We start from the raw sequence: 115,010 nt of genomic DNA on the forward strand, positions 1-115,010 counted from the left end.
ATTGGACTATTTTATCTTATATGTTCCAATTGATCATTAGCATAGGTAGTGAACGGCCTAGTTTTAAGTTTCTAATTAAAAAGTAGTGCTTGAACAAGTAGAAAGAGCAAAGAAATTCTAGGCCATTTTTCCTTCCATACTATTTTCAATCTTGCTTGTCCAAATCTATACTTAGGACGGAAAAGCATTTGTATGACCAAATCACAACATGGACATAAAATTTAAAGCAACAAAATGTTTAACATGGATGAAAACTAACTTAGGACAGAAAATCTCTAGTTGATTGAGTGAGATTACCTTCTAAGGAAAATCTTAAGGGTAAGCCAATGAAGTCGTACCTTTGTCCTTTGACACCCGAACCAGCTCTTGTATTTAGAGAAACAAAAATTCTTTTCTTCATCATAAATCAGACAATATGCTTCCAACAATTTCTTGAACAAAAATTTGTTACCCAAGAAATGCATCTACTTTTTACTTGACCTTCTTCCACACCTTGTACTCTTGACCACTCCATTACCTATGAAGAATATCCAATATCTGGTTAAGAAAATGGAATTCATTAACCCAATTAGAAGAAAAGCGTAGACTCCAAATAGTTTGAACATAAGAAAGATTTAAATTAAACACAAGCACAAATACACAGCACAGCCAGAAGTACAAATATGTATTACTACATCTAGGAAAACTCTAAGCACCTTTAGGATTAGTAACCATTGTTGTCTTCTTCCTCGCCCAATTAAGCACCATACTAAAATACATGGTAAGCTCCACCTAGCAAGTTTAAGGTTGTGTTTGATTTGAAAGAAATGGTAGGGAAACTTATACATCCCTACCTTTTCCTTCCCTTCCTTACCTTTTCTCTCAAACCAAACACTGCCTAAAAGAAAAAAAAAAAAGCTACTTGTATTTAAATTTACATGGAACAGAAGAAATAAAAAAAAAAAAAAAGCTACTAAAGCAAAAATAAGAACAAAGAAGGACAAAATCAAAAGGAGAATCAATCAATAAGTTCAATGACTTTACAACAAAGAAACAAAGAAGAAAATCCTTTGAAGATAGAACAAAAAACATAAGCAAAATACTATAAAACAAGCCTTACAAGGCCTTTAGCAAAGAAAAGAAAGAAAAGAAAAAAAAAAAAAACTACAAGGCCTATTAGAAAAAACAAATGTTTTAGCGGTGGATATGTGTGCCAACAAAAAAATTGATATCCACCGCTAAAAGCTCCTATTCGATTTTATCCAACCTGATTAACCGAGAGACATTTACAATTTATCCAACTTGATTAACACCTATAACATCACACCAAAATTTTAAATAAAATTTAATAAAACTAAACTGTTAATTAAAAACAAGTGTACATCTTAATATGAGTTTCATACAATAATGATATGGAAAAGGTACAAAATTCTTGTTACATATAATAATAAATAAAAAAAAAAATGTATCCTTCTATCATTCTTGTATTGGTTCTATCTCAAAAACAAGAAAAACAAATATAAAAATTAGAATATGCATGATATACATCAAGGTTTATAAGTTTAAAGCTTCCATCCATAGGTCACCCCCCTTGTGATCAATTTCATTCTCATATGATCTTGAGCCTCTCAGCCTCACAAATCACAACTTATTGGCTGGGGTGGAAGTTTCCTGGGCCTTTCACTAGACCCACTCTCATCATTATAAAACAGTTATCAGGTCGGCAACATAGCATCAGAACCAAAAGGCAGAGACACAACTTTATGAAGTTATGATGGGTATCGGCCATTGTCGTACCCACATGATGTTCATAGTACGAGCAATTTGAATAAGTACTCATGATGCAAGAAGAAATCTACTCCATTATTCTTATTATTTGCTACATTGGAAAGCTCTACAACAACCCATGCTTCTCTTTCATGTTTTTAGCATCAAAAGAAAAATCAAAACTTTGGAACTTGCAGAGAAGATGACAAAAGTTTCATGGACCATTTCAAGTATAGTCAAGAGCTGTACCATGAGAGTACATAGATGGAGAAGGATACTGAGTAGGATTTGCTTAGGTTCAGTCTTCCAATCTCAGTTTGAACAGCTCTGAGCTCTGAAGCTCTACGAATGGCCAAAGCTGCAAAAGAAGCTTTTCTACGTCAATATGGTATGCCTGAGGCATGGAATGTGATGTTACACATTCACAAACTCACAGGTGTAAATCTGTGTCTAGAAAAGCTATGGCTTTTAAGCTGGCATAATTTAGGCTTTGGGTAGTGATTCTTTCACTTTCCAAGCCCCATGTGACATGCAAAACATGGTGTGAGGCTGTGAGTTGTGAGGTGATTGAGAGGATCGATACTATTCCATACTACAGTGATTGTCTAGTGTCACCACAAGCTTACTCTAATGTACATTAAAGCCTTATATGTGATGGAGGCATGGAGCCACACTGCTGCTTAATTGGGAATTTGGATAGACATGGTTCATCTTTTGGCTCCTTTCCTCTTTTTAGCTTTTCCTTTTCTACAAGAAAGCTAATAGGGCAGGAGTCTTAGCTTTTTCCCTTTTCTACATTAAAGCCTTATATCAGTCTTAGCTTTTTTCCTTGATGGCATCTACAAATCAGAATAAAAATTTAATTAATGCATTTTTTGTTATGACATTTGTAGGTATATAGTGTCCGTTCAGATCTTCAGAGAACATCAAACACTAAATTAACACCATGAGGTTGCATGCGAACAGCCTACAATCAATTTTCCTGTTGCGATGAACCCGCAACGCACCACAGGTTCTGCGATGAATTCACAGAGCACATCGCAGAACCACGATAAACCCGTGGTTCACCACATGCCAACAAGACCATTCACAACCCGAGCCAAGAGAAACATGGGCTGAGCCATGGCGAGGCTCACGCGTGCCCAAATCCACAATGAACCCACAACCCATCAAAAGACATGGCGGAACGCCACGTAAGGCTAACAAGACACCGCCCGCCCGATAGTGACGTCACTAAGCGTCATGTAAATTAAATGAAGCGCATGAGAGGTAGTAGCACATGTGAGTAATGAGGGATCCTGAGTGGAAGGAAAACCGATCCTCAAGAAGATCCTCATGAGACACGTGGTGAAATCCCAATGGTGCACTTAATGATTGACAGCAAATCCAATATTCCCTTTCCCGATAGGAGACAATCACTTTTATCTCTTATCTTTTAGGATCTCGGGATCTCCTCCATAAATAGAGATCCTCCTCGTATTGAAATTCATTCAGCATTTAACACTCGAGTACCCTTTTGCTTCGACTCCTCACCCTAACACCCTTAATTCGAAAGCCAATCTCCCCACTTCCCAGCCTCTCTCTGTCTTTCAAAGAGACCATTCCCCATCCAAGCCTTACCCAACCTACAGTAGAATCTTTGGTTCATCTTTGATCATAGAGAATGACCTCATGAAGAATCAACCTTACCTCCATCCCCGAAGAGTAGAACAATGTCCCAGAGAACGGGAGTAGAAAACCAGCCCGAGATGGAAATGCCTATCCAGGCCGACATCGAGATACTCTCAAACAAAGTATACGAGTTCAGGGCACTCTTTGAGAGCATATTTAGGAAGCTCGAGTAGAGCCAAGAGGAAACAAGCAATGCCCTCCAGATCCTACTTAATTGTTTAGCCCAAGCCCAACAAATCCCCGCTGCCACCCTTACCAGTGTCCCCAACCCTAGTCGTCATTCCTTTAACCAAATCCCCACCATCCCAAAATAGCCCAATAGGACCAAACCAACCCCAACCCAGACAGGCCACCAACCTATCCACTAGTCTCATGTCTTCCCCTACACTTACCAGATAGCAGAAACCCTCCTCAGTTGAGACGAGTTAAGAGAATATGTCCAGGGGCTAGTAGTTGAAAGCCGCAACCAAGCCCAGGATTCAGCTGTCCTACAAAAGCCATATTCTAATCGTATTTTGTACAAGCCCTACCCTGTTGGATATACTCCTCCTCAGCAATGGTTGCAGTACAATGGGCAACAGGGTAGCCCATAGGAGCACATAAGCAAGTTTGATGACACCCTCAGTTCCTTCGCTCTTGATGGGGACCTCAAAGTATGTGAGTTCTCAAAGTCTTTGACCGGCCCAGTGTACACCTGGTTCGTAAGTCTTACCCCTGAAAGCATTGATTCATAAGGTGAATTGGCCAAAATGTTCCTATCAAAATGATTCACCTTGGAAAGGAAACTGATGATGGTCGATCTGAGAAACGTGGAGCAAGGACCGGGAGAGGACCTCTTGGCTTACGTTATTAGGTTCCAAAAGCTAACGCACCCCATCTTCGACGAACATGCTACGGAAAAGAGTTTTGTTGAACAGTGCGTATAGGGTATGCGCCCCACTTACAGAATCAACATCGAGAACGCTAAGGTCAAAACCTTTAGCCAACTCTAGAGGTGTGCAGAGAGGACATCATGCATTGTCAAGGACACCTCCCCATACAATAGGAATGAGGCATATGCAGTTGACAGGAAGCCCAGAAACAACAGAGGAGTTAGACAGGGGTCATACCAATGTGATAATGCCCTAGGAAGAAGAAGTGTCCCTACCCCCTTTCCATGCACAAGGGAGGAGGTGATCATGATAATGAATAAGTTAGTCGAGGATAGGGTCATCAACCTGCCGCCACCATTAGTAGGAGTAGATCCAGAGAAGGACAAGCGCGGAGGGAGATGGTGTAACTTCCTCTAGTCGCTGCACCATGACCTGATGGATTATTTCACTCTGAGAAGATTATTTGTACAGAAAGTAAAATTGGATCAGTTTGTCAAAAGAGACCCGACATGTGTAGAAATTGATCCCCTCCCAGCCCATACGCAGGGAGGCAGCATCAATGTGGTAGGAGCAGCTAGCCAGTACCAGTCCGATGGCCTAATAGAAAAGCTAGAGCAGAGCCAAGAGCTATAGCAATTCTTCAACAAGCAGGGGGCAACACGACAATGCAGAAACTGGCCATCAGAGTGCTGGTGGAAGTCTTCAGGCATCCACTACAGCCCTACAGTCGCGACCACAGTAGTGTAGAGTTCACAACGGATGACATGTTGGCCACCGACCCCCACCACAACAGACCACTATACATCCTAGCAAAAATAGGCAGTTTTGAAATGAGAAGGTCTATGGTTGACCTAGGAAGCTCTATCAACCTCATCTCCATCCACACATTGGAGCTGATGAACATAAGGAAGGAAGACATCAAAAGATTGCCATTAGAGGTAACAGACTTAAATGGAAATGCATTAGTAATAAAGGGGTCCATCAAACTACAAATAGTGATTGGCCCATTTAGCATCACGCAGGAGTTCCATGTGATCCTAGGGAGGACCTCTTACCATGCTCTTTTGGGACGCTTGCTAATACATGCATTGGCCCTCGTCCCATCGACGTATCACTAGTGCTTCAAAGCCAAACATCGAGAACGATCAATCAGGATCCCAGCCACCAAGGCCCCCTTCAATAACGCAAAAACGCACCTACAAGAAGCTATCTACTTTACAAAGTTGGCAGACGAAGGGGAGAAGAGAATAGCTAAGGTCAAGGGGACGAAGTTGCCTAACCCCATAGAGAGCAAGCTTGCGGAGACCACTGAATGAAAGAAGAGAAGCATATGCATCTGGGTGATAAGGAGTGATGGAAAGGACTACTACACCATCATCACGGATTATGAGGACAGCGAACCACCCACAGCCAAGAAGGCCATTCTTGATGTATGACTTTATAAATTATGATTTATATTGTCTGCTAAGAATGAAAAGGTGACATTATCGTGATCTATAACCATTGTCGAATGCTTCTCTTTCGAATACATATACATGCTATCTTTTTTTGCCAAGAAAGTCATCATAATACATATACATGCTATCTTTTTTTGCCAAGAAAGTCATGCCAGTAGGACTCTCAAACCAGCCAAGAAAAATTACTCCCACATGGAACAACAGTGTCTAGCACTGGTTTTCGCTACACAAAATTTTAGGCAATACATCCTAGGCCAAAAAGTCAGGCTCATCGCACAGAACAACCCCATCAAGTTCTTCATGGACAGACCTCCACTCTCTGGTAGACTTGTCAAGTGGATGATGCAACTCAATGAGTATATGATAGAGTACACCCAGCCAAGGGCTATCAAGTGTCAAGCAGCAACAGATCTATTGGCCACATTTCTATCAAGTGGTGACTTCCCTATATCAAATGAAGTACCCAAAGACATACCCATGATTTCTGTGGCCGAAAGCAATGAGTGGGTCCTAACCTTCGACAGGAGTGGCACTAGCACCTCGGCCGGTGCAAGGGTTACCCTAACCTCACTCGATAGACAAACGTCTGCCTACTCCATCAAACTCCAGTTCCCTTGCTCTCACAACATAGTTGAATATGAAGCCTTAGTCCTAGGTCCAATCAATGCAATAGAAAATGGTGCAAAGAAGATAAAGGTGATTGGTGATGCTAAATTGGTGATTGGCCAGATTGATGGAAGCACAACAGTAAAGGAGGTAACGATTCTGCCATATAGAACCCTGATGCAGAAGCTACTTTGCAACCTAGAGGTAGACTTCAAACACCAAAATAGAGCAAAAAATAGGTTCGTTGACGCACTAGCCACCTTAGGGTCCAAGATACAAGCTAGCATGAAGACAATAAAGATCACCATCTAGTCAATCGACAAATAATCAACTGTCACTTTGAGGGATTGGATAGAAGAAGAAGATAAAATAATAACGGATGAATGGAGGCACGAAATAATTTAGAAGCTAAAGAGTAAGACCATAGGGACACAAGACAACAAGTTGATCGCAAAATTCCAACTAGTAATTGGGGTACTGTATCATAGACAGTCGGACAGAGTAAGGACGAGATGCCTAGGGAAAGCAGAGGACTACAAGAAAATTGACCTTTGGCAACAGTCACTATATTACAGTTGCAGGTTGTTGTTGCCAAAATACAATTTTTAGCAACAATTGATAAGTGTTGTTCCAAATCGATGTATTGGCAACAGGTATTCTACAACTGTTGTGAATTGTGACACAAACAATCGTACAAATTGTAGTCATAGAGGTATTTAAGACATCAATAACTACATTAGAAAACAAAATTTCACTTTAATAGATGGTATTAACTCAATCCTTTGGGTTATGGCATCCACAAAACAAGTTGTGTCTAGATTTATTTTATATTTTTATTGGGCGGCTTAAATTGGGAGTAGGGATGTCAATGAGTCAAGTTTGTACAAGTTTTGTTTTATTCAAAATCGATTTAATTGACTATATGAAGAAGTTGTATTAAACTCAATCCTTCCCTATAGTTTAACTTTAGCAAAATCCTCCTTTCTATTAAAAAAAAGAAAATCGACAAAAACCTCCCTTCCATCAACGACTAAGATGAAAAACATTAAACTGATGATAATATTTTTCAAAACACCTATTTCACCCCTCCAGCTGTGACGCATGGCACAACCACAAGTTCTCTCTCTACGGTGGACATCCCTTTGTTTCTAGTTCTAGTCAGCTCAACCTCTCCTCTCCTTCCCCGTCCGACCTCAATCGGCTTGTCTTCTCAGATACCTAGAAAAATCCCAACATGCTCCAAGCTCAAGTCCAGACGTGAGACCCATTGCTTCCGCCACCTCCACCTTCACCCCCACCCCACCACTAGTAGATTCATCCCCAACAGCGATCCATCCACCGCCGTTCAACAGGGTGAGTGATGCTGCTGCTGTTGTAGCTCAATCACCTGAAACGGAATTTACGTGTTGTGTTCCCCCTCTTTGGACAGTGGAGTTCAGGCATTAAAAAAGAAGGATAAAGAGGTCCTCTGGTTAACAGCGACAATAACTTTGAATGATCTCTGATAGGTAGGGGTGACAATGAGCCAAGTTGTTCATGAGCTGCTCGAGCTCGACTCGTGAAAAGCTCGATTCGGTTCAGTTAGCTCGAGTCCAATTCAATGGCTCGATTATTAAATGAGCCGAGCTCAAGCCTATTAGAATTCGACTCGTGAGGCTTGCAAGCCAGCTCGATATATATATATATATATATATATATATATATATATATATATATATATATATATATATATTTGATATTTAATATATATAATATATATAATAAAAATATTATAATTATTAATTATTATAGTTCTTAATTTTTTTAAATATAAAATAAAAAAAGTTTTATATATAATTTTTACTTTTATAAAGTATTTTTTCTAAATATTTTTATAATAAAATATTTTTATAAAATATAAAACGAATCGAGCCAAGCCAAACTCGAGCTTATGAACTCTTGACTCAAGCCAAGCTTGAGCTCAAGGTTTTGGCTCGAACCGAGCTCGAGCTCGAATTCGAACCGAGCTCGAGCTCGAATTCGAACTCGAGACTTGTAGAATAGTCTCGAGCTTGGTACTATTCGGCTTGGCTCGACTCAAACCCAGCCCTACTCTCTGCGTTCTGGTCCTCTGGTTATAATGGCAGAATTAATGGAGTTTAGACTGTAGATTGGCCTAATAACTACAACTCTGGATTCAGATTTTCAGAATTCTCGTCTCTAGCAGTTAGATAGAAATATAGAATTCAGAATGGGTATCGGCCATATCTATAAGTCTCTAAGTTTGAACATGGTCCGTCCCGAAGAATGATTGCGTCCTCCTCACTGTAATTGTAGTTCCATAAAAGAATCTTTGCCTGACTCATAGAGCCACAGATTCAAATCCACTCCCTTGGGCTTCAGAGATTTCGCCAACCGCAAAGCCCTCTCCATAGCAACTATTGTCTCATCCAACAGGTTATACAACTGAAGCATGAAATTCACTGCCAAAACTTCGCCCGTGTCAATTCGAAACCTTGATTCGTTAAGCTCGTGAATCAGCATCAAGATAGGCTTGAGCTCAAAATTTAGATCAAGAAGATTGACGAAATCACGGAAACGATTGCTAGTAGCGGACAGAGATTCTGCCGGTGATCCCCGAGTGCAGGAGCAGGAATGCCGGATATTCGGATGCTAGAGGGTTTCCTAATGGACCGAGTTGCCAGGGCTTGGAGGAGCGCGCCCACTGAACTCCTTTAACTATTCTGGAGTCGACAATGTATATCCAATTCGCCGTCTCGGTCGCTTCGAGTATCGCTTGGTTCGCCGTCAAATGGGAAAATTTTGAATATGGGCAGGCGTTGTTTAAAGCTAGGAAGAAGCTGAGACTCCTTAAGAGCCAGAGACGAGGAGGAGAGAGCATCCTCAAGAGCCAGTGACGAGGAGGAGAGAGTGGCCTCAAGAGCCAGTGACGAGGAGGAGAACGGCCAAACTAGGAAGAAGCTAAGACTCTCCACAGAACAATCAGCCTTTCTCGAAGAAAGCTTCAAGGAACATAATACTCTTAACCCAGTAAGTAGAAATCCACAGAGAGAGAGAGAGAGGGCTGGATCTCTATGTTCCATGATGTTGGCCACCTAAGGTTGGTGGGGCAGAAGCAACCTATTAAGGCATTGTTTAAAGAAATAATGTTAAGAGTTTATAACATAGGTAATGATAAAATCATCTTATACACTTTATTTAATTACATGGGAGTTTGAGGTAAATGGCTTGAGGATGAAGAATGCAATTGAGGGGAAGGTGCCACATTATGGGTTGTATGAGTATTAAAAGCATTTAATGAGGAGACTATGGTTGCCAACGTTGCCTCCAAGTGTTAAATCCTTTGGTATTGTGCTTCGATCATGTCCTTGCAATTTTTAATTTCCATTTGCATTTGATCCTCGCGTGCTTTTTGAGCAACATAAATTGTAGATGGATTGCCGAGACCGTGTATGTGATGTACCCCACAAATCATTAGGGGTGGGACCTAAACCATATGTCCGAACACGGCCATGTCGATCTTCTCCTATTACTTGGGAAAAAATGTCATCTCTACCGAAGTAATGACTACAATCATTAACAAAAATTAAGTTAAATTATATGGTTGTTTAATGAGAACAGAAATCATAGATGCAAAATTTGGAAAAAAAGAAAAAATATGGTTGTTAACCTGAAATATTAAATAAAATACATGTACATATTATATAAAACCATGATAATAATAAGAAAAAATAAAGAATAAATTAAAATGATATTGTTGTTATAATCAACCAAACACAATAATGAAGTGAAGCTGGAATATAGTCATATTAGCAAGATTTAACAAGGATCGAACCCAACTAGCCTTGGAAGAAGAACACTTCATTTCTTACTGGCAATCAGTTTGGTTAACTTAGGTACTAATATGATCCCCCATTTTGTGATGAGGTATTTTAAAATTCTATTAGACATAATAAATGATTTAAAAAAATGCAAAGAAATTTGTTTGGTCAAAGTCAAGTGATAGGAAACCTCTCCATCTAGTTAACTAGGGAAGGAATTGTACTCCAAAAGAGTGGGGTAGTTTAGGGATTAAAAATATCAAATGGATCAATAGAGCCCTCCCGGCCAAATTGGTTGGGAAGATCATGACCAATAGAGAAAACCTTTGGGCGAGGGTGGGTACAAGTAGACCTATTCATGGGTCCGGAAGCCCGACAGCCCAACTTGACCTGACACATTATTTGTAAGGCTTGGACAAAACTTCAGGCCTGTGGGCTCAGGCTTGGGCTTTAAATGCCAGACCCGATCATTTTTTGGACCGGGCTCAAGCTTTCTCAAATAAGCCTGGCCCGAGCCCGAGCCCAACCCAATACTATTATATATAATAAAAAACATTTATGTTATTATATAATATATATTTGTTTCTTAAATTATTAATAACTATTAATTTATTATTATGAAATAAATATTAGCTTATTAATTTATTAAATTAGTACTATATTAATATAATATTAGTTTATAAAAGTAAACTGAAAATAAGACATTTTATATATAGGTCAGGCTTCAGGCTTTATATAAGGGCTGGGCTCGAACTCAAGATCTAGGCCGATGGTCAAACAAGGCTCAGGCTTGAGCTTGCACATTTTCTATTGATAAAGAGGCAAAGTCTGTTTGTCCAAATAAGGGGGTTTCATGGGCTTTGAAGGGTATTCTTTCAGCCCAAGATCTTATTAAAAGAGGAATGGGGTGGAACATTGGAGATGGCAAGAACGTTAGATTTTGGACAGATAATTGGGCAGGAAACGGCCCTTAGATTAATGAAGTTAATCAAGAAATGTTAAAGATTTGGATATGCCAATTTGCAATGCCAATGACCAAAATAGATTGATATGGAATGAAGAGCTCATTAGAACTTTGGTCCCAAGCCGAGCTTGGCATCTCATGGTTTTTAAAATGAACTGGTCAGGGGTTCGGTTATCGGTTCAAATGGTCCGATCGTTCAACCTGAATGGCTGGCCCGTTCTGACAAAAAAAATAAAAAATTTTAAAAAGTTGGAAAATGGTCAAAACGGTTTGAACGGTTAACTGGCTGGTTCAACGATTTGCTGACCAAAATCAACGGTTTTGAAGGAAAAACGGTTTTGAAAGAAAGAAGAACCGGTCAGGTGACCAGTTCCCGGTTTTCCCGGTCCGACCATCCGGTCCGGTCTGGTTTTGAAAACACTGTAACATCTTATAAAACCTATTGTAATCCCTTTAACCTATCTGGGCGATCAGCTTATGTGGAGATTTACCTCTTTCGGTAAATTCTCAGTCAGTTCAACTTACATCGAGAAATATAAGGTTAATAGAGAGAGAACAGGGCTTTTTGACAAATCTCTGAAAAGTGTTTGGATCCTAAACCTTCCCCTTAACTGAAAGCTTTTATGTACATGTTCCTCCCCACTAAAAATAGACTTATTAATAGAGGTTTAAACATTAATATTGAGTGTTGTCCCTGAGCCTAATGCTAATACCAATCGATTCGAAGTTGGTGGGATCATGAAAGCTAATAAATGCATATTTGAGAAAAGAGAAAATTGCTATATATCTTTGGTTCATATGGAAGGTCATGAATGAAAAGCTCTTGAACAACACCATACCCTGCCCTTATTCCCTTATTAGCTTAAATCAAGGTTTTTAAAATCGGACCGGACGGTCGGATTGGATAAATCAGGAACTGGTTAGGAGACTGGTTTCGTTTTTCCCCAAAACCATATTTTTTATCAAAAATCATTGATTTTAGTCAATAAATCGCTGATCCAGGAGGTTAATCGTTCCAATCATTAGAACCGTTCAAATTGTTTTGTTCATTTTTTTTTATTTTTTTTATTTTTATTTTTATTTTTTTGTCAAAGCGGACCATTCATTTGATTCTAATGATCGAACCGTTCGATCCAAGAATCGGACCCCTGACTGATTCGTGCTCCGGGTCAATTTTAAAAACCTTGGCTTAAACAGTGAGGGAAGGAAAGCATGTAAATGTTGGGTACAGGTTGTCTGGAAGTTCCCAACTGAAAGGCTCCATTAAAATCAATTTTGGTGTCTCGTATGACTCGGATGGTAACTGTGCCATTGCATGCACTGCTCTCAACCACCTTGACAAGATCCTCCACCTGAAAGCCTACCTAATTGGAGTTACTATACGATCAACACTACGGAAGCCTGGGCTGCATGGGAAGCCATCAACCTCACCATCAACTTCAAAGACGTTCCGATCACCACTGAGGTAGACTCAAAGCTTGCCATTGATTGCTTGAAGAACTCGATGGTGCCCCCTTGGAGGATAAAAAATTTCATTAGTGAATGCTCCGTGTGTTTCATGGAGTTTCCTTACATTGCATATATAGAGAAGCTAACAAATGCGCGGACTGGCTAGCACGTAATATCTACTCAGGGCGTCTTATATATAGATTAAAATTGGTCTTGCCATGTCAGCATAGCTCTCCTTTCAGAGAAGTTATTTATTTATTTTTTTCTTTTTTTTTAATTTTTTATTTTTAATTCCAAGTCATTTTTTAAACAACCAATGAGATGTACTTTCCCAATAACCTAAATAATCTCTTCTCTTAAAATTTCTCCTAAACTACCTCCCCACTATCCCTCGCTTTCTCTAAAATTATCTCTAATTCCTATTTATCTTCTAAATTATCTCTAATTCCTATTTATCTCCAAAATTATCTCAAATTTAATAGGGTGTTTCTCTCCTAAATTACCTCTAATTCCTATTTATCATCTCCCATACTTCTTATCTTTATCTATCTAAAGAAAGTTTGGATTAAAAAAAATTAAGAATTATTTAAATATTCTAACAAAATTATATTATAAATTTGAAATATTTATTCAAAACACAAAAAAAATTATATTTTTACAAAATATATCACAAAATTATGTACTAACAATTTAAATTATGTTTTTTACAGATTATCAATTTAAATGCATTTCAAATATTTAATAATATGTAATAGCTTTAAATAAATAAAATTAAAATAACAAAAAAAATTAATATTTTATAGATTATTTAAATATTTAAATAACTAAATATTTTAAATAAAAATATTTAACATAACTAGATTTTAAATAGTTAATATAAAGAAGTTATGTAATAAATTTAAAATAATTCTAAAATTAGGGAAAATAATTATAACATAATATTGAAATTAATAATAATTTATTATTTTTACATAATATTGTAAATAATTAATTTCACTTATGTCAAGTAATAATTTGAGAAAATAACTTTCAAAATAATAATATTTATTAATAATAATTTTAAACTCTTAATATGTATTTATTATATAGTTACATATACTAAAATTAATATTATTGTCTTTTGTGATAAATGTATTTTCAACGATTATGTATAAATTTATTTTGTTTTGTTATTTAATAGAAAACTTTCAATAATTATTGGAGATTAAGTTACAATTATTGAAATTTTTAAAATTAATTTATTGTATTTATTTTATTTTTTTATAAGTTATTAATTAATATTTAGTAGAGATTAAACTATTTATTGACTAAGTTAATATATTTTTAGTACTTATTGTATATTTTTTTTAATTTTGAAATTATTGTATTTTTTATTATCAATATATTTTCAATAATTGTGTATTTTTTCTATAAATTTTCTATAATTATTGGAGATTAAACTATTGTTATTTATTAGAGATCAAACTTTTAATTTAGTTGAAATTATGAGTATTCATGAGTTGGTTCGATTTGGTCATATTAGGGAGTTGGTCAGCTGAAACCAACTAACCTTTTATGAAAACCGACCCACACAAGTTGTATTGGTTTGTGTCGATTTTGGTCGGTTTACAAATGGCCAAAGTGAAACTGATCCAACTTGGTCGAATTGGGAAATTTTTTAACCAAAGCCAACCTAAAATACTAGAAAATCGACCAACTCGAGTCGAGTTAATAGGTAGGGCTGTTTATAAGAAGACCCAAACCGACCAACCCAGTCCGACCCAACCCGAGTCGGTTGAGTTTTCTTTAGTGTCGGTCGGTTTCGGGTTACTAAAAAGCATAAACCGTACCAACCTTAACCGAATTAGTTCCTAATTGGTACTTAGTACTTAGTACCTAACTTAGTTTCTACTTTCTAGTTACTTATAGTTTCTACTTTTTAGTCTTCTCTTTAGGAATGCCATTAATGGCAAGCATTGCAAGACAAGGAATGCCATTAATGCCATTCCTATTCTCTAAGGTCCTTTACACCAAATAGGTAATTATAATTAGGTGTCCTTTTTACTTAGATTAGAAGCCTTCTTTAAAATTCCAAATTTCAGTCTTCTTTTTTTAACATAATTTGACTTTCTCTTTTCTTGGTAACTTCTAACTTGGTCTGCCCTTACTCCCTTAGCCCTTCAACTCAAGCACTCAAACCAACCCAAACCGACCCGAACTGACTCAAACCAACCAGGTCGGTTTTGCCTAACACAGGGTCGGTTTCGATTTCATTTTCAGGCAACCTAACCAAGTCGGGTTGGTTGGAAAAACAACAATAAATTGATGCAACCCGACCCGTGAACAACCCTATTAATCAAGTTGGTCAGTTTCATCAGTTTGATAAATAAACGTAACTGAAATTAATTATTGTTATTTTTGTATTATAAAAATTTTAATAAAAGTAGTATATAAAATATGAATAATTATTACTTATTTAAAAAGTTGAAGATATAAAATAATTTTATACTCTTATGTGTTTCTATTAGGGTCATTTATTAGAACACACTTTTAGGGATGGCAATTTTCCCCATCCCCAACGGGGACCTGATTTCCTCGACCCAATGGGGCTGGGGATTGTTTTGGCGGGGCCGGGGCAGGGGTGAGGGCGGTGATTAATAGGAATCCCCGGTCGAGGTCGGGGTTGGGGTCGGGGATGGGGATTGAAGTCCCCGCCCCACCCTAACCCCGATTATATATATATATATATATATAATGTTATTTATATTAAATATACTATTATATAGTTTATATTAAAAACATATTCAAAACATTATTTACAATTTAAAATTTTTATTTATTTTAATAAATTTATTTTAAAATACTATTATCTGAAAACATTTTGGGGATTCGGGTCCCCACGGGGAACCCATCCCCGTTGGGGATCGGAGGTGGGAGTTAATTTCAAAATCGGGGTCGGGGACAGGGAATATGTACCCCTGACCCATTGCCATTCCTACACACTTTATAGTTTTACATATTTACTTAAACCTATCTTATAGTTTCTATTTCACTAAAACATCCCATATATTTTACAACTTATTTACTTAATCAACGTTTCATTAAAGAGTGTTTGTTTTACCATTAGGCCCATGATTTTTTATTCCAAAAATACCCCTAATACATTTTTGTATAAAAAACAAAATTAACCAAATATATCCGATAGAGTGGTTGCCCATGTCTTATTAAGGGCAAAAATGGTATTATTTTTATTTTTATTCTCTTTTGATTAAATTTATTTGAATGAACATTAGGGTCAACACTGTCATTTTCTAATATCATCTACCGGAAGATTGATTAAATCCATTATAAATTATAAATGGTGTTTTAGTAAAATGCTAACTATAGGATAAATTTTAGTAAATCCATAAAACTATAAGGGGTGTTTTAATATATAACCCTTTCTATTATTTAGATTTCTCTTAATAAATCCCATGCATCAAACAAATTCCCGCTAGTTAATTGTTGGGGTCGAGCAACCCTCGTCTTGTGTAGCTACTTGGATAATCCCCCTTTGTACAAGGAGAAAAAAAAGGCTATGGTCCTTTTGGGTCTTGCTATTATGGACTCAAGACATTATTACCATAACGTGGGCTTAAATTGTTGACAGGCCCCCAATGCCATTACTTTCATTTTTATCGTTTAACAATCGCTAATTGATAAAAGTACATAGTAGTATTTTGTTAGAATTTAACTGGCTTTTAAATATCATTGAACTTTAGATAAAAGGATAACTCCAACCAATGGTTGCAATCATGGCGGTGTTTGGTATATCTTTGTATGCATACGTATTGATAAATTTTATTCTTATATAATATTGGTATGCATCAATTGTTGAAGAAACTTTCATTTTAACGTTTACCTTAATGATTAAGAATTTATTTACTGTTACATTGATGTGGCCCTAGTAGCATCTACTTGTTAATAAATTTCATAAAAACTTTATCAACCACTTTATCTTAGTTTTGAAAACAAATCAAATACAAACGAAAATAACCACATAGCATAGCATACGCTGATCTCAAACCTAATGCATACACTCGTACGCACATTAATTTAGAATCCATATACACAGGAAGAGAGACGTGGCCTAAGGAGGACATCCTTTGGCGATGGTGAAGTCAATTGACACATCAAAGTGGGGTTCCAACTCGAACCCATGAAGCAGGCGAGCAAGTGTCAAATGCAACATTTGTAGGCCAAACAACATTGGTAGAAATTCAAAATGCTGGCCCCTGAGATCGACGTCCTTGTGGCTTGTGAGAAACTTCTCGGGACGGAACTCCAATGGATCTGGCAACACTCGTGGGTCTCGATGAATCTTCCAAACATTCACTATCAGCTGGGTTCCGGCTGGAACACTGAAGCCAGCTATAGTGCAGTCCTCTATAGCCTCTCGTGGTGGTAAGAATGGAGCGGTTGGGTACAGGCGTAAAGTTTCCTTTGATTATCGCCTGAATATACACCAATTTCTTGATATCTGAATTGATGACGGGTAATTTGGCCCGATCTAACGGCCAAGATACACGTGGATACGATCAGCCAGTAGGGTGACAATTCAGCAAGGGAACCTCACTAGCAGCTCGGGAGTTCGGGACCTTGAGCACCTCAGCACCTAATTCAGTTTGGGGCCAAAGGGCTGAAGTGCTAGGCGGGAGCCAAAGATCCAAGGTGCTAGTTCGGGACCAAAGAACCGAAGCGCCACGTAAGCAACTCCAGAAGTTTCTCCAACGGACTTCAAATCTCCCGAGATCACGACGTCTAATAACAGGGCTCATCCTCACCTAGTTCGAATCGGAGAAAAGTGGTAAACCTTATCAACTGGCGCATTGCTCTCCTACGGAAACGGAATGGATCTTATCTATGTAGCCCGGGGATCCTAGAGCCTTTTTGTAAGGTTCATGGCTACTCAACTATATAAGGGCATCGATCCTCAAGGCAAAGGTACGCGTGATTACTCACATTCAAGCTCTCTAGCATTCATACTTAGCTTGCAAACATACAGAATACTGACTTAAGCATCGAATCGACCTCACCAGGCTTTCCACCCCAGTTCCTCTGAGCACTGTTTTGCAAATTGATCCAGCTTGTTACGTGAGTACGTTCAGACAATTCTCCAGTTAGGAGCTTCCGGATCACGCAACATCAATTGGCGTCGTCTGTAGGAACTGATCAAAAGGTCATTACAATCCCAGTTGTAGTTCTAGTTTTCACTCCAACCTCAATGGGTTCTTCCAGTAACACCGGGAAAAGCATCGAGTTTAATGTCACCAGGGGGCAAGATCAGCGATCAACCTTCCTCCAAGGCCCCATGGTATGTATTGGCCAGTTTACTACTCCCCTTACAGCTTCAGGGGTCTCATCATTGTCTGTACCACAGGGCACCACGCAAGTGAGCGTCCTGCTCCCCCTAGTGGCGTGACTTTCTTTGAGCCATCTGTGGTCCCCCTAGAGTCAAGCACTTCCAATTTCATGACCTTGTTCAATGCATCCAAACGATACAGATCTAGATGCAACAGGTCCAACAGTTTCAACAATATCAACAGTACTACCTATACCAGTAGTATCAATAGCAGTTCCCACCATTGCAGCCGAACCAACAGTCGATTCCACCCCGGCACCTAGGGTTGCGCCAGAGCCAAAACCAAAATCGGCCCGGAACCAGACAGAACATCCGTTGGTCCCCCCATTAGGGTGAGGGGACCTCATAGGTGCCAGTCTCTCCCAGGGGTCGGACTCCACCTCCCAATGATCACGTGGATTCTTTCCAGTCTTAGATGCACCTAGCCAGGGCTGACGAAGCCTACATGTATGTGGCCTTCTCCACCACATTCAGGGGGTAGTTCGGAACTAGTACAGGAACCTCGCACCGGGCTCCATTAAGAATTGGGCACAGTTTGCCTAGTTGTTTAATGTGCATTTCATTACTAGCAAGAAATGCCCAAAGTCGCAAGAGAGCCTCTTGAACGTGGTTCAAAGGGAAGGGGAGTCAATCAGAAGCTACATCAAGCGCTTTAATGACTTTTTCCTACAGATACCAGACCTTGATCTAGCGGTGTGTCTCATAGTAGCAAAGAAGGGAATTACCCACAGAGAGTTCAAATGGCATGTGGTAGCCAACAAACCAAAAGATATCACTGAGTTTCTTAAATTGGCAGACCAGTTCATCGATATTGAGGAGGAGATTAACCAGAAGAATGATAATCCATCGACTGAAAAAAAGGAAGAGAGAGAATGAAGGGACGAGCAACAGTGGGCAGAAAAGAAAGAAGAGTAAGTCCCTGAGCAGGGGAAGAAGCAGGTCCCCCTTGTGCAGCCACAAGTCAGGTTGACGTTCCAAGACTCTACTAGTAAAGAGAACGAACTACAAACCTCTGAATCCTAAGAGAGGAGAGATCTTAATGGCCATTAAGGACTCCTCCTTTGTCAGATGGCTGCCTAGGCTAATCCACGTGGAGGGTCCACTGAGATCATGGACACAGCACGGAAAATTGCAAGAATCTCCGCGACGAGATCGAAGAGCTATCCGTCGTGGGTACCTAAAGAATTACATTCTACGAGAGGAGAGAGGACAAGCAAACCGACAGAGAGATCGTTAGGGGGACCAGAGGAGGAATGCCCCTGAGACTAACAGGCAGAATGAGCAGCCACCTTCGGTAGCTACCAAAGGAGAGGCCAATTCGTAGAGTGATCAATATGATCACTGGCGGGCCATCATCGCGGGATGTACATCAGTAGTTGGGAGGACTTCGGTCCGCGAATTGGAGAATGAAGGTGAAAACCCACCAAAGCGACCTCGGCTCAAAGAACCTATCTACTTCATTGAGGACGACACGCACGGGATCTAATACCCGCATGGTGATGCTTTAGTAGTGAAGCTAAGGATCAAAGACTTCGAGGTGAAACGCATTTTAGTGGACTCAGGCAGCTCAGCAGACATACTCTTCAAGGAGGCCTTCGACAAATTGCAGTTGCAGCAGAGCGACCTGAAGCCAGTAGATACACCCTTGGTAGGGTTCAATGGCGAATAAGTCAAGTCTATTGGTCAAGTCATAGTACCCATGGAGGCAGGCATGTGGACGAACATTGTAAGATTTGAGGACACATTCTTGGTGGTCACGACTCCGTCCCCCTACATTACAATAGTAGGTTGGCCTATCACACATGTTTTACGTGCGATAGTGTCCACTTACTACTTAGCGATGAAGTTCCCAACTTACTACGGTGTGGAGGGTCCTGCAAGGCGACCAACTCGAATCCCATAAATAGTCAAGCACTTAAGACAAAAGAAATGCAACCTCACCCCAGAACGATGGAGGGTAGTCGATGAGGAGGTCGAGAAGCTCCTCGCGATAGATTTCATCAAGGAAGTCCATTACTCGAGCTGGGTGGCCAACCCCGTTCTAGTGAAGAAGGCCAACAGCAAGTGGCGCATGTGCATCGACTACACTGAACTGAATAAAGCCTGTCCAAAATACTGGTTCCCACTGCCCAAGATTGACCGCCTAGTGGACGCGACCTCAAGGCACGAGTTGCTAAGTTTTCTGGATGCCCATTCCGGATACAACCAGATTAGGATGGATCCTGCTATCTAGGACAAGACTGCATTTGTAACTGAGCTCGGGCTATACTGTTATAAGTTTATGCCCTTTGGATTGAAAAACGTTGGGGCAACATTCTAGCGCCTTGTAAATAAAGTTTTTGATTCGTTGATCAACAATAAAGTGTAATGTTATGTTGATGACATGGTCGTGAAGACCCAGTTTTTGAACTCTTTGTTAATTAATTTAAATGATGTTTTTTAAATTTTAAGAAAATATAATATGAAATTAAATCCGAATAATTGTGTCTTCGAAGTCACTTCAGGTAAATTCCTATGCTACATAGTCAACCAACGTGACATCGAAGCCACCTGGAAAAAATAAAGGCAATCCTAGATAGAGACCACCTTAGAAAATAAAAGAAGTCCAGAGGCTAACTGGCCGAGTAGCAGCCATAAGCTGCTTCATGTCTAAATCGGCGAGCCAATGCCTCCCTTTTTCAAAGCAATAAAAAAAGAGCAAGAATTTTGAATGGACTGAAGAGTGCCACATTGCCTTTAACGAGCTAAAAGGGTACCTAAGTACCGCACCGATTTTAACTCGACCTGAAGAAGGGGATGATTTAAAACTATATCTCTCTGCGAGTGATAAAGTAGTTAGTTCGGTACTGATCAAAGAAGTAGATCGGGTCCAACGACCCATCTACTATGTTAGTAAAGTTTTGCAGGATGCAGAGACTAGGTATCTAGAGATAGAGAAACTAGCACACGCGTTGGTCATAGCAGCTCGGAAACTACGCCCATACTTTCAAGCCTACACTATCGTTGTTCTTACCAACAGAACCCTGAAGCAGATTCTGCTTAAGCCCGAGGTGTCTGGAAGATTAACGAAGTGGTCCATCGATCTGAGCGAATATGACACCTGATTTGAGCCACGACCAGCAATCAAAGCCCAAGTCTTGGCAAACTTCGCAGTAGAGTGTATGTTCGGTGCACCGACCCCTGAACTGACCAAGCTCACTCACACGTTGGACGCATCAACAAGTGCAGCACCGGACCCGATCAAAATAGTATCGACCTGGGATGAGGAGCCCTAGATCCTCCACGTTGATGGATCATCCAACCAACGAGGAAGCGGTGCAGGACTGCTACTATACGACCCAAGCGAGGTGAAGCCAGAGTTTGCTCTCCGGTTTAGATTCGAGGCATCGAACAACGGGGCAGAGTATGAAGCGTCGGGTAGTGGGGAATCGACATACTCGATCCTTTCCCACCGGCACCCGGGCAAAGGAGGTTCCTAGTTGTGGCAGTAGATTACTTTACAAAGTGGGTGGAAGCCTAGACCCTGGTAACCATCACAACTTCTAACATACATAATTTCTTTTGGAGGAGCATAGTATGCCACTTCAGACTACCCTAAGTGCTGATATCCGACAATGGGAAGCAGTTCGAAGATATTAAGTTCCAAAACTGGTGTACTGAGATGGGGATTAAGCAAAACTTCGCATCGGTGGTACACCCTCAAGCGAATGGACAAGCAAAAGTAACTAATAGGGCGATACTTCACGGATTGAAAGCTCACCTAGCCCGTGCAAAGGGATTGTGGGAGGATAAGCTGCCCAATGTCCTTTGGGCCTATCGAACTACTGTCAAGACCACAACGGATAAGACCTCCTTCAATCTCACATATGGTACAGAGGCGGCGATCCCGGTAGAGATCAAGGTACCCACATTGTGACTTGAGGCCTATAATGAGGAAGCAAACGACGTCGAGTTTCGTACCAACCTAGATCTGGTAGAGGAGGTGCGAGACCTGGCCTACATCCGGACTACAACATACCAGCAGAGAGTAGCTCGATACTATAATGCACGAGTCAAGAAGCGGCAATTTCGTGTTAGCACCATAGTTCTCCGGAAAGTTATGGTACCTGAGCCCGGCATAGGTAAGCTCAGAATGAACTGGGAAGGTCCATACCGTCTAAGACGGGTATTCGGGGAAGGCACGTATGAGGTCTAGACTTTGGAAGGGAAGTAGGTACCTCGAGCATGGAACATTGACAACCTAATAAGGTACTACTTATGAGTCCATGACTCCAAGGAAAAATTCCCCTAAGCCCACGGGACCACCGAACTGGTCAAAAAGACGATGAGGTGGAGAGAGGACTATGAGTCACTCCCAGAAGCCTAAGGGCCACATTGCCGACCTGATAGAAGATCTCGGCACTACAATAAGTCCTAGTCTTCTCTTCGGCATAGGCAGACAATTCCCAATTGCCTCTTCGGCATGGATAGATAAGTCCTTGTCACCTCCTCGGCATAGGCGCAACAAGTCCCAGTCGCCTCTTCAGCTTAGGAAAGAGAGTATCCCGTGTATAGACAGGTCGGCTACATACCCTACAGTGTCAATCCACCTCGGCGTACAACAATACTGGGTTATTCCTACTTGGAGTCCAACTCGTTAGCTTGGCATTTCGAGATAACCAACACTTAGAAAACTCTTTTGCACACAAAAGGTTCTTTGGATCATTACGCTTCATTAACAAAAAGTTTCGACTACATGGCCAAAAAATAAACAACTACAACTAAGCTCAGAGGCCCGAGACATACACTATATATGGGGAGTCCAAGAAAAGAGGCAAGAGGTATCAATCAATCTGGGGCCCTTCGTCCCTAATAGCAACGTCGGTAGGCTGATCGGTCTCCATGGGGTCGTTGGCAGCATTGGAAGCGTCACCTCCCTCTTCCCCTTCCACAGTCTCTTCACCGAGGAGGTCATTTCTATCCTCCTCCTCAGAGTCGGGGTCCTTAGCTGCCTCTAGGGTCATCTCCTCGGTGATCTTTGATGTTGTGATGGCGCTGAGGTCGAGGGGAGGAAACTCACGGTGAGCCAACCACATGCTAAGCTTGAAGCCTTTGCAGTAGCCCGTCGTTCCGGTCTCAAAGAGCAGCTCGCGTTGTTGCGCCGAAGACTTATACTCCTTGATGGCCTTAATCTTCGCTTCCTCCATCAAATGAAGTAGGATGTCAATCCGCTCCTTCACCAGCTCCTCGAGGTTCTAGACTTCTCTCTTAAGGGCCGCCTCATGCTTCTTCAGCTCCTCCTTCTCCGCCATCAGAATAGTCAACAATTCTTTCTAGGCTTGCACATCCCTCAGTAATTTGTTGTTCTTGTTGTGAGCCAAGTTCAGTTCGGAGTGAGCCTTGCGAGATGACTCCTCGGCCTCGAAAGCCCGCTTCAAGTTCATTTCAGACTGGTAGACTGGGGCATGGATCGAAGAGTTCACCTGACAAGAGAAGAAACGAGACATAAGTATTGAGAAAAAAATCCAAGTATAGAAGGATTGAAAGTTGGGTACATACCACCATGTAGTGTGTCGCCGCTCTTCCCCCGAGCTGAGTGGCCGGTAGTTCGGCCAACCGAGTAACCTCTTCAAGGAAGACCACATCTTTGCTCTTGAGGAGACCAATCTTTAGGCTCAAGACACTCTGATCTGGAATATCGCTGCCCAATGGGGCAGCCTCCAGAGCTTGCAGGGCCTTGGAAGATATAGTTTCCTCGGGCAATTGGCGTGGGGAAGCCCTATCTTGGTCCTCCTAGACCAGGTCGATTACCGGGGGCTGTTCGGTGTTGGCTGGGGGTTCAAAGGTGGTGACACCAACGCTCAAAGTGGGAACCTCCTCTTGAATGCGGGCCTTCTTGGAGGCCCTCTTCTTCTTCTTTCCCTTCTAAATGCCTTGAAAAGCTCATCGGTAGAGAAGTCGGCCATGATGACTACACGAAAGCAACGAATAGAGTCAGATGCAACATCAAAGTAAAACAAAATAAAAAAAAAAGAGTACAACAATTAGCGACCTACCGGGAGGACTTAGGCCGGCCTGTGTAAGGTTCTCTTCAGTCACGAAGTTCTTAAACTTCAAGCCTAGCTTCGCCCAAGCCCGGACTTCCTCCTACACTATTTTATCCAGCCCAACACCGAGGTCCTAGATGGCGGGTCTCCAGTGGGTTAGAAAAGGCCACCCTTTCGCGTTACGGACTACGAAGTAACGCCTCTTCCGGTCTGAGATTTGTTGGGGAGCTCGTGTAACAACTTGTACTCGGGTCGAGGAGACATGTAGTAACTATGCCTGTGCTCAGGTAGAAAAGAGGCAGAATTCTTCTTGATGGAAAGGATCGAGGAAAAAATGTCGAGGTCAAGAGGTCGATTATAGTCATGAAAAAAGGAGGTGGTACCTACAATATTGCGAATGAAGTTCGGGTGGAGCTAGTCCACGATCTCATCGTAACCATGATCCCAAGGAAAATTGCCTAAGGGGATACTTTAAACGAGGTCGTTAGGAATTCTATAGAGATCAACTAAGGAGAGGAGCCTACCCGCTATCATTGTAGATGGGCCAAAGCTATCTAGCAAGCAACCTCGGTGTGAGGAGGAGATCGGTTTAGCTTCTCGCTCTCGCTGAGGTGAGTCTACCCTGGATGGATTAGGGTTCTTATCCTGTGCCGAAGTGCCCACCTCGGTAAAATGAGGCTCCATAGTTTGTACTGAGGTACCCACCTCTGCCCCAGTGGACTCACTGCTCCCATCTAGAAAGCTATCTAAACTAATGCCAAACATAATGAATAAAAAGGAAATAAACAAACTCACCGAAACACGAAAGAGGAAGTGAACTACCCTCGGATACAAGACGCAAGCTAAAGAATGGATGCACAACCTCAACTCTCGGATGCACTTCAAAAGACGAAGGAAATGGGACCTGGGTCCCCCTTTTTATAGCCACTATATCCGGGAACTGACGGCTCAGATCGACGTGATCCTACGACTCTCATAAAAATTCATCGCACTCTCTTTGAGGGAATATTTTAGTTGAGCGCGATTTTTGGCGTCTACGGAGTTTATAAACCGCGTCGCGTTCACGTGTCCCCAACACGCGATCTGGTTTTTCCATTGACCCACATGGGTTACATCGGTCCGACCATAAAATTGGGAGGTGAGCCAAGAAGAAATTGAGCCAACCTGCTTGCGTTGACCGTAAACTCCCTGCACCGGGGTTGCTATTGTGTAATTTATGCACAGTTAATTCAGGTAAGTGTATCTTAGTCAAATGCATGTATAATGATGAGAAAAGTGTCGATCCCACAGAAACTAGATCATAGTACCAAATCAATTTTAAACTAACATAAGTTGAACTCATGAATCAATTGAGTGAATAAAAACTAAAAGAATTAATGTAAATCCAAGAACTTAATAAAAACTGAATTGATGGATGAATGCAGCTAAGGTTTAGATTTCATTAAATCAAAGTTATATAATTACCTATTTAATCCAACTCAAGACCGAAATTACCCTAAGGTATATTAAAGTTATGCGCATGTGATGGTGGATTTTCCTAAATTAATTAATAAGCTTTCTCAAGTCATATTAATCCTTTATTAATCCAATTCTACCATCAAATTTCTAAGTGATTGTCAAAAGGAAAAATAAGCATTAATTTCTTTGAAAACTTCTAATCGTAAAAGGGGATTTGACTCACTAAGCTTCTTTGATTCCCATACATTTGCTAATCATCTTTCGATATCATTGTCTATCATGCGATTTTTATTGCATAGGGATCTAATTCATAACAATCCTTTGGTCAGTCATGCAAGAATCATCAAATCATTAAAAGATTGGCCAATTATTTTAAAGCATTAAGCATAGCAATAAAAATTCCTCATGCAAATAATAAAGATCTTGAATTGAATTAAACAAATAACTATATAATCTTAAGATCAAAATCCATCTAAATCCTAGCTAAGAGAATTTAGCTAAGCATCATTAAATTCAACATACTCAAAAAAATTAATGGGGAAACATAACAAGAACACATCAAAAAATGAATAAAATAACAAAAAAACTTTATCCTTTGAAGGTAGAAGACAAGTGCAGCAACTAAGCATTTCTCCCTCTTGAATTCGGATTCTTCCTCTCCTTCTTTTACATGCTGAAATTGCTCCCTCTTCTCTTCTGATGTGCTGAGACCGCTTTCTCTTCTCTTCTCTGCTGAATTCTCTCTAAGGATGTGCCCCCTTGCCTTGAGTCTATGGTCCTTTTTATAGTGCAGTCTCCCCTCAATTTCTTTTCAATGCAGACTCCTAATTCAACACAAATTAGGTCTCCTAGTCTTTATCTCAGTTGAATTCCTATCTCTTCTACACTGCCAACTGCCAGACCCGAAACTTGTAGATCGAATTGTACTTGGTTGGCGACGGAATTAGGTTAAGTGATAAACACAAGAGTTTTAATCCTATCTCTTAGCTTTAATTATCCATTTGAATCACCTCAATCCGAGTGGTATGCAGAATGTTATGCCCAAAATACGTGAACCATATCAAAACAGGAAATTTTCCGATTTTTGTGCATACATATCAAATCCGATTTCAATGGATTCTCTCCTTCATGGCTACATCATGGAGCATCATCGCCGCATGGTCCTTCCTCTATGATTATCATGATCGGTTAAATCGAAATCCTCCTTAAAATTGCACAATTAAGCTCCAAATCATCTTGCAAGACAATTTCATCACAATTAGTGCAATACCATGCTAATTCCAAAAACATTATTACCAAAACAATCAAGTTAGAGGTATGAAAATTTGTACAAATATAGGCTTATCAGTTGCGACCCCTAGCACGGAGAGTGGAGGGCAATTAATGATGAGTAATTTGGCCCGACCTAGTGATCGAGATACACGTGAATGTGAATTAGCCAAAAGGGTGACAACTCAGCAAGGGAACCTCACCAACAGCTTAGGAGCTCAGGACCTTGAGCACCTCGGCACCTAATTCAGTTTGGGGCCAAAGGACCGAAGTGTCAGGGCGGAGCCAAAGAACTAAGGTGCCAATTCGGGATCAAAGACCAAAGCACCATGTAAGTGACTCTAGAAGCTTCCCCAATGGACTCTGAATCTCCCGGAATCACGTCGTCTAGTAACAGGGTTCATCCACACCCCGCCTGAATAGGAGGAAAGTGAGAAACCTCATCCCGGAGCCTTTTTGTAAGGTTCACGGCTACTCAACAATATAAGGGCATCGATCCTCAAGGCAAAGGTACACGATTACTCACATTCAAGCTCTCTAGCATTCATACTTAGCTCGCAAACACACAGAATGCTGACTTAAGCATCGGAGCGACCTCACAGGGCCTTCCACCCCGGTCCCTCTAAGCATTGTTTTGTAGATTGATCCAGCTCGCTACGCGAGTACATCCAGGCAGTTTGATAAGCCTATATTTATACATATTTTCATACCTCTAACTTGATAATTTTGGTAATAATGTTTTTGCAATTAGCTTGGTACTACAATAATTATGATGAAATTGTCTTGTTATGAAATTTTATATATCATAAATTTTATGTATAATATGTATATTTCTGAAATAAAGCTGAAATATATATATATATCCACAAATATATATCTGAAACATTTAATAAAACTGAAATATATCAAATATATATAATATATCTGAAATATATTATATATATAATATATATCTAAGTCGGTTCGGGTCGATTCAGTTTCAGTTTTCACACATGAAAACCGAAACCGAAACCGAACCATCGGTTTATGTTTTTTTGTAACCCGAAACCAATCAGTGCTTAAGAAAAACTGGTGACTCGGGTTGGTCGATTTAGTCAATTTGGGTCTTGTTATGAATGGCCATAGGTTCCGACGCTTTCTCACCTTTGTTTCTTTTATTACTTTTGGTTCTTAGAAGCTAAAGATACCAGAAAAATGCAAGGGACATAAACCCAAGGATAGCTCTCTGCAGGTGGAAGAATGAGTCCATTGTTGGAGGTTGGGATATAGATGATGAGGGGTAATTTGGCACGACCTAGTAAGTAAAGGTCATGTGGACGCGATTTGCTAGCAGGACGGAAACTTGACAAGAGGAGCCTAGTTAGCAGTTTTGGAGCTCGGGTGTTCGGGCATCTTGGTACAAAGCCAGCTCAACATAGAGTCTCCTTGGTACGGAGGCACCTTCGCATCTAAGACAGTTCGAGGCCCAGGAACCGAAGTGACACGTAATTGACTCCAAAAGCTTCTCAGCGGACTCCAAACCTCCTGGTATCATGCCGCGTAATGGCAAGCCTTATCCTTTCCCTGCTCGAATCAGGCGGTAACGGTAGACTTCATTGACTGATACGTTACTCCCCGTCTAAAGCGGAAATGGATCTCATCTACTCAGGCCAAGGATTCTGAAATTGTTTTGTGAGACCCATAGCAGCTCAACTATATAAGGGCATCAACCCCTCAAGGGCCCAGGTACACGCGATTGTTTACATTCAAACTCTCTAGAATTCAAGCTTTTACCTTGCAACCACAGCAAGAATACTAACTTAAGCATCGGAACGACCTCACCGGGTCATCCACCTCGGTCACTATTATCTCAGTTTTGCAGTTTGATCAAGTTTAACACACGAACAACATCTAGGCAACCTTCCAGCTATGAGCTTTCAGACCGCGCATCATCAATTGGCACCACCTGTGGAAAACGATCGAAAAGTCATCCCCATTCTAGTTTTAATCTTACTTCAATCTTAACCATAGTGGCATCTTCCAACCACACCGGAAAGAGCGACATGAATGTTACTGGGGGGCAAGAGCAACAAATGGTCACTCCCCAGGGTTCCTCAGTGACCATCGGCCAGTTCACCATCCCCCTGATAGTCTCGGGTGTTCCATCACTGTCTGTGTCGCACATTACCCAACAGGTGAGTGTCTTGCTCCCCCAAGTGAACGCCACATTCTCGAAGCCTTCTGTAACTCTTCCTTGGGTCGGGCACTCCCAGTTTAACGACCTCGTCCAAAGTGTCCGAAAAATGCAGATTCAAATGCAACAGATCCACCAATTCTAGTAGTATCAACAATATTATTTCTATCACCTGTACTAGTAGCAGTTCCCACCGCTGCCACCGAACCAGCCGACAAATCAACATCAAGGGCAGACTTAGAACCCAAATCAACATCGGGCTCATCAGAACGTCCGCCAATCTCCTCCTCGTGATGAGAGAACTTCGCAAGTACCGGTTCCTCCCTCGGGACAGACCCCGCCACGGGGTATAGTAGGTGATTGGCGTACTCCCCTGGCCTCCCAAAGAGAGAACTCGAAGGAAAGGCCTGAACCCAGCCATCTTGAGAGGCATAGTTAGAAGTTTCCACATCAAAATAATGTAGATCATCAACTCGGGGCCCAAGGCGTTGGCTCGAGGGGAGACCCCTTGGTACCTCGCGACAGCAAGCGCCGGACACGCGGCGAAGAAGAAGCGGTGAGAAGAACCCCTGAACCACCTCGCCCCACCATTTGGAGTAAGATTGAGATACCTGACAACACTAAGGCTGGTAGTACAAATGCCGCTCCACTAAAGAAGCAGAAGCAGCGATGTTGCAAGACTCGTCGTTCCTCAACAAGGAATAGCCACCAACAAACCTAGTGTGTCTGGAAGCACGTCGTTAAACACCCCAGAACACCAGTTTAAATATTTATAACTTTTACCATTTCTCAAACAACTACTAACATAGTAAATGGGTGAGAACGGATCGTATCCATAGGGAAGCAAGTGAAAAATTAATATATACTTAGGTCTGGACAAGAGAATGTAATCAGGAATGGCAAAAAATATGAAAATAAAATCTATTATTACTGAAATTAAATGTTTCAAATTTAAACAAGACAATAAATAAAAACCAGAATTTAATAAAGTATGGGAATCGACAAAGGAAATAAAAGAAATAAAAAAATGATCCAAAATCTGGATCCGGTAGCAGTAGCTATAGATTGGCCAGACAACTTGTAGAAACCCCTCTTGACAAGAATTGGGCATTTGTCCTTTCTACAACCCTCGAACCCATCAAGACACCTTAGCCTTGAACCGAACGAATTCAGATCTGCAAATAGAGAAACGAACAAGCATTAAATCTAAAAGATTGAAGAAATAAAAATAACAGAAAAGAAAATAAAGAAAAGAAACAAATGCTTGATCAGATCCAGTGGCGGTAGTTGCAGATTGGTTGAACAGTTTGCAGGAACCCCTCCTAACAAGAATTGGGCATCCTCCTCTTCTACAACCCTTGAACTCCTCAAAAAACCTTAGCCTTGTTAACTGGGTGAATTGACCAAACCCTTCTCTAGGGTCCCTAGGGTCCTTTTTATAGAGAAGGGTGGATATAATTGGAATTAGAAAGAAATAGGGGGGCGGTAGTTGGGTTTTAGTAAAAATATGGGTGCCCTAGTGTTTAGAATGAAGGGTTAGGATGGTTCTATGGTGATCCTAAGGCTAAGAAAAGAAGGAGAAAGCACCCAATATTATATAAGGCTTAGATTTAATGGCTAAAGGATGAAAGGTGAAGATTAGAAGTTAGGTGGCTCCTAGGGTTAGAATAATAAAAAGAGAGTGCCCAAGAATGGATGGTGGAGATTAGAAGGGATGGAAGGTGAGGATTTAGCAATTAGAGGCAGCTAGGATTTGCTAAAAGTGAAAAGAATTGGTTAAAAGGCACCCTTGGGTTTCCTAAGGCATAGGGAGCATGCTAATACAGTAGGAGGGGCACCAAACTAGGTTTAGCAACTAGGAGGCACCCTCTTGCTTTCAGTTTTCAACAAAAATACCCCCTCTCTCAACTGGACTTCACACCAGCTTCCCAAAATCTGCATTTCAGCCATAAAAAATTTCCAATTTTCCCCAAAATTTGCGCAGAGACCCTTAGAGGCCACAACATTGCATTTAATTGGGAAAAGGACACATCTTGACTATTCTAAGGTCGAAAATACCCCTGAAATGATAGCCTTAAGGCAAGCATCTCGCCAAGGCCGACGAGACTTGCATGTGTGTGGCTTTCTCCAGCACATTCAGAGGAGTAGTCCGGACCTGGTATAGAAACCTCGCGTTGGATTCCATCAGAAGCTAGGTGCAGTTCGCAGATTTGTTTACAACCCACTTCATGATCAGTAAGAAGTGTCCGAAGTTGTAGGAAAGCCTTCTAAACGTGGTGTAGAGGGAAGGAGAATCAATTCGAAGCTACATTAAGCACTTCAATGAGACTTTCTTACACATACTAGACCTCGATCTAGTAGTGCGTCTCACCGCAACTAAAAAAGGAATTACTCATAAGGAGTTCAAGTGGCACGATGTGGCAAACAAGCCGAAGAACATCACTGAAATCCTTAGGCTGGCCAATCAGTTCATCAGTATGAAAGAGGAAATAAACTAGAAGACCTATAACCAGCAAGGTGAAAAAAGAAAGAGAGAAGAAGAAGAAACAAGCAAGAAGCAAAAAAGGAAAAAGAGCAAGACCCTGAGCCTGAGGAGTAAGGCCCCCTCATGAAGTTACAGGTCGGGTCGGCGTTCCAAAACCCCACCAGTGGAGAGAACCAACTATACTTCCCTTAACGCGAAGCAATGAGAGATCTTGATGGCCACTAAAGACTCCTCCATCGTCAGATGGCCACCCAAGCTACGGGGAGATCCAAGGACCAGGAGCCCAAATGTTTATTGTCACTTTCACCGGGACCATGGTCACAGTACGGAAAACTGCAAAAAACCTCCAAGACGAGATCGATGAACTCATCCGCCGTGGGTATTGGAAGAACTACATTTTGCACGAGGAGAAATGACAGGGGGACCGGCAGGGAGATCAGAAGGAGGATGCCCTGGAAACCAATAGGTAGAACAGACAATCACCTTGCCCGCTACCAGAAGAAAGATTGATCCGCGAGGTGATCAATATGATCACCGAGGGATACATTGTAGTAGGGTGCACAATAGTAGTGGAAAAGACTTCGGTCCGAGAACTGGAGCATGAGACAAAGAACCCACCAAAGTGACCTTGGATTGAACAACCCATTTATTTTATCAAGGACAATGCTCGTGGGATTCAGTATCCTCATGGCAATGCCCTTATCGTAAAATTGATCATCAATGACTTCAAGGAGAAGTGAATCTTGGTTGACTCAAGCAGTTCAGCTGACATCCTCTTCAAAGGAACTTTTGACAAGTTACAACTGTAGCAGAGCGACCTGAAACTGGTGGATACTCCACTAGTCGGGTTTAGCGGAGAGGAAGTTAGGCCTATAGGTCGGGTCACGGTGCCAGTGGAGGCGAGCACGTGACCAAACAATGTACGCTTTGATCATACATTCTTGGTGGTCGTGACTTCATCCCCCTACAACGCAATTATAGGTCGACTCATCACACATGCTTCGCGCACGATAACATTGACTTATTATCTTGCGATGAAGTTTTTGACAGATTACAAAGTAGGGTTCATACAAGATGATCAGCTCAAATCCCATAAGTGCTATGTGGCTGCCCTCAAAGGAAAGGAAAAACTGGCAGAAGACGTCAAACTGGAGCAACTAGAAAACTACGCCGAGGAGTGAGCTGCCCCAATGGAAGAGATAGTCCATATACCGGTTTTTGAGACTGAGCCAACCAAGACTCTCCAGATTGGTAACTGCTCTAAACACGGCTAGTAAGTTTCTTACTCACTAGTTTAGATGTTTTCGCCTAGTTCGTAGTAGAAATGCCCGAAATCGACCCTAGTGTGATAACTCATAAACTTAATGTGGACCCTCTAGACAAGCTAGTTAGACAAAGAAAACGCAACCTCACCCTGGAGCGGTGGAGGGTACTCAATGAGGAAGTCGGGAAGATCCTCACCATAGATTTCATCAGGATGGTCTATTACCTGAGCTGGGTCGCCATCCCCATACTTGTGAAGAAAGCTAATGCCAAGTAGCGCATGTGCATCGATTGCACCGACCTAAACAGAGTCTGCCCGAAGGATTGCTTCCCTGTACCCAGAATTGACCGCCTGGTAGACGCGACCTTAGGGCATGATTTGTTGAGCTTCATGGACGCTTACTCCAGGTACAACCAAATTAGGATGGTCATAGCCAACCAAGATAAAACTGCTTTTGTAACCAAATTCGGGTTGTACTGTTATCAACTTATGCCCTTCGGTTTGAAAAATGCTGGAGCAGCTTTCCAACGACTTGTAAACAAAATTTTTGAACCTTTGGTTGACAATAAAGTGGAATGTTGTGTTGATGGCATGGTTGTCAAAACCCAATTTTCTAGATCTTTAATTGACGATTTAGATGTTGTTTTTCAAATTTTAAGGAAATACAATATGAAGCTAAACCCAAATAAATGTGTCTTTGGGGTCACATCAGGAAAGTTCCTCAGCTACATAGTAAAATTTTGAATGTACTAAAGAGTGTCAACTTGCATTTGATGAGCTGAGAGGGTACCCGAGTACCACCCTGGTTTTAACCTGACCTGAGGAAGGAGATGAGTTGAAGTTGTACCTCTCCACGAGTGATGAGGTGGTCAGCTCGGTACTAATCAGAGAAGTAGATTGGGTCCAATGACCTATCTACTATGTAAGTAAGTGTTGTAGGACGCGGAAATCAGAATACTGACATCGAGAAGTTGGCGTACACGCTAGTAGTAGCATCTCCAAAATTATGCCCATACTTCCAAGCTCATACCATCGTCGTCCTTACTAATAGACCTCTGAGGCAAATCCTACTTAAGCCTGAGGTGTTAGAGATATTGACGAAGTAGTCCATCGAGCTTAGCAAGTACGACATCCGATTCGAGCCACGACTAGCAATCAAATCCCAAGCCTTGGCGGACTTCATAGAAAAATGTATGTTCGGTATAGCAGCCCCTGAACTGAATGAGCCCGCTAATGTGTCAGAGGCGTCAACCAGTGCACACTGGTCCCGGTCAGAGCAATATTGGCCTGGGATGAGGAGCCCTGAATCCTCCACGTAGACAGCTCGTCCAACCAGCGAGGAAGTGGTGCAGGACTGATACTATACGGCCCAAGCGAGGGGAAGTTAGAGTATGCTCTTCGGTTCAGATTCGAGGCATCGAACGAGGTGGAGTATGAAACACTAATTGCTGGGCTAAACTTAGCAGAACATCTCATCGTGCACAATGATTCACAACTGGTAGTTAACTAAGTCAATAGTGACTACGAAGCACGCGACTCAACTATGGCGGCCTATTTAACCAAAGTCAAGAAAACTCTACCAGGACCCTGCTAGCTGTAGCAGCATACCATGACTATGAGATTTGGCAGATAGATGTCAAAACCGCGTTCCTGAATGGAGATCTTAGTGAAGATATCTACATGCAGCAGCCGTAAGGCATCATTGTTGCTGGTCAGGAACACATGGTATGTAAACTCAATAGATCCATATATGGACTTAAGTAGGCTTCTAGGAGTTGGAACATCCGTTTTGATTCTGTCGTCAAAATGTTTTTTTAGTAGAATCCGGATGAGCCCTGTGTTTACAGGAAGTCTAGTGGGGATAAGATCACCTTCTTGGTGTTGTACGTGGACGATATCCTACTCATTAAGAATGATGTAGGAATGTTGACTTCGGTCAAGGTATGGCTATCATAGCAGTTCTCCATGAAAGATCTTGGAGAAGCTTCATATATACTGGGTCTTCGACTCTATAGAGATAGATCGAAGCGGATAATAGGATTATCCCATGCTGCTTACATTGACAAAATTGTCAAAAGATATAGCATGAAAAACTCCAAGAAAGGAAACGTTCCTTTCAGGCATGGAGTCACTCTCTCCAAGAAGATGTCTCCCAAGACTTCTAAGGAGATTGAGGGCACGAGAAACATTCCCTATGCCTCAGCCGTAGGGAGCATCATGTATGCCATGCTGTGCACTCGCCCGGACATTGCTCAGGCGGTGAGTGTGGTAAGCAGATTCTAAGCCAACCTAGGGCATGAGCATTGGACTGTTGTGAAAAACATACTTAAATACCTTCGAAGGGCAAAAGAGTTTTGTTTGGTATTCGATGGTAGTTCACTACAAGTTCTAGGGTATACCAATGCCGATTTCCAGTCAGATTCAGATGATAGAAAGTCTACATCTGGGTATGTTTTCACAATAGGATCGTGTGTTGTTTGCTGGAAAAGCAGCAAACAGGGGTCCACTGCAGATTCCACAACCGAGGCCGAGTACATTGCCACAAGTGAAGCTGCCAAGGAAGCCGTGTGGATGAAGAAATTCATACACAAATTGGGAATGATTCCGTCCAACACATCACCCATCCTGTGGTTGTGTGACAACAATGGAGCGATCGCCCAAGATAATGAGCCGAGAGCCTACTCGAAGTCAAAGCACATCGAGAGAAAGTACCACGTACTACGGGAGATCATTGGCAGAGGGGACGTCCTAATTCAGAAGGTAGCATCAGTGGATAATGTGGCAGACCCATTGACTAAGCCACTAACATAGAAGGTGTTTGAGAAACACGTGGAAAGTATGGGACTCCGGCTTGTACCAGATTGGACCTAAGTGCAAGTGGGAGCTGTTGAACTGTTTTGTATGCCCTTAGCTTCAATCTGAATTGATGTACTTTTTATATTTAGTGTAAATAAATAAAGTGCATGTTTGATTCATGTTTGGTATAATTCTGTGTAAGACCCTAAAACTGGACACTTATTGAGACTCGTGTTAGTTTTAAATGTTCACAGCCATTGGATGAGTCTGGGAAGATTCATCCTGCCAAGGCTGATGCTGGCGTGCCACCAAGTGTTGGGATGGCCTGTCTCGGCCACCAGGGTGAGACCCAAGGCACAAGTAGTATGGGATTGCTCGAATCCTTGAACCGGACCAGACTTCCAATATTGCCCTGGACCTTGGAGACAGATGGGCAAAACTGGAAAGTTACACTGACCCCTAGACTCGATTATGATACTTCATTGGGTGTTGGATCGGACTGCCTTTGATATGCCAATCAATGAGATCCAATGCGGGGGGTCAAAACCTGGGCATGTTGGGGCAGTTTGAGAATTCATCTGAATGGATGATCATAGTGACAAGATCAGCCCCTTTGTCGGACAAAGGTAATGATCGGGAATGCACTCTCTCTGATGGAAACCAAACTGTCGTCAGTTGATTTCAATCGTTGGAATTTTGTTTTTTGCAAAATTATATATATATATATATATATGTACGGTTTCAAAATGTTTGCAAATGGTTTTAATTCCCAGAATCCATGTGAGTAGAGAGTGCGGCACTATTTCTTACAGCCGAGGGAGAGGTCCTTTCTTGTCAGGCAGTGCTTGATCATTATGGGCTGAAAGGTTAAGTGTAAGACCATTTAGGATAATACCTGATGGGCTAATCTTGCATTTGCCCACAATCCCTAGGTTTTTATAAGATGGCTTGGCCCAGGGACCACTTAATGTAAGTGTTGGGCCCATAGGGTCCATGTGATGGGCTCAGGGGTTCACTAAGTTTTCTTAGTGAATTTGGCTAGGCTTTGTAATAAAGGCTGGGCCGGACCCATGTGGCTGGTGTGTAGATCAATGCTTGGGTCCCACGCCATACAAAGAAGTCCAACTGGGCACCGGATTAGAAAGTGGTTAAGCACTGAACACTTAATGGGCCAAAAGCCCATTTCGAGCTGGACTGACATGATCACCCATCTATGGGGTGCATCTGGGATTTAAGTTAGCAAAAGGATTGGGCCTTTAACCTTATCCACTCTAGGAGATCAAATTCAAATCAGATTTGAATCTGGTAACCTCCTGATAAGATCAAGAGTAAGCTAACTTAATCTGCATGTTGGATTAAGATCATCCCCTATCCAAATACTGATTTGGATTGGGATAACTCCTAATTAGGAGGTTTCTTAATCAAGAAGAAAAGAGGAGAAACCCTAAGAGAGAACATCATCAAATTAAATCCAGAGGGTTGTGTGCAGAAAATATCCTACGAATAGAGATTAGATCTCATACTCACTCCAGAGAGAAGAGAAGCAATTCAGCCATCTTCGTCCCAGGAGTTCTCCTCCAGGCGCCGCCATTCTTTCTGACAAGAACCGATCTTTGAAGAAGAAAGAAATCAAGAAATCAGTTCTTGATTTCAGCTTCGCAAAAGGAGACTGAAAAGATTTGGTGCTCAGAGTTTCCAGAGGGTTCTTGGGAAGACATCTTGGTTCTGTTCCATAGTTGCTGTGTCATCTTCAGCAGGAGCAGATCTTGGTTCCTCCTTTGGGCGTGAACACCAACTTTGGGAGATATAGCATCTCTAGATCAGGTATAATCCCTTCATTGTCTTTGGTTTAGATCTGGTTCGATTATGGTTCAAGTAGGATCCTTGAATATTGTATTTTTAAATTAGGGAATGTGATTCCCAGTTGGAAGAAGGTATGAAAATTTTTGAAGTTCTCCCACCCATTTCGCAATCTTTATGGCGTCCATTAGATGGACCCTACCGTTCTTTCATCAGCACTACTCTGGAAGTCCGTGAGGCCTCCGGTCACTCAGCTTCCACTTCCTAGGGTCGGGAGCCTGATAGTTTCAGCCCTTCCTCCATGTCAATGGAGAGGCTTCGGGCCCTAGTCTCTTACTATAACCTCCCCAGGGATCTCATCTACAGCCTCCCATCCGGTAACTATCCCTGGGAACACGGCCACGACGAAATCGTGGTCTTTGAGGAGCAGCTCGTGTCTGGTCTCCGACTCCCTCTACATCCTTTGATTGTGGAGGTTCTTACCCATTTTAATGTTACCATAGACCAACTCCATCCGAATTCAATCCAGAATGTGGTTGGGACAATTTCTTTGCTTTTCGAGTATTATCTTCCTCTTTCCCTTGATATCTTTGCCACCATCTTGTCCATTAAGAATGCCTCCCCCGGAGCCCCTCCATAAAGGCGCTCTTATTACTTTTCCCCCCATCCTGGCTTCAAGCTCCTCCACAACCTGCCAAACAGGATCCCAGCCTTGTCCATCCTCGAGCAAGACAAAATTCAAGCAAAAATAAAGCAAGAACAAACTAACTATCCTACTAATTTTTAAACTCAACTCTCCTTCATCTTTCTCTACAAATATTCTAGGTTAACTATTGCAAACCGTTAAATCAACACAACCAAGTCATACATGACTCGTTCATCAGTCAATCCAATTTCTGCTACTACAAACCAGGTAGTAAACTAGGGAAAAACATTTTTATCTCCTCTCTCTCTCTCTCTCTCTCTTTTCTCTTTTTTTTCCCATTTTTTTTTATCGAGAGAGAGTGCATTTTATGCTCCATCTCACTTTTGGATCACTCGGCCAATAGGTGCATTTTATGCTCTGTCCTACTATTGAATTTGCTGGCTAGTAGGTGCATTTTATGCTCCGTCCTACCAATTGAAATGCTTGGTAAAACATTTACCCTATTTACTTAAACCTGAATTTAGGACTAGCTTAAAAGGGATGGCTTCAAATGAATGGTGTACTTCCTGATCATATTTCTTTACTCAGTTCACAAGAATTTTCCCAGACTATTGTTTCAATTGATTTCAAGAGTTGAGTTTTTTTTTTTATTTTTTTTGCAGAAGAACACGACCTAAATCAAATTTTAAAATACAACCTAAATTCTAACCTAAATCCTTAATCCCGTCCCCGACACTTAAAACTTACATTTTCCCCAATGTGAGGTTAAATGCAAAGAAAGGGAAGAAAAACTAAACTTGAAATGTAAAAACAAAATGAAAAAGGAAAAACAAACTTCCCTATTTTTAATAATCATGAATCGGATCCTCTAGCTCTCGTGGTTGCAGCTTTCGGTGTGCTCCCCTTTCATCCATCATGGGTGGGTTCAAATCTGGAATAGGGGCTTGCAAAACAAAGGGTAACAGTCTCTTATTAGAAATCAGCAACATAATATAATGAGCATTACCATGTCTTGGCTTGAACCCTTCTTGACCGGCCTCTGGGATTCTTCTCCGTGTTGTTGGGTAGCCATCCCTCTTTTCTTTCCGACAACAGATTCACAATCTGGCCCATTTGAACTTCTAAGTTCTTAATCGACGCATCATGACTTAAAAGTCTCTTATCCTATTCTTGGAATTTTGCTTTAGTAGCATTGATGAACTTAGAAATCATCTCTTCCAAATTACTCTTTTTTTCTTGTGGGGGCGGCTGTTGTTGGAATCCCATGGGTGCATTTTGCTGATTGTTGTTCCATGAAAAGTTTGGATGGTTCCTCCACCCTGGGTTGTATGTATTTGAGTAGAGGTTAAAATTCGACTTGACAGTATGAGAGATAAAATTAGCATTCTCATGTGAAGCAAAAAGACTACCTAATGGACAATCAGAATTAGTATGTCCTATTTGACCACAAAAATCACATGGGGTGCTAGATGATGTATTTATTGTTGCAACGTTAAGACTATCTAATCTTTTTATTCAGATTAGCAAGTTGAGCAGATAAAGCAGCAAAGGAATCGATATGGTGTACTCCCCTCTGATTGGTGCGGTCATTGCTCCACTGGTAGTTGTTTGACACCATCTCCTCCACTAGGTCATAGGCTTCCTCTTGTGTTTTTCTCATGATTGTGCCACCTGTTGCTGCATCAATAATGGATCAATTAGAGGGGGTAATACCATATAAAAGGTCTAAATTTGACGCCAAGTTGGTATCCCATGGTGAGGACACTTCCTAAGCATCTCCTTGAATCGTTCTCATGCTTCATACAAAGATTCCCTCTCAAATTAAGCAAAAGTACTGATATCATTAATTAGTTTTGCTGTTTTAGAGGGTGGGAAATACTTAGCCAAAAATTTTTGGGTTAGATCATTCCAAGTGGTGATACTTCCTACAGGGAGTGAGTTAAGCCAATCTTTAGCTCTATCATGCAATGAAAATGGAAATAATCTAAGGCTAATAGCATCATCACTAACTCCATAGTGTTTAAATGTATCACATATTTCTAGGAAGTTAACAATGTGTGCATTAGGGTCATCACTTGGAAACCCACTGAACTGAATACTTGTCTGAATCATCTGGATGATTGCAGGCTTGATTTCAAAATTATTAGCATGAATTGTGGGCTTGCAAATACTAGAAGTCGCCCCATCAATGGTTGGACAAGCGTAGTCCAAGAGGGTGTGATTTGCTTCTAGCATCTCTTCTTCAATCTCTATTGTTGGTTCGCCAATTTCAACCTCCTTTCTCGCTTTACCTTGGTCAGCTCTTTGTAATAAGCGAAGGGTCCTTTCAATTTCAGGATCGAATTCTGCTAGTCCCTCTCTTCTAGTGCGTGTCATGCACTAGTAAATCTGAACAAAGCAAGAATTCAAACAAAATAAAATAAAAAAGTAAACAAAATAAAATAATAAAAACACAAATAAAAATCCAAATTAATAAAGGTTAACAAGTACTAATATTATTTTAGGATTAAATCCCCGGCAGCGGCACCAAAACCTTGATAGCTATAAATATAACCCTACCAAGTGCACTAGTTATCAAGTAGTATAAAAATATCGTTCCCACGAGGATTTAACAAAATAAGTATTAGAGTTGCAGTCTTCACTAATTATTTGGACAATCGAAATTCAGATTTAAGAGTAAGAACTACTGAAAATAAAAATAGAAAAAGAAAATAAAAGCAAGGGCAATCAATAACCGAATATGCAATGAATGAAATCACTAGAACCAATGATCCACCTATAATGGATGTGATTAACCAAGATCATTTGTCATTCCCATAAGCTGAAGTTTTTCCCAATTTTATTTAATATTCTTTCCCAAGATATATTAAACATATTTCTATCAAGTAACCCCTCAATCCCTCGACTAGAGTTCTCAATAATAGAAATGCATTAAGTGCAAGAAAAACTCATATATTCAGATGAATCATGCGTATATATCCCTATATACCATTCAATTCACACCATAAATTATGTGGTCGAATATATAAATTCCTCTCCCGATTCATTCATATAAACCTAATCAATTAAGAGATGGCCACTCCTAATCGCATTAAGTAAATAACTCATAAACTATATGGAAATCACAATCTTGGATAAATCATAATAATAAAAATATATTCATTATCTTAGTTAGGCTTTCCACAGCCCTAGCTAAAAACAAATCAGTTCATGATAAAGGAAATAAAAAAAAAAAAAAACAAGAGGAAAGAAAGAACTCTTGAATTCACCCATGGTGCTGAGATCTCCTCTTCCTCTTGTCGCCACCTCCTTCTTGAAGCTTTCTTGATTTGCTGATCTCCTTCTTGAAGTTTCTTAACGATCTTCTTGATTCACTTCAAAGGGACTTCAGTAATTGACTCATTTATTGATTGATGCCTCAAGCTAATTCGCCTAACCCTTGATATAGTTTAGGGAGGGGGCTGTTACAACCACTTGGAGTTATCTCTAGAATATATAATCCAGGTTAAACTCATCTTTTCCTATCCTATCTTTTCTCTTATCTAATGATCTCAAACTTCAACTTTCTTAGAATTATATCACAAATTTAAATCTGGTGGACTCTTCTCAGTTTCTTGCTCTTGAATTCGTATTAGGCTTCCTCTGCGAATTGGGTTACTGCAAGTCTTTTCTACCAGTTGGGCTTCAGCTGCGAATTTGGCCTTCCTATGAATTTTCCACGACTTTGGGCCCGGATTTGACATCAATGCAGGCTGAATCTGCAAAAGCCCAAAACATGAAAGTTGAAGATTTATCTCTTGTCTTTCCAGTGAGTCTTGAATCATCCCAATCGGACCCCAGATACGAGAGGACAGCCCAGATTACTAATCAGTGTCGAAATTGTGAAAAATCATCCGATTTGCCTTGCTTTTCTCCTAATGCCTTCTTTCATGCACTGAACCGAAATACAAGAGTAATGAGTCCATTTAAATGTAAATTAAGTGTAGAAAGACTGAATTTTTATAAATAAGAATATGATAGATTTTCTTCGCATCAGTCATGAGAGGTTCGGTTTCTACCCACTTGATAAAATAATCAATTGCCACCACTAAGAACCTCCTCTGCCCTGTCGTTAGTAGAAATGGTCTGAATATAATGTTAAACTTACACAGAATTTCAAAAACAGAATGCAAGTCTTGTAGTAAATCATTTGAAAAATGAGTCTTGATGACCATGTCGTCTACATAACATTCTATTTTCTTGCCGATCAACGGCTCAAACAATTTATTTACAAGTTTCTAGAATGCTGCCCCAGCATTTTTCAGTCCGAATGTTACAGGCCGAGCTCGATTATGAAGGTTGTCTTTTCTTCGTCAGTAGGGTCCACCCTGATCTAGTTGTAGCCCGAATAGACGTCTAAGAAACTCAGCAACTCATGCCCTGAGGTCGCATCCACTAGACGGTCTATCCTGGGGAGTGGGAAGCAGTCCTTTGGGCAAGCTCGGTTCAGGTCGGTATAATCAACGCTCATGCGCCATTTACCGTTACCCTTTTTTACCAGAACGGGATTGGCCACCCAGCTCGGGTAATGGACCTCCCTGATAAAGTTGGCTGCGAGGAGCCTCCCGACCTCCTTGTCAACTGCTCTCCAGCGCTCTAGGGCTAAGTTGTTTTTCTTCTATCTAAAGGGCCTAACTACAGGATCAGTATTCAGCTTGTGAGTGATGATGCTAGGGTCTATGCCGAGCATCTCTGCCACGGACCATGCAAAAACATCTAAATTTTCAAGTAAAAAATACTAGTCGGGATCGTAGAGGCTCCTCGATTAAAGCATCGATCTAGAGTGTTCGAGTTGGGTTCTCTGTCGAAGTCGGGATGGAGACGGTCTCTTCTGTGGGTGCAGCTTACTCCTCGCACTGCTCTGCAGGTCGCTCCAACTCGAGGCCTTCTGCCACTTGGCTTTCCCTTTGAGGGCAGCGACGTAGCACTTGTGAGACTCAAGCTGATCACCTCGCGCCACCCCAACTCTGAAGTCCGTAGGGAACTTCATCGCCAAATACTAGGTGGAGACCATCGCACATAGGGCGTGGGTGATGGACCGACCTATTATGGCGTTGTACGGGGAGGGAGATGTGACCACCAAGAAGTCATGGTTGAGCCTCACAATGCTAGGCCAGGTGTTGACCTCCACAGGTTCAGAGATTCTCCCCAGGGGCCTGACTTCCTCTCCGCTGAAGCCCACCAAGGGAGTATCGAGCGCATCATCGTGGGGGTAGTGGACCCCGCACGCATCGTCCTCCATGAAGAAGATCAGGTATTCCGTCCTTGGCTGCTTCGAGGGGTTCTGGTCTTCCCTTTCGACCTCGCGAGCTGATGTCCGAGCTGCAGCCGAGGTGCAGCCCGCGACGATCGATCCTCCGACGATCACATGGATAGTCCCCCGAACTGGTCTCTCTTCTGGGGGCTGCCTCTATGGCTGCTCTGCTTACCTGCTGGATTCAGGAGCATCTCTAGTTTGCTCCCCCTGCCGACCTGCTTTATTATTATTATTCTGTACAAAATTTCTTAAGTATCCGTGATTGTTGAGCTCCTCTATCTCGTCGTGGAGGTTTTTACAACTCCTGGTACTGTGACCGTGATCTTTATGGAAGCTACAATACAATTTTTTATTCCTTACATTAGGGTCCCTTTTCAGCCGGGGTGGCCACTTCACGTATGGGGCATCCTTGATCACCATAAGGATCTCTACCCGCTTCGCATTCAAGGGCGTGTAGTCTGTCCTCTCTGCTGGTGGAGCTCGGAAAGGATGACTTGGCCTTGCCCTCTGAGCTAGGTCTTTCTTCTTCTTGTTGTCCCCCTAGGTCGAGGGCTAGACTTCTCTTTTTATTTTTCCATGGATCTGCTCACCCTTCTGGTTGATTTCCTTCTCTGTCCCTATAAACTGGTTCATGAGCTTGAGGAACTCGGTTACTGTCTTGGGCTGATTGACAAACACGTGCCACTTGAAGTCTTTGTGCGTGATGCCTCTCTTGGCCGCGATAAGCCGAACAACGGGGTCCAGGCCCGGTATCTGTAAACAAGCATCGTTGAACCGCTTGATGTAACTTCGGATAGATTCTCCTTCCCTCTAGACTATGCCAAGGAGGCTCTCCTGGGTCCTCGGGCACCACTTGCATGGACTACGCCTAGCTTCTTATTGATCCGAGCGCGAGGTTCATGTACAATGTACGGGCCACTCCTTTGAAAGTGGTGGAGAAAGCCACACACATGCAAGATTCGTTGGCCCTTGCCAAGTGCATCTGTGACTGAAAGGCATCAACATGGTCATTCGGGTCGAACGACCCGTCATACTTGTAAGGGGAGGCAGTTTGAAGTCCTCGGCCATTGGGACAACCAAGAGTTTTGGAGACAAAGGGGATGTACAAAGAGGAGCGGAGTGGCTTTTATTTCACGCGAGCTTACCTCTTCCTTACCCTTGAGCTCGGGCAGGTTATGCATTGCTGTTCAGCGACGTCTCCGCTGCCTTTTTGCGGTCTCTGCATTGGTGCTGCTGGCCTCAGTATTGTCGGGCACAGTTTTCGCAGGAAGGGGGATGGACTGCTAGTGATGGCTGCAGATAGGGGGATCTTGCCTGGAGTCTGCAACCAAGACCTTGAACCTATTCTCTACAAGTAGGGCCACAAACTCGAAAAGCTGAGGTGATGCGGGCTTGGTAGGCTGGGACCCTCCCGATTTGACTATGCGCGGCGAGGCAGGGGTGACTGGTCTTTCCTTCCTTCCGTGGGATGAGACTTGAATCTTGAGAGGATTCTGGGTCTGATAGGTCGATCCCCGATGAGAAGGACGCTTGTTTTGACGGCGAGGCCGAACTTGTTGCGCGACCAGATGCCGAGGAGGAAGGGGCTGCTGGGTCTGAGGCAGCGGAGGAAACTACTACTGATAGTGATGTTGAGAAACTTGGTGCAGCACTTGCTACTGATATAGTTGGAACTGCTGGACCTGTTGCATTTGAGTTTGAATGGCTTGCATGCATTGCACCAGGTCTTCAAGCTAGTTTTGGGCTGTCACTGGGGAAACAAGGGAGGGTTCGGTGAAGGTTGTTCCAACTGTGAAAGGGAGTGGAGCATTCACGGGTGCCATTGTCTGAGGCACGTTCAGAATGGGAACTCCATCCACGGAGAGTGGGACGGTGAACTGTCCAATGCACACCGTTGGGACCTGAAGTTGCTCCCCAGCGGTGTTCATTTCTGCACTACGTGCTGCGTTGCTGGAGGAAGCCATGAGAACTGAAGTTTGGAAAGTTTTGGTGGAAGGATTTTTGAAGCATTCCCACAGACGGTGCCAAATGATGTAGCGTAATCTGGTCACTCCTAGATAGCAGGGGCTTCGCTCCTAGCTGGCAATGAACAGCACCCGAGAAGGAGGAGATGAAGGATTCCCGGGGAGCTCACCCGGCGGGAACACTCTGATGCTTAAGTTAGAACTCTGAGAGAGAAGCTTAGAGAGTAATGACGAGCTAAAAGTGGAGATGTGCTCTACTCGATTACCAAAAATTCAATTACCTCTTTCCTTGGGGGTCGGAGCCCTTATATATTAATGTGCTGCCAAATCGAGTGTAACCGCCTCTGATTCTCTGCTACAGCCGTTATCCATTAGGCTGATTTGATTGGCGCAGGTATCCATTGCAGTGTACGGTCCTGTCACTTGAGAGACGTTATGCAAAGCTAGTGTTCACGACGCCGCCTGACGTGAGACGTGGGCGGAGTCCTCTGGACTTGCAGGTGCTGCACCGCCAGACAAGAGACGTGGGAGCAGTCTGACAAGCACGGTCCTGTCGGATAAGAAGTTTCTTGAAGACTTCGGGTCACTCAATAGTGTGCTCCTTTGTAGCGAGCTTCATTGTAGCGAACTCCTTCGTAGCGAGCTGCCTTGCAGCAAGCCATTTTGTAGCAGGCCGTAGCGAGCCGTCTTATGGCGAGTTGTTCTACTAGGGTTTCAGCGAGTTCATTACGCTGAGTTGTGGCCAAGCTGTCATGCTGAGCTGTCACTTATGCTGAGTCATGTCCACGTGTCACCTGGTTAGGAGGTCGGATCAAATCATCCTCCATCAATCGCCCCCCACTCCTCGGGCTAAGGGTCTCACCCTAGCGCTGGGAGTTCATGAAGTGACGGGTGGATTTGACCTGTAATTCAAACTAGGTTGATTGTTTGCATGATGTATATGCGTGGGTGTCAGACAATTTCTGGATTTTTCGAGTGCCAAAAAACGCGCCAAACTGCATTCAATTTGGGAAGAGGTGCAGCCGTCTTTACTTCAGTTTTGGTAGTGGATTTACTTTGCATCTGCCACACTGAGATCTTTGGGTTTGAGATATTATTCAACTCTGTACTCCAACCTTTATCTAGTGGATTTCTACCTTCTCCTCCGTGGACATAGGCCAAAGGCCGAACCCCCAGCCTTGGGTGAGGTGCCTAGATGAAATGGAAGCACAAAGGAAACTAGAAGAAGTGCATGGTAGAATCTATGGACCTCATATGAATGGGTGCATGTTAGCTAAGAAACTCCTTCGAATGAGTTTCTTTTGGAGAACAATGGACAAAGATTGCTACAAGCATGTCAAAAAGTGTCATGCTTGTCAAGTGTCAGTAACAAGATTAATGCACCACCATCGGAATTGTATTGTTTCACATCACCTTGGCCTTTTTTGCTCAATCCTTTATCTGAACCCCCAACTCACCCTCAAACATGGATAAACCATTTCGAACCCCACCTCTTGTCCAAATTCCCAAGCATCCGTGACAAATTACCAAAATACCCCTTGACCTCATTCCCAAATCTCCAAAACTACCATCTTTTCAAGCCACCAAAAATTCCTTTCATGCCCAGAATTTCCAAAAATACCCCTTCATTCCAAACCCAGGAAAAGCCCTGAATCTAATTACCAAAATACCGTTCAAAGCCAAAGTTACCAAAAATATTCATTCCCCTAAATTCCCAAAATACCCTCTAACAAAAATTACCAAAATACCATTGACCCAATTCCCAAAATATCCCTCCTTCCAATAATTAAAATACCCCTGACTAGGACACTGAATTACCCGTCGGACCAATTACCAAAATACCCCTGACCAAATTCCCAAAATACTCCCTTCCAATTACTAAAATACCCTTGACTAGGCCATTGAATTACCTTCAAGCCAATTACCAAAATACCCTTGACCAAATTCCAAAAATACTCCCTCCTTCCAATTACTAAAATACCTTTGACCAAGCCACCTGAATTACCCCCCGAACCAATCACCAAAATTCCCCTGACCAAATTCCCGAAACCCCCCTCCTTCTAATTACTAAAATACCCTTGACTAGGCCACCCAAATTACCCCCCTCGAACTAATTACCAAAATACCCCTTCAAAGCCAAAGTTTCCAAAAATATCCCTTCCCCTAAATTCCCCAAAATACCCTCTAACCAAAATTACCAAAATACCCCTTTACCTAATTACTAAAATACCCTTGATCCAATTCCCAAAATACCCCTCCTTCCAAACTTACCAAAACACCCCTTCTCTCAAAATTACTGAAAATACTCGTCATTTGCCCCTTCTTCCCAAATGCCGGAAAAACCCTTAACCAAATTACCAAAACGCCCCTTTACCAAAATTCTAGAAATATCCCTTCACCTAAATTCCCAAAATACCCTTAAACCAAAATTACCAAAACACCCCTTTACCAAATTACCCCCTGACCTAATTCCTAGATTACTCCAAGTTTCCAAAAATATCAAGTTGCCTTTCTTTCCCCAATTTACCACTTGAAGACACAAACCTAGTGAGATACCTCCCCCCAAACCCTAGCTTACCTACCTAGAACCCCATTCCTCTCAGTTTTTGTATAGAAACCCCACTTCCTTCCAATTATAAAATAGGGGACACAGTTCCCAATAGGGGGTCGGAGAAAAGAAGCTGGGAAAGGGGGGTTTCACTCTCTTGTCATTTTCCTTTGGGGAAATCTGGAGCTACCAAATGGAGAGTTGAGAGAGAGATCTGAAAGAAGAAAATAGAGAGGGTCCGTGAGAGGGAAAGGGAGCTAGAAAAGAGAGAAGCTAAGAAGAGGGTTTTCACTCTCTTGCCATTTTTCCCCAGAACTGTTATTTCGCCAAAAACCATTGATTTGGTTAGCAAATCGCTGACCCGGGCAGTCGAACCGTTCAAACCGTCTAATGGTTTTGGCCTTTTTTTATTTTTTTGTCAAAACTGTCTAACGGTTTTGGTTGTTCAAATTGTCGAATGGTTGGACTGTTTGACCTGGGAACCATACCCCTAACCAGTTCGTTGCTTGATTTGGTTTTGAAAACCTTGCAATTTGATGCATGTAGGGTTGCACACCTAATCATATTGCAACCTGTTCTTCAATTTTTAGATGAAAGCCACTTCTTATTCTTTTTCATTTGTTTTCTTCTTCTTCTTTCTTGCTTGAAGACCTATAAAGTAAGAGAGAGAGAGAAAGAGAGAGATCTTTGCAACGTGACTATTAGATATAGTTCTTCTAAGTGTTCTTAATTATTTTTCGATCTTCCCTTTCCAAATCAGATTTTTAAAATTCCAAGTGCCTTTTTTTTTCTGGTGATGTTGAGAAACTCCATGAATAAAAAAAGAATGTTCATATTTTTTTTCCTAGTGGCATATGCAAAGAATGAAAGAACCCACAAAAATCTTTGGTTTGACTTAATTATTGCCAAAATCATTCATGAATTGCAAATACCTCAAGCTTAATAATGAAGGTATGAGATATCCATCGTATGGATGCCCGGATCTTGCGGAATAGAATGGGCGAATGTCAAAAATTTCTCTCCATCCTATTGGGAATCGTATTCCCTACTTCAGAAAAATCATATTTTTCAAGCATCAATCTTGAACCAAGAATCGAACCAGATTTGAACAAAACTGTAGGAGAGGGATATACCTGATACAGAGAAACAGTATCTCCCAATGGAGGTATTCACGCCCAAGCAAGGAACCAAAAACTGCTCCCACTGAAGATGGCGCAGTGCAAGATGGAGCAGAGTCAGCAGTGTTCTTCCCAAGAACCTAACCCTTCGCAAGAATCAGTAGGACGGCATGTGAGCACAGCTTCCTATCAGTCCCTTCACAAGAAACTAATATCAAGATCCAATCTTGATTTCTCCCATCGAACTAAAGATCGAACTGGCAGGTGAGGAGGCGGTAGGAAGGAGGCAGCAAGAAAGAATTTCGTAGGGTTGCTAAATTATTCCTTCTATGGTTTCAGCTCTAATGAGGATGTGAATATCTATCAAAAGGCTGTCGCCCCCTCCTCCTTTTATAACCTTAAAGGGATCAGCTCCTAATCCCATTAGGAGTTGCTGATCCAAATCGTATTTGGATCAGAATTCCCTTCAAATGATAAGGGTAAACCCTTATCTTATCTGCAGATTAGATCAACCTCCTCCTAATCCTATTAGGAGGTTTCCATATCTGAATCACATTCAGATCTGGACTCTCTGAGTGAATAGGGTTAAGACCCAATCCTATCTACTAATCCAATCTCAGAATTTGCCCCTTAATTAACTGATCAAATCAGCCCAGTTCGAAATGGGCTTTAGGTCTAATAAGGTTATGTGCTCACTTAGCCTTCCAAACTACTGCCCAATTGGGCTTCTTTGTATGGCATGGGACCCAAACATTGATCTATACGTCATCCACATGGGTTCAGCCCAACATTTGTTACAAGGCCTGGCCGAATACACTGTTACGGACAGTGCACCCCCTGAAACCCATCACATGGGCTCTATGGGCCCAACACTTACCCTAAGTGGTTTCTGGGCCAAACCACCTTATAACACTCATGGACTGTGGGCAGATGCAAGATTAGCCCATCAAGTATTACCCTCAATGGCCTAACACTTAACCTCTTAGCCCATAATGATCATACACTGCCCGACAAGAGAGGACCTCTCCCTCGGCTGCAAGGAACAGTGCTGCACTCTCTGCTCACATGGATCCTGGGAATTAAAACCTTTTGTAAACGTTTGGAAACCACCCTCCATAGATAACCATCTATATTGAACTCTTGCTTTTGCAAATACCTATGCACTTGTCTTTTCTTTATCAGCAACGATAATAGAATAATATACTTGTAAAAAAACAATATCAGAATAATTGTTATTAGAAATAATAATCCTATACACGACAAAGGTGCTCTAAAACAAGAATAGATGAAGAGTAGCCCCATCAACAAATAATATGTTGACTCCAAAGACTTTGAACTGCATTAGCAGATACAATAACTTGCATTCTTGTACTCAATTGAATCTCAAAACAAAGTGTTTAGCCTTTCAAATAGGATGTCTCAGGATCCAAGGCCCCTTTCCTTTACTCACCATCACCTTACATATACAATAACTTGCATTCCAATATCATGGATGATGGAGGGTGATTTGGCCCGACCTAATAATAGAGGGACACGTGGACACAACCTAGCTTGCAGAACGACAATTCATCTCAAATCTACGACAAACTGAGCTCGGATAACCGAACCACCTCAGGGTAGGTTCACCTCGGAAGCAAATCCACTTCGGGGCACGATTGCATCAAGGTCACCTCGGTTACCAATCACCTCAGTGTTCGTAACAGGTCAGACCTGGGGGGCATCTGTTCGGGTAATATTGACCGACCTCCACTTGCTGACCTCGAAGGTCTCGTCACCGGATTCCATGTTTCACGAGATCACGCTTCGTAACGGCTAGCCTAATCTCCTCCGACCGATTCGGACGGCAACGATATGCCTTATCGGCTGGCGATGTCATCTCCTATTAATCTAGTAACGGGCCACATTACAACAAGAATCCTGGAACCACTCCAAAAAACTCGTGAGGACTCCAGTATATAAAGACCTCAACCCTTTGGGGGCGAAGTTACGTGCAATTATTGCTTACTAGCTCTCTTGCTTTCTGATCACTTTCAGCTCGCGCATACTGACTTAAGCATCAGAGCGAGCTCATCAGGTAAGCACTCCTGAGTTCTCTAATTCTCTCTGTGTAGATCCATCTAGCCCGTCGTCTGCAGGAAGCCGAGTCATCTCTAGCTAGGAGTAGCCAGAATGCACAGCATCAATTGGCGTCGTCTGTGGGAAGCGCTTCGAAAAGCCCTTTTCCACCAAGCATCCTAAACTCATCTTCAATGGCATCTTCCAGTAACACCGGACAAAACGCCGACATGAACAGTTTTGGGGGGCAACTTCAGGTACCAACTGTCTGTATTGGACAGTTCACCATACCTCTCTCTGCAGACGGGATCCCCACTCTCAATGTGTCTCAAGTTCTTGCACCGGTGAATGCCCCACTTCCTCTGACGGTGGGTGCAACCTTTGCCGAACCTTCTATCATCCCCCCGGCGGTCGAACAGAATCAATTGGATGACCTGGTGCACTGCATGCGGGCCATGCAAGCCCAAATGCAACAGGTCCAGCAGTTTCAAATGTATCAGCATCAAGTCCTACACCACATCTATCAGCAGTAGTACCAACAACATTTTCCCCCACTGTCGCAGAATCAGCAGACTCAGCAGCTGGTTCCACCTCGGCATCCGGCCATACCGCAAGCCAGGCCTCACCGCCAGAGCGAGCGCCCTCCTCACCGAGGAGAGACCTCCCAAGTCTAGAACCCTCACGAGAGCTAGGTCTTGTCCCGTGGCTGAAGGAATAGGAAATCCATCACATGGACGCCCAAAGCTTGCGGAATAAGGGGGCGAATTTCAAAAAATTTTCTCTCCCTTCAACTGGGAATCGAATTCCCTATTTAGAAAATCATATATTCAAGGATCATTCTTGAACCATAAACTGAACCAGATTTGAACCAAAAGGAGTAGGGAGAGATAATACCTGATACAGAGAAACAATATCTCTCAATGGAGGTGTTCACGCCCAAGGTAGGATCCAAAATCTGCTCCCACTGAAGATGGTGCAATGCTAGGTGGAGCAGAATCAGCAATGTTCTTCCAAAAGAACTTGATCACCCACTCAGATGAATTCTCAGACTATCCCAACATACCCAGGTTTTGACCCCCGCTAAGGATCTCACTGATTGGTACATCAAAGACAACCCAATCTGACACCTAGTGCAGTATCATAGTCGAGTCTAGGGGTCGGGTGTAACTTTCCAGTTTTTGCCCATCAATCTCCAAGGTCCAGGGCAATACTGGAAATCTGGTCCAGTTCAAAGATTCAATTAATCCCACACTGTATGTGCCTAGGGTCTCACCCCGGTAGCTGAGACATGCCACCCCAACCGACTTGGTGGCACCACAGTGTTAGCCTTGTCAGGATAAGTCTCCCCAGACCGACCCACTGGATGTGAACATTCTAAACTAACATGAGTCTCATTAAGTGTCCAGTTTAAGGGTATTACACAGAAACATACCAAGGAAACATGAATCAAATATGCACTTTTATTCATTTACAATAAACTCATAAAGTACATCATTTTGATTGAAGCTAAGGGCATACAAAACTATCTAACAACGGCAAGAGGGAGAGACAGGCTACTCCTCCTGCCTCCTAACATGTGAATAGGTCAGGAGATGCCCAGCCTGCCAAGGCCGTATCACCTCGGCCCTCTCAGTTAGAAGTTCTGTTGGCAGAAAACTGATTCGGGGTCCTGGGCGTAGATTCCAGACTAGGCCCCTCAGTTCACAATAGCCGCCGTCAACAGTCTAAGCAACTCCCCGCAAGAACCATGCTTGATAACACTGAAGCCAGTAGCACTAACGCAGAGCCAATGAAGAAGCAACAAAAGTGGCATCGCAAGGCTTGCCGAGCTACAACCCAAAGCCAGCCCGACTAGCCCAAAGGAAGAGGCGAGCTCGGGAACAATGAAGACTACCCCACTTCTCTCTGTACCATCTCCCCTATCTCCCGAGCTCCTGGCAATTCCAATGCCCATGGATTTCAAAGTACCTCCCCTGGACAAGTATGACAGGTCGTTCGTTCTGAATGACATGTTGACTCATTTCAATCACAGATGCACCTAGCCGGGGCGAATGAACCCTGCATGTGTGTACCTTTCTCCACCACCTTTAAAGGAGTAGCTCGCACATGGTATAGAAACTTTGCGCTCGGGACAATTAAGAGTTGGGCGCAGTTCGTGCAAATTTTTACCTCGCACTTCATCACAAGCAAGAGGTGTCCAAGGTTCTAGGAAAGCTTGCTCGGCATAATCTAGAGGTAGGGAGAATCTATCCGAAGTTACATCATGAGATTCAATGATGCATGCCTGCAGATCCCTGATCTAGATCCCATCGTGAGGCTTACAGCGGCCAAAAGAGGTATCACCCATAAAGAGTTCAAGTGGCACGTGGTTGCCAACAAACCAAAAGATGTTACTGAGTTCCTCAAGCTCGCCGACCAATTCATCGGAACAGAGGAAGAGATGAACCAGAAGAGTGAGAATCCGCCAGAGAAGAGGAAAAGAGATGGTAATACCTCAACTAACGGGGACAACAAGAGGAAGAAGGATGAGCCAGCCCGAGGAGGAGGAAAATTGGGTCAGCCTTTCCAAGCTCCTCCAGTTGAAAGAACAAACTACATGACCTTGAACGCGAAGCGAGCAGAAATCCTCTTGGTGATTTAGGACGCTTCTTACGTGAAGTGGCCACCCTGGATGAGAGGAGATCTAAACACCGGAAATAGAAATGTATATTGCCACTTCCATAGAGATCACGGTCATAGCACCAAGAATTGTAAGAACCTCCATGATGAGATAGAAGAACTCATCTGTCGCGGATATTTGAACAACTTTGTATTAAATTATAATAAAAATCAAACAGGTCGGCAAGGGGAGGAAGGTAGAGATGCTCCCGAGTCCAGCAACAGGGAGAACGAGCAGCCGTAGAGACAACTGCCCGAAGAAAGGCCAGTTCGAGGGGTAATACATATGATCACTAGCGGATCGATTATCGCGGGCTGCACTTTAGCCGCGGCAAAGACATCAGCTCGTGAGATTGAAAGAGAAGAACAGATTCCTCTGAAGCGGCCGAGGGTAGAAGAGCCCATTTTCTTCACCGAAGATGATGTGCACAGAGTCCAGTACCCCCATGATGACGTGCTTGTCATAAGGATAAGAATTAATGATTTCGAGGTGAAGTGCATCCTATTCGACTCAGGCAGCTTGGTGGACATACTCTTCAAAGATGCATTCGACAAGCTATAATTCCAGGAGAGCGACATCAAGCCCACGAACACCCCCTTGGTAGGGTTCAGTGGAGAGGAAGTCAGGACCCTGGGAAGAGTTACAGTACCTGTGGAGGTCGGTACTTGTCCTATTATAGCGAGATTCAATCACACTTTCCTAGTGGTCGCGACTCCCTTCCTGTACAACGCCATAATAGGTCGACCTATCACCCACGCTCTTCGTGCAGTGGTGTCCACCTATTATCTGGCCATAATGTTCCCCACGGACTTTGGAGTAGGGGTAGCGCGAGACGGCCAGCTCGAGTCTCACAAATGCTACGTTGTTGCCCTCAAAGGGAAAGCCAAGGTAGCAAACAACCTCGAGTTAGAGTGACCTACGGAGTACCATGAGGAGTGAGCTTCACCAATAGAGGAGACAGTCTCTATACCCGTTTCAGTAGAAAATCCAGCCAGGACTCTCCAAATCGGTGCATCGATTAAGGAGCCTCTATGTTCTCAGCTAGTAAGCTTCTTACTTCAAAACTTAAATGTTTTTGCATGGTCTGCGGTAGAGATGCCCGGCATAGACCCTAGAATAATCACTCACAAACTGAACACTGATCCTGTAGTTAGGCCCGTTAGACAGAAGAAATGCAAACTAGCCCTGGAGCGTTGGAGAGCAGTCGATGAGGAAGTCGGGAAGCTTCTCACAACCGATTTCATCAGGGAGGTCCATTACTCGAGCTGGGTGGCTAACCCCGTTCTGGTAAAAAAGGCCAATGGTAAGTGGCGCATGTGCATTGACTATACCAACCTGAATCGAGCTTGCCCGAAGGACTATTTTCCACTTCCCAAAATTGACCGCTTGGTGGATGCGACCTCAGGGCACGAGTTGTTGAGCTTCCTGGATGCTTATTCAGGCTACAACCAGATCAGGATGGACCTTGCTGATGAGGAAAAAATGGCCTTCATAACCGAGCTGGGCGTGTATTGCTACAAGGTCATGCCCTTTGGATTGAAAAATGCCGAGGCAACATTTCAAAGACTTGTAAACCGACTGTTTGAGCCGTTAATTGGCAAAAAAGTAAAGTGTTATGTAGATGACATGGTCATCAAAACTCAATTTTCAAATGATTTAATAAAAGACTTACATTTTGTTTTCAAAAAAAAAACGAGGTGAAGCCGAAGGTAGAACACTTACCACCATGCAGTGACTCGAGGCCAGTCCCAGAAGCCGCCTCGGGAGCATCTCAACCCAGCGTGCGACCTCTTTTGGAAAGATAGCGTCCCGGCTCTTCTGCACCATGTACATATGGTTTGTAATGCTCTCCCCCTCAGTAGCAGGAGCGAGCTCTGGCTCATCAGCGGGCCCTTCTGGCGCAGGTGTATCCTCCGGCTCCTAAGGGTGGGCCTCCTCCTTGCAGTCCTCCATTGCCACCACCTCGAGGTCCATGGGTTGGGCCTCCTCCCTTGAGAGTTTGGTGGAGATCGGTCAGCAACCTAGGCCTCGGCTACTTCAGATGTCGAAGTCTCCTCCCGATGGAGCCTCTTTGCAGCCTTTCGTTTCTTCCCCTTCCGGGAGATCATAATAAGGTTTCCTGCATCAACCTCTGGCATCGTAGCTGCAAAAAATAGATAGTTAGTCCGAAAACTTAAAGGGTGCTTTGAAGCAAGTATTTGAAAAGAAACCTACCAAGAGGGCTCAAAACAGCTCGCACCAGTGCCTCCTCGACCAAGAAGCTCTTCATCTCGAGGCTGAGGTCCCTCCAAGAGTTAATCACCACCCTGGTCTCCGCGTCCAAGATCACCCCAGGGTCCTGGGTTTCCACCCTCCAATGAGTTGGGAAAGACCACCCCTTCGGGTTATGGACGATGAGGTACCATCTTTTCTAGGGTGGAACCTTTTTGGGCAATTGGACAGGATTTTGAGTCCAAACCTGGGGGAGATGTAATAGCTTTGTCATACGTCCCTGCATAGACAGGCCGAGTTTCGCTTGATCGCGTAGATCGAGCTAAAGATATCAAGGGATAAGGGTCGGTTATAGGCATGGAACAAGGTAATGGTACCAACTATGTTCCGAATAGAGTTCGGATGAAGTTGGTCGATGGTGACGTTATAGAACCTAACAACTTCTATTAGAAAGGGATGAAGAGGGAAGCGTAGCCCTACCGCGAGCTACTCCTCAAAAACAACAACCTCGTTGTGGTCATGATCCCAAGGGTACTGACCTAGTGGAAGACTGAAGACTAAGTTATCAGGAAAGCGATACCGAGACGCTAGGTACAGCAACCTGTCCGAAGACAGTTTGGAAGGCCCATCATTAGGCTTTCGACCTTGAGAGGAAATTGGGGCCTTTGACCTGGAGGATGGACCCTCTTCCTGGGCTTCGGTCTCCCAGAGCCGAGGCAGCCAAACTTCGGGGTCAGAGGTTCCCTCTATAGATCGGAGAGGGGAGGCACCCTGCCGTGGGATGACTTCCCCAGCAAGAACAACGGTGCCCTCCTCGCTAACACTATCTACAAGTCTATCTACGCTAGAACTTGACATAATTGGAAAACAGGGAAAAAGCTAAAGAAGGGAGACTCAACGAAAACAAGGAACGAAGTGGGAAGCAGAAAAGAAAACCGATAGTCTTGCAATAGTATGTCTCAGGATCCAACCTCACTTCCTATGGTCCCCAAATATGTCAAAACAAATATTTCTATCATTTCACCAAGTTAGTTTTATTATTGGTGGTTATACTGATTAACATTACTAATGATGTTATCTGCAATGTTAAAGATGTCAATGGAGAAGGGGAAGTGTAGAAAGAAATTAGACGATTTAATCAGGAAACTATGAATATGATTTATGACAAATAGAATTTTTAGTGATGATAGGAAGGATGGTGAGGGTGGAAGTTTGAAAAATAAAAATATAAAGCACCAAAAACAAGAAAAAAGAAATCTTAAAAAGCATGTTCCTCCTATTAAAACCACAAAAAGCAATTACACTTGTAAGCTTATTGGTACTCATTTCAAGCCATATCTAAATTCACTCTTATCATCTAGTTCACTTCCCTGAATACATGAAAAAAATGGAAGAGACATCAGTATTTATGCAAAATTTGCTATTTTCATCTTGATTTAACAAATTGGAAATGGGTAAAACATGAAAGCGGGAAAATGACTTTGACAAGCTAATTCAACACATATTAAAAGATAATTTTCCTAGAAAAAACAACATGATATGATGATTCTTTTACTCATTCATTGGCAGATTTTCTGTTAGATTACCCTTAGATGGAGAAAATAACTCATGGTTTCTTTTTACCAATTACAAAAGGTCGGGATTTTAGATCTAAGAAATAGAAAAAGGGTAGCAAGGGCTGACACAATTACCCAAATCTAAGAAATACAAATGCAAAAATGACAAGACCAAAGGAATACAAATCCAGATAAAAAAAAACCTATATTGAAAGGAATATGGATTAATTGAATAAAAAATCCGTATATAAGAAAATCTAAGAACCAAAATAAAAAACATACATATTTGTATATATAACTTTTATATAGATATTTTGCATACATATTTACATATAAACAAATATATGTATATATATTTGCATAAATACATTTATATATGTATAATTTTAGAGTGGGTCCATTGACCAACCCGAGTGCATCAAATTACAAGACGGGATAGGCTTGAGTTGGGAAAATTGGGCTTGACCTCAGGCTTGGGCCGAGCTCAGGCCTTAAGCCCAAATTTTAGGACCGGGCCTGGGTTGACCATAAACCCGATCCAACCCGCCCGACTTGCACCCCTACCACTACCATTGTTTCCACTCCCTCTCTCTCCCTGCCCCTCTACCTTTTTCTTCTTCTTCTTCTTCTTCTTCTCTCATTGTTTGTTCTCCTTGTAACAGGTTCGAATGCAGAACACAGGACGCTCCCAAGCATCTCAATTGCCCCCATCTCACAACGAACAAGAAGAAAATACACACCGAGGCAAATCTAGACGTTGTCCTTCAGATTTGAGGGAATGATGTCAACTCATTTCAGATCTAAAGACAACCCAAAATATATTTGTTTTTTTTTATTGTGGTTTTCTTATATCTTTAATTTCTTTTTTGTGTTATGGTGCTTAGATCTATGATTTGGTTTGTATTTAATAGATCTATGATTGAGCTGGGCTCGGGCTAGGCCCGAGCCTGACCTGAAAAATAAAAAAGCCCAACTTTTTGGGCTCAAACCAAGCCCATCCTGTGTAAAATTCCGGGTTTGGCCCGCCCAAGTTGCACCCCTAGGTAGTGGATGGTGCTGGCGAACAAAACTCGATGGTGAAGTAAACTTGACGATGCTAGAGGCAAAAGAGTCGTTGCTTTTACATCGAGATTACTTTTGGTCGAGTTTTACATCGAAAAAATCAATGTATTTTATACATCGATTGTTGGAGTAAAAGGCCTTAGAAAGTGAGGTTTTACACTGATACTCGATGTATTTTTACATCCCATCCAAACTGTTGCAAAACTGGACCGTAGTGTAAAAGTACACCGAACCGGCTTTTAGATCACATCCAAACGTAGCCCAAAGAATAAATAAAACGATATGAAAAAGGGAATGATGTTACACACCTGAATCGATAAGTGACGAGCATAAAAATGTTCAACTGTTTCGGTGGCATCGCTAAGGCTATTGCAGACATAGCTATTCATCAAGCAACTCTTGATCTTGTTCCAGTTTTTGTTGTTGTTAACTCTCTTCTACAACTAATTTGAATAGTCCCCCTGTTTATAATTCTAATACCCATTATCTGAGAGAACCTTTCTTGCACTCTTGTTAGTCATCCGAGAGAACAATGAGGAGGAACATCACGCATAGGTAAATCCAGAAAAGCCATGAGACCCTGTAGCATGCACCTATGAGTTTGGCGAGAGACACCAACATGAGAAACACCCCAGAGTGATAATGAATTTCTCGAGGAACTTCTCAATCAGTGTTTGCTCTGTTTGCCAGTCATATTCCACCTCCCAAGATCGGAATCGAGAACAAAAAGACCACAAAGTTCAGAATTCCGATTAAGTCATTACGCACTTGGAACAACTTTCCTCATTCTCGAAAATATGAATCCATCTACTACAAAAGCAGCTGAGATTAAAGAAAACATAGTTGGAAGAGAGATAGATCAACGACGAATTGAAAGGAATATATATAATTATTGTTCACGACTCGGGACTTTCGTCGATTCAAAGTTTGTTCATATGGTGATTTTATAAAAGGACGGGGAATACCTCCGATGTATTTGCTAGAACGGTTGTCGTCGTCGGTCTTCTCTCCAACTCCAAGTTCAGATGGGGAGTAGCGGGGAGAGATTTTGGTTTTGGGTGAAATTTGGAGCCCAAGGGACAAGCTAACCAGCCATCCCGTTATGCTCCGCACGCGCAGAGGGGGAACTCGTGCAGGAGGACATTTGGCGCCATTCGATTGTGTGGGGCGCCTGGTCGTGGGGTGGGACGCAGATTTGAAATCGGAGGATTCGAACGCGCAGTGGCCCAAACTTCTTTTCTTTTCCCTTTTTTCCTGCTTTCCCTCCATCTGCATCTTAATTTCGAGAATAAATTAAATAAAAATTTATTCTGATTCTCACGAATAACAAACTTCTCATCGACGTAAGGATCGTAACAATCATTCTTCTGTCTCTGTATCCTTAAAAGGCAGACGTGAAAGTGAATCTCCGCCTCTAGTTCTCTCTCTCTCTCTTATCACATCTCTTTTTTTTGAACCTCCAATATTAAAAACAAATAAATCGAAAAATCTCTGTAACTAAACTTCCACAGTTCCACCGATACTAGTGATTTTGATCTCTTCAGGTAAACTACTCGAGATTCGAGGCCCAAAAATAGGGTTAGGGTTTCTGTTTTCGCTATCTATGATGGATGCTTTTCCTTACCAAGAAACGCTCGTTGCTCGTTCTTTGTCTGCAGATTCAAAATTTAGAAGTGAATACCGCTACTAGAGCTATATAGTGTCATTTCTTTCTTTTCGGACTTATGTTGAATCTTTCGGTAGCGCCTTCTGTTTGTGGAATATTTCCCAAGGCTAAGGTTTATTCTACTTCGTCTGTTCCTTCATTGATGGTTTCTCCGATTTCTTGTTCTTTTTCGATCGGGTCGAACAACTATTCGTCCTGGAAGGTTGCGATGGCTGAGTTGGTGGATGATAAAGAATCCACTGGTAAGCGGGGCATTCTGGGAAGTGCGGCGGTTCTTGCCTCGGATTCAGGGGCGGAGAAGGAAGTCGGTCATTCACGGACATTTCTTGATGTTCGAAGTGAAGAAGGTTGGTAATTTGGGTTCATTTTCTCCAGGAGTATAGAATGTGATACGTGACTTAGGAGAACTCACCCCTAAAAGCTGGCTGTTAGACGGAGGGAACCCAAGCACATATATACCCCACAACAGCATCCCATTCTACCTACCGATATGGGATACCTCACATTAGCATCCCATACTACCAACATAAGACAACTGGATCGTAACAGAATGACTTTGTTCTGTCTCCTGTTCTTTACGAATTACGAGTATTGAATTCTTAACAGTACAAAAGTATGGAAACTGAAACGTAGGCCAGAATTAATCTTCCTGTGTTTGTAACAACTTGAAGTGCTTACCATCTATAACTGCTACTGCATTGATTTTCTAGGCTTTGGTTATTTTTGGAATGACGACGGTAGGAAAAATCTCTGGATAATCTGTGGATGGGAATAGAATATGACATATAGGAAAGATGCCTTAATGGTAGGAATACAACGCGTAAGATTTTAAATCCCATTATTTGTACTTAATTCCTTGTTTACTGTAGTTCTTTATTTGAATCCTGGTAACCGATTGGGTAGATTTATCTGGGGTTAGAAGTGATGCTATTTGAAGCTTTGGTCCACATTGATTTTCTAGAAGAGAATAATAATGAATAGTGAATTTATTGCTTTAGTTTGACAATGGCAGACGATTGCATGTGCAATGCACATCAGTGCCAAATAAGCAGAGATTTGATCAATTGTTGATTACAAAGAAACTGTGTATACGTTTTTAATTTTTGGTCAGAATATGGTCAACTGTTTTCAAAATACATAAACTGTTTATTCTGCTTTCAACAAGTGCAATATCATGCAATCACTGCTTGGGCCTAAAGTGAACAATTAGATCCATTCTGTCTGACAGTCCTAATCTATATTTGTAATTTTGGTAGACTGTTTACAGATTATTAAATGGGAGTGTTTTGAGTAGGAGTGATCATTTCTAGCCTGGCCCATCCTACAAACTATTTCAATACAACATGTATATGTGTTTTATTATATTATAAAAATATCATAATATATGGTGCCTGATGTTTGCTGATGACATAGCATTAATTGATGAAACTAATGAGGGGTTAAATGCAAAATTAGGTTTATGGGAAACTACATTAGAAACAATAGGTTTTAAAATAAGGACTAAAACAGAACATATGCAATGTAAATTTAATAATAGTAAGAGTGCAAGGTACACTTTGGATCGGAAACCTAGGGATAACCCAATGTGACCTCTTCTGTTACCTTGGTTCAATAATCCATACAAAGGAGAGATTGAAGAGGATGTTGTTCATAGAATTAGATCAGGATGTGCAAAATGGAGGGGTGTATTTGGAATCTCATGTGATTGGTGAACATCACTTTGGCTAAAAGGAAAATTCTATAGAAGGAAAATAACTATACTTTGATTTATCAAAAAAAAAAAAAACAATATTTTGGTATTTAGGTGATGAAAATAAGTTCTTGGTTGGCCTATCAAGAAAAGGACTTAGCAGGCATGACAGTCACCCTGCCATTCCAAGTACTTTCAATCTTAGCATTGAGAATAGAGGCTGCCAAAATAAAATGTATTTATTTTAAACACCCTGCTATTCCAAGTAATTCAATTAGACAATCTCATGACAGTCACCATAATGTTAGATTTTTCGAACTTCATTGGGTTGAGCCATTGAGGTTGGGATATGTTCTCTAATTTGTAGAAATGACATCATTATTTTTGTTATGAGTTAGGTGTGATATATGTTAGCCTTAGAAGCAGTATCAACTTCTTTCAGTGGTTCTCTGGTCTCAGTCTCAGTGACTTTTAATAAATGCTCTATATGGGGGATAAACATGGAAGAGATTGGAATGGAGAATTTTGTGTCTGCTTGTGTTGGAAGGCTGTCGGTAGCTCTTTAATACCTTGGTTCTCCTTGGTGCTAACCCTTGATCCGTGGATTTCTGGGCTTTTGATTGAGAATATTGCAAAATTGTCTTGTTGAAAGAGAAAACATCTTCTTTTGGTGCACCAAAATTTATAATTCTTACAAAACAGACCATTTTGATTCATCAGATGCAACTCTCCTTCCTTGTGATCATCTATTAAGTATGATGTTCGGATTATGGACTATGTAGTACTAGTAGGTTTTATCAGGACAATGGTTGGGAATTTGAGTGTAGTAAACATTGTTAAGCAAGTATTGCAAACTAATGAGTATACACATCCTATTAGCTTTTGCAAAGGTAAAATAGTTTCACTCTGTATCACTCTCTAATGGTAACTAATCTCTATTATATTTTTAACTTTCTGCTTTTGGCTGATGTTGGGCTTTTAGTTCTCTGAACATCCTAGGGAGCATGAGATAGATGAGGTGCTGTCTTTTACAGAGTTCCTTAGATGCATCTTCCCTTGTATGAATAATCATGATAGAAGGTTGTGAGTTATTGAGTCAAGAAGGTAGTTCTCTTGCTCATCCTTTAGAGTTGTTTACAAAAGGCTTCAAGGGTTAGCTAAAGCCTTCTGGAATGGTTCCTCCTAGTCCCCTTCTCTTGGATAAGGGCATTAGGGTGGGAAGTAGTTCATAGAAAGATAAAAACTTGTCAAATGCTCCAGAGGCAAAGCTTATGAAAAAAGAAAAAAAAAAAGATCCAGAGGAGAAGTGCAACATTTTTTCTCATGTTTGTGTCTTGCATATGCCCAGAGGGAGGCAATGGAGCACCTTATGTTTTCTTACACTGTCTTTTGCGTTTTTCTGTAAACATTTCTTGGCACTATTTGACATGCAAGGCTTTATAGTTAAGGATATTGGGGCCTTTTGTAAGGAGGAGAGTGCCAGTCTATTCCATGATTATAATCAATATATTGTTGATATTTTTGACTTGATTATGGTCTAGGTTTCTCATTGGATTATGCGCCTTGAGTTGTTTGGGGGGCCATTATATTATTTGTTTGTGAGAGAGTTGCTTGCTAATGTGCTAATCTAGATTGTCTCCCCTGTTTCTGGTTCCCCTTTAAAAAGAGTGTCATCAAAATCTACTGAAATTGAGGGCCCTCTAGTATTGTAGGTATTTCTGGGTTTGTTTTGATTTAGAAGTCTGGCCCCATAAGGGTGGGTGGTTTAAATGGATGCTTTCTTATATCATTTGGAAAGCACAACTCTTTTTGATTGGAGGCTTTCTTAACTCATTTGGGAAACACAAGTCTTGGACTTCAACTTCATATTTATTAAATGGACTGTTGGAGCTGTCAATGCCATTGCAACTATGATTTTCATCAAGCTGAGTTTTGTTGAGTATTTAGGTTTGTCATATAGCCCCTGCTTTTCTGAGTTTAGCTCCAATATCTGATGAGGGAAGTTAAGATTGCTTGGTGTGCACAAAGGACTACTTAGTGGACCAATAAGAAGTATTGATCTATTTCAAGTTGATACTTCTAGAACACCTAAAGGTAGGCTGAAAGGCTTATTTTGAGTGAACTGATGAAATAAGATTCATTTATGTGACCCCAAATAATTGGCATAAGGCTTCATTGAGTTAACTTGATTCATATGGTTTTACTATTTTTGTGCAATACTTATTTAACCTCTTATTGTCCTATAACTTTTTTTTTGCTGCTTTGGTCTATTTTTAATGTTCGCTATATTCTAAACTCTAACAGGCACTGTATCTATGCAATTTAACTCTTGGAAATACCAATTGTCACACCTAGAATCTGAGTATCTAATTGTGGCCTGTCTTCAAATTGAAGGGATGATAGATCCATCGTATGAACGCCCAAATTTTGCAGAATTAGGTGGGCGAATTTCAAAAAAAAATTTCTCTCCCTTCAACTGGGAATCGCATTCCCTATTTAGAAAATCATATTTTCAAGGATCAATCTTGAACCATAAACTAAACCAGATCTGAACAAAAATAGTAAGAGAGGATTATACCTGATACGGAGAAATAATATCTCCCAAGGAAGGTGTTCACGCCCAAGGAAGGATCCAAAGACTGCTCCCACTGAAGATGGCGTAGTGTAGGATGGAGCAGAATCAACAGTGTTCTTCTCCAAGAACCTAGTCCTTCGCAAAAAATAGCAGGATGGCACATGAGCATAGCTTTTTATCAGTCCCTTTACAAGGAATTGATACCAAGATCGAATTTTGATTTCTTCCACTGAAAAGGAGGTCGAACTAGTAGGTGAGGCGACGACAAGAAGGAGGCGACAAGAGAGAATTTTCGCAGGTATGCTGAATTCTCTCTTCTGTAATTTCAGCTCTAAAGACTTGCAGTAATCTGATGATCTTGTGATATCAAAAGGCTGCCACCCCTTTTTTCTTTTGTAACCTTAAAGGATCAGCTCCTAATCCCATTAGGAATTGCTGATCCAAATCATATTTGGATCAGACATCCCTTTAGGTGATAAGGATAGACCCTTATCTTATGTACAAATTATATCAGCCTTCTCCTAATCTCATTAGGAGGTTTTCAGATCTGAATCACATTTAGATCTGGACTCTCTGAGTGGATAGGGTTAAGACTCTATCCTATCTACTAATCCATCATAGAATTCGCCTCATATTTAACTACTTAAATTAGCCCAGTTCGAAATGGGCTTTAGGCCCATTCAGGTTATGTGCTCACTTAGCCTTTCTAACTGCTGCCCAGTTGGGCTTCCTTATATGGCGTGGGACCTAAGCATTGATCTACACATCAACCACATAGGTTCAACCCAGTCTTTGTTACAAGGCCTCGCCAAATACACTGTTATGGACATTGCACCCCCTGAAACCCATCATATGGGCACTATGGGCCCAACACTTACCCTAAGTGGCCCCTGGGCCAAGCCACCTTATAACACCCAGGGACTGTGGGCAGATGCAAGATTAGCCCATCGGGCATTATTCTCAATGGTCTTACACTTAACCTCTCAGCCCATAATGATCAAACACTGTCTAACAAGAGATGACCTCTCCCTCGGTTGCAAGGAACAGTGTTGCACTCTCTGCTTATATGGATTCTGGGAATTAAAACCTTCTTGCAAACATTTTGGAAACATAATATATATATATATATATATATATATACTTTTATATCTCATATAAAATATATTTTGCAAAGCAAATCTCAACGATTGAAATCGGCTGTCGGCAGTCTTGGTTTCCATCAGTGAGAGTGCATCCCCGATCATTACCTTTGTCCGACAAAGGGGTTGATCCTGTCACTATGATCACCCACTCAGATGAATTCTCAGACTGCCCCAATATACTTAGGTTTTGACCCCCGCTAAGGATCTCATTAATTGGTACATCAAAGATAACCCAATCCGATACCTAGTGTAGTATCATAATCGAGTCTAGGGGTCGGGTGTAACTTTCCAGTTTTGCCCATTAATCTCAAGGTCTAGGGCAATACTGGAAATCTGGTCCGGTTCAAAAATTCAATTAATCCCATACTGCATGTGCCTTGGGTCTCACCCTGGTGGCTGAGACAGGCCACCCCAACCGACTTGGTGGCACATCAGTGTCAGTCTTATCAGGATAGGTCTCCCCAGACCGACTCACTGGCTGTGAACATTCTAAACTAACACGAGTCTCATTAAGTGTCCAGTTTAAGGGTATTACACAGGAACATACCAAAAGAACATGAATCAAATATGTATTTTATTCATTTACAATAAACTCATAATGTACATCATTCTGATCGAAGCTAAGGGCATACAAAAACTGTCTAACTCAAATATGAGTAATTTCTTAAATTTTGAAGATTTACTTTTTCTTCATACAAAAACAGTATTTTCTTTGTAGAATTTGATCTCCTTCCATAATTGTTTGCTACTTTTTGTTTTGCCTTTATTCTTTATCAAAATAGATTTCCACTTCTTTTATGGCTTGTATGGACTCTCTTGATTTTCCCTAATAGAGTTGTCTATCTGTAATATTTTTTCTGGACCTAGGCAAGATAAGGACATTTTAGTCACAACAAAGTCTAAATTTATAATAGTGGGATAACAATAATGATGTTAATTTCCCTTATCAAGATTTATGTATTCTCAGTTTAATCTGTAACAATAATGATGTTGACACATGGAAATATATATTAAATTCTATCAAGAAAGCCAGCGTGCATAATCTTCGTGGTTAGTTGTTTGGATGGTTTAGTGATGTAACTGGCTAATAGAATTATGTGATGTTGCATCGATTCTCATTGAGAGGGTATTGCTTTACTACAGACAGCCTTATCTAAGCTTGTGCTTTTGAACATTTTGTAGAGTTTCGAACATCCTAATCAACTTTTGCATGCATCATGCCTTTATTTGTAAGTTATTCTGGGATGTTTGCTTTCTTGTCTTAAGTTTGACCTGTGATGGCAGAACTGCTCTTGGGAATTAGAAAGGAAGTAGAATCTGGAAGGCTTCCTCCTAGTGTTGCTGCTGGAATGGAAAAAGTATATGAGAATTATCAAAATGCGGTAAAATATCCTTCAGTACAAACAAAATTGTGTATGTGCATATTTAAAATATATATATATATATATATATATATATATATATATATATATATATGTATATATATATATATATTAAGTTTGGATTGAAGATATTGAACTGTTCAATAAAGTCATCTTGCTTGGAACAATGCCATACCTTACTACCTCTTTTTAAAATGTTTTTTTCTGGAGTTGAAATGATTAGTTAATTTCAGCTTTTAAATCTAATGTTTTTGGGGATTTTTGAAGAGAGAACTGCTGCCAGCCAAATTTGGAAAATAGGTAGATTGAGGAAAGGTATTCCACATTGGAGATTCTTAGAAGAGATATTTACTTGCAATCAAGGGTGAGAAATGGGTTGTGGAAATGGGACCTAGGTCTAAGAAGAGGGTTAAGGGAGTCGGAAATGGGGCTGGTTGATGAACTTATAACTCTCTTAGGGTTGGATCAATCTTGCTTGGGTAGCAGAATTTAGAAACCTTCTCCATCTAGTTATTTCACCTGCTCTTCTTTCTTTGATGTTCTCCTTCAGTCCTCTAACAGTGTCGGGAACTTTCCAACAAGGGAGGTTTGGTGTAGTCCTGTACCTCCAAAGATTTAGGGATTTCTGCTGGGAAGTGGTACTCCAAAAAATCAACACCTTGGATTTTCTGTAAAGAAAAAGGCCAAACATTTGACTTTCACCACATGTTTGTAGTCTCTGCTTGGGTTCTGGTGGGACAACCACACATTTCTTATTCTCCTGTCCATTTATTCTCTTTATTTGTTCTTGGTTCTCTTCTTTCTTTGGTTGTAGGTGGACTCCTCCCATGAATGTGGTGGGTCTCTTTGACCCACATTTCTTCAGGCAATCCAAGAAACACGGAAGGGTCATGTGGAGAGCTACAAAAGCAGTTATACTTTGATCAATTTGGGAGGAAAGAAACAATAGATTTTTTAAGAATGAGTATAGATCCAAGGAGGAAATTGAAGAAAGCATAACGATTAAGGTGATTCACTGGCTGAAAACATTGGATCTGTTTACGGATGTCTTAGCTGATGATATCTACAGGAATTGGGGTGCTGTGGCAGGTACTGCTCCTTTCAAGCAGGTAGTACATGTAGTTTGGACTCTGCCAACACAACAATGGGTGAAGCTGAACTTTGATGGAAGCTCTATAGGTAACCCAGGTCCTTCATGTATATGGGGTGTATTCAGAGATGGAGAAGGCAGAATAGCGACTATGTATTCAGGCCCAATAGGGATGGGAGATTCCTTGAGAGCAGAGGTCATGGTGCTGCTTCAAGGGGTAAGATTTTCCAAACAGTTAGGGCTACACCAAATGTAGAAGGGGATTCCAAATTGGTAATTGAATGGATGCAATCAGGTTGTTTGGGAGCCTGGATACGTAGACAGCTCATAAGGGAAATTTTCATTGTCATAAGGGAGATGGATGTTTGCTTTAAGTGGATAAGAAGATCAGTTAATGGGCTAGAAAATACTTTAGCAAAACAGGGGGCAGTTAGGGAGAACTCGTTTTGGGCAGCTTTATAATTCATCTTGTATTGGTTCAACACCCTACACTAGGGGTTGATGTCTCTTTTTTGCTCTTTGCTTAAAAATCTCATTAATGAAGTTACCGTTTCCAATAAAAAAAGGTTGGTGGAAGAAAGGGATGGGATGGCAGATTCTTTCATGGTGTGTGTTGCATGGACTCTTCTAAATGGATGACATGCCAATGTTGGACATGCTTTGGAGTGTCTGACACTCCGCAGATACTTGGGGACACTTCTATGTAACATTTCCTTTTTATCTCTTGGCTTATTTGACGTAAATGAGTAGTTGATTGTCATTTTTTCTAATTAAAATTAATTGGTAAGTGCTAACAAAGGTGACATTTTGTACCTCCTTTTACAGGTATGAACTATTTTAATATTATATATTTTCCCATATATATGCCCAAGAGTTTGTTGTTTCTCATCTTGCTGATTCAGACTCTTGGACATGTGTCGGATTCTGAATCATGTGTTGAAGTCCATACTTGCATAGTCACTTGTGGCAGGACAGGGAGGAATTTATAGCTTGACTCTTGCTTGAAGGAGAGGAAGAAAAATATAAGGAAGAGCCTGAAGATGCTATACTCTTCATATTTTAATTCCCTTTGTTGTTTACTGTTTCAGAGCTAAAATTGAGTTTGTGGGTTGGTGTTATCCCAAAAGATAAAATGTGATGGTGAGAGAGACTCTTCAAGAGGAAGGGGTTGGGGAGATTGTCTTTAACTTGGATAAGGATATTGCCTAGGTTTGGATGAATTCAATATGGGTTTCTTTCAGGCTTATAGTGCAGATTTATTATAAGTTTATGGGTAATTCTGTCATAGAAATCATTATTAAGAGTTTAAATGTAACACTTATTTTCCTCATCCCCAAGAAAGGAGTCATAGAAACTAAAGGCTTTGGTTGAATCAGTTTTGAGGCTTGCGCTTATAACCTTATTATCATTCCAGCTCAAGGTGCTTTTGTAAGGGTATACCATATACAGATTTTGGATTAGATCTTGATAGCTAATCAGTGTGAATGATATGTACAAATTGCGGAAATTTGGAGTTGATTATGATGATGTTGATGAGGGATTTTGGAACAGATCTTGATAGCTAATCAGTGTGGATGATATGAACAAATTGTTTTGAAAATTTGGATATGATTATGATGATGTTGATGGGGGAATTTGGATTTCACTCCGAAGGTCCAGTTTTGGTGGACAAGATGAGTTTGGGGATGCATCTGATCTACCTTCTTGTTGTTATTAATGTCTCCCCTAAAATCTTTCTCCCTTTTCTTTTCTCACCAATAAGGGTATCAAATAAGAGAAACCCCTCTTTATCATTTCCCACTGTTGAGTGGTGTCCTTAAAATAATGCTTAGCTAAGAAGATAGATAAAGTTTTAACTAGTATGGAGAAAGATCTTAGATGTGGAAAACATTTAAAGGTCATAAGAACCAAAGACTGGTTTACAGCAACGAGTGTTTGCCTTCCTCCTAGGGCTGAATCTGTCATATGAGTCCATCAGGGTATAGATCTTGGGTAGTAAAGACTTGCCATCAGTCCAGGAGGTGTATGCCTTGGTGCAGTCAGAAGAAAGCAGAAGAAGTGTGATGAATGGTGTAGAAGGAGAGTCAGTTGCCCTAGTTGTCCGGGGAAATTCAGATACAAATGTCGGAGGTGGCTTTAAAAGGGGTGACACTCAGAAAAAATCAGAAGATAAAAGCAAGCTTTGGTGCACTCATTGCCAGAAGAGACGACACACGAAAGATACATGCTAGGATCTCCATGGAAAACCTAAATGGGCAAAGGATTTGGGTAAGAAGTCAGCACCGGATCAGGGCAAGAAACCAGGCCAGCAGAATAAAAAAAGGTATAACTCAACTAATATGGCATCGACAGAGACCAGTCCTTCCATAACTCAAGAGAGACATCCCGGTTCTGACCCTAAGGAAGATATTATCAATTCCTTTCGTGAACATTTGGAATTGTATGGTATGACTCTCCGCCAGGTGGATTCTAGGTCTACTCTTTCTACCTCATTTGCGTCTACATCAGGTAATGCCACATCCTTCCATGTGTCATCTCATACTACTGATTCTCCTTGGATTATTGATTCTGGAGCCTCAAATCACATGACCCGTAAGTCAAACTTGTTTCAGTAGAAGATCAAGACTGTAATCAATCTTGAATCCTAATAGGTTTTAGGTTTACAAAACAGAAGAAAAGTGAGAGAAAGGTGAGAGAATAGAAGAGAAACAGGAGAACACAAGTGGTTGAAAGGAGGGACAGATTTTAATAGATCTGCCGCCGCCACTTTCTTATTATTTATAGGTTATGTTTGGTACATAATTGAAAGGACACATCTGCCCTTAGTACTTACATAATAAATAAAGTAAATAAAAGCTGAAATAAATAACAACTGAATTAACAAACAGACTCAAACTGACACTACTATAACTGAAACAAATAACTACACATGCTGTCCTACGAACATAGTGGGGACCACTATAGTGGGGCCCACATCAGTGTTCTCTACACTCCCCCTCAAGTTGGGAGTAGATATCTATCATTCCCAACTTGGATAGGTCTGTCTCTAACTTCTTCCTTGGTACAACTTTGGTGAGGATATCCGCGAGTTGCATATTAGATGTGATGTATGGAAGACACACTTCTTGTGATGTGACCCTTTCTCGCACAAAATGTCGATCAACTTCGATATTTTTAGTTCTGTCATGCTGCACTGGGTTGTGGGCTATATTAATAGCTGCTTGATTATCACAATACAACATTAAGGGCTTTTCATAGTCAATACCCAACTCTTCAAGTAGTGACTTCAGCCATAAGATTTCAGCCACTCCATTAGCCATTGACCTGTATTCTGCTTCAGCACTGGAGCGGGAAACAACACTCTGCTTCTTACTCCTCCAAGAGACAATGTTACCTCCCACAAGGGCACAATATCCAGAGGTAGACCTTCTGTCATCAACACTTCCAACCCAATTGGCATCTGTATAGACTTCCACCCTCATGTGATTATTGTTCTTGAGCAGTATACCTCTACCCGGGCATCTCTTCAAGTATGCTAATATTCTCTCTACCGCAAGAAGATGAGAAGTTCTAGGGGAGTGCATGTACTGGCTAACAACACTAACTGCATAGCTGATATCCGGCCGAGTGAGGCAGCGATATAGGAGCTTTCCAACCAACCGTTGGAACATAACTTTGTCTTCAAGAGGCTCCCCGCCCTCTGCACTAATATTGTGATTTTGTTCGTTGGGTGTATCAGCTGGCTTAACACCCAATTTTCCAGTTTCCGCCAACAGATCTAGAACGTATTTTCTCTGAGAGATAAAAATCCCCTGCTTGGATCTAGCGACCTCAATACCCAAAATGTACCGTAGTGCACCAAGATCTTTCACCTCAAACTCTTGATGATTGAGTTGTTTGAGGGACTCAATCTCATGACTGTCATTTCCTGTCACCACAATATCATCAACATATACTGCAAGTAGTGTCAGAGAGGACTCCACCCTCTTGATGAATAGTGTATGATCTGACTGGGTTTGTACATAACCAAACTTTCCAAGGGCTAATTTGAACCTATCAAACCAGACTCTAGGTGACTGCTTCAAACCATACAATGCCTTGTTTAGTCGGCAAACTTTCTTACCTATCTCTGTATCATAGAATCCAGGAGGCAATTGCATGTAAACCTCTTCCTGTAAGTCTCCATTCAGAAAGACATTTTTAACATTCATCTGAAACAAGGGCCAAGAATGATTTGCTGCAAGGGATAACAGAACTCGGATGGTGGTCATCGTGGCTACTGGGGCAAAGGTCTCCAAGTAGTCTATACCATAAGTCTGAGTGAACCCCTTTGCAACCAGCTGGGCTTTGTACCTTTCAATAGAGCCATCAGCATTATGCTTCACAGTGAACACCCATCTGCATCCCACCGATTTCTTTCCTTTTGGTGGGTCAACCAGTGCCCAAGTATTATTCTTCAACAGGGCATCCATTTCGTCTTGCATTGCATCTTTCCATTCTGAAACTGATAAGGCTTCTTGCACTGTTCTTGGAATAGGGACATCGGCAATGGAAGTGAGATAGGACCTGTAAGATGGAGACAGACGATCATAGGATAAGAACTGTGAGATGCTGTGAGTTGTAGAAGTGGTGTAATGTCGTTTCCCTTTGCGAATGGCAATAGGGAGATCAAGGTCACCCACAAGAGGGGAAGTGGCAATAGTGAGAGGTATCTCAGTAGGCTTTGGATTTGGAGCCGCAGAAGGAACTGGAGCTGGCCGGGGCTGCCGATGACTAGGATCAACCTGCCTGCATCGCCTGTGATAGACTCTCAACTCCGGCTCCCTCTAACCACCCTCACCACTACAGCCTTCATTATCTAGTGGAATAGGTAAAGGAACAACCCCAATCAAAACAACTCCACTTCTACCAGCCCCACTTCCACTCTCACTACTCTCCCCGTGAGGAAAGAAACTCAAAACAGCCCCACTCTCACTGCTCTCCCCCTGAGGAGAAACCCTAGGATAATAGGGTGTCTCCTCAAAGAAGGTGACATCCATGGAGACAAACCGTTTCCCTAAAATCGGATCATAGCAGTAATAACCCTTTTGAGTTTGTGCATAACCAAGGAAAATGCATTTGGAGGCCTTAGGTTCAAACTTGGAATGATGAGGCCTGAGAAGCTGAACGAAACAGGTACAACCAAAATGAACAACTCCTCGTCTGGGTATAGAAGGGAAAAGGGGGTTCTCATATCAAGAACCCGGGAAGGAACTCGATTAATGATATAAACTGCCGTGAGGATAGCATCACCCCAGAAGCGAATAGGTACATTGGAGGTAAACATAATGCTTCTGGCCACCTCCAAGATATGCCTATTCTTCCTTTCGGCAACGCCGTTCTGCTGTGGTGTATAAGGGCAAGTGCTCTGGTGAATAATTCCATGGCTAAGAAGGTAGGAGGTCAATGGCTGAGCAAAGTATTCCTTTGCATTATCAGATCTAAGGACTTTGATTTTGGTCCCAAATTGAGTGAGAACCATCTGATGGAAGTTTTGGGTCAGAGCAGGAACCTCATCCCGAGAACGCATAAGATAGACCCAAGAAAAACGGGTATGGTCATCAACAAATAGCAACTCTCACACCTCAACTTTGATAACTCAACAGACTCAAATAAAGTAGGAAACAGACTCTTCAAAGACTTAAAAGACAAATAACCTAATCGGTTATGCCAAAGCATAACCGAACTCACAGACTGGGAAACAAAAAACTTCTTATCCACTGACTCCTCCCGACGAGAACTCTCTCCAAGAAGATAGATCCCGTTCGTCTCACGGCCAGTTCCAATCACCTTCCTTGTCTCCAAATCCTGAAAAACACATCGGTCAGGGAAAAAAGTTACTGAACAGTTCATGTGTTTGGTAATACTACTAACTCAAAGCAGGTTAGTATCAAGCTTAGGAACATGCAAGACAGAAGATAAAGATATAGTATCCGATAACTTGATGTCCCCCTTGCCCGAAATGGAAACAAGAGAGCCATCAGCAATGGATACTCTATCTCGGCCAGAGGACAAGTGATAAGAAGTGAACAAAGATGGCAAGCTAGTCATATGGTCAGATGCACCTGAATCTATTACCCAGTAGTGGTCAGTATTACCTGGAGCTGAAGCATGGTAAGCTGAGGCTCGAGTACCTGAATGTGCAAATGCAGATGTGGCATGAGCTGACGGTGATTGAGATGGCTGAGTTGAACTCCCAACTTCCTTTTCCAACTGTATGAGGGCAGCCCGAACAGCAGCTAAAGTCTCTAGGGATGTGCCTGATGAGGATGCTGAATCAGTGTTCACGGCCACATGAGCATTACCCTTCTTATTCCTTAGTTTTGCTGGGACCAAGTGAGGATGTAGCTTCCAACAAGTATCTTTTGTGTGATTGGGTTTCTTGCAATGTTCACATACCAGATCCCTTTTATCTTCCTTCTTTCGGTTCCTTTCTGAGTCACCCCTGACTTAGGTTTAATAGCTGTCAAGGCTTGGAAAGAGGGCTGAGGCTGCATCATGACTTTTCTCTTGGTCTCTTCACTATGCACCAGGGAGTATGCTTGAGAAAGGGTCACACTATCTCTTGTCAATATCTGTTGTCGCACAATGTCATATTCTGAATTCAAAGCAGCCAGAAACTCAAATACCCTATTCGTCTCGACTTGCTTTCTGTGAGTCTGTGCATCTTTGGGACTCTCCCACTCAAGGGTCTCTAAATGGTCAATCTCATGCCACAAGGATTTCAAGGTAGAGAAGTTGACAGAAACTGGCGTCTCTCCTTGTTTAAGGCTATTCACCTCACACTTCAGTTCATAGGCTTTGGCAACATTAAGGGATTGGGAATAGGTTTCTTTCACAACATCCCATATCTCTTTGGCTGTCTTTGCCCACAAGTAATTTCGGCTGATATGTGGCTACATAGAATTATATAGCCATGCCATAACCAAATAGTCTCTTGAACCCACTTGGTGTATATTGAGTCCTCCTTGGAAGGTTCTTTCACATCTCCCAAGAGGTAACCCAGTTTTCCCCTTCCTCCAATAGCCATCATGGCTGATTGAGCCCACTCCAAATAATTTGACCCATAAAATCTCATAGTTGTAATCTGAAACCCAGTTTCAGATACACTACCATAACTGTGGTTTCCAAAACTACTTTCTCCCTGACCCTTAAACTCCATCTTTGATCAAGATTCAGTGGCTACAAACTGTTAGAGCCACTATACCAGAAAACAGAGTCAAACAAGCAGGTTTGAAATCTGATCCGAAACCTGGTCTGAAACCAACCCAAATCTGATATGAAATCAATCGCCTATCATAGTATATGCAAGGAATCAACTCAAATCTGATCTGAAATCAATCGGCATGCACAGTACCAAGCAGCCTGTCAATCTAAGATGCTATTTTCTGAAATCATTACTGTGGGGACCACTGTTGCGAGAGCAAAATTAGGGTTCAATTGTAGGTCTGAAATAAGTGCTCAGCTGCACTCTCCAAGCAGTCCGCACAAGTGGGACTTGTCGTAGGGCAATATGAAACCCAAAAAATTAATCACCTCTGAGAGGGGGGGTTGGGCCCAACAGTCAAACCCTAGAAACAAACTTAAACACAGTTCGACAAGTCAAACCCTAGAAACAAACTTGAACACAGTTCGACCCCTCCTAGATAGGTCCAACCTATCTCGACTGATTGCAGTTTCTGAAACTCAATAAAAAAAACTTACTTATGTACTTTGGTTTGCTATCTTCTAGGGTTACTTGAACCCTAACCTTCGTTGCTTCTTCCTGATTACCAACTCACTGCAAGCCGCGACAAGTCTTCAATTGCTGCGAACCTCTCCTGGTAATCTCCAAGATTCAGCCACCGAATACTACTTCAAAGCTTCCAACGCTAGCTAGTCCTCATGTGGTCGGCTGGACTAGACACACATGAAAAGCCCTAGATAGGCTCTGATACCAAGTAGAAGATCAAGACTATAATCAGTCTTGAATCCTAATAGGTTTTAGGTTTACAAAACAGAAGAAAAGTGAGAGAAAGGTGAGAGAATAGAAGAGAAACAGGAGAACACAAGTGGTTGAAAGGAGGGACTGATTCTAACAGATCTGCCGCCGCCACTTTCTTATTATTTATAGGTTATGCTTAGTACATAATGGAAATGACACATCTGCCCTTAGTACTTACATAATAAATAAAGTAAATAAAAGTTGAAATAAATAACAACTGAATTAACAAACAGATTCAAACTAACACTACTATAATTGAAACAAATAACTACACATGTTGTCCTACGAACATAGTGGGGACCACTGCAGTGGGGCCCACATCAGTATTCTCTATAGTTTTAGACATATAACCTTCTCTTTGGGAGAGATAAGGTAAGATTGGCTGATGGTTCTTTTTCTACCATAGCTGGCCGAGGCACCATACCTCTCCCACTTTGCCTTACTCTTTCTAATGTCCTGCACGTTCTGAAATTACCTATTAATTTGCTGTCCATTAGTAGTCTTACTCACTCTTTGAACTGCTCAGTCACTTTTTTTCCGTCTTCATGTGTGTTTCAGGATTTGACCTCGGGGAAGACGATTGATAGAGGAAGCATGGTGGATGGTCTCTACGTGTTGGAGAATAATGCTGGTCTAGTGGCGACTTGAGTCCACAAGTTCGTCAAGTGAGAGTCAAGCCTATTTATGGCATAGTCATTTAGGTCATCTTTCTTTTGAGTCGTTAAAAGTTATGTTCCCAAAGTTGTTTGAGTCCTTGTCAGTGAGTCAGTTACAGTGTCAAACTTGTCAGTTGAGTAAGCATTGTAGAAGTTCTTTACCTTTACGAAATAAAATATCTGAATTTCCATTTCATATTACTTATTATGATGTTTGGGGCCCTGTTACTCTACCTACTGCGGTTGGCTATAAGTATTTTGTTACTTTGATTGATGATTATTCTCGATACACTTGGGTTTACCCTATGCGATTTCAAGATGAAGTGTCACAAATTGTGAAAGATTTTCAACGCATGGTGTTCACTCAATTCCAAACGGAAATTCATATCTTCCAGTCGGACAATGCAAAGGAATATTTCCATAGTGATCTCACAAAGTTCTTTGCTTCGAGTGGGTCACTTCAGCGAAGCTCTTGTGTCAGGACACCCCAACAAAATGGTGTGGTTGAATGAAAAAACCGTCACCTTCTCGAAGTTGCTCGTGGCTTGCTGATTCATATGAATGTGCCAAAACAGTTCTGGATGGATGCAGTATTGTGTGCGACATATATCATCAATCGCATGCCCTCTCGGCTACTAGAGTATAAGGCCCCACATCAGCTCTTGTTCCCTATAGCCCTGCTGTCCACCATTCCGATGCGTGTTTTTGGGTGTCGTTGTTTTGTCCACAACCTGTCACCTACTCATGGTAAACTTGACCCTCGGGCTATTCCTTGTGTTTTTCTTGGTTACCCTTCATCTCAAAAGGGGTATCGTTGCTATGATCCCATTGCCCGCAAGTACTATGTTTCCATTGATGTCTCATTCTTTGAGAGTCAACCGTTCTTCTCAGTTTCTCCTCAGGGGGAGAGTAGGGTTGAGGAGAAACAGGCGACGACTCAGATTCAATTACCTCCTTTACCCGATCCTCCTCCGTTCCGGGTTTTTCATCGTCGCCATAAGAGCCAACAGAGTTCAAGAGCCGTGGAGCCGGACACTATGCAACCAACATCATCGGATTCACCCGAGGCAGATCCATCTCATTAGCCAGGTACACTTGCTCCCATTGCTCCTTTAAATGTTGATTCCCCTGTCACCAATGGTCTTAATATTCCTATTGCTAAGAGAAAGGGTGTTAGATCTTGTACCACTAATCATCCTATCTCTAATTTTGTGTCCTATGAGCATGTTTCACCTTCGTACCGTGCCTCTCTTTTCTGTGGATAGTGTCCCCGTTCCTAAGACCGTGGCAGAAGCTTTGTCAAAACCTGAATGGACAGATGCAATGCAGGAAGAAATTGATGCCTTACACAAAAATGGTACTTGGGAGTTGGTAAGGAACTAGTGGGGTGCAAGTGGGTGTTCACAGTGAAACACAAAGCTGATGGAACTGTTGAAAGGTACAAGGCTAGACTGGTAGCAAGAGGCTTCACACAGGTATATGGAGTGGACTATGCAGAGACTTTTGCTCTAGTAGCGAAGATGAACTCTATCCGGATTCTCTTTTCCTTGGCAGCCAATCTTGACTGGGATCTTCACCAATTGGACATCAAGAATGCCTTCTTGAATGGTGATTTGGAAGAGGAAGTGTACATGACCCAATCCCCAGGGTTCTGTGCCAAAGGCAGTGAACAAAAGGTGTGCAGGTTAAAAAAATCCCTATATGGGTTGAAACAATCACCTCGGGCTTGGTTTAGTAAGTTCCATTTAGCAGTCCAACAGATAGGATTCAAACAATGCTAGTCAGATCATACCCTGTTTGTGAAAAGAGGTGAAGGTAAAATTGCAGCTCTTATTGTGTATGTGGATGATATAGTGATCACAGGAGATTGGGAGGCTGAAATCCAGAGATTAAAAAAATTCTTAGCCACTAAATTTGAGGTGAAGGATCTAGGCCCCTTATGATACTTTCTTGGAATTGAAGTTGCCCGCTCTCACAAGGGCATCTTTATTTCCCAACGGAAGTATGTACTAGATCTACTAGAAGATACATGCAAGTTGGGTGTAAAACCATCTGATTCACCTATTGAACCTAATCACCATCTGGGAGACAGTCAGGGAGAGTTTTTGAAAGATGTAAAGATGTTCCAGAGACTCGTGGGGAGACTTTTGTATTTGTCTATGACCAGGCTTGATATTGCCTATGCAGTGGGTGTCCTTAGTCAATTCATGCACAACCCGAGGACAACTCACTTTGAGGGTGCAGAGAGGATCTTGAGATATCTCAAAATGTTTCCTGGAGCTGGTTTGTTGTTCTAGAAACAGTCACTTAAAAGTGGAAGTATATACTGATGCAGATTGGGCAGGAGCAGTCAATGATCGAAAGTCTACTAGTATGTATTGTGCCTTTGTAGGAGGAAACTTTGTCACATGGAGAAGCAAAAAACGAAGTGTGGTGGCTAGATCCAGTGCTGAAGTAGAGTATAGAGCGATGGCTCATGGGGTTGCGGTAATCATGTGGATAAGAAATCTGTTAGGTGAACTGGGTTTCACAGTAAGCAATCCAACGTCACTCTACTGTGACAATAAAGCTGCCATCAATATTGCTGCTAATCCAGTTTTGCATGACAGGATGAAACACATTGAAGTGGACAAGCATTTTATCAGAGAGAAACTTGAAAGTGGAGAAGTGTGTACACCATATGTCAGCTCGGAAGAGAAACTTGCAGATATCTTCACCAAAGGTCTTCATCATGTGCGGTACAAAGATTTGTGTGACAAGTTGGGCATGATTGACATCTATGCTCCAACTTGAGGGGGAGTGTTAGAATAATGTTAAAACAACTTAGTTGCAGATGTTAGGGCCTGTTTGGCTAATTAAAGTGTTTTTTTATTTCGTTTTTTATTTCTGTTATGTCGGTTATTGTACTTAGGGGCACAAGGGTCTTTTCCCTTGTTATTTATGTCACCCTATATATAGTAAAATAAAGACTGGCGCCGCCAGTACTGTTACATTGCAAAATCTTCTCTCTTCTCTCCTCTCTTCTCTTCTCCTCTTCTTCTCTTCTCTTCTCTTCTCTTCCTCTTATCTCTGGCCGGCCGCACTGTCAAGATCATCTACAAAAATGACAAAATATCTGTATCCATTATATGACATCATTTTATAAGGACCCCAAACATCTGAATGAATTAAAGAAAAAGGACTCGACACACAGTTATCAACCCTAGAACTAAAGGGAACACGATGGTGTTTCCCAAACTAACACGACTCACAATCCAAAATAGAAAGCTGACTCAAAGACGGGACCAAAGACTTCAAGACTTTTAGCGACGGATGACCAAATCGGCAGTGCCACTAGAGAGGAGAAAGGGATGACGGGAGAGCTGTTAAAGTTCTACCACCACCACCGTTAAGATAATACAGTCCACCAGCTTCATGCCCTCCACCAATCTTCATCCCCGTCTTGAGATCTTGAAAAACACACAAAAGGAAAAAAGGTAATGGAGCAGTTAAGTGATTTGGTCAACTTACTAATAGACATAAGATTAAAAGGCAATTTAGGAACATACAAAACTGAGGAGAGGGATACAGGATCTAGGTCAACATTACCAACACCACAAATTGAGGATGTGGAACCATTAGCAAGGGTGATAGATTGTGATGTTGAGCAATGAGATAAGGAAGAAAACACACCTGGAGTTCCAGTCATGTGATCGGAGGCTCCAGTGTCAATGATCCAGGGATTGGGTGTGGATGCTAGACAAGCCATACTTGAGTGAGTGAAAGTTGCTGTGTTCTGTTGTGATTGGATAAATCTCTCATATTCATTATGGGGAACACTCAGCATCCCCTTCACGGGACCATCTATGGATGTAGGAGGTATCTAATCAGATGAATGATTCTCCTGTCTAAAGCTGGAATTTGAGTCACTGGTCGCGACATGATTGGCCCAGGTTGAGGGTGGACCATGTAGATCATAACAATAGTTAATGGTATGTCCATCCATACCACAATGAGTGCACTTCCTCGGGCCTGAGCCACGTCCTCTACCACGGGCTCCCCCTGAATCTCTACCCCCAGTACGACCACCACCACGGTTATAAGTAGGCCCACCATTGCCACTTCGGCCATACACAGAACCACTACCACCTCCACGGCCAGACTGAGCTCCCTTAGCTCCACCTCTAGCACCACGGCCTCTCGATACAGCAAAGGAAGATCTGTCTGTGATATTAGAGTTTTCAATAGATCCGATAGAAATCCTCTGGAGTCGAGCAAATACCTCTTCTAAGGAGGGGAGAGCTGATCCTCCTAATATCTGAGCCCGTACTGGTTCATATTTAGACTTCAGTCCCACCAAAAATCTAGTCACATCAAGCTATTATCTCTGTTGTTACTGAATCTTGACATCAGAAGTGAGAGGGTAATAGACATTCAACTCATTACATATGTTTCTCATGTTGGCATAGTACTCCTCAAGACTCTGATTACCCTGTTGCAGGTTAAAGTACTCTTGATATAGCTGATACACTCTGGTTGTATTGTCCTGACCCAAATACAATTTCTTCGCATGGTCCCACACATCTTTGGCAATGTCAAGAAACCTGAAGTTTACACTAATCTTGGGTTCCATACTATTCCACAACCATGTGATGATCTGAGCATCCTCTTGCTCCCAGTCTTCATAGTCGTGAGAGTCAGTGGGGGGTTTCTCCTCTCTTATGTGTTTTACCTTCTTCTTTGCCTTCAGAAAGACTTCGACGGATTTATCCCAAGGCACATAATTCTCTCCATTTAGTTTAATGGAGGTCATCTAAACATTCAGGTAGTCTGTAGGCACCATCACATTAGGTTTACAATCACTGTTATCTCCCATTCTGTTATCATCACACACTTGCTGAATTCTATTACCACTGAATTCTGCACACTGCACACAACTAGATCACACCTGTCACACTGATTTCAACACTTGTTGTTGCTGAAAAATGTGCTCTTTACACCACAAATCCTACTCCTACGACTACTTGAAATCTCACCACTATATGATCATAACTCTTCCTTCGAAATACACAAAAACCAGCATAAACTCTAGCACACTACTGTCTGAAACCCTAGCATATGGTCTGAAACACATTTCCTATTTGATCCATAACAGATATCATGCACTGAAATCTCTTACCTTATCACTGAAGTAACAACCACACGAGCAGGAAATCAGTCCACACAAGACAGCCACTACACCACATAGATTGGCCCTCTATTCTTCATCGATTAGGGGAGGGCGATCTTAGAAACCACAACAACCGACCACACACGACCTGACTGGAGGCATAGAAACCTCCAAGGGAAGAGGGCGATCACTCCTTTTCAGCCCTTTCCCTTATCTCCAGTCGAATGAGAAAAAAAACAAGAGAAACCCTAGATAGGGTGCGCAGAGAATAGATATCTAGGCAGATTCAAGTGGCTCTGATACCATGTTATGATTCGGCCTGCCTTGGAATTCTATCTGTCTGAGATTGGTTATGTAGAAAGAAGTAGAAAGGTGGAAGAAAGAGAGAAAGAGAGAAGGGAGAAAATCTGGTTCGAACTGGAAGTCTCAACATAACATTCTCCTAGTCGGCCAGACAGTACTTATATTATTAAAAATAATTGAAAAGACATATGTGCCCTTATTTACGTGAGGAGCACTGGTTCCAACACAACATTACAGATCAGCAACATTAATCTAGGTATAAAGATAGAAATACCCCTACGCTAACACATTGCTTAGAGCTCTGAACCATTATTGGAACTTTTTTGCTTTCAGATATCAGAGTTTCAGATTTGTCGAACACCACCTAAGTCTAAACAAATTTCAGACCTTTCTTATTATTATTATTATTATCATTATTTATTTTTTTTTTTTGCTTTTGTATGGTTTGAATGGATCTGTCAAGAAAAAGAATGAGGTCTCTAAGGCAAGCCAACTATTTGAGAAGAAGTCAATACTAGAGTTCAAGGGAATCAATGAGGAATTTGAGGATGCAAGGAAGCTTAGGAAGACCTCTCTAGCAGTTAACAGATCTAGAAGGAAGAGGAAGCACCAAGATGTATTGGTTTCAAGTGTCTTTTCTAGATTGAAAAGAGGTTTATTTGGGATTGGACCAAATAAGAAGGTGTTGAAGCCATCGAGGATGAAGTAGAATTCTCCTGCTTTGCCATTTTGGGTGGTTGGTGGTACATCTGTTTTATTGCTTCTTTTTGGGCATATGAGAATCTGGTTTCTCTAGCATTGGGGTTGGGCTTGTTGTTGGAGCTTCCTGAGGCTTTCTTGCTCAGTGTGAGTTTTGTTTATTTGTGGTTATTTGTTCTGGGGTGAGAGTTTTTGTCTCTCGGGTTGTGTCTATTGACAGGAAGAGCAGTTGAGTACCTATTGGAGGAAATAGCTTCTGTCAATCTAATTGGTCTTTCAAATTTCAATAGCCTAGATTGCTTACCAGGTTGTAGGAAAGCCAAAAGTTTATTGAAATTTTATAGTGATGTGGTAGTGCAATGTAGCCATCTAGGGCTAGGGGCACTTATTGTATCCATGTTAGGGGGGGAGGGGCAAAAAAGTGGTGTTGTAAGGGTGTTTGTTGGGTTCTAATCTTTGCCTTTTGGTTTTGGGGCCTTTTGTCTCTGTTGGTTGTGTTGAGGGTGTTGGATTTTGTTGGCTGGGTTTAGAGGGTCGTCAGATCCCTTGCTTTTCCTTCTTGCTTTTGGTCTGGTCCATTGAGCTATCCCTTTGAAATTATTTTGTAAACATTTACTATATATGGCAGCCCAGCACACGTGGCTCCTGCCAATTCAGGGTCTGGGGAGGGACAGATGTACACAATCATACCCATGCATACATAGAGAGGTTGTTTCCAATATTTGAACCCTGGTCACCCAGGTTGCAATGGAACAACCAACCATTGCATCAAGGTCCACCTTCATTATAAAGTATCTATTTGGAAACAATTTGTTTGAGTAAAATGAACAAAACTATGGAGCTTTTTGATAATCTTGGTTCTCAGATATGGTAACCAGTTGAAATTTCAAATTAGAATAGGCTGTTTGCCATTATATTTCTTTCTAAATGATTATTGTGTGTGTGTGTGTGTGTGTGTGTGTGTGTGTGTGTGTGATTCTATGTTCAGGTTCTTCAAGGTGGGGATCCCAGGGCAAATGAAATTATATTGTCAAACATGGCTGTTGCATTTGATCGTATGTTGTTGGATGTAGAGGTAAAATTCATTTATATGTTTATTTACTGTCAAATTTGTTTTATACGATGCAGATTCTCTGAAGATATTTCACATGAAAAATTTGTGAGCAATGCTAGGCTGTCCTAAGCTCCTTAAACCACAAAAGCACAAAACTTAAACCTGAAACTTTGTGCAAGTGAAGGGGTTATGGGATGTTAAGATTTGTCCCTTTGTGACCCAAGGGGCTTATTTGATGGCATTGCTCAAATTTTATGTGTCTTGTATGATGGTGCTAAACATTTGCAGGATCCTTTTGTATTTTCACCACACCACAAAGCAATAAGGGAGCCTTTTGACTACTACATGTTCGGCCAAAATTATATTAGGCCATTGATTGATTTCAGGTTGGCCAATGCTTTGTTGTGTTGATGTCTTAGTTCCATTTGTTGGCATGGTTTGAAAAGTAGCTCAATGATATGTAAGTTCTCCAAGTTGCTTACGCTAGGGTTCATTCAGAAAAGGCAAGACATTACATATTATCTAGATGTTATGTTATGAATAAAATTGGCCAGATTGCAAACTTTGGTAATCAATCTAACATTCATTCACTGGAAGGAAAAAGAATTCTAGTATTTTGCAGTTTCTTTCTTTATCGTCATCATTATTTTAATATTGTGCAATACTACACTGCTGTTCTGAACATCATATAATTTGGTGAATTTGAGTTGTGTGTGTGTATTGGCCGATACACACAAGGATTAAGATTTTGCAACATATTGGTTTGTATCGGCCGATGCGTATTGTATCAGCAGGGTACCAACATGCTGCTTCAAGCAATTTGAGTTGGTTTAAACGGTAATAAACATTAAATGCAGCCTCTCTTTAAATTTTGAATAAAAAACTAAAAAAAAGGCCGAAGGTTCAAAGTACCGATATACCCCTTCCTTCATATCGGGGTGTATATTGATATTGATATGTATTCCACCTTATGTTATTCTCTAAGCCTTTTCTGAAGTTAGCTTCTTTTTGTCTTTAGGAGATCATACATTGGCAACATCTCCATCTTCAGTGATGTGGAAAAAAAGCTTCAGCAGGTAACTAACTTCAGTCAGTAGTTTTGTGGTTGTATGCAAGGATTAAAATTTCGTCATGTATCGGGGGCATATCGGCCTATACATATCGTATCAGTGACCCTATGCTATGCCCCTATAGTAAGTGCTTTGGGGTCTGACCTATTTCAGGGGGTAGACAGGCCTTAAACTGATTCCCCTGAACTGGTTTGGAAAAATACCAAAGAAAGGAATAAAAAAAGTGGCTAAAGATGTCGATATTTTGAACGTTGGTTGTATGTTGGATATTTTGCAAGTAAGAGTTTATTTGCATTGATAAAGCCTAAGTGCTTTAACAAAGTGTCGTACACAGAAGTGGCCTAAAAATTAACAGATTTATGTCTACCTTGGTTTAGTGCTTTATTTATTTATTTATTTTTCAATTGCTTTAAGTGGTACTGGAGTTTCCTTAAATCTATGGGCTGTGGTTCTGATATAACAATTGCTGGTGGTTGGGCAATAACCTGAACAAAAACTCTGATAGTTGGGAGTCTTTTCTACATGCTGTTATTGCATATGATTTGTTCTCCTCAATGATAGTTGAACACTTGCAAATCATTGATTAAATTTAGAGTTGAACCTTAGTGATCGACTACATTTATTGGTCTGGAAGTTCCATTATTTTATTTTTTAAAATTATTCAACAATTTTCACCTTTTCTGTTTATTCTTTTTTCTGCACATACTCATTGCCTGTGATGGAATGTAGGGTCACAATGCTGTCTTGATCTCCAACCACCAGACAGAAGCAGATCCAGTTATTATTGCATTGTTGCTGGAGAAGACAAATCCGCATATTGCTGAGAACATGGTATTACTTAATCTTTCTATATGGTATTCCTGCAGAATGATGCTGGGTAAGTACCTTCCATGAATTAATTGCTTTCCTCCTTATTCCACAGATATATGTTGCCGGAGATAGAGTTGTAACAGATCCTCTCTGCAAGCCCTTCAGCATGGGGAGGTGCTTATTAAGCTTTCTGATATGCATGATAATAAACCAATTACTTAATTCTTATGAGTTATAAATATTTTAATTTCTATTTATTCAGGAATCTTTTTTGTGTGTATTCAAAAAAGCACATGTATGATGTTCCTGAGTTGGCTGAGATGAAAAAGCGAGCAAATACCAGGACTTTGAAGGAGATGGCAAAGCTTCTAAGGTATAATTGTTACTTTTATTATTTATATTCACTCCTCCAGTCCGTGGCTCAAGCTTAGGAGAAAGGAACCTTGAGCTGAAAGAACCCCCCCCCCCTCCCGGTTATAAGCTTTTCCTGGTCCAATTTTCAAGGAAACCAAGTGTGCTCCAATGAAAGCACTCCTTAGGGTAACCTCATAACCTTATACCATTATCCTTTGTGTGGACCAAGAGACCCTTCTTGGCGGCCCCAAACCTTTTAGGTTTGAAAACATGTGTTTGGAAATTCTAAAGTTCATTGATAAAATAAAAGAATGGTGGATGGAAGGTGGAATCAATGTAAGGAATAGAGGAGTGAGATTCATGAAGAAAATGAAGAGATTAAAAGGAAAAAAATCAAAGAATGGAACAAAGAAGAATTTGGGAGATTATAAGAATCAGAAGAGAGAATTGCTAAAAAGGATAGAGGAGCTGCTGCTAGACCAAAAGGAGGCCCGAAGAGAGTGTAGTGTGGAGGAAAGATCAGAAAGGTGGAGCCTAAAAGTGGAATTAGAAGAGATTTTGAGGAAAAAAATCTCTGGGAGACAAAAGTCAAGATGTAAATGGCTTTTAGAGGAGATGGTGATACAAAACTGATTCCTAGCATTAAGATTGAAGGTCAGGTGATAACTACAGAGGAGGAAATTGTCAAGAGTTTTATGGATCATTTTGAATCGATCTTCATCTGCTTAGGAGAAAGGAACCTTGATGTGGGGGAGTTGGATTGGAATAGAGTGCCTGAAACCCAAGAAGCCCTCTTAGAAAGAAACTTCAATGCATAAGAGGTTCATAAAGCAGTTTTTGCAAGTGAAAGATCTAAAGCTCCAGGTCTTGTTGGGAATTCATAACAGACGAATTGATTGATGTATTTTTTGAGTTTCATCATAAAGAGAAAATTTCACTGGGAGCAAATGCCACCTTCTTAGCCCTAGTTTCTAAAAATGAGGCTAAAACTCCAAAGGGTTATAGTCCTATAAGTCTTGTGGGTAGCCTTTATAAAATCATTGCCAAAGTCTTGGTACAAAGGTTAAAGACTATTTTGCCATTGGTAATACCCCAAAATGAAGGAGCTTTTGTAGAAGAGAGACAAATAGTGGACCAAATCCTAGTAGCAAATGAGTGTATGGCAGTAAAGAAGTTGGGAGGGATGGAGAAAATGGATTAAAAGTTGTATTAGTTCAAAACATTTCTTGATTCTGATAAATGGAGTCATTAAGGATTTCTTCCCGGCTAAAAGAGGTCTAAGGCAAAGAGATCCCATCTCCCCTTTGTTTTTCACTTTTGTTGCTTAAGCAGATTGATCATTAAAGCTAATCTAAACAATCTGATTAAGGTTTGAGAATTGGTAGAAATGAGGTTGTTGTGGCTCACTTGCAATTTGCAAATGGTATAATCATTTTCCGTGAGGATTGGTAGTTTGAGGAATTTAAAAGACTTGGTTGATGGATTCCAAAGGATCTCAAAGTTAAAAGTGGATTGGGGAAAGAGTTGTGTGGTGGGAGTTAACATGGGAGAGGGAGACATTCAATTGATGACAGGAATACCAGGTTGTGAGGTTAAAAGTTGACCCCCAGAATACCTTGGTTTGCCTTTGTGGGGTAACTCAAGAATAAGAGTTTTTGGAAACAAGTTGTAGAAAGATTTGCTAGAAAGCAATGTGGAAGAGGAGCTACATTTCTATGGGAGGAAGAATCACTTTGATCAAATCCACCCTAGCCAATCTGCATACTTATTAGCTGTCTACCTTTGGAATTCTGGTTAACATAGCAAGGCTGTTAGAAAAAATAATGATAGATTTCTCGTGGGAACTGGGAGATAAAAAGGAAAGATCACTTGGTAAAATGGGAACAAGTGTGTAAGTCTAAGGAACAAGGTGGACTGGCTATTGGGAATTTGATTAAGGGAATACAACTCTTCTAGGGAAATGACTTTGGCGGTTTCCTCTAGAAGGAGAGAGGCTGTAGCATGGAGTCATTGGAAGCATTCGTGGTATGGCGGAAAATGGTTGAGATGCAAAGTTGGCATCTCATGCTTCGTCAAGCTCCCCTTGGAAAGCAATAATTGAGGTAATACCAACTTTTCTCAATTTCATTCGTTTTGATGTGGGGTGTGGGGGTAGAGTCTTATTGAGAAGATCTTTGGATTGGGGTCTTGCCCCTTAGATTGCAATTTCCGGTATTATACTCTTCATCAAACTACAAGGCTGTACCTGTTTCTAGATTTGGTATGCCCTCAAAACATGGTTTGGATTGGGATCTTGGATTCAGAAATGGGTTTAAATAATGAGTGTGATTCCCTTGTTCTCCCACTATCAATATTGGAAAAGGTCTTTTTGGATCAAAACTCTGATGGTACAATTTGGTGTCCCTCCCCTGATGGCCTTTTCCCTTGTGCTTCCTTTTTCAACCTTCTTTTTCTTTTAGAACCTTTGGGGGTGAACTTCCTAGTGAAAGAAATTTGGTGCAAACCTATCCCTCCTAAAGTACAATCTTTGTGTTGGGAAGTCTTCCTTTGAAACTTACACCTGTGATGTGCTACAGAAAAGAAGGCCTAACAAATGCATCTCTCCTCATGTGTGTATCCTTTGTAAGGCTAGTGATGAGACCCTTCCTTGTTTATTAATCTCCTGCTCTTTTGAGTCTCGCACTCTCTTGTTGGTTGCAGATGGGTCCCGTGTGGTGAGTTTGTTCAACTTCAACTTCTTGAGGCAATAGAAAAAAGAGGAAGATTTTTGTGGAGGGCAGTAAGAGTAGCCTTGGAGTGAACTATTTGGGAAGAAAGAAACCAAAGTATCTTTAATGAGAAGAGTAAATCGTAGGAAGAAATGATCGAAGCCATAATGGTGAGGGTTGCACATTTGATTAAGATATTGGAGCTCATCTAATTTTGGGATGTTTCAACCAATGACATGATTAGGAAATGAACTGAAGTGGCACAAACAGATAGACATAAAGAAAGTGTAAGAATGGAATGGAAGCCACCAGAGATATATAAGCTGAAGTTGAACTTTGATGGCAGCTCTTTGGGCAATCCAGGGAGGGCAAGTATAGGGGGGGTATTTAGAAACCACCAAGGAGTGGTAGTGGCTTTGTTTTTAGGACCAATTGACATCGGAGTCTCGGTTCGGCCTGAAATAATGGCTCTTTTACAAGGAGTGAGATTCACAATTTGTCATTTCATGGACCTAGCAAATCAACTCAGCACCTTGAAAATATAGATATACTTTTAGGGAAATTGATCTTCTAGAAAGGAGGTTTAATTCTAAATTCAGCTAGGTAAGAACTGCAAATGGAATGGCGGATGTTAAAAGAAGGGGCTGATAGACCTTTTATTTTGGGCAAAGTTGTATTCAGATATAATATGGGCTGATGAATTGCTATAACAATTGTATTAAGCTTCTAATTTAAATAAGCAATAAAATTCTTTTGCTGATAAAAGAAAAAAGTGTATCAAGAGTTTCCATCAAACAAAACTTATTGGTTTTTTTATTCTTTTGTTCTGACCTCTTGGCAGTTGACATGACAGGTCATAAGCTATTATTATCAAACATCCAAAATCACTCTAGTTTCAATATAAGGTGTATATGACAGTTAGAGTCCAGTGGGTAGGCAGATCAGCAAACTCGATGGCTGACTCACTTGCTAAACGGGGGGTCTCTTGGGATTCTTTATTTTGGGCTACCTTGTAAATTAACTTATGTTCATTTGAATTTGTAATTCTATGATCAATCTTAAAGGAAAGGTCACACCTCGTGCCTTTCCTTGGGTTGCCTGTAACTCTTATCTGCTGGATTAATAAAATGTTTACTCATTTATATATATATATATATATATATATATATATATATATATATATATATATATATATATATATATATATATATATATATATATATATATATATATATATATATGTATATATGGTGTATTGCTGACCCTGAAAACAAATATGATATGCTGTGTATTAGTATTGTATTGGTGCTTTGAGCCTTGCTCCAGTCTACATTAGCCCTATACTCCACTCTATGTTGGAGTTTCCCTAAAGTTATACAAGCTGGCCAGAATTTCAAAATTTTAATTAAAAATAGGGTTTTATCAAAAACTCCCCTTGATTTTCTAACATTCTCTTAAACTTATCCTGACTTTTTTGATACCTCCAGAGACTGCCCTGTCAGTCATTGGGGGTGAAGAGAAGGGTGACAATGTGTCACCTTGTCCCTTGAACAATCCAGCCTACTGACCCTAATGATTAGGTGACTAAAACATCAGCCACTGGGCTGAAGAGAAGGGGAGGCAATGGCCCACCTTGTTTGATGAGACCTCTCTTGGCAGGGAGGTGCTTTCTTTGCCATCTCATTCGCCATGATTAAGTAATGTTTGGTTTGCAAACATGGGGATGGTGAATCTTGGGAGAAACGGCATTCCCATTGGTGATGCGAGGTATGTGTTCCCTCCATTTCACTACAAAACCACAATTGCCATAAGCCTTTTAAATCAAGTGTGCCATCCTTTCCCACCCATTCTTTTGAGGTCTTGAACACATGAAACTTTCAATCTCTAATTCCATGAGCTGCTTTGTACGAAGCCCCTTGAGGCAAGCCCAAACAAGTTCATTTTAGGGTCTTAAATTCTTAACCCATATATTAAAAATGGTTTAATAATTTTAATTATAGTTCCTTATTAAGAATAAAGAATGAACAATATTAGCAAAAGGGGGTTCTTGCTAATATTATTCTTTCTTTCTTCTTAATATAAGACAACTTTTAAGAGACAAGGAGCTATTATTAAAATTATAAAACCATTTTTATAAACAGCTAAGAATTTAACTGTATATAAATTAGAAAGTAAATAAAAAAACCAACCTACATAGTATTGATCGGAAAAATAAAAGCCATTGATTTCTATTTTTAAAATTTTCTGGACTTTTTCTTCAGTTTCCATCTTAAATGTAAAACACCTTTACCTTAAGCAATTATAGTTCACCACTGGCTAACTGTAGATTCTGGAACCCATTCTATTGTCCCACCATCTCATCATAATCTTCCATTTTTCTGATTGAGATATTTGAATCTAGGGGTGGATCACAGATAATATGGATTGCACCTAGTGGTGGTCGAGACCGTCCAGATCCAGTCACAAAGGAATGGCATCCAGTCAGTTTCCACTTGAAATTTTCACCAAATATTTTTCATCTTTATATGTTTTTAATTCTTCTTATTTCTGATAGCTTTTGTTTAGTCTTGATAACCATCCTTATAGCTTTTTATTATTATTATTTTTTGTTTTTAGTTCTTGCTGCTATGATTTCTTTGATTCTTTCCTGTTGGATTCCAAGATCATTGTCGACATGGCACCATCTTTTGAATGTGCATACGTATTTTGAAAGTTTTGCATTTTTTTCTCATGATTAATAAAGTTATTTATTTTGATAGAGAAAATCTTGACATGTAGTTGATAGGGATGTGTTCTTCCGTGACAGTAAAGAGACATCCTGTGCTTGAAGTTGAAATATTTGTTAAAGTCAGATGCACAACATTTTGCTAAGTGCAGGGGCATCCCCAAGACAATGGAAGATTCATCTGCATTATTGGGAATCACATTTTGGATTATTCTTTCATTTTTTTGGTAAATAGTTAGTTTTGTAAATTCTCATTGAACACTTTTGACAGCATATAACTTGAAAGCAAGAGAGAATGGTAACAATCTATAGAAACAACTAGTATTTATTTAGTTTTGGGGATAGGCCAGAAGATGCAGCTTTATATATTTACAGCACTTGGTCATTTCTTTTATAGAACCTGGAGAGACCACCCAGGAACTCTCTTGGATAGAACAACTCATTAGAAGGTTGCAAGCTGTAGTGTCTGAAGTAAACAAGCTGTTATCTGGGATTTCCATTTTAGCCAATGATTTGGTGCCGATCTGCTAGTTTGCTGAGCTAATCTCTTTATGATTCATATGAAGATAAATTTTATGATTCTTTTGACCAGTAACATCTAAAATTTTATATTTATTGCTCAATCTAATGCCTGCTGTCCCATTCACAATAGTATGTTTCTTCTATTTTCTTGGCTTTTTCTTGTTTCTTTCCATCATCTAGTTTTATCTTTACTAATACAGTGAAACTAATGTATGCAAATATATACAAGGTTGAAAATTGTCATATCTATGTGTCATTTACATTCCTTGTTTCCTTGTTCATTTCATTATTCTTGTTTAACTCCATTCCCTCTTCTATTTTCATAATGCAACTATTTTTGTTTTTAACTGATATATTGGGAGCAGGAGCCATTTGATGTTTCTTCAGTAGACAATATGAGAAGACTTGTAGAACATTCAGGTGTTCCAGGTCACTTCTTTCCTTTAGCACTAATATGCCATGACTTGTTGCCCCCACCACCCAAGGTCACTTCTTTGACTTGTTCTGTTACAGTTTTTATTTTGGGTTTCTGTTTTTTTCTTCAATTTAATTAAAACACAATCTCTTTCCCTAGGTAGAAAAAGAAATCGGAGAGCAGAGAGTGATTTCATTTCATGGAGTTGGATTATCAGTAGCCCCAGAAATTAACTTCAGTCAAATTGCTGCCTGCCATGAAAACCCTGAAAAGGTTTGCTCGATGTCTTATCTGTGTTTTTTTGGTAGATTTATCTGCATGGGTTACAACCATGAATTCTTGAAGTATCTTGTTGAGCTTTATGGCGAACCAGTTCTCTCCATAGACTGACCAGAAACGAAGGAGGAGAGTCACGAACACTGCTGAGGTGCTTTACCAACTGAAGTAGGTCAAGAGCATGGCTCTGATACCATGTTTCGAATGCTGCTACAGTAGTCCGAACCAGGAAGAGAAGGAAGGAGAAGAGAAGAAGAAAGAAAATAAGGGTCTGTCGAAATCTGTTGGATTACCCATACAGTCGACCCCCTTAATCTTCATTAGATTCTAATGATCTTTACAAAGACAAAAATGCCCTTACTGAAGTTTGGGGCAGAGTGACTGATAACTCTGCCACATAAGCAAGCTACTTAACAAGCATAAGAAGACTAAACTACCCCTATTCGGCACACTTTAACAGGTACAATAACCACTGGTGAATTTTGTCATCAATAGATCCAACCCAATCTGCATCTGTATATACCTTAACCTTTAAATGCCCATGTTTTTGGAATAACAACCCAACACTTGGAAATTTCTTAAGATATCTGAGGACCCTTTTAGCAACTTCCAAGTGAGCAGCCTTGGGAGCATGCATGAATTGGCTAAGAACCGCTACAGCTAGACCTGTTCATGGGTCGGGTAGCCCACCCGTCCTAAGTCGAGCTTGCACAAAATTTTAAGCTCGTGGGCTCAGGCTTTCCCAAATAAGCCTAACTTGATAATATTAAATATATAATAGAAATATGATATATATAACTTTACAATATATATAATATAGATATTATATAATAGTTCAATTAATAGCAAAAAACATTATATATTAAATGTATAAAATATTATACATTATATAATATATTATTAATAATATATAATTAATATATTACAAAATGCATGTCAAAGTCGGGCTTCAGGCTTGGGCCTAGGCTTCGAGCATTATATAGGGTTAGGCTCGAGCTCAAGATCTAGGCCCAATAGTCGGGTTGGGCTCAGCCTCAAGCTTGATGATTTTTTGTTTATAAAGAGGCAAAGCCTAGCCCAGTCCGACCCATGAATAGGTCCGTCTACCTACAACATAAGCAATATCTAGGTGTGTCATGGATAGATACAAGAGTCTTCCCACTAGTCTCTGAAATTGCTTCACAACTTTGATAGTTTCACCTTGATAATCACCTAACTTATGGTTTGATCAATAGGAGAGTTAGCTGGTGTCACCCCTTGCTTGCTAAAATCTTGCAACAAATCTATGATGTATTTCCTTTGGGAAATGAAGATACCCTTTGTAAATGAGCAACTTCAATCCCAAGAAAATACTGTAAGGGACCTAGATCTTTCAACTCAATTTGAGTAGTAAGAAACTGATTTAACTTTTAAGTTTTAGTTTCCCAATCACTAGTGATCACTATGTCGTCAACATATACTATTAGAGTTGCAATCTTTCCTTCCCTCTCTTCACAAACATGGTGTGATCATATTGGCATTGCTTGTAGCCAATCTGTTGTACTGCTAAATGAAACCTACTAAACTAGGCTCTTGGTGATTGCTTTTGGCCATATAAGTACTTCTTCAATTTGCACACTTTTTGTTCATTTCCTTGAGCATGGAAGCCGAGAGGTTGTACCATGTACACCTCTTTTTCAAGATCACCATTAAGAAATGCATTTTTTATATCCAGCTGGTTAAGCTCCCAATCAAGATTAGCAACAAGGGAGAAAATGACCTTGATAGAGTTCATCTTCGCCACTGTAGCAAATGTTTCTGCATAATCCACTCCATACACCTAAGTAAATCATTTTGCTACTAACCGAGCTTTACTACCATCAACTCTATGCTTTTACTGTGAAAACCCACTTACATTCTATTGGTTCTTTTCCTAGATCTACCAATTCCCATGTGCCATTTTTGTGTAAGGCATTGATTTCTTCTTTCATTGCATGTATCTGTTTAGGAACTAAGAGGGTTTCTGCCACACTTTTGGAAATAGGAACACTGTCAATAGAGGAGAGGAAAAAGACGCATCCATGGAAACATAGAATTTCAAAAAGGGTCACTTTCAAAAGGATGCATCCATGGAAACATATTATTTCTTGGAGACTAGATCAAAGCACTGATAACCTTTTGGGAAGAGGGATACCCTAAGAAATTTGGTGCAAACATATCCATTAAAAAGTGCAACCTTTGTGTTGGGAAGTGCTCCTTGGGAAGATCAACACCTGTGACTTGCTACAAAAAAGATGGCCAAATAAGTGCCTTTCTCCTCGGGTGTATCCTTTGCAAGTGGTGAGATCCCTACTCATTTATTGGTTACCTGCACTTTTGTCTTGTGTATGGAAATCCGTTTGTTCTCTTTTTTGTTGTAGATGGGAATCCCCGTAGGATGTGGTAGGCCTGTTCAACACCATTTTTTTAAGACAACAGAAGAAAAGAGGAAGGATTATGTGGAGGACAGCAAGTGCAACATTGATTTGGATTATATGGGAAGAAAGAAACTAGAGAATCTTTAATGAGAAGGGCAAATCAAAGGAGGAACTGATTGAATCTATAAATAGTAAGAACAACATATTGGGTAAAAAGTTTGGACCTCTTTTTAGAATTCTCAACAAATAACATAATAAGATCTTGGACTGATGTGGCACAAATAGTTAGACCTACAAAAAGTGTAAGAATGAATTGGAAACCTTTGGTTACCAAAAAAAAAAAAGATTTGGAAAACCTCCATCTTTTAATAAACTGAAGCTGAATTTTGATGGTAGTTCACTAGGCAATCCAAGAAGGGTAGGAATAGGAGGTGCTTTTAGAAACCATGAAGGAGTGGTGGTGGCATTATTTTCAGGACCAATTGGTTTTGGAGATTCAATATAGGTTGAAGTGATGGCTCTCTTACATGGGTTATGACTTGTAGTACAAGTTGGAGTAAGGGAATTGGAAGTTGAAGGAGATTCTCTAAGAAAACACAAGGAATGGTACGAGAATCAAGTTTACCACGAGTGGGAGACATATTTTTGATGAAATGACACCCAAAAACACAAAGTGGAATAGGGAACAGGGGAGCTTTGGGAAAAAGAAGTTGATGTGGGACCATATACTTTGTAGAGAACACTGATGTGGGCCCCATGGCTGTGGTCCCAACTATGTTCGTATGACAGCACATGTAAACCCTTGTGTACTTCTGCTTCTCCTTTCTTCTCCCTCTTTCTTCTACTTTTCTCAATCCGAAATCTGTTGGAATTCAAGACTGACTGTAGTTTTGATCGACTACTTGGTATTAGAGCCTATCTAGGGTTTCTCATGTGAGTCTAGTCCATCCGACCACATGAGAACTGTCTAGGGCTGGAAGCTTACAAAGGACTGTTCGTTGGCTGATTCTTGGAGGTTACCAGAAAAGTTTAGCAGTTGTTCGAAGACTTGTCGAGGCTTGTAGAGTGTTTTGGTAATCAGGAAAAATTAGAGAAGGTTTGGTTCAGGCCACGATTGAAGGTAGCGATCAGAGTTCTCTGGGTAAGTCTTTATTTTTCCCTTGAGATTGTTGTCAGTCAAGATAGGTTGGACCAATCTAGGAGGAGCGGCCGAACTCTCCTATTTTCTCTCAGAGGTGATCAGTTTTTTTTTAGGGTTTGTCATTAACCCTACGGCTAGACTTGATTGTGAATTCTTTTGGACAGTGCGGCTAAGCATTGTTTATGTTCTCACAAAGATCTTCCTAACCCTATGATTAAAACCCTAATTCTACTTCAGCACTACAGATTGCTTTCTAAGTGGGTTTCAGACCTGTTTTTGGCTTTTGAGCCTGTTTTCGAGGTGAGAACTGTTATTGGACTGATTATATTCTGACTGCCGATTGGTTTCGGATCAGATCTGAACTGATCTCATACAATTTTTTGACTGTGATCAATTATTTAAGTGCTGTTTTCTATTGCAGTAGCCCTAATAGTTCTTAATTACTGATTCTTAACCAAGAATGGAGTTCAAAAATCAGGGGGAATGTGTCATTGGGAACAACAGTTATGGTAATATGTCTGAGACTGCGTTTCAGATTACAACTGTGAGATTTGACGGATCCAATTACTTGGAATGGGCCCAATCGGCCATGATGGCTATTGGGGGAAGGGAAAAACTTGGCTACCTATTGGGAGATGTGCAAGAACCTTCCAAGGAGGACCCAATGTATACCAAGTGGGTTAAGGAGAACTACTTGGTTATGACATGGCTGTGCAACTCTATGCAGCCACATATCAGCCGAAATTACTTGTGGGAAAAGACAGCCAAGGAGATATGGGATGTCATGAAAGAGACCTACTCCCAACCCCTTAATGTTGCTAGAGCCTATGAACAGTGAGGTAAATAACCTCAAACAAGGAGAGAAACCAGTCGTTGTTTATTTCTCTACCTTGAAATCTCTGTGGCATGAAATTGACCATCTGGAGACTCTTGAGTGGGAAAGTCCAAAAGATGCACAGACCCATAGAAAGCAAGTCAAGACCAATAGGGTGTTTGAATTTCTGGCTGGCCTGAATTCAGATTGACATTGTGAGATAGCAGATACTAACAAGAGACAGTGTGACCCTCTCTCAAGCATACTCCCTGGTGCATAGTGAAGAGACCAGGAGGAAGGTTATGATGCAACATCAGCCCTTTCCCCCAGCCCTGGCGGCAGTTAATCTTAAGTCTGGGGGTGATACAGAAAGTGACATGAAAAAGGAAGATAAACGGGATCTGGTATGTGAACATTGCAAGAAACCCAAGCAGACGTAAGATACATGTTGGAAGCTCCATCCTCATTTAGTCCCAGCAAAACTGAAGAATAAAAGAGGTAATGCTCATATGGCTGTGAATACTAATTATGCATCCTCGTCAGGCACAAAAGGCACGCCCCTAGATAGCTTAGCTACTGTTCGAGCTGCCCTAATACAGTTGGAAAAGGAGGTTGGGAATTCAGCTCAGTCATCTCAGTCACCATCAGCCCCTACCACATCTGCATTTTCTCATTCAGGTACTCGTGCCTCAGCCTATCATGCTTCAGCTCCAGGTAACACTGAACACTGTTGGGTAATAGACCCAGGTGCATCTGACCATATGACTAGCTTGCCATCATTGTTCACTACTTATCACTTATCTTTTGGTAGAGATAAAGTATCCATTGCTGATGTCTCTCTTGTTCCCATTTCTGGCAAGGGTGGCATCAAGTTATTTGATACTATCTCTTTATCCTCAGTCTTGTATGTTCCTAAACTTGATACTAATTTGCTTTCAGTCAGTAGTATTACCAAACATTAGAATTGTTCAATAACATTTTTCCCTGATCGATGTGTTTTTCAGGACTTGGAGACGAGGAAGGTGATTGGGACTGGCCGTGAGACGAATGAGATCTATCTGCTTGGAGAAAGTTCACATTGGAAAGAGCCAGTGGATAAGAAGTCTTTTGTTTCTTAGTTTGTGAGTCCGGTTATGCTTTGGCATAATCGATTAGGTCATTTATCTTTTTGGTCCTTGAAGAGTCTGTTTCCTACTTTATTTGAGTCTGTTGAGATGTCAAATTTGAGATGTGAGAGTTGTGAGCTTGCCAAACATTGTAGAACATCTTATTCCTTGAGTAATAAAAGAAGTAATAATTCTTTTCATATTGTGCATACCGATGTTTGGGGGCCATATCACATCCATTCTATGGGTGGGTACAGATATTTTCTGTTGTTTGTTGATGATCATACTCGTTTTTCTTGGGTTTACTTTATGCATTCTCGAGATGAGGTTCCTACTTTGACCCAAAGCTTTCATCAGATGATTTTAACCCAGTTTGGGGTCAAAATCAAAGTCCTCAGATCTGATAATGCAAAAGAATACTTTGCTAAGCCATTGGCCTCTTATTTACTTGATCATGGAGTTCTTCACCAGAGCACTTGTCCCCATACACCACAGCAAAATGGGGTTGCCAAGAGGAAGTATAGGCACATTTTGGAGTTGGCTAGAAGCATCATGTTTATCTCCAATGTGCCTATCCGTTTCTGGGGTGATGCTATCCTCACGGCAATGTATCTCATTAATCGGGTTCCTTTCCGGGTTCTTGATATGAAGTCTTCGTTTACTCTTCTATACCCAGATGAGGAGTTGTTTACCGTTCCTCTTAAAACCTTTGGTTGTACCTGTTTTGTTCAGATTCTTGGACCTCATCATTCCAAATTTGACCCTAAGGCCTCCAAATGCATTTTTCTCGGTTATGCACAAAATCAAAAGGGTTATTTCTGCTATGATCCTGTTTCAGGGAGGAGATTTGTCTCGATGGATGTCACCTTCTTTGAGGAGGCACCCTATTATCCTAGGGTTTCTCCTTAGGGGGAGAGTAGTGAGAATTTGGGTCTTTTTCCTCAGGGGGAGCGCAGTGAGAGTGGAGTTAACTCATCTGAGGTTGTTCCTTTACCCATTCCATTGAGTGATGAAGGCTGTAATGGTGAGGGTTGTCAGAGGGATCAGGAGTTGAAAGTCTATCACAAGCGATGCAGGCAGGTTGATCTCGGCCATCGGCAGTCCAGGCCAGCTCTAGTTCCTTCTGTGGATCCAGATCCAGGTACTACAGTCCCAGGGCGCACTGAGAAACCTTCCACTGTTGCTACTTCTCCTCCTTCAGATGACCTTGACCTCCCTATTGCGGTCCGTAAAGGGAAACGGCGTTGCACCACATCCACAGCTCACTGCATTTCCCGGTTTCTATCCTATGATTGCCTGTCTTCCTCTTATAGGTCCTATCTCACTTCCATTGCCGATATCCATATCCCCAGAAACAGTGCAAGAAGCCTTATCAGTTCCAGAGTGGAAAGATGCAATGAAAGTTGAGATGGATGCCCTTTTGAAAAATAATACTTGAGAGCTAGTTGACCTACCCAGAGGAAAGAAACCGGTTGGATGTAGATGGGTATTTACTGTGAAACATAATGTTGATGGCTCCATTGAAAGGTACAAAGCCCGGTTGGTTGCAAATGGGTTTACTCAGACTTATGGTATAGATTACTTGGAGACTTTTGCTCCAGTAGCAAAGATGACCACTATTCGAGTTCTATTAGCCGTTGCAGCAAGTTATTCTTGGCCCTTGTTCCAGATGGACATTAAAAATGCCTTTCTGAATGGAGACTTACAGGAAGAGGTCTACATGCAGTTGCCCCCTGGATTCTATGATATAGATACAAGTAAGAAGGTTTGCCGACTGAATAAGGCATTGTATGGATTAAAGCAATCCCCTAGAGCTTGGTTTGATAGATTCAAACTAGCCCTTCGAAAATTCGGCTATGTACAGGCCCAGTCAGATCATACACTGTTCGTTAAAAGAGTGAACTCTTCTTTGACCTTGCTTGTTGTATATGTTGGATGATATTGTAGTGATAGGAAATAATAATAATGAGATTGAGTCCCTCAAACAGTGCAACTGACCACATGACACATATGTCCCCTTTATTTTCTTCTTATCACTTATTGTCTGGTCAAGATAAGATGAGAGTTGTTGACGGTTCTCTCTCCACCATCTCTGGGAAAGGGGTGGTTGACCTAAGCAAGGACCTCTCTCTTAAATCTGTTATGCATGTTCCCAATCTTACTTCCAATCTCTTATCTGTTTCAAAGCTTACCAAGTATTTGAACTGTAACATAACCTTTTTTCCTACTCATTGTGTCTTTCAGGACAGATTGACGAAGAGAACAATTGGGAGCGGTCATGAGTATGGAGGTCTCTACTACTTTGATGCAGACATCAGTTCGGCCTTACAAACATCTGTTGCTAGTAGTCAAAATAATGTGGAGTCAATAGCTAGGTTACATTTGTGGCATGCTAGGCTAGGTCATTTACCTTTTTCATCATTGAAAGGGTTATTTCCTGAATTATTCAAGGGTATTTCAAGTCAAAGTTTAGTTTGTGAAGTGTGTTTGTTGTCAAAACAATGTAGAACTGTTTATCCAGTTTCTAGTAATGAAATTCAAGCTTCTTTTGATTTGGTTCGTTCTGATGTTTGGGGCCCTTCACCTCTTGTTTCTGTTGATGGCTTTCATTACTTTATCAGTTTTATTGATCACTACTCATGATGCACATGGATCTACTTGTTAAGAGGACGTGATGAAGTGCCATGGATAACTATGGCATTTTGTAAAATGATTGAAACACAATTTGACAAGACGATTAAGCAATTCCGATCAGACAATGCTGCTGAATATTTTGAAAGATCCTTGAACCTGTTCATGGAAGCATGCTACATCAGTCATCTTGTGCTAGTACCCCTCAACAGAATGGGGTTGTTGAGCGCAAGAATAGACACCTATTGGAGACCGCTCGAGCCTTACTATTTCAGCACAAGGTTCCCAAGCACTACTAGTCTCAAGCAGTCCTTACCGCATCATATCTGATAAATCAGATGCCATCCAAGGTGTTGGGCATGAAAACTCCTTTCTCTGTCCTTTGTCATAATCTTTCAGACTTTCCTCTTCCACCTAGAGTCTTTGGTTGTGTATGTTTTATACATGTAAAGGATCCAAAGAAGACCAAGTTGGATCCTAGGGCTACGAAAGGAATCTTTCTAGGGTACTCTCCTACACAGAAGGGTTACAAGTGTTATGATCCCATCACCAAGAAGAAATATGTCACAAAAGATGTGGTATTTTTTGAGTCTCAATCCTATTTTCATTCTTCCCAGAATCCTCTTCAGGGGGAGACTAGTAGGATGGAAGAGGATTCTTCTTTCCCCTCCTTTTTTGTGCCTCTTTTTGCCTCCGGCCTTCCATCTTCTCCTCCTGGTCCTCCTAATTGTAGCATCCCGGGTGAACCTAGTGAGGCTCCCATTGTGCCTGCTACCACTCTTGATGCTTCAAATGCTACTGAGGACTCCAGTAGGCAACAAAAAGATATAAGAATCACCTACAACAAAAGGAAAAAGGGCCCTCTAGCTCATGGCAGCAACCAATCGAACTCGGATCAACCTGTCTCAGCAACTCTAGGTAATCTTATCACACATACTTCTGATTTGGATCTCCCTATTGCTCTTCATAAGTCTACCCGTTCTTGTACTATCCGACACCTCATTGCTGAATTTGTTTCTTACTCACGTTTATCTCCTCGTTATTATTCCTTTGTGTCTACTCTCTCCTCTGTGCATGTCCCTACTAGGTACTCAGAGGTAGTGTCTGACCCAAGATGTAAAGAGGCTATGAATGAAGAAATGAAAACCTTAATGAAAGCAAGGACTTGGGAATTAGTGGATCTACTAGAAGGGAAGAGCACTGTCGGATGCAAGTGGGTGTTCACTGTAAAGCATAGGGAGGGCGGGTCCATTGAAAGGTACAAGGCCAGACTTACGACAAAGGGGTTTACTCAAAAGGAAGGGATTGACTACAAAGAAACCTTTGCTCCAGTAGCGAAGCTCAACACAATCCGGGTTTTATTGTCATTAGCTGCAAACTTCTCATGGGAGCTGCATCAGCTAGATGTGAATAATGCTTTCCTAAATGGCGATCTACATGAAGGGGTATTCATGGATCCCCCACCAGGTTATGTTTTTTATAGGAAAGTTTGTAAAGTGAGGAAAGCATTATATGGTCTTAAGCAGTCTCCTCGGGCTTGGTTTGAGAAGCTTTGTGGGGCCATGAAGAAAGTGGGGTACACTCAAAGTGGAGCAGATCATACCTTATTCATAAGGAAACAAAATAGCAAACTTACAACACTCATTGTCTATGTGGATGATATGGTGATTACTGGGGATGATCTGGAAGAGATAAAAAGATTAAAGGAGTTCTTGGCTTCTGAGTTTGAGATCAAAGACTTGGGCCATCTGAGATACTTCCTTGGGATTGAAGTTGCTAGGTCAAAAGAGGGCATCTATATATGTCAGCGGAAGTATGTCCTTGACCTCCTAAAAGAGACAAGTATGATGGGGTGTAGGCCAGTAGATACTCCAATAAAACAGAACCATGGTCTACAGGAATCAGTAGGAGAGGACTACCTTGATAAAGAGATACCAAAAGCTAGTAGGGAAGTTGATATACCTGTCTCTCACTCGACCAGATATTGCTTATGCTGTACATGTTGTCAACCAGTTCATGCACTCTCCAAAGATCCCTCATATGAGAGCAATGGAAAGGATTCTTAGGTACTTAAAGACTTGCCCAGGAAAAGGAATTTTGTTCAGAAAACACAATAAAATTGAAATTGAAGCGTATACTGATGCAGATGGGGCCGGTTATGTTGGGGACAGGAAGTCTACTTCTGGGTATTGCACGTTTGTTGGAGGGAATCTGGTTACATGGCGGAGTAAAAAGTAGAATGTGGTTGCTAGATCAAGTGCAAAGGTTGAATATTGAGCTATGGCTCATGGTGTTGCTGAACTTCTGTGGCTTAGGACCCTTCTTAGTGAGCTCGGGATAAGGATCGAGTGTCCTCTCAGGTTGTACTGTGACAACAAGGCTGCCATCAACATTGCAAATAACCCAGTGCAACATGATAGGACGAAACATATTGAGACTGACCGACACTTCGTTAGAGAAAGAATAGTCTCAGGGGAACTCTACATTCCTTATACTCCTTCCGAGATGCAGATTGCAGATGTGCTAACAAAAGGGCTAAGCTTCAACGAAATTCGTGGACTTACTTGGCAAGCTAAACATGACTGACATCCATGCTTAGCTTGAGGGGGAGTGTTGGTTCGGCTGATTTAATGTATTTGTTAGTCATTGTTGGGTCTTAAGTCATTAGTTATTGGGCCTAAACTTGTCTAATGTTTATTTACATAGGTGTCCCATCACTAATCAGGGGCATTCTAGTCTATTCATGTAACACTATGTGATAAACATATATATAAGATAGTAGGGTCAGCTGAAAGGTTTTGAGCTGCCATTCTCAAACTTTCTCCTCTTCTTCTCTTCTTCTTCTTTGGCTGCTGTGTTCCAGCAAACACATCCAATAAAGCACTACTTGTTTTCAATCAAATGCAAAATCAAATCACTGAGTAAATGCATGCTTGGGTGATTTGATTTTAATGAGTTCACATGGTCACTAGACTCGCAACATTTTCTTGTGACCGCAATAAATTATGAGCATGCTTATAATAAAAAATAGTGGGTGAAGGTTCCTTTGACTCCTTGGAAGCACGTAGATCTCAAAAAACTATCCAAAAAAAATCATCCACTATCTATCATTTCCTGAAGTTCTATCATCGATTTCTAATGTTTTCATACCTTCATAACTTTGGCACTGTTTCTGGTGAAGCTGTGAAGTTGCATTGACTTCCACAAATTACTTCCCATTCTACCTGAGCTGAAATTTACACCAAAACTGAATTCAAAGCCCTTATGACCACTCAGTAAATGTTTGGTGAAATAGATTTTCATTGTAATCCTAGTCCCTGAACTATTCTTCTTACTTGTAATTTTTGGCATGTTGGTCAACTTCACTAGGCCTTCAGAGATAGTACAACTCGGGAAGACTTTTTGTGTTGAATGACTTGAATCTATCTGCTCTACGTTCAGGTCCAAGTTATATTTTTATTCTTTTTGGCTATAAGAATTGGCTTATTGTTTTATCTACAAGACCACAAGCACAAGCAGAGCCTTGGTTTCCCAAGTGAATGATACCTTGTTCAGGTGGATTTCAAGGTCTGCTATCTCATCAGTGGATAGTCTGGTTAAGCAAAGAGTTGCTGGACCTGTCCTATTCTTGGGTGCTGATATCTGGGTTAGTTTTTCTTTCTCCTAGCTTGTAAATACTAGGTTTGGGATATGTATCTTTGTACGTTTTTCTTTGCTCCTTCGTGGAGGAGGCTGCTCATGCCACTCTTTATCTTTTGATCATTTAAAAATTTATTGGTAATGAAAAAAGAAACACCATATGCACTTACCCTATATTGCGTATAGACTGTCCCATTGCATTCTTATCTTGAAGTCTGCCACCAGTGGTGGACTCCTTCAACTTCAAAATGTCCAAGTAGCTTCAGTTGTTGAGGTTTTAGATTTATGATGTCCAGGTGAAGATAACACAGATACAGACACAGAAATGGGGATATGACTCCATTTCCAAAAATCCTGGACACTAGGAATGTACATGTATTGAGGTATCATAGTTGTAGATGTAAAACTTTATTATCTATTTTTATTTTGCATATTATCCAGAAGGTAATGGGATTTTATAATATTTACTGGGTTTTATTGAGGAAATATGATTTGTTACTAAAAGTTAAATAATAGATATAAAAAGCTCATATTCTTGTCAATTCTTTTGATTAAATGGTCATCAATGAATTCTAATGTCCTCAGTTTCTCCTAATTTGGTTCTAATGGAATTTACCAATCATTGCAGGCTAAGATGGCTTTCTCAGAGGCTCTATATGGTTCAGTAACTGAGCAATACAATGTGCTGAGATCTGCCATACATCAAAACCAAGGACTTGATGCATCAAACGCTGCAGTCTCGTTGTCACAGCCCTGGAAGTAATAAACTTTTGTAGCTTTTCCATGTAATGCTCCTTTATTCTCAGGTTTGCCTTCCATTTTACAGGGTTGATTGTGAAATAGTTGAAGTACTAATTTGATTAAGATGTCCTTGAGAATTTTAATTTCTATATCCTTATTTAAGTCTTTATATTTTTTTCTAGGTGGCATTTTGTGTATAATTTTGACAGAATGTGCTTATTTCATTTGTCTACCTTATTGAGGCCATCCATAAACAAAAACCACTACTAACCTAAAACAGCAAGAAAACAATGCTATGCCAGAAAAATTCCCAATCTAAGGATGTAGTCTTCATGCATTGATAGAAAATAGGGTATTCATTACATAACTAAGAAATAAATGATCAGTTTTGTACTTTTCTTATTATCAATATGTTCTCTTGTTATTTTGCGCCCGAGGCACAAGGTGGAAGGCGAGGCATGTGCAATGCCAAAAGTTAAAAATATTAATCATAATATTAATTAAAAATATAAACTTAAATTTTAATTTCTTTTAAAAAAAACTGTTATCTCAAATTAAAATGCATAAACATATTTAAAATGAAAATTTTAAAATAAAATCAAGCATAACATATAAAACATATTCAAGCATGTAAAACTCTCAATCTCTTTATTTTTTCCCCAATTGCATTACTTCAAATAGCTAATGTGATGTTAAACATAATTTATTCCTGATTCTATGAGCCACCTTTTGAAATTACTGCATCTGGGACCTAGGTGAGATGCATACCCTAAAATGCGCCTCAGCGTGCCTTTTAAATCACTGATGGAGATCATCAATATCATCATCATCATCCATGCCTTACCCCAACGTCCTCAATGGAGATCATTTTGCTATTAGTGCACTCTGAATTCTGGGAAATGTCTAGGTTATGCTTTGGTTCAGATTTACGGTCTACTCTTGATCTGTATTGATAGACGTAAACTACATTTTTCTCCTTGATATTTGTTATATTGGTAAAGCCTGCATTCTTAGTAATGGTCTTGGTTGGCTGAATTAGGTTTCAACAGGAATATTGTTGTACTCATCTTTTTCTTTTAATAAAAATTTCCCTTTTCCTATAAAAAAAAATTCCCTAGGGAATGTTGTTGTATTTTATGTACAATCATGAAAACCAAAATGACAGAAAACAATGTTACATTTGCCTACTTCACAGGCTAGGTCCCTAGTACAAGTTAGCTCTATTGGCTACTTTCTTAGCTAAGGAATAAATGAAGGGGTTAGCAGCTGAAATGAAATATTCAAACATGATGCCAGAGATTTAGTTCATTATTTTTTGAATGTATAGCCAAGGAACTGTTGTTGCATCTACTAGTCTATTGCAGGTTGTGAAGCTCCCTCTATTTCTAATCCATCATAACCTATTGAGTAATGACTCACCCAATTTTAAGTGTTGTAACAGTGATAATAATTTGGCTGAAATGGACTTGATGGAGCCAATTGGACAAATACATATTACCAGTGCCTCATGGAATTTCTAAAAACCCCTTGAATACCTGATCTCCCAGTACTACAGCTATCAATATTTAGATTGGTACCATTTTGCCCAGGGAAAATCAATGAATGGGTGAACAGAAGCTCTTGTGCATGAAATAGTGACACATACTGCCAGCCTCTCATGATATCATCCATGCTAGAGGCAGTATTATATGGGCTCTCCTAAGGCTATGTTTGGTTTGAAGGAAAAGGTAGGGAAGCTCATAAAATATTTGTAAAGGTTTCCCTTCCTTTCCCTACTTTTTCCTTCAAACCAAACACAGCCTAAACAGATGAAGTGTCTATATTGAACGCACATCACATTTTAACACACCATAGTTAATTGAGGGACACTGCTACTTAATATTTTCAGTTCTCTATCATTTTAATAAAAGAACAACTAGCATAAAAAGATGTCTTTTTTCTATAAAATATTATGGTATAGGATGGAGAGGAGAAAGTCCTACTAGGATGAACATGGGTAAAGAAGGTGATTTGAGGATCTGAATTATGAGAGGAAGAAACTTAGATCTGGATAGAGAAGAGACATAACAAATATTGCACCTTTAGATTAAAGGGTAGACAAAGAGAGAGAAAGAGGACCACATACAAACCATTTCTTATCAAAAAAAAAAAATAGAGGACCACACACACACAGGTAACTTTTGTTTGATGCATTGACAACACTAATGTTGCTTATGGAATTAAAATAGGACTACATATTGAACTGTGCAGTATGTATCCATTATGTGATAGATGCATATGAATAAATTTGAAGAACATATTTATAAAAAAAATTAAAAAGAAAATTGAACATTTTTCATGAATTAAGGATATCTGTGTTTTACTCGACAGGGTGTTGGGAAATTAAGAAACAACATAGCCGTGGAACAAACATACCCAAGATGAATAGGTGTTAAATGCCTCTTTGAAACATATTGTAGCTCTAGTAAGTGTTAACAATATAGAAGGTTGACTAAGGTCATGTTTGGGAGTGCTTTATGTTAAAAATAAGTGCTTAATTCATATTTGCATTTGGGTCCAACTTTTTCAACTAAATTCATATTGGTGCTTGGTAGTCTTTTTCTCTAATAAGCACTTAAATAAGCATTTGTGTCTATTTTGTCTTTCATTTCTTTTAAATTTTATGAAAATACTTTTATAAAAGTACTTTTACGAAAGCACTTTTATGAAAGTACTTTTATGAAAGCATTTTTACGAAAGCACTTTTACAAAGACACTTTTATAAAAGTGTGACCTCTAATATTGTGTTCTTATGCACTTCATGTTATTCATTGCAGGCTACGTGAACTATTTTCAAGCCTTTTATACAATTGACATTGTGGTTAGTCCAGTGACCTTAGTCTATTATGCATTGCAAGGGCAAGAGAGAAAGTTCCAGTTTCCAATATGAATTTGGCTGCCTTCTGTTGGATGTCTCTATGCTTGCAATTTTCAGAAGAAATTACTTGTGGTAGTGGATATATAAAATGGAGATCAATTAGATTTTTGGGATAAGCGGCTCACTGTACAGAATTTCTTCACTTGTTTTAGTGTAGTGTGCTCATTCTTGAGAAGCCTCCCCCCCTCCATTGCCTTGTATCTCTAACTTCTCTTGGTATATATGTGTTGTATTCTTTTTAATCAGTTCCTTAGCTTGTACTTAAACATTTTATTTTTTCATATAAAGAAACTCAACACAGAGCCGTTGTAATTTGCAATATGCCTGAAAATATAAAGTTTCATCTTAAAGAGAACAAGACTATTTGCTGGAAGGAGACGACAGCCTTCTGTTGACAAATTATGTTGATGTTGTAATGACACGTGGCAAAATGGTCAATTTTTCTTTGTAACATAGATAACTACTATCAAGTGTGGCAGTTATTTGCATTGTGTTTGGTTTGAAAGAACGAAGGGAAAGGTAGGGAAATCTATACAAAGTGCTTTTTTGTCTATGTTTTGATGTTTGAGCACATAAACTAGCAATTTAACCTAGGGCTGGCAATCTTGACCTCAACCCATTTGATCCACCCACCCATACCCGCCCATTCTATTGGTGGGTCAATATGAGTCGAGTAACCCATTAAGGTCAGTGGAAATGGGTTAGGGTGGGTTAAGTCGAGGGCACCCATTAAGTTCAAGATGGGTTGGGTTGCATAGGTATAGTGTGTTGGGTCAAAGTCAACTTTATCTATATTCGCCAATTTTCAAAAAAAAAAAACAACAGTTGAAATGACTTCTCAGACCTCCTAAAGCATGTATATGTCATTATAATTCCAAACCACCATGCCACATTTCATTGAGATTAAAAGTGAAATAAAATAGATTTTATTAGCTTTCGTGTTCATATGGAATTTTACACAAAAGCACTTCTACAAAAACAATTTTATGATAAGGACTTTTACAAAAGTACTTTTACACGAAAGCACTTTTATAAAAATACTTTTATATGAAAGCATTTTTATAAAAGTATTTATATGAAAACGCTTTTACAAAAATATTTTTATGAAAGCAATTTTATAAAAATACTTTTATGAAAGAATAAAACTTTTATAAAAGTGCTTTTGTAAATTTTGTAAAAGCACTTTTACAAAAACACTTTTATGGAAGTACTTTTATATAAGTATTTTTACAAAAGTACTTTTGCGAAAGCACTTTTATAGAAGTTATGAAGTTTTTGCAATTTTTTTGTGTTTTTTCATGCAATTTTTAGTATTTTTTGCATTTTTTTTACAATTTTCTACATTTATCTACATTTTTTGCATTTTTTAGTTTACGAGTTTACCCGACTCATTTTTGTCACATGGCAAATGGGTGGCTTAAGGTGGTTTAGGGTTAGGGTGGGTTATGACCCTTTAACAAGAATTGATGATAGGTCATGGTGGATTGGTGGGTTAATATAGACGGCTTAGTATTCAACCCTTACCCAACCCACCCATTTGCCACCCCTAATTTAACCAACCAATGTTGTTTGGTTGGTAAGGTCTTTCACAAACCCTGGCTGGTGGTAGCGGAGATTTTGGAACAAATCCTATTGCCACCAAAGTTGGGGTAACTCCCCATTGTGTAGACCCCATGAAAAAGAAAAAAAAAATCGACAAGGAGTACTACAGTACTACTACTACTACCAATCTACCATATTAAGAATTTGCCTTTGTTTGTGCACATCATTAGATATAGATCTAGAAGACCGTAAGGTTGACCATTTGTGCAATTGATAATAATGAGCGAAGCAAGGTCTGTTTGGGAGGTCTTTCACAAACACGCAACAACTTCTAGTGTTACATGAGTTGAGAAACTTGAAAAGTTGTTAAGCCATATCTATACTATGACTCTGGATTTCTTGCCCACAAGAATTCTGCCCACATCTACCCACAACACACCACCTTCGTGCATTGGGAACATCTCGCCATGCATAATACTATGTAGAGGATGAGATGTTCCCCATGTGTGGATGTAATGTTATGTGAGCAGAAGTGAGCAGAATTCTTGTGGACAAGAGATTCGAACTCCTATAAAATCTATAAAAGTACGAATGGGGCATAGTGGCTTCTAGAATTTTCATTGGACAGTTTTCACCCTCATATATCTATGTCTATTGAGGGTATATATGTACTTTTATTTTAATAAAACCTCCTTCCACACTAAATGACATGACATACGCCCAACTTCCTCTCCTACCTTCTTTCACTGGTTACAAAATTGTGGCATCGCAAATGCCATTTTGAACAAAAGTCAAAAGGTCGAACAACTCCTACATTTGCCTATATTGACTGAACTTCCATTTTCTTCTATGATTTATTTTGTTCATAAATAGCATCAATTGCATCGCTTTTAGGTTTTTCTCCTGTTGAGTTTATATTCTACATCTTTTTCTTTCTTTTCAACAGAATACAAAGACATTTGGAGGGTGTTGTAGTCATAGTGATGTCCATTGTTATTTTCAATTACCTGTTGATGTTGTTTATAAGATCCTTAGAGAGAGCGTTTGGGTCATGAAAAAAGTGTTTTGAGAGATGAACTATTGAAATCTGCGTTTGTTCCATATTGGATTCATTCCAAGAAAATATGTGAAATGAAAAATTGAATTTTGAGAAAAAAAAATTGTTCTTTCCGAGCATGACATGTCAACAAACTAATCATAAATTCCTTGCAAGATCCAGCATACTGGAAAGGCTACGAGGAGGGTATATCAGTTTCTTCTTTTCATTTCCTTCATCTTTCTTTCTTCTTTTTCTATTTGGGATGCCTAAGAGCGTCAAATGAATGATGATCCTAGCTCTTTTCTCATGACTTGTATTTCTCTCTCCGTTATTCATTCATGACTGGTATTTCTCTTAGCTTTTTTATCTCCTTCTTACAACTATTAATTATAAGGTAAATCTCTTAAACTACCCCTATTATCCACGAAATTGACAAACTGTACCCTTACTATTTAGATATTGTCTTAAGCTACCCTTAAGTTTTTTTACAATTGTCTAACACCTTCCTTGCTGTTAATTTTCTGTCACACTCCGTTCACATGTAACATCAAGTTAGTGTTAATTATTTTAAAATTTCTAAAATACCCTTATTATTTGCCACTGTTGTTGGATGAAAGCAAACTCATCTGCTACTCCTAGGCTCTGCTTTAAGGAGAGGCTTGGCGAAGATGAAACTGATGATGCCACCATCGGTGCATCAAAAAGGCTCAAAAACGCTTGGCCAAGGAGCGAGAGGAGATACTAAACACCAACAGTGGTGGCAAATCTGCCAAGAACTTCACTGGCAAAGAAATGAAGAAGGCAACTAATAACTTCTCTAAGGACCGGTTGCTTGGCATCGATGGCTACGGAGAGGTCTACGAGGTCAAAATCCTGTGTCAGATGAACCATCATAACCTCGTTTGACTACTTGGGTGCTGTGTTGGCGGGCGGTCAAGTTTCAGCACTGCGGTGAAAGAAACAACAATGCTTTCAAGTTTCAGCACTTATAATATCCTTACTTGATATCACTGAGAAGAGGCTCAATGAGAAGAGGCCGCTGAGAATGGAATCGTGTTCATTGAGTAGAAAACAAGGGCAAAATGAATCGGTCTACACATTCAATTGGGTTTTATTTTAAAATTTTGATGAATAGTGAAAGGTAAATTTGATATTTCATTTTTTATGTTAGTGTTTAAAGGCGTGTCAATTGTCAAAAAACTTAAGGGTAGTTTAAGACAATATCTAAACAGTAAGAGTATAGTTTGTCAATTTTGTGAACAATAGGGGTAGTTTAAGAGCTTTACCCTTAATTATATCGTTGAAAACCAATATGTCCCTTTCTCTTCCTCCCTCCTTCCCTCTCAATCTGTCTCAATCGAATTTGAGTTGCAAATTTAGGATGCATTTCATTTGTGCAGAGAGCCCCGTGATCAGACCACCAACTTTGAATATCTTCCATTTTCATCCTATGCATATAGAGCCATTTATTGCAAAGGTATGGGATTCAAAGCTAGGAAGATTCTTTTTTTTTAATTCATTTCTTCTGAGCTTCGTTTACTGATAATTTGAAATGGGTTTCTTCTATTTTTCACAAGTGTAGATTTAGTTTCTACAACAAGCAGTGGTACAAAGAAATCATCAGGGCTGGCCATGGAGTTGGCTAATCCTCTGAAGGATTCGACTAGTATTGAACCACCCAAAACTGTCAAGGTAGGATTTGAGATAAGATTTTTAGAAGAAACAAATTAATTATCTTGAGATTATGGATTTCCAAATATTATTGTTTTTTGTTTCAATTCAGTACTTCATCCTTGTTAAAGTTCAATTTTTAGTATAGAACTTATGTGATGGCATATTACTTATGCCAATTAATATTAAAGGGCAAATATAATACAATTACAAGAATTTCCTTCTATAGAAAAGAAAGAAATACAAAAGGAATATGAACAAATTTAAATATTCACACCCCATCTACTTTACACTAGATCCTATATTTCCTAATATGGCTATAAATGAAGTCTTATTACGAATGGATTCTTGTACTACTATTTTTTAAAGTTTACCTTATATTTACATTTTTTTTTTGAAATATCTCCATAATGGTGCTCTATAAGCTTTCATTAGGCCTACATCAATTTATTTCCCATTCTAATTTGTTTTTGTTGTGAAATAGGTGTTTTTTTCTTTTTCCTACAAATGTTGAATGTTTATTTTGCTTTTATTTTTAAACGAATTATGTTTCCAGATTTGTTGTTAAGCGATAACAAATAATTTCCAATTGGGGATACTTTAGTGCTTCTATTGTTTGCTATCACAGATCCAACATAGGGCAGACACACAAAAGGTTGGTGTGTATGGCTTTGGAATTGTTTTGTGGGAGCTCATAATCGGCATGCTTCCCTTCTAGAATATAACAACAGTGCAGACAACATTTGCCATTATGAACAAAGGTGTTAGGCCTATTATCCCCAATGATTGTCTTCCTGCTCTGAGGGAGATCATGGCATGCTATTGGGATGCCAACCAACCACAGGGTTTGCCCACCATTCACTGAGGTTGTTAGGATGCTTGAGAATGCAGAGATGGAGATCATGACTACCATCCGCAAGTCCCATTTTAGGTGTTGCAAGATACAACCAATGATAGTTGAATGATCCATAATCAATATAAAGAAATAACAAAGAAAAAAGAAGCAAATGGAAAGATAAAAATAGGGGTGTCAACAGTATTCAAAAATCCAATTTCGAATTTGAAATTCGGCATAATCGAATCGAATTCAGATAATTTGAATATCTAATCGGTTGAATTCGAATATTCTATTCATACCGATTATTTAATCAGATTCGAATTCGGATATGACCTGATTCGATTTGATAAATATCTGAATTCGACTAATTATTTAATTCTTATATATGATATATAAAATTTTAAAATGTTTTATATAATTTATATATAATAATTCATTTATATAAATAAATTATATATTTATATACTTTATATAAATAAATTATTTATTTTATATATTTATTAATTACCTAAAATAATTAATAAGTCAAATTCGAATCAAATTGAATATTTGAATATTTAATTGGACTCAAATTCGAATATTGATTTTTGATATCCATCGGATATCAAATCGAATTCGAATATCAAATTTTTTAATCAGATTTGAATTTGGATATTGCCTTATCCAATTCAAATTCGATCTGTTTTCACCATGGTTTTCAAAACCAGACCGGACTGAACGGTCGGTTCAAAAAATCGAGACCGGTCACCTGACCAGTTCCGTTTTCCCCCAAAACTGTTGATTTTGGTCACCAAACCGTTGAACCGGCTGGTTAACCATTCGAACCATTTGAACGGTTTTGAACGTTTTTCAAATTTTTTTTATTTTTTTATTTTTTTTAGAACCGGCCAACCATTCGGTTGTTCGACCTGGTAACCGGACCCCTAACCGGTTCGGTTGCCGGGTCGGTTTCAAAAACCATGGTTTACACCCATAGACAAAAATGCATGCAAAAGGTGACTACCAGTCTCTGGTTTCTAGTATGTATTGGGTTTACTTCTGGTATCTATTGGTTTTTGGTTTTTGGTTTTATTTTATTGGACTATTGTTGCTGAAGTGGTAGTAGTAGTAGTAGTAGTAGCAGTAGTAGTAGTTTCTGAACATCTTTCGTATTTTGTTCTTAGTCTCCTATGTCCAGGCTTGGGATAGATGATGAATCCAACAATATCTGCAATAGAGTAAAGGTGTAGCACTATGAATAATACAATAAAATTCTGATGGACCATTACTGATGAACAAAATTATATGGTCTAATTTTCATATTATTGAATATTTGGTGGCATCACAAATATTTGTTGCTTATTGATAGCAATGATTGGACTATGAATAGTGCTTCATAATCTTTTTTGATGTGGTTATTTGTGTATTTAGTTTATGTACAATGATTTACCAAGTAAACTTCTCTATATTGTACTCTTACTACATACATTGATTGTAATTTACACATAATGATCATTGTGCTTCACCAATTGGCAACATACCTAATACTTCATCGTGCTTCTCTCAATCGGTGCTTCATCAATGCTAGAGAGTCTAAGTTAGACAATGGAGATCGATTTTGACTAAAATGTTGGTGTAGAAATAGGATTGAAGATCAAAGTTCAATGTATTGAAAATGGCCCTAAGCCAATCTAACCACTAGATAGGAATATTGCACGTTTCCAAACAAATGAAATTACATCTAGTTTGAACTTTTTTATTAAATTATGTTGGCCTGATGTTTTATCAATGCATATATCTCAAGGAAGGTTTTAACTTTTAACATTCAAAACAAATGATATTACATTATTATCTGTATTTAGGGAATTGATATATTAGTGACCTTGAAAACGTAC

General features: G+C 40.5%; 2 protein-coding genes, 1 non-coding gene and 1 pseudogene across 10 annotated transcripts; 3 read left to right on the forward strand and 1 right to left on the reverse strand.

The window, feature by feature from the left end:
- The first annotated feature begins 5,938 nt into the window (after positions 1 to 5,938).
- LOC148880944 (uncharacterized) lies at positions 5,939 to 18,842 on the forward strand. Its single transcript, XM_088977648.1, has 2 exons — positions 5,939 to 6,502; positions 18,639 to 18,842. Exons 1-2 carry the CDS (start codon positions 5,939 to 5,941, stop codon positions 18,840 to 18,842), a joined length of 768 nt encoding a protein of 255 aa, XP_088833774.1.
- Positions 18,843 to 39,630: 20,788 nt separating this feature from the next.
- On the forward strand, positions 39,631 to 39,737 carry LOC148880945 (small nucleolar RNA R71). The gene has a single exon (XR_016106245.1). It is a non-coding gene; the product is annotated as a small nucleolar RNA R71 (small nucleolar RNA).
- Positions 39,738 to 57,056: 17,319 nt separating this feature from the next.
- Positions 57,057 to 59,627, reverse strand: LOC148880946 (tetraspanin-8-like; annotated as a pseudogene).
- Positions 59,628 to 59,704: 77 nt separating this feature from the next.
- On the forward strand, positions 59,705 to 108,419 carry LOC148880947 (glycerol-3-phosphate acyltransferase ATS12, chloroplastic-like). Of its 8 annotated transcripts, none has more exons than XM_088963068.1 (14): positions 59,705 to 59,896; positions 60,011 to 60,365; positions 66,710 to 66,807; positions 83,716 to 83,802; positions 84,070 to 84,167; positions 84,800 to 84,857; positions 85,581 to 85,682; positions 85,774 to 85,835; positions 85,924 to 86,034; positions 91,125 to 91,203; positions 92,336 to 92,455; positions 92,545 to 92,658; positions 105,017 to 105,194; positions 107,946 to 108,419. In XM_088963068.1, exons 2-13 carry the CDS (start codon positions 60,077 to 60,079, stop codon positions 105,149 to 105,151), a joined length of 1,353 nt encoding a protein of 450 aa, XP_088819194.1. In that variant the 5' UTR covers positions 59,705 to 59,896; positions 60,011 to 60,076; the 3' UTR covers positions 105,152 to 105,194; positions 107,946 to 108,419. The 8 variants fall into 8 exon arrangements, with proteins under 8 accessions (XP_088819194.1, XP_088819192.1, XP_088819190.1 ...); XM_088963066.1 differs by having other exon boundaries at positions 105,017 to 105,173; XM_088963064.1 differs by having other exon boundaries at positions 59,763 to 59,896; positions 105,017 to 105,147.
- Positions 108,420 to 115,010: the final 6,591 nt, after the last annotated feature.

The sequence above is a fragment of the Nelumbo lutea genome, chromosome 1 (genome assembly GCF_056320005.1).
Source record: "Nelumbo lutea isolate HS-2025 chromosome 1, American lotus-T2T, whole genome shotgun sequence".
NCBI lineage: Eukaryota > Viridiplantae > Streptophyta > Magnoliopsida > Proteales > Nelumbonaceae > Nelumbo > Nelumbo lutea.

What these genes read in the sequence shown, in the direction of transcription:
- LOC148880944 (XM_088977648.1), top strand. Translation starts at nt 5,939, where the DNA reads ATGGAACAACAGTGTCTAGCACTGGTTTTCGCTACACAAAATTTTAGG. An exon ending in GAAGCACAACAGTAAAGGAG is followed by an intron (nt 6,503 to 18,638) that starts GTAACGATTCTG and finishes TTTTTCCTACAG; the next exon opens with ATACCAGACCTTGATCTAGC.
- LOC148880947 (XM_088963064.1), top strand. Translation starts at nt 60,077, where the DNA reads ATGTTGAATCTTTCGGTAGCGCCTTCTGTTTGTGGAATATTTCCCAAG. An exon ending in GTATGTTGTTGGATGTAGAG is followed by an intron (nt 83,803 to 84,069) that starts GTAAAATTCATT and finishes AAACATTTGCAG; the next exon opens with GATCCTTTTGTATTTTCACC. An exon ending in GCCATGAAAACCCTGAAAAG is followed by an intron (nt 92,659 to 105,016) that starts GTTTGCTCGATG and finishes CAATCATTGCAG; the next exon opens with GCTAAGATGGCTTTCTCAGA.